Raw genomic sequence first — 121,378 nt, 5'->3', positions numbered from 1 at the left:
GAACTTTAATACCGCAGCTTGCTTCCGTAAAGGGAAAGATACGCAACTGGATGAGAAGTCAGATCTTCCTTGAAGTGAAATGTGTGTCTAGTAAAATATTTACAAATATATGGTAGATGTATGAACCGTTACAAGAGATTAATAATTGGGGTGTTGATTCACTGTGGATTCAGATGGCGAAAAATTAAGTGCAGCTGGATTTTCCCCTGACGTTTTCTTCTAGGGCGCTAACTAAGGTGCGAGACACGACAAGATGCACCACATTTGCAGGCTCCGTGAAATTCAGCAGCATGCCCTGCCTGGCAGATATGCACCGTCAAATGCAGTTAGACATGCCTTACAAACAGGCACGTTATTTGCAGCCAGAACGGAGGGAAAGGCACAGCAGCAGTGTAATACCGTAAGCGGTAACACGCAAAACTCTCCCGCTTGGGTCACCCTGCTTTTATGGCACCGCTCATCAGTGCCACAGCTTGATCTCTGCAGTAACATTGCACTGTCGTGCTCAACTGGCCACACTTCCACAGGATGGAATATATAAGCATATAGATATATATATATGTATGTCTCTTATCCACAGAACCGTACCAGTGAGATTATTAATTTAAACATTGTTATTAACAGCATACTGAAATAATGTCTAAGGGACACATACATATTAAAATGGAGCTATAACATTTTTCAAGTTTAATAAAAGGCTTCATAATTAAGGTGTAACATGAATAGATTTGTGCTAACTGGGTAGGGAAAACGCGGCATTTCCTTTTTTAATGGGGAATGCTGAGTCTAAGCTTGCAATCAGAATGTAGACAGCTGATTGCTAGGCAGTTAGCTAAAATAATTAAGAGTCTGCGGGCTGCCATGTTCTCCTCACCTGCAGCATGTCCTCTCTCCTTTTAATAGCTCCTCTCTACCCAGGCTTGTTTTCTTGGGGGTGAGGAGAAAGTGATCTCGGAACTGTTGTACCCATTACTACTTTAAAGGGACAACCTAATAAATTCACTAAGTGGAGAGGAGACACAGCTAGGGTTTGAGGGTCACAGCACTGGGCTCTAATCCTTTCTCCAAAGCAGGCACGTCCTTCCAGCTAGCTCTGAGGAAATAAATAGGCAATCTATCACCTTAAGGAAATGGATAAAAGGAGGAAAGGTGAGAGCCACACTCCTTAGAGCCAATACGATTTTTCTTAAACATTCAACCATGTCGTGTTACTGAGCAAGAAAATACATGAAAAATAAACAAAATGCAATTAAACAGGCCCTCCAGAAACAACTTCCAAGTGCCTAATTTGGTTGCAGAGGAAGGAACTTTAATGTGGGCATGGGCTTTATACATAACCTGTATCTTTTCCTCTTTTTTTCTTTTTCTTTGTCCATAAAAAACGAAGAAAAGAAATTCTTAAACAGCGATGGGAAATACCTTGGGATTTTTTTTTTGGTAAAGGAAGAAAATACATGGTGTTGAGTGTTACAGAGAGCTCGATGGCTATATAAGGAGTGCAATAAGATGAGGTAGACTGCTTTGAATTTACAGGGCACTTGCACCATAAATGAAACATGAATACAGCCTAATTAACCTGATTAGAGCTATTGCTTCTACACTGCAATTGTCTTTACATAACACATTCTGCTTGAGTAACAGAGTCTTATTATCTGCTGTTGTACTGCCGCCGCTAGCTCTGCACTCTCCTTGTTCCGTATTCATATTGCTGAATTATGGTGCAGTGTTGCCATTTCCATCCTGCTAATATATAGCCTAAAGACAAAGCAGGGATTAGCAAAACAGCTCCCAAGCAACCATAGCAGGTTAAAACAGATATAATCAGTTGGCTAAGCTAAGTGATTTTTAGTCTTCAGTTTTCCTCATTTCTAAAGATGAAGAAACCTTACTTAAAAAATAATAATAAAAACATCACACCTATTTTATATTTAACATTCACTCATTGACTTTTTTTCCCCGGAATATTCAGCATTTGCTATTGTAGCATAGCCTCCAAGATAATGTTTGATATTCTCTCCAGAGACTCTGGACATTGTCTAATGAATAAGAATGTGTTCTGGGTTGGGCTAAATTGCCATATGCTGATTCTAGTACACTCACAAAGGGATTTTGTTACATTAGCTTGCTTTAAAAGGTGCTTTTTGGTTTGTTTTTTTTTACTTCCATTCCTTTTACTAGAAAGAAATCAAGAGGCCCAATTCCCTGCTGTTATCCCAGTTTGATGCTGGCACACCACCAATGGAGGGATAACAGTGGGAACTGGATACAAGGTTTGCAAAACGAAAGCGGTTGAAATGCTATTTGTATTTTGTCTAGCTTTTGGAGTTTGCAGGGTTTGAAAGATGCCATTGGTCTAGATTTATAGTAAAGCTGCAGAGTTTTGTTTTGATAAATTTGGGTTTTGTTAATACACGCTGTTAAGCCAAAGCCACGTCTTTGTGCATTTCAGTGCAGAAGTCAGTGGGACCGTTCCGGATGCCTAGCGTGGATTTGCCTGTCAGTTCTAGAGAAAGAATGAAATAAAAACAAAGAGAGGATGAGTGTGGAATATAGCTCTGCCATTCTCAATCTGAAAACAGATCGTTTTGATACAACTTAGCTTTACTAAGATGTTCAAAGGGTTTTATTTTCATTCAAATATGGAAAAGACATTCTGAAACTTAACAGCCCACCATCATTGCTATCATCATTGGCTCGTCTGACAGCATACTGATTAAGTGGCTTCAGGATTACACTCCCCCCCCCCCAATTCAGTATATACTGTTTCCCAAGTCATTCAGTATGGTTAAATGTTAGACAGCTTGCCATCTGAGATCTGAGTCACGTCATATTTGAGGACTGGTGTTTGCTATGTAATTCTATTGCACTAGAAGATAACTTCTCCAAGTTTATCTTAACCCTAACTTAGACTTCATGGTCACAGAGTGATTAGCTGCTGTGGCATTGGTACTGACAGCAAATCAGGTAGCCCTGAAATTTAGCCTTGTCATGTCTCCACCTCAGTCACTTTGGGGATGAACATATAGGACACCGGGGAGCTCTGTGCGCTGCATTAAACGTCGTTCTGCTGTAGGCTGAGGTACTGCTTGTAATTGCAGCTTGGTTAGAGCTATCATGGCTAGTAACTTACCCAGAGGGAAAAATACTTGTGTAATGTTTATTCCAGTGTACTCTGTCTGTATACATTGTGGGTACTACAGCAGGGAGGTGAGGAGACCCCAGGCCATCCCATATGCCTTAGAAGGGATGGCAGGAAGAGGGGGCATACCTGTTTTAGCAGACTCAGCATCAACAACCCTTTTGCAGAAGGCACTGTGAGAACATAAACAAGTTGCAACTTCAGAAAAAGGCCCGTTGTCCTCTGTAATCCTGCGGGAGGACACTTTTCTGTTCTCAGAAGAAATTGGTGGTAGAATCTTAGAAAGGAGAAAATTGTGAATTCTTTCTTTTTCTTTACTTTAGGCTAAATATGTCAGGGCTGCAAAACTTCAGACTCTCCTAAGAAAGAAACTGGGCTTTTTATTTTTTTTAAAGTGTGGATTTATACAAATATATAATGAATTCTCAAAATGGCTACTTATTGTGTGGTTCCACCCAAAATGTGTGAGAGTCTTTATGAATGAAGAGGAAAGCATTGACTTTTTCCCCAGAAGCCAATATTCTCCAGCATAACGATGCTTATTTTTCTGTTTTATAGACCTTCACCTTAGTGACTTATTCCCTTATACCACAGAACCACCGCAAGAACATGATGGATCTGGATCATCACTTTCTAGTGTCAGAGTATCAGATAATTTTATGGTATCAGGAGGAAGCTCACTATGAACTTACTCTCAGTACAGAATATATGAGGTCTGTGATACCTTAGTTTCACAGCTCTGGGTCACTGTGACATCAGGTCATGGGTCAGATAAGATAAGCAGTGTATTATTCCCAAGGAAGGAGCAGATAATACTCTGCCAGTTCAAACAACAGGCATTGACTTTACCCTCAAAAAAAAAAAAAGCAAAATCACCTACCAGTATTTAATCAATGCCTTTGACTTCCAAAGAGTAAAAGGTCTAATCATATAAAAATAAGAACATAATTTTGCTTTTAAGTTACTGTGAAAGTTAGTTCAGTAATAAATTGAGCACCATATGTTTCATTACTTTGAAAGAAACTTGCTACATGATTATTCCCATATATAGCATGTATTAATCATAATCCCATTTTCTCTGTAAGACAATTACAGTCTAAAATGTTAAATGGAGCACTGATGTTCATATCTGCTTATCAAGGAACGTAGACTCACTACCGTGCTATGTTTCCACATTGCCCGTAAACATCAGAGGGCAAACTTAACTCTTGAACACACCTTTGGCTAAGACTATGAAGAATTAATTTCTTCCCCCTAATGTAAAGAATGAAGGCTGAACAAGTTCCTATATCCAGGAGATGCGGGATCTGGATGCAGATCCAGGCCTGAAATTTTCAACTGACTTACCCTCTTACACAACTGCATTTTCTTCCGTCTTGCAGAACATCTCTTACCCATTTGACTGGGAACAGTTCTAACTCCTTGCGATGAAGACCGTCTTGCTGCAGGATGGTAACATGGCCAGAACACTGCAAATGCTGTTCTCCAGCATGGTGTGTGCGGCCTCAATGTTTAACTGCTCAAATTCTATTTTCAAGGCTTTTTAGTATGAATATAGGCAAAAATTAAAGGCAGACTCTGGCTCACTACACTCTCCCAACCCCGCACTGAAGTTAATGATATCTGTTCACGGAGTTTAACTAGAGCTATATCAAGTATATACTGACACTAATTTGCTCTTTGAGTAATCACAGTAACTTCAGTGCAAACACTCAAGGAATACAATAGTTCTCGATATGAATAGGGCTGGAAAATCTGCTCTGTCATAGGTACCTCTCAGAACATTTAAAAAAGTTCTTTAAGACTTTATTTCAGAAACCATCCAGTTTCTTAACTGTTCATTTATTTATTTTTTACAGTAATATCTAAATGAATATCCTGCTCATCTCTGGAGAAGACACTAGGAAGATTGTTATTTTCTTGGCGTTCAAAGTCAAATGACTGGGAAAGCAACTTTCGAATTTCATTTTAAAGGAATTCCTGCCTGCACTGATCAACAAACAATGTAGGTCTCAAAACTGAAATTGGACATAATTATCCATTTTTTTTTAAGTTCTTCAGGGAAGGCAATAGAATGATGCCAGAGAGATTCCACGGACATTTTCTACAGTTTTGTCTTGTTGGCTTTCCTTTCTGCTCTGACAATTTAGTTGTGATTCATTCATAGGCTGAGCTTCCACTGGGATAAACTGATTGGGTAAGTTTACCCCAGCTGTGTATCTAACACAATATTTTATATTTTTTGACACAGGAAAACGTTGGTTGGTGCTAACTTTTTCCTTTTGCTGGAGGCTTTCTAGCAACTAAATTCCTTTGAACTGATTATTAATGCCTGAACCCCATAATTGAGTGCTTATGCTGCAAAATACAAAGAACTGTAAGTATTATCTAATACATAATTCAAACATTCCTACTAATTTTCCCAGAATTTCTGGACACTGTGACACTTAAAATGAAAACTGGAAGATGTAAAAGCAAATGGAAATTTGGCATCCTCTTCATTTAAAGATTGATTTAAGACCTTTTGCACAGCCAGTAAAACTATTTGGATTCACATATCTGTGAGTTTTCTGAAGGGAACATAAACTTTACCACTCCATTCTGTACTTGTGCACTTATAAATACATGCAGCATATAACCCTTTAAGGTATAACAACACATTTATTTCTTTTAACTCCTACCTTGTTTTACAAACAGCCTATACCATTTGCTTTCTTGGTCTGGCCACCAGTGGCAACTACTCTTCAGCGCAGGTGCCTGTGGCTGCCATCTCACACACCGATTCAGCAGAACTGCCTATTGACACAGCCAAGACTTTTAACATCGGACTTTTTTTTTTTTTGTTGGTGTTTATAAAGCTCAAATCTCTTTCTCAGAGCAACTATTACTCATAAGCATTAAGGATTTTTTGAAATCTGTCCATGTTTAGGCTCTCCAGACAGCTCCTGGGCTTTCTGTAGCAGCAGTGTGCTCGAGCCATTGTTCTAATAGATGATGGCAGTGCCATTGTTGAACTTGGAGTGAAAAGATGCTATCATTTTAGATAGAATTGTTGGTACTAAATAATTCAATGTCTTTCTGGAAGGTAGCAGCCCTATAACCTTTCAGTTCTCCTCACCAACCAATCTACAAAGAAATGTTGCTAGGAGAAGCTATGGAACAGCTCATCTCCCAGGCATAAAAGTAACTGCTGGTAACAACAAAGGGAAATTAAAATATGAGACACGCAGCCGTAAAAGAAAATATGCTCTACATGAAAGCACATCGGCAGCTCCATCTGTAGATTTCCACTCACCCAACATGTTGGGAAAGGTATAGAAAAAGATAAAAGGGAGTGACAGCAGTGCATGTACCAAGACTTAGGCAATGTCTGAAGAGAGGGTAACAAATGCCCTGTCTTAATGAAGCATGGAAAAGAAACCGATCTCACAGTACAGTTTGAAAAGCCAGGCCAGTCACCTGGGAAACAAGAAAAAAGGAAAAACAAGCAAATAGGCTATCAGCTCAAGCCTCACAAAGCATTCGCGAAATAAAACTACCTTAGACTTGTATGTTAGTGGTTAATAGGCTCTAAAATTATAGAACTGTCTACACTACATGTGGAACCACAGGTATGTGAGTCAACCTTAGCACCGAAGAAGATAATTACTGAAGCAGCAGGTTCAAAGTATATTGAAATGAAGACCATTAAAGGTATTTCTAGAGACATTTCTCTGACTCCAAGGAGCAGTTTAGCGATGGGTTTGAAACAGTCTGCCTTTTCATCCTGAAGTTACAGCAAAAGGGAGTTTGTTGTCATTTAATGGGTGAATTGCCTCTTCCTCTCAGGAAGAGTAATTCCTGTGGACAGATCTTCAAAATGGACCTGCACGGCGCCCACGGACCTCAGGTCATGAGAAATAAGGTGCCAAAGACCACAGCCAAAGGCAAAACGAGGCAGTGTCCTTCCTCAGACACAGTGGGAAGAACAGTCGCTGAAGTCGGCCTGAGCCGCCTGCAATGAAAGGGGGGACAAGGGGTGAGGAGAAGACTTTTGGGAACTGTATGAAACAGCAGGTTCAGGGAAGCAGCCAGGTTTTTCATGAGAGTGTTCCCTGACCCTGGGAGAGAAGGGGAGCTTTGCTAAAGAGCACGAGGCACACAGGAAGCCGACAACAGCTTCAGATTGATCTGGAGAGAGGGAAGAGACGCCGGACTTCCCAGGGAGGGAGCCGTTCGATTTCTTGTCATAGCACTTTGCCCTCACTGTCACTCATTTTGCTCTGGAGCCTTATAAGATCTTCGACCCAAAACAGGTGTTTTTGTCCCACTAATGATACTTAATTGGAAACCTATTGTTTTTACAGAGAGACTCCTAGGTCTCCTCAATAGACAGATTGAAATAACACGAGGGAAAAAGGGATTTAAACTGAAACACGCAGGTGATATTTTGTCCATTGTGTTACCTCAGCACTAAGTAGTTTATTTTTGGCTCTCTGTCTTGGGGAAAAATTATTTGGATTTGCTCTTGTAAACAAAAGATGATAGGTTTTAAACAATTTAAATAAATACACACCAAAACCTACTCTGGAAACAAATGAGAATAATTTGAAGCTACACAATAAAAAAGATAGACATATATAGAAAATTCTACTCTTTCATTTTGAAGCCCATTTAAAATTCTTCAGATGAGAAGGCTGGAAAAAAGGTGTCTACTTCAGTCTCTTATCTGAAGCCAGGAGCAAGTGTACAATGCAGAAAAAAAGGAACCAAAAATAAACTTTTTTTTCTCTTTGATCCCTCCCCAGATCCTTCAGAACAATAAAAGAGAGCTTCAGGTATTTTCTTTTTCTTAGTCTTGCACTTCTGGAAGACCCCTGAATTTCATATATTCTATTTTTCCCAGCTGGCTTGTCTTTCTTATCTAGAAAAGTTATTCTAACATCTCTCACCCTTTTCAGCCCGTCTCTTTGCTTTGTGGCACTATAGACGCGGTGACTCTGTCCCAAACTCAAAGCTGAATGAGAAGCACAGTGCAACAATACCCCTCAGATGGCTCCTTGATCTCTTAAACAGCCCATGCTGCAGTCCTCTAAACCTCTCACTAATTTACATTGCTTCACGGGGACTTAAACTGTACTAACTATGAAGACTGAATAAAGCTGGAGAGAGATGGCTACTCCTCTTAGCTGTCAGAGAATGGGAGGGGAGCTCTATTCAAACCATCCTTTGGGTGCTGCTGCCTCCTTCTGTGGTGCCCTGACTATGCCACTGTGACAGTAAGTGCGACATCGGCCTTGCCCCTTCCCTTCCCTCCTTTATCACTCGCACCAAGATGTGGGAGCCACTGTCTTCCCAAACCACTCACAAAACTGGTCTTGTGTTTACCCTAGGCGTTGCTAATAAACAAACGAGCCAAAAAAAGCTCCACAAAAAGCCAACCAAAAAACTTCCCCAATCCCGAAGTTGAGTAATTTGTATAAAATGTTCTCTCTTTTCCTTGTGTGTATGCTGATTACCATGTGTGTTAATGGCTGCCACAGGGATTGGAAAAGGGAAAAAGCCCAGATTCACCTCAGCATTACAGCACAAGGGATAAAGAGAAAGCGAGAAACAGCAAATATGTAAGAAAACAGCCCAGGACCTAATTCGCTTGCAGCAACTCACTTTGCTGGCAGTAATTCACGTGCTGTGGTGGGAGGAAGGCGCTCCAAGCAGGGAGGGACGGGGAGAGGAAACAACGATGGCTTATGAGCTCCACTCATGCAAATAAATGTAACTGTTTGCTTGTGAAGTACAAGAGACAACAACACTTAAGGAATACCTGCTTGAAGGGGGTTAACAGGGATGCCGTCGCTCTCCACATTTCTGTTTCTTACTCTATTTCACTAGGTAAGAACTCTCCAGCAACAATTTATCTTAACCTCATTAACAATCCCTGACAACTGCTTTCTCTCCAGCTTTGCTTCCCCCAAACTCTCATGATCTAGAAAGACACAATTCACACTTTTTCCTTCCCCAAATTTCTTCAGTTTTTGGTGGTGGTTTTTTTTTTGTTTTTCTTTTTTTTTTTTTTTTTTATGAAAGCCTGCAGTATGTAATGAATGATTGCTGCTAGGAGCGCACTGCAAAGTGTCTATGTGACGATTATGTGAGAGGTTCATAGTCTTTCACGTTCCACAGTATAGAAGTGAGCCTTTGGGGCACCTCAAAAAGTTTAAAAACACTTGATTTCATTCAGGGAAGAATCAAAGAGTTTCACTAGAAGAAATTGTCTTTACACACATAAAAAAATGAAGGTTTCTAAAGGGATCTTTTAGTTAGATGACAGAAAACCTGCATTTTGTAATACCGCAGGGGTTCTTTTAATAAGTCACTAGAAAAGTTCCATTTGACAAGTTAAACCTTGAATTTTTTTTCATACTTATTATAGCCAAGGAGGTGCTAACCTAATACAATGGGCAAAGGAGTGTTACCACAATACAATAGACCAGACAGAGTTAGTACAATACCGGGCAATAAGGGATTTCACTATAATGAGTGAGAGAAGCAGTGTCTGCAACATAAGAAGCATGCTTCAGAAAAGAGAAATGTGTTTGGTTTGTTACTGGTCATTTTATAGCTGCAATTGTAACCCAATGCAATGACCCCAAGATGCTTAAGAGTCTTCTTTAAAAAGTGGAATGATCATTTCAAAGGTTCTTGGGCCAAAAGAGGCCATTATGGTATCTCAACTAGGGCCTCAGTAACACAGGCTATAGATTTTTGCACAATGTTGTCTCTATCTGACCTGATAATTTGGAGTTACTTCAGTGGTGCCAGGCTGGGGCTTAGTTTGGTCCTCTATATTGCTCACGTCAATACGCTGTGAGGACCACGGAAGTATTTAGAGGACAAGAAGAGAGAGTTACTTTGGGCTTCCAAACTATATTTGACAAAATGTTGCATAAATTAAGTCTGAAATCACTTCTTTTTCTGTACTTTTTTGGTATCTGTTTCCATGGTCTTTATTATATTCTTGACTGTCGGGTCACTTTTTTCCATTTATACTCACTTCCTAGCTCATTCCAATATTTCAAGGAGCACTAGCTCCGGCATCAGGGTAGTCCTGCAGAAAATACGAAGGGTCTTTTGCTAGAAGAACGTTCCCATCCACCACATAATTCTAATGCACAACGTGGGAAAAGGATGCTTATAAGAAATCCATACAATGCACTATATGTAAATCTCCACAGGTATTCAGCAAACTACACTCTGCAAATTTATGTGACCTACTTTTTCAGATTGTTTAGCACCTAATAGTATCCTTGCTGCCAATCAAATAGCAACTGCAAAATATAATATACGCCCTTGATCTGGGAAGAATAGAACGATCTATGGATAACTTGAATAAAACTTGGGTGAAGTGTAGGAGCAAATGACATGGGTATGAGTTTGAATTTACAGCACAGCTGTATGAATGCTTGACTGGGGAAAAAGTGCTGCTCTTTCACTTGATAATTGACCAGAATGAAATTTGTGGGGTAGAATGGTGATGTTAAGTGTAATTGTAATATACAGAGCTACAATTTGGATCACTTAGCTATGCATATGACAGGCATCTAAAAGTCCAAGTAGCACCTTTCCTGATTACCAAGAAGCTCTAGTACAAAGCTTCATACAAAACAGTGACGTGCTTGAAAATACCTGTCAGCAGTCATAATATACGATGCACTAACTTTTCTGATGTAGGTATGAAAAGGAGGTAAGCAAAGTATGTTGGAGTTACTCAGTGCAGTACAGTTTAAGGAGGAGCTCACTTACTTCTGGACCTGATTTTTTAAACATTTTTAATAATTTAGTATTGATGAAGAAGTACTAAACTTACCCAGCACAGAAAAGCTGTAGTGGCATATAAGCTTCAATTCAAACATGACAAAACACAGCAAAGTTACAAACATCGCTAGCACGAAACAACCCTTTTGGCTTCGGTAAGACCCATTTTAGAGGTACTAAGAAAAAGAGACTGTGAAATATTTCTGAGTTCCAATTGCTAAATAGCCTGCAGGAGTCAGAAAACTTGGTTTTGTAGTTGAGGCAGTGAATACAGCCTGAGAACTGGTTTCAATTTATGGGTCCGTGTTGCTCTTGGAGAAAATCACTCTTAATACAAAATGTGGCTAGTATGTCATGCCTATTGGACTATAAAAGTTTTAAGGCAGGGAAAATCTCTCACTAGGTGAAGACTTGGCATCTACCTCTAAGAAATATCTGTCTTGACTGAGAGGCTGAAGTATCCCTATATTAGAAATACTGATCAATAATAAAACCAAATATTGCTGTCTCTTCCCAGCCTCCCCTGGTTGCTGGTGCTTATCTCAGATGCGAGATTGGGTACAGAAATTTTCTTCTGCACTTAGCTTTGTTGTGATGCTGGGGGCAGACAGCTCTGCTTGCTGAAGATCAGGAAGTCTGGCAAAGAAGTAGTGAACGAGAGAGGTGAGAGAAAACAGAAAGGAGGAGGAACGGATGGAAGAAAATGAGCTGGTGAAGGTATTCTGGTGGGAATATGGTGAAGAGCAGTTGCTCCTGAAGGCCACTGTTGAGACCAGGGAAGATCTTTGGGCGAGCGATGGTTGAACTAACGCTATTGAAATGTAAGATAGGGTGCTGGCAAAATAGAGGCAAAGGCTCATGTGAGTCACACGTGCTGTATGAAAGGCGCTTCCTTGTCCACGCATTTACAAGCCAGTAACAAGGGCTTTCCAGGTCTTTTTAGTTTAGTGTCAGTAAGGATTAGTGTTTATCTCAAGCAATTTCCACTTCGTAGTCTAGCTAGAACAGAAAGTTCTCAAGGAATTAGAAAATGTTGTTTTCACCTCAAAAATAAACCAAATATAGGGGTAACGATTAAGGAGGAAAAAACTGATTATATAGTCAAGTACACATAGTTCAGAAAGTGGGTACTAAGCATAAGAAACAGCAAGGATGAGAGCTCTAAATCTTTTTTTTTTTCTAGCCAGCAGTCAGTGCAAAAACTAACCCTTGCTCTGAATTCTCATCTCCTTCTTCATATGTTTGATGCTTCATGCAGTCCTCACCATCCTACTTCTCTCATCCTTTCCTTTCACAAATCCCTGCTTCTGCAATACTGCTGTGCCTTGCTTTAGGACATGACATAACCTGGCAGACGAGATGAGGGCTAATGGTTTCAATAGACATATATGCTTTTTGTGCAGAATGGGGAGGGCATAGGTTAGAAAATGAACTGCCCCCTCTCTATCAGCCTTACACTCTTCCTTCTCTAAGGGACGTTTGGGGTATAATGTGGTGGGAAGACATGTTACAGATGGATAAAGCATAGTGAGAAGTTGGTTTTATCTGCCTCAAATTAGGCACGGAGATAGAAAGGACAGCAGTTTCTAGACATTAGGAGGAAGGTTTGTTTGGCAGGGGTTTTGAAACTCAGTCACACATTTTCTGTTTAACAGCTTACAAGATAGTGTATTATAAGATTGAGTAAGTGTTTATGATCTGGGTTGGAAAAGGACTATGGGATGAGAGTTGCTGGTGAAAGTGCTTTCCGCTTATGTCTGAAAGGCTGGCAAGGATGAAGGAGGCACTATTTAGCTTGGCCCTTAACCCTGGAGAACTGGACATTGACTACCCGAATTCTGCTCTGTGGCTCCTCCCGGGGCAGAACAATAGTCGCTACCGTTTCACCACGGGAATTCAGCACACGGTAATCACTGCACTCCTGTGCTTTCGGAGGAGGACAGCAACTTCCTTCCGTTTATGCAGGCATATGCATTTATTGCTAAGGGAATCTAGCTTCCCATTAAGTGCTTCTCAACTCAAATAGCTCCGATTGTTCTGTCTTAAAGATGTGAGACGTGCTTTTTTTTGATGAAAGCATGTAGAAAAAGACCTATACTACCAAAGACAACTTTTCTTGCTTCTTATCCTTTAAAGGCTTTGCAAAATGTTCCTATTTAATAACAGTTATCTTTATGTAGTAGCTGAATCTTTTCATAAGCTAATAGTTGTAAAGCACTGTCTACTTTGCTTAATGATACTATTTTCCCAATATAAAACAGGGCTAATGGGTGTCAAATGTGAAAGCAATATTCCTGCAATTTATCACTTAAGCCTTCTTTCACTCTTTTGGGGTGAATTGTTGTATTTTTAAAGGGAAATTGATTGCCTTGAGTGAATTCTTTTATTCTTCCACATTAACAATTCATGAATGAAGCCAATAGCTGCAACACAATCTTCAGCTTCTTGTCCCACCAATAACCTCAGCTGTGTCCTGGAGGGTAAACTCACACTGCATCAATCAACAGTCTTCGTGGTCTGTAGCACAGCCATGTGAACTGTGCCTTACACTACGTTCTCGTTTGCTCCCTTGACTTCTGGCAGTTGGGAACTGCACAAAAACGAATTAGCTGTTACAAAGTTTCCTGGCATGCTGTACTTTACATGATTGGAAAGTTACATTGCTAGAAAGAACAAAGAATACAGACATTCACTCTGAGGTTCGGGACCAAATGCCAACGGTCAAATGATCCTCATGCACCTTTCTTCTCTGCTCTCCTCTTCTCTCTGCCATTGCTAAGCGTTGGGCAAGTCCAGCTAAAAAGATTTTGGGAGATTAAAGAGATTTCAGTTAAGGGACATTTTGGACTACTTATTTAAAAAAGAACCAAAACACAAAAAAACCCCAACCCCCAAACAGCACTATAAAACTGATCTGGGAAAGGCAAAGAGGCCAGCAGTTTAAGAATACATTAAGGTTGCACCTGCAAATGAGTTCATTCACTTCTTTCCATGAGCAAACCTGGTGCCTCTACTCCCAAGTGAGAAATAAACACACAACATTGGGCAGGCAGACATCCAAATGCCCAGACTTAGTGTAACTGTGTGCCTACAAAACTCATACGTAGAAAATGGAAGCTGTGAATGTGGACTGCAGCCTAACTTGCGAAGCCAGAGCTGTTGTGAAGGTAAACTAAGCAAAGTGTGGCGTAATGGCTGGCTTTGAGTCACTGGTAAAACTTATCCCTGGCATGTCCCTCTCCTCAACGCTGCTGACTCCTCTCTTGAAAGCCACCTTTCCTTAAGCACATTTTCCTCCTTTACCAGGTTTTTTTTTTTGGCTCAGAGTCTCCACATAAGGACGTGCGTGCACGTGCCTTCTGCTGTTGTGGTTCCTCTCCAGCCAAATTTGTTGTCTCTGTATGCTCCAACCTGTACCCATACACGGCTCCTGCACTGGGGGGTTGCTGGTGTGGATGCCCCAGGCTGTGCCAGAGCAGGCTTCACCCAGGAGTGACCCCTTCGACTTTACGGACACCTGAGCACATTTGCCTACTCGGCAAAACACCACTAGGGTCACCACATAAGGGGTCGCTTCTAAAATGCGGGGCTGATTTTCAGCTCATTTCTACTAGATCTGTACTAATTTAGACCTGTGAATTAGCGTGTGTCTTAAAAAATAAAGACACACACACGTATATATACGTGCAAGCTGTCTATGATTTTTCACAATAATTTTCATTAGTTTTCCCTATTTCCCTATATACGCCACTCACTCTTTTCATCAGACACTGATTTCTAGCTCAGTTTCACCATGGCATTTGGTATGGCTGGCTATATCACTCTGTACAGCCAAAAAAATACTGCTGGTTTACAAAAAAATAAAGATAAAAGTCCGAATGTCTTTCATTAGAAAAAAACACATTTTTTTTCTGACAAAAACCCAATAAAACTTAATGAACTGTTACTTTATTTTCTCAGGAAAACAACAAATGAAGACGCAAATAAGTAGCCCACCCCTGTCATTGAACCTATATTTAAAAGGAGCTGCTGTGGCTTCAGTTCTGAAGCATTTGACCTCCTAGGATAGAGGAGGTACAAAAGATTTTTATTTGTTTGCAGATTGTAAGATAACAAGCAATACATCTGAAAATATAAACCTGAGATGACTCTTCCTACAAATGATCTTGGGAGAAGAGGAACAGGTACAAGAAAAAAAATAATGAAAGAGGCAGAGAAAGGAATGACAGACGTGCAGATTCTATGAATAAAGAGCTAAGAAAAGACCTGTGGAAATAATTGATTTTTCTGATTCACCACTGACATTTCTTAAAAATCCCCAAGTAATTTGATGTCCACCTGAACCTAATCCTTTTTTTTTTTTTTTTTTTTTAGAATTGTCCGCACTTGAAACAAAAATTGCTTGGGGTTAAATAAAAATCTTTAATTCTATCTGAATTGGTTTTTAAGTTTGATTTGAGGTATTTTCTGAGACTTTACAAAAATAAAATTAGAAGAACTTGAAAACAAAGGATTTCATTCATCACAGGGACTTAAGCAGCACTGCTAACATTGAAGAAAGAGAAGAACAAGACATGATGGTGCCTTTCACAAAATGGAGCAGGAACAAGGTGTGGGATGTGGAAAATCCAAGCTCAGATTTCCCCTCTACAAAAGCTCCAGTACAGACATGAATCTATCTCTCCTCTCCTGTCCTCACGTAATTTATTCAGACAAACACCCAATAAGATTTTGATTACATGTTCATTATTCAACATGTTGCAAAACAATGTCTACAGACCCAGCTGAGATCAGGGTTCCATGTACACCAGCCGGTGTTAAAGAGATGACCTTACTCCACATAATGGAGAGAGAAGATCTGCATCCTGTTCTTAAGCTGTGCAGTACACAGAAAAGCTAAAGGTTTCTTGTTTGTCCAATGCAGTCCCTGGAAACTGAGGTCAGAAATCCCAAGTCCTGCTTCAGTGGCTTTTCTGAAAAATATTCCACAAGACACGCTATAAAGACTCTCTCTGATGTCCCTCCAGCCCTTCGCTCCGTAAACTGGTAGTGCTGAGACTCCAGGAAAGCCTTGACCAGGTAACCTTGATTGACAAAACATTTTACACAGACAAGGGCAAGGTAAACTTCCCCAGACTAGTCTGCAGTGTCATAAATGTTTGCAGGATTGACTGTTCCCTCCAGAGGCAGCCCCATGCTTCACAGTCCTTGCTGCATACAAATGAAGTCGCTCCACAGCACAATTGAGTGCATACGCTGTGGTGTGACCTCCTGTTTGGTGACATCCATCAGTGAAATGTTCTGTGGTAGCGGCTGTCTGAAAATCATCTGGTACATGAATTTTTACTCTGATTTCACTAAAGCCCAATCAATAAGGGCACCTAGCTCTAGTGTTCTCATATACTTGCTCTGTGAATAAAGTAAATGAAATATTTGTGCAGACTTTTGTCATTCGTTTTGAAGGGCCTGACCAGAAATTGGAACGTGTCAGGAGCTAGAAGGAGGGGACTATTGACAGGCAGCATTGCACGCACTGAACTGCAAAGTCCTCCCTTCTGGGTAGAGGAAAAGCAAAATCAACCCAAATACAAATTAACACTTAGAAAAAACCCTGAAAGATTCATTTGGCATAAGTTAGTATTGTATTGTCTGATGCTGGAACCCAGTCAGCATGTCATTCTGATTAAAGGAGGATTATAGACAGGTGTTCAAATATAAGTATATATCCCGGCTATACCTAAATTTGCATAGGAACTCATGAAAAAAGTTCTCTGGGCAAAATACTTGTAAGTATATTGTGGGGGAATTTTGTTTTTCCTCTAAAAAGTAAAACCATAACCCAGCCTGATTACTTTTTAATTACGGAAAGATTAGGTAGCAAGTGGAAACAATTGCTCACTTTGTATTCTAATAAGAAAACTGAAGCAAATGCAATGAAAGTGCAAGTCACAGTTTCAAAACAAAAGGAGATTCCACTTTACTGAGTGTGTCTAATCATAGAATGTGTTGGGTTGGAAGGGACCTTTAAAGGTCATCTGGTCCAACCCCCCTGCAGTAAGCAGGGACATCTTCAACTAGATGAGGTTGTTCGGAGCCTCATCCAGCCCGGCCTTGAACATCTCCAGGGATGGGGCCTCCACCACCTCTGGGCACCCTGTTCCAGTGTCTCACCACCCTCATTGTAAAGAACTTCATCCTAATGTCTAATCTAAACCCGCCCTGCTCTAGTTTAAAACCATTGCCCCTCGTCCTATCGCTGCATGCCCTTGCAAACAGCCCCTCCCCAGCTTTCTTATAGGCTCCAGCTATTGAAAAATTTACATGACAAATTAGAAAGCTTCTGAAACAAACAGCCATTAAGGCTAATACAGAGCTATCACCCTCGGATCAAAAAAGACCAAATGCCCCTGGTGGCAACACCGAGAAAATACCATGTATGCTTGTTATTTTCTGAAGCTGCTTCTTAGGTATTGTCTTTTAGTTACTCTCATGGACAGGACGTGTGGCTTTGGGAGTAAGAATAGCAGTGCCTACGTGAGGCAGAAGGGTTATTATTCCTAAAAGTTAGGTTATTGTTCTTAAAACATTCTTCTGTTAAAAAACCGTGCAACAAGATAAAAACAATAGTTGTATACTCAGAAGAAAAAAACAGTGGCATAAAAAAAAAACCAAAAAAAAACAACTCCAGGAAACGGAGAGGAGATTTTGCAAAAGAGCTCTTGTTCATTTTAAAAATCAGGCAGGGTATTATGTTTTGCTTTGCAAGGGTTTACATGGGAATGAACACACAAAACATGTTTGTCAAATATAGTTAAATGGAAGCTATTCAGATGTTTACTAAATAGATACAGCTTACATCAGAAACAGACGAGAGTAACCTTTTCCCTTCTCAAAGTTTTCGATTCTGATAAAAGTGTGGGTAAAAGATGAACATATCTGCTCATGTTTATTGCTGTTCTAGTGAGAGAAAAACATTTGATTAAAACAGTGATTTACGTTCCAGCTACAGAAGTTAAATGGTACTCTTCAGTGTTCAATAAGAGATTGTTATGTGATCTCAAGCACAGAACTGGTTGGTGTCCTGCCTTAAAATCCTTCATCTTCTCTCCAGTTCTCTTAATTTTTGTTCCTAACTTATTCCCTAACTCCTTTTCCAGCTGTCCACAATTATAAAAGTAAATGATTTCAATATGATGCAAAAGAGTAAACAAACCCTTACCCTGCAATTGTTCTAGGCACTGTGAAAGAACAAATAATCATTTTGACAGGTAGACAGGAGACAGGTCAAAGTGATCTGCTGAAAGTCTGCCTTCAAGAAAGGTCAGCAACGTAAAGCTTCTTTTTCCTTTCTTTTCTTCTACCTCTTTGGTTTTTTTCCTCCCTCCCCCCCCCTGATTTCAGGGTGACCCAACAGCATTCGCAGATATTGAGCTAAAATAACCAGCGACTTTGTTCACAGCAAACCATTTCATTTCTAAGGCAGGTATTGCAGAAATATATGATCTTTTCTGTATTTTTTTAAGTGATAGTATAAGATCCCCTTGCTTTTGCATAATGATAGAAAAAGCCACTTCCATGGTATAAAAAAGTTATAATAATGCAATATAATAAAATACAGGCTGAACAGTAACTTCTTAGAGGGATGGTAAGAAGCAGCTTTCCTCTACGACCAAAAGTTTGGACACTGGAATGGGAGAAGTCCAGTTCACCAGCTTTTTCTTTCTGCTTCTCACTATTGCAAGAGGAGCTCCCGTGCTATTCAAATAAGGTACATGCTTTGAAATAATGATCCAGAGCCCTAAAATATGGAGGGTAGCTTCAAAAAATCAGGCAAAACTGCAAAATATTTATTCTAACATCTAAATATTTTACATGTATATCTTTATCTGTATATATGTAAACCACATTAATTTACATGTGAATGTGTTTTTTAAGTTCACATGTATGCAAATACATATACACACGAATTTTTATAAAATAAGTGTCTATCTATTTATACATAGAAATACAGATATATTATATGGATAATAATTTTGTATTCTTTTTAAGTACCTCCTGTCTCTTTTTTCTGGAAATTCAGTCACATTCTTAAGCTCTGCCCTGCTCCGGGCTCTGAAGGTTAGACATTTCCCCCCTCTAACGGCAGCTGGCACCATGCTGCGATCCTCGCTTTCCAGCAGTCGGCCTTTTTTAGCCGGTATGTGGACAGCCTTATCCTGACCTGGGGACAAGGGGCAGTTGGGACATTGGTTCTGGCACTCGTGGCCCCGTGTTGTTCATGGGGGGTGGCAGCGGGAGCTGGGGCAGGGCAGAGGCAGTTCCTGGCCGCAGCGTCCCGGGAGCAGGGTAGCGCCTGGAGGTCCCGCTGCCCCTCCGAGCAGGGCTGCCACGTTGGGGACGGAGGTGTCAGGGTGCACTAATGGCCCAGTGCTGGGCACAAACATGACGTGGACTTGGTCCATTTCTGCACGTGTGTAGAGATCAGGTCCAGGAGGCATCACCAACCCACATCAGAGGCTTTTCTATTGTGGTGGCTCTCAACTATACATGTGGTTGCGTTATTCCTTCTCCTGCTAGCTGGTTTAAACTACCAAGGGTAATTCTAGGACAAGCTACAATTACAATTTTTTTATGCTGTGTAGACATGACCTTTGACTACTTGATTGCAACTGGCTTTGGATCAGGGCCTGTAGCCAAAGCTGTGTCGCTAGCATAACATGCAACACTCTCTGCAGAGCCTCCAAGTATAAGCCATCACCTCTCTGATCTAACATACACATAACTGCAATGAGCCGGGAGATCCTCCAGCATTTCACAGCATATAGAAGAGATTTATTAACAAAGATTTTCTGTTTGCAGATACAAAAACACACAGAAGGCCAAATTCTTAGCTTGCATGAAGCAGTGAAGCTTAACGTATGAGGAAGGGATGAAACTCTGGAGTGTGTGCGTCCGTGGGGACACACTGTTTCATGTACCACATGTTCCACCAAAGAAGATACCACTATCTTCTTTGAAGGTAGATCTGCAAAGGAGCTGAAAAAAACCTGACAAAATGGTTGTGGTTTTACAGTCGAATTTAGGCTAAACCGTAACTATTAAAAAAGGTGATTTGGGCGTTCCACATTCTGTTGCTAGATAAATTTGTGTCCTGCCTTTTACATGTAATGCGAGAGCAAAGTCTCATTAGTAATTCATACACAGGCTAGAACTGCAGTTCTGAGTTCGTGCAATAATTGTGGCTAAGACGAGCTCAGCAGTCAGAGAAATACGATGGGTACGTCAGCATCTCTAGGCACAGCGTAGGGCTGTCTGAATCAGCGAGACTCTGCCTTCAGCTCTTCTACGCTGTGCAAGCCGAGGACCAGCCTACTCCGACTCTAATGACATAGTGGCTCTGTCAGAGGAGCACTGCAGCTACCAGCACATTGAATACTATCGAAGCTTTCAGCATCAAAAAAACAAACCCAAAAACCTCTCTCAAAAGCAACTGCCCTGTCAACCTTTACATAATCTGATTTATCTGTCACACACGCTTTGTAAAAGCATCAACCCATTAATTTCAACAGGGTCAACTTCACACTCACTAAAAAGGGAATGGGACCCAATGAATATTTTTTGGTCAGGCACAGCACAATATTTATGACCTTTTTTCCCCACTCCAGTTATGCTACAAATGCGTTTTACGTGAGTAGATCTCGTTAGACAAGCAGGCGTTTGCAAAACATTGCAAATGCAACTGAGTATAATGAGTACACTTCCAGAGAGGATATTCTAGTACCCTCCAGGCCTTGATTGGGCAGCTCATTTAAACATCAGGTTAAATCCTGTTTAAGTGAAGTGCCTTATAGAAGTTTTTCAGCAGTGCTCTTAATGGCTGAGAAAAAAATGACAGGAAACAGAATGAAGTCAGTTCTCATTTTCTTTCCCTTTTTCTGCTAACCACCCTAAGAAACCTTACTCTTTTTTTTTTTTTTTCCAGATACATGAATTCTGTGTGGATTTAGAAGGAAATACTTATTTCCTTCTCCCACCAAGCGCCATCCATGCCCCCCCGATGTTGCACCACCACCACCATTTCCTTGTACCATTATTTTGTGCCTCCGGCTGCATCGGGCTCAAACCTCATGCCCCCTCTGCCTCCCCGTTCACCTTGGGCTGGGCTTTTCCGCCGGGACCCGCTCTCTCCAGCTGTGTCCAGCTGTTCCCGGCGGGGCCCCGGGAGCGGGTGTCCCCCGGCAGGTGGCACTCAGGCTCCGCCGCTCCGGCCCGGCGGGCAGCAAGGAATGGGGCCTTCGCAAAGATGGATTTCATCCCGGGAATAGAGGCAAACAGGCGCTTTCCGCCCTTAAATTATTAGCAGCATCTGTTGCGAGCGCCTTCGTGCCGTCCGGGGGGAGTCACGCCGCGCTGGCGGGGACAGCCCGGGGGGCGGGGGGGGAGGGCTGTTGGGTGCACCCCTCCTGGAAGGAGCCGGGGCTTATGTCTGAGCATATGTAATATCACAGCAAACCGTCATGGAAGGAGAATTTAAAACCTAGTTATTATCCTCCGGGGGAAATCTCGGCATCAAGAGGGGAATATATGTGCATACTGTAACTCCTATTAGTGTTAATGGGAATTATGTGTGTAAATCCCCAAATCCCAGTGTACAAAGATGAGAGTGTCCCCGTAAGGGTCTGAAATATGCATTTGAATTAAGCCTGGCTGTTGGGAAACTCATAATGCTGTGGCTGTTATTATAAATTTATACTTACTAGGACTAAGTTTCACCTGAAACAACAGAGCCTGAAGTGTTATTTGTTCCAGCAAATTATTTTGTTAGATGTGATAATCAGTTCACAGCAGGACTGCGAGAGGCTACTCAGCTTGTTGACAATCCTGGGTCCCATCCAGCTTCAAGCAGCTTCTGAAGCGGCTCCAAAGGCCACAGAGGGGACTCCCAAACCCAGCTCCTCAGGGAGACGAGGCCAGGGCAAGGCTGACCGTCCACAGCCACTTCCCAGGACAACCATCTCCCAGGGGCAGAGTTACTTGTTCTGTCAAGCACACCCCCCTTCCAAAGCACAAATGACAGGCACGAGACTCAGCAGAGGTGCTGCTGTTCCCAGCCCCATGTATTTTGCCAGGTGGATGAGATTTTTTTCTTATGAGCTAAGTGCCTAAGACACAGTCTGAGGTGGAGGAGGAGCTGCAAATGAGTTCTCCTTGACTTACTGGGCTACTCTGTAGTTTATTTCAGGAATTATGTGACCTAAGGGTATGCCTTCCTTTAGCATCACCTTTGAACTAGGAAGATGCCTTTCGCAGGAGCTTTTGTCCCATGTTTATCATCTCGACCTCGGATCAGATTTAATCCCAGGGTATCCCTCCTTTCAAAGACACACGTTTTCCCTCTGGACTGGGAGGAAGGAAACCCTGTCCTGACTCTCATGCCTCAGCAACTGCTTTGGATGAGTAGCTGTGGCAGTGCAGGAGGGATGCCATGGGGTTGGGGGCTCCTAATGGGGAAAGCATGTCTAAAGCCACAACCATGGCTTCAGCCTGCTCTGTGTCACCTTCATCACCTTATTACATGGCCCAACACCTAAAAGGACATGAAAGCATAGAGGACAGGTATGGAGAGCCTGAGCCAGCATTGTGTGTGTGACAGGGATGGGTCCCCTTTCCAGGGGTGTCCAACCTACATGCCACAGGGATGGCATGGTGCTTGGTACCAGCATGAACCTCAGGGCTGCTGCGTATGCAAGGACTGCCAAAATCGTGGTGGGAAACAACTGCCAAACAGCCCCTCACCCTCTTCCCCTCTGTGATATTTTCTCCTCCTTCCTGTCTCGTTTCATATCAGTGCCCAGACTCTTTGATCCCCTTGATTAGCCCCCTTGAGAGCAGCCATGTGTGTCCTTTACTCCTGTGCAGTCCCAGGTTAGGCCAAAGCAGACCAGCACATAACACCACCCTTGGTTTAAATACCATTCATAGTGACAGGGAGTTGCTTTATTCTGAATGATTCCTTCATCTATTGAGTTATTTGGAATAGCACAGTTAATTATTTTAAACCCCACTCTCCTACTTGAAGTCTGGGTGTGACTCCAACAAATTCACTTTTGAATCTTGTAATGGAATAAAAGTATTGCCAGTCCTCATTAAAAACACCGCAAAAGCCACAGCAGCAGCGCTGTGTTCCTTGTAATGATTTGTTTCACTGATAGATCAAACGGCCTGTTGACAATGGTTGACTGCAACCGACAGCCTCTTCTAATAAGATAAAGAAGTTGTACATTTTATTGATTATAAAGCAAATTGGGTTTTTGTCCCTTTAAATTTTTTATTGGCTACAAAATGGAGGACTTATGCCTTTGAAACTGCAGCTTGCCATGACATTACAATGAATTATAATCCTAACCTATTCATGCTTCCTCAAAGGCCTAACCCATTTGCCTGCCTCACAAGCATGTTGTAAAATGCCCTGCATTTACATATATATTTTCAGGAGCTTTTTATTCAAGAACTGCAGCAAACTCGAGAATGGGAAAGGGGCTGAATGGGCAAGAATTCTTGAGATCCTGGAATTTTAAGAGTCTTGCACTGTCTCATCACAAGCTACAAGCTTGGGGCAGGCATTTTCGGATAAGGTTCTTAGTTTTTCGTTAGACAAGAGGTGACATTTTTAATCCCTTCCATCTCTGAAGATCTATGTTCCTGAACATCCTGGGAATGGAGCTCCCGTTTCCAAAATAAATCTAACACTTTCTAGATCAATATTTAGGGTCAGATCTTACAGAAGCCTGAGGCGCATCAAGGAGGTTTTTAAAGGCCAACCACCAAAATCAGGACTCCCGAATCTGCTCCCAGCATCTCTCTTACAAGCCCAGATATCTCCTTGCCTGACCCCAAGCTGTGCAGACCCCTCCAGCTCTGCCTCTGTGTAGAGCAGAGCAGGTACGTGGGGATCTGCAGTGACACAGTGCCCGAGCGGGACCTGAACACCTACGGCCACCAGGGCAGAGTGCCTCAAAAACACCATAGTGTCAAATGCACTCTCCTAACATAACGAGAGGGGGAAAGGGAGAAGAGAGCAGTTGCTGGTCCCTTCCCTGACACATCTTAGTGGATAAGGAAGCTGGAGCACTTGACTCTGGCTGTAAAGCCGCGCAGTTGAGACAGTGGTGGGGAGGAGTCCTGACTTCTGGTCTCAGGGCTATTTCTGTTCTCTTGCTCTTCCTGCTCTTTTCCTGCTCATCCCTAGCAGCTGGACAATATAAAGGGGTGGGGGGAGAGGAGAAGGGAAAAAAGTCTTGGCAGGAGCTGTCAGAGCACAGGCTTCCACCTCCTGTCTCAGTGCACTTCCAAAGGGAGAGACATTCAGGCCCCTCATGGCCCCATGATTTTTCGCTTTCAGTAGCTGAGATTTGTCAGGAAAACATGCCCCTTCTCTGCCGAGTCCCAGCTCGTGGGCAGTGTCTGGCAAACACTCCCAACAAGTAAGAGATGTAGATCTGAACCCTTACAGGAGCTGGAGCATGCCCTACCCAGACCCACTGCTCCCGGCTACTGGGCACTTAGGTATAAGTGGATCTGTGTCGCTGTTGGCTATGAATTCAGAAGGGAAAACCCAACCCTTGCTCTGTTATTAAGCAACTGGATGTAGGTTACATCTCCCAGAAACGCTGGATCCAGTACATATGATGGCAGTTGCCTTACTAGCAATCACCTCTGCGTTGAGAGGACAGACTGTCCCCACGCTCCTCCTTTTTCAACCTTGTTCTTATATATGACAAAATAGCACAAAATGTCACAAACCACGCTGCCCTGAAAAACATCACTTTGGACTGAGCATTTTATCCATATAACCCTTTGCATGTTCTCATCTTCAGCCTCTTTCAGTGAGGAGAAAAGCACACACGCACACTCAGACACAGAGTCCACAGCAGGTGACCAGGGAAAATCTGTTTGGAAACTCAGTTTCTGGCTGCTTTAGGGTGGGCAATTTGCGAGCTGCTGCCCGCAAAGTGATGAGGCACCACCAACAGATGCTACTGGCCTGCAACAACCGTGGGGCTTTCACCTCCCAGGGACCTCCGTCCCCATGCAGACACCAGCTCCCAGACCAGCACGACTGGTCTATCGGTCTGGAAACTGGGTCTGGAACACAGCTCTACAAAGTTGCAGTGTTTCCACGAGTGGTGACCAATTGATTAAACCCATAGTTTGGCACTTATATACCTTATTCTATTTTAAAATTAGTGTCTGAAGTGGTTTAGTAACTTCACCATCGATTTCACTGCCGGTGTTTGAGCTTAGGAGACTAGTTTGAAAATTTTGGCCCAACTACATGGGTTATTACCAAGTAACAGCCATTTACTCAAAGAGGATCAGTTAAAAGAAGCTTGCAGTGCAACGGTTCACGCTATCTCTGTTTTACAAGGATTGAAAGTCCTTTGGTTTCCTGTTTGTCAATCGGGTGCTTTCACCAGTGCTCAAGTCAGTCAAAGGGAGAAAAAAAGAAAAAAAAAAATAATTAACAGAGCTTCATAGAAATATTGCATTCTTTCCTAGAGTGGAGGCAAAACAACCAGAAGTTTAAAGTAAACAGTCCCTACCAGCAGATCTTTTCCCCTTTTATTGCATGAATTACAATGCCCTTCAGCCAGCAGAAGGCAGAGAAAGTTCTGCCAGGAAAAAGAGTTATTTGAAAAAGTTTACTTTAAACTTTTGTTTGCTTTGCTGTGGTCACACACACACACAAAAGAGGAGAGAGGCCCTTTCTTCTTCCACTTTAGTGCTAGGTAAAAAGAAAATGGATTTTTCTTTATCGACTGGTACACGTCTGGCAGAAGTAAAGGCAAGTTTCCTCATGGTCATGCCTCTGTGCTCAACCATGATCTGGAAGAACATTGTGAGAGATAAAGCGGGACTGTCCTGTTCACCCAGGACATGCAGACCAGTGGAAAAAACAAATACAAGCGTCTCTGATCATTCCACTGATATAAACAAGCACAAAGCTACCAAAGCCAAACAACATCATTTTATTCCAATAAAACAGCTCAATGATTCTTTTGCTTCTAAATCTCTGTCCCTTTTGTAATGAAGACAAAAGTTGCGGTCTGTTTTCATTCACACTCCTGTAAATCAGGAGTAACTGTAAGTCTACTGGAAGAGAGCTAAAAGAGCCCTGTAGTTGTTTAGGACAGAAATTCTGCATAAAAAGTAAAGCGGTCTCAAAACAACCACCACCACCTTTTGTGAAAAATGTTCCCATTTCTGCTCAGTTCCAATGTTTTCATTTGAAACAGACTCCTTGATCAGAAGTTAATAAAAGCACGTCATGTGAAATACGCAGAGCACTTTATAAAACATATAAGAAAAATAGGGTTGTGTCCTGAAGACTTTATAACAGGCAGAATGAGAAAGAGACAAAAGAAGATAAAAAGAGATTTCTAGCAATGTGTAAGCAAAGCGGGATAAAGCTGAGTAGCGGTTGGATTAGCGCAGCATGAGTTTGTTTTTAAAATACATCCCTTCTCTGCACTTCCACCCTCTCCCGTCTGCCCCACCGCCCTGACCTTCTTCCTCCCCATTTCAAAAGAGCCGTCCCTCCTTATTTCCCTCCTGACCTGCATTCCTCACTGCTGGCTGTAATGTGGCGATAAAGGCACCAGTAAACCCAGCCAGCTTGCCTAAGATCAGAAGATACGGAGGGTGATGTTAGCAAATTAACTGATGGGTATAAAACAAAAGGGAGGAAAAAAAAAAAAAAGTTGTCCGGAAGCTGAGAACTTTTGAACCCATTTAAACAAACAAGCAGCAGAGGAGCAGGCTTGTCTGTCACAGGAATATCGTCTGCAAGAGCCAAGCCAGAGCTTGGAAGCTACGACAACCAGATGCAGCCCCTGAGAGCAGCCCCTGGTAGAGGGACAGAGCTGTTTAAGAGAGGGGAGTTCCTGCCTTTCAAAAGGCAGGACACGATGGGACGCTCCCCATTGCCATTTCCACCCCTCGTGGACCTGTACTCGATTCCCTCGGGTTGCTGCAGCCCGCAACACCTGCAAAGAGACAATGAAGCCTCTCTGTGCGCTGCCCTTACGACTATGCTTTCAAGGGCCCTGGGCTGGTAAAGAAAGCGTGCCATACTGAAAATAATTGCAGTAAGAATTTGAGATACATATAGACTCATTTATTTAGTAATATTAACTGGCTTTCCTGCTTTTCCATCAGCATTAGGAGGGTTAATACCTTCCTCCTGGGCTGCCCTCCAGAGATTTTGCTCTCTATGGCTCCAGATGGCTTTCAGAAATCTCTAGTTTTGCTGCCCTCATTAGTGACAGATGTGGGAGTTATAATTTGAAATTTAGGTTCACTAAAGTAAAGAATTGTGAAATCCCAGGAACCCGCAGAAGCAATCTTAAATGCGCCAGTGCTACAGATCAGAGGAAACATGCTCTCACGTAATGCTGAACAAGAAACTTTATTACCAACAACATCCCTTCACTTTTCCCCCCCTCCACTTTATCTCAGACTTCCAGCGCAGCCTTCCCTGGGAGCCTCCCGCTCGGCTTCTTGCTGCTCCCCTGACGCCACAGCCCCCCAAGCCTTGGGTGGGTGGGTGGCTTGGTGGCTCACCACCGTGGGCACACCGGTGACGGGCCTGGCAGCGCCTTCTCCTGGGCTGAGTCTTGCCATGCCTCCCACCACGCCCGACAGCGGCATGCCAGCCTCCTGCCTCAGATGCTCTAGAGCCATGCACTAGTTCTGCACTGGCATCAGCCCTGCTCCTTCCGTAAATTTAGTTCAACAGGCACCTGCAGTAAGCTGAACCAGAACCCATCTCAACCGCTGCTTTCGTCACAAAAGCAGACCGACTTTTTCATTACCTCCACATAGCACGTTTGAGAACCGCATGCAGAGCATGCTTTTGTCACAAATTCCCTTCCTTTCTTCCTGCTACGGAAAGGGGAGATGTGGAATGTGGCCACAGAGGATGTTTGCTTTGGCAACCAGCTGGCAACCTGACAGGTAAAGCCTCCGCAGCCAGCCTGCATGGGCACGGTACAGGGCCTGGAGAAGACGCTATCCCTTCATTGTCATTACATAAAGCCCTTCACCGCCAAGGTGAAGGGTACAAGCGTATCTCTTGTACGCAGAAGAGATACAGACACTCATACCATTCTCCATTAGTGTTGCTGGAACTTTGATCTGGGGGAGGAGGCCTAAAATAGCCATGTAACATGTAATTGTTTCTGAATGGGCTTGAAGTAGACGGTACATAGCTGAGAGAATCTATTTTAACTACTCGAATGACCTCAAAGTTAACATTGACCACTTGGAAGGACAGCTTACTTTAAAAAGTGGTTTTATGTAACTCTTGTGCACTATGCGTAAGCACAGAGTATATTGCTGTTCATCCTTCACAGCACAGACATATAACACGTGCAGAGAAGAGTATCTCTGAGATGGATGCACCCTGAGGTTGTCAGATCCAGAAGGATGCTACTCATTGCGGCTTACAGCATATGTATTCCATGCACACATTTTCTTTCTGAAGAAAGCAATATTTTTAAATGAGAAAAAAACCCCAACAAACAAGACGATTCAAACCATGTGATGGTATAAGCAGGTCCTGTAGGCTTAGGTGGTTTCATGGGAGCTGAGCAGAACCACAGGATCTTTCCCTTTTCCTCTCTTATTGTAAATGTTTTCCTGCTGTTTCTGCAGGATTGTGCTGTCTGATTCACTAGCCTATAATATTTTTAGCCTAGAAGTGTTGTATACAAATCATTCATTATAAAAAAGAGCATATAGGATATCATTGGGAGTTGCTTTAACAGTGATTTAATTTTTTTTCAGTTTTCTCTAGCTTCAGGGAAGATATCCTTGAAAACTCTTACAACTTGATGCTTCTTTCATTTTACCAATGATCCATAAACATGGTTGTGGGTTTTTTCCCCTCCTTTAAATGCCATCATCTCCTCTTCCTCACCACTATTCCCCTTTTCTTTTGCCAAGTTCAGTTATTCAGACAGGGAATCGCATGGTTCTCTAGATGATGGATCTCGACCATCTGTTTTGTCCCAGCGTTCTTCCCTTTTTTTCCCCCTCCCGTCTTTGAAAACTTCACGTTTGGGTTAAGAGACACTCACACCTTTGTCCTGTTACTCACCAAGTACCACTGTTTTTACCCTTGTATCCCAGCTCTTTCTGCCTCGCTATTGCAGCACCAGGATCCCTTACTCACTGCAAAGCCAGATGTTGCGCTCCAGCCTCCCCAGTCGTGAGGTCAGCCTGGAGCCAGTAGGCAGCCGCAGGTCGGTTGTGGGTGCTGGGTATGCCATGGAGGGGAGGTCTCTGGATAGGTACGCCCTCATTAGTATCTGCCAGAGAAGGGTGGATACATGGCTCTGCCCCATCTGTTTAGAGTGGCTGTAAGAACCACTGCTTCTGAGAACAAGGAGCCAGCCCCCAAAGTCTTTAGGAGTTATATTTTAGGCATTAAGTGCCGATCGTAACAATGACAAACCAGAGCCGAGTATAAGAAGGAAGGTTATCCTTCACTAGGACTTGCCCTATAATTTCAGTGAGCACATACTTTGCTTTTCTCTGCTTCCATGCAACCCACCTGCTGAAGAGGTGCAGAAGCTGCCTCTCCCTTAGCTGGCATCTACACTAAATAGGTTACAGCTGCTACTAATTTCGTTTAGGGCCTAACCCCTTGATGACAGAAGCCATGACATATGCACAGGAGTTTGATGAGTCCTAGATGAGGATCTGCACATGGTATTTCTGCAGCTCTCTTACACAGCAAGCAACGTATTTTCAGCCTAAGAAGTGTGACCTGATCCTTCACCACAAACGTAAATGAGCTGATATACTAACATGGTTAAGGTGGGCATTTGTAAGTGTGCCAACAGGAGGGAAAAACCTCACATACGTCAAGGAAGACAGGAATGAAATCAACAATGGCTCAAGAGCGGCAAGAAAAGCAACTTAAAGTTCACTTTAAAAAAAAAAAAAAAGAAAAGGCTTCTAGCATCATCAAATAGGAAGCAGCTAAATGAATTTCACTATTGATAATGAGCAGGAAACCCAGTGCTTGGGATCATGAGTTTATGCAAATCTGTTATTACTGCAAATTGGCATCCTAAGACCCTGATCATGCAACACTTGCACATATGCTAAACTTTATGCACATGAGCAGTCTCATTAACGCCAAAGACTTAGTCGTGCAGAAAACCGAGCAAATGCATGAGTGTTTGTAAGACTGGGATTTAAACACAAGGGATAGAAAACAAATTTACTGTATCATCAACAATTATTTCTGAAACCCATCAGAAGCCAAGGTGGTGCCAGAAGTCTGTTTAGTGTAGAAACATCCAAGGAGGGAGAGGAGTGGGATTTTGAAGATTGCTGCCTTTAACTCAATCCATTAGGCCCAATAATGGTGGGCCAAACACAGGAGGAAAACATCCCTGCCCAGATTAAAATATAACTGATTATGGGTATTGGAGACATAGTATTTCCCATCACATTTTACAAGATAAACTGGATTGCCTCTTAAAAACACAGATTTCCAACTTAGTTATTGTAAAGAAGAACTGGTTATAATCAACTCAGTTTTGACTAAATTATTCAGCAGTGTCTCACAAAAGTCTTACAAAATTAATTTAACTAGCATTAGGTTTATGTGGCTTCAGAGCTGACTGCAGCATTTATATAAATAGTTACAATAAATGCAAAGGCTTACATTGGAGGGAGGTGCCTATTGCACTGGAGCGAAGACCGATGGCTAGTCTTAGAGGTAGTTTTAATTAGAATATTCAGCAGTGCTTCAGAAAACAGAACAACTCCCTTGTGTTACGAAACCTGATGAAAATACGCTATTTCCTTGGGAATCCAAAAGAGTAAATACAATAAAATTTGAGTACTTACCAGCAAGACAAGAAAAAACAAAGAGCTGTGAAACAACTTCTGCAGAAGCCAAGCTTCTGCCAAATTTAAAGGGATAGGTCTGGAAAAGGAATTCTGGGAAAAGTGCAACCCTATTTTGTGAAGATGTAAAAATAAGGCCCCTACAGAAAAATAAGGTCTTGTTATCATAAATAGAACCAGTCAAAAGTCATGTTTATGTTTTATGATAATTTCTGTATGCTTTTTAAGCTTGTTTGTTTAGTACATTCTCAGCAGTCAGTTTTACTGCTAGTTTTTGTTGTAGCTTTTTTTTTTCCCCCCATACTTTCTGTTATTTCCAGCCAGTAGAATTGCTGCTGTCAATTTTGCAGTGTAACAGTAAAGTTTTTGGAATTATGGTACTTTCCATTTGTCACATCTTGCAGCTTATTTCAAAGCAGCTGTCTCAGGACCTCTGGGTACCATGCGTGGCCGTCTACCTGCCTCCTGACGAAGTCTGAATATTGCAAGGGCTCTTGCTTCTCCGTAGGGTTTGTTCAGGAGGGTTGTCATGGAGATAAGAGTGTCTGAAAAAGGCGGTATGGTCTTTCACGTGGCCACAGTCTGTGTGGCCAGGCTGCCCACAGCAATGGCCATGAGAGCAGGGAGCCAGGCAACTTGTGAAAAAAATGCTTTAGCGCATTTGCACTTGACATTTTGGTTATGGTTGAATGGAGTATCGGTGCATTGATGACCAGCTGTTTTCAAGTCTGCATGCGTCTTAAGAGGCTTAATTTTCTATATAAATAGCTTTGGGGGATGACTTTGGTGAGGTAGCATCTTCACTTCTGTAATCTCACAGCACAGGAATGCTGTGTCCCCTGAACGTGGGAGAAAGAAGTGAAAAGAGTAACACAGGCCGGAGCAGGTTGTTGGCCCAGAGCTCTCCTCCCACTAGCTCCTTCCCAAAGGAAAGAAAGTTTCAACTTTTTTCATGGGTTGAGTTTTCACTTTTTTATCTCATCTATAAAGGTTTCAAAGGAGGAGGTAGGACTTCTCCTGTGACTTAACTGGCATCTGGCAAGAGTGTGATTCTGAACTGGGCTTGAAGGGCCTGTCATGACAAAGATACAAGAAGTGGTATTGGTGAGAAGAGAAACGCTGGACATGCAGCAGCCAGAGGAATCAGCTCTGCAAATATTTGTTCATTCTGCCTAACGTCACCGCGTGCAATGTTGCTTTAGGTGGCTGGTCAATAAGATGCATGAGTTTGTAAACTCCTGGCTTCAGGGCACCACCATGTTCTGAACTGAAGGACTGTGACAACTGGGGAGCGGAGGGAAGTCTGACATGAATTTGAGCAGTATTCGTGGTGTTTTCAATGCCTACCTGCTTCATTCCAGCAAGTAAAGAGCGCAGATGATCTATTCATCAGCACAGCTCCGGCAGACTGAACCTCCCAAAGGCTGTGATGATAATTAACTCCTAAATGTTGCGGTTTCTTTGAAATACACTTTCAATTCTTTGAGGAAATAATTATTTCAGAATAAACGAGTCTTTCTTAATCCAGACCTTATTTATTATATTCTGAAGCACACCTTGAAATGCAACACTGAACACAAATTTCTCTTTGATTGGTTTAATGGAAACAATTTCTCTCTTCAGCAAGCACTTGCTTTCCGAGTGAAACCTTAACATTTTACTTCTATCTGTCTTGTCAATCACTGATTTTTTTTCCCCCTGCTAGCCCCACCTGGAGATGTCATATACCTCTCAAAAGCATGTAATCTGAAAAAATGCCGAACAAAGTTTTTTATTTTTCAAACCAGCCAACTAGTTACCAGTTGATATGACAAACGTGTCACACAAATTTATTCTTGGAAAAACAGTTCGTTCAGCTGATGCACAGCACTGGAGTGCAAGTTTCCTTAACAAAACCACAACTAATGCCCAACTGCTATTTTTCCAATTTGGTATTTCGTTTCATAGACTCATAGAATAATTCAGGCTGGAAGGCACCTCAGAGGGTCATCTCATCCACCTTCCTGCTCAAAGCAGGGTCAGGTATGAGATCAGGTTGCTGGGGGCTTTATCCAGTCTTAAAAACCTCCAAAGATTTCAACACAACCACACACCCTCTCTGGGCAACCGTTTCCAATGCCTGCCTATCCTCACGGTGAAAAGGTTTTTCCTCGTATCTTGCAGAAACCTCTCTTTTTTCAGTTTATTTCCATTGTCTCTCCTCCTCTCTCTCTGCTGGTTTGGGGCTCGTGTTACTAAGGGCTGTGACAAATAAACCCTTTTATTTCTGGTCAGTATTTCTGCATGCATTAGGGAGGACAATTACAATACCCTAAGGCTCTAAGGCAATGAATCTAAACAAAATTCTTCTGCTCCTTATGTGCTGTATTAAAAGATGAAAACTCATCCTTGCATGTAAGGAAAACAGAGTTTCAATGAAGATCTGACCCAGAGACTGGAGAGCATAGTTTTCCTATAAAAGATGTTCTTTCATTAAAAAGACTATTGTATCCTAAACAATTTATGATATATTTTTTTCCAAGGAACTTTTTCAATCTCACCGAGCATGCTGAAGTCATTATACATTTACTAGAGATGCTTCTTTGTCCAGACAGACCCACTATAGGTTACATTTCTGCAGGAGATTAAAAATGATGTATTAGTAGATATCCTTCGAAAAATACTCTTTTAAGCAATATGTATCCGCATCTTCCCAAACCTGGAAGAACATCTACAACAGCAAAGGAAATACAGCAAATCATTCAGGGCAAATAATATATAACCATGAGAACTTTTACCACTGTATATATTTAAATGAAGGGAAACATGTCGAAATGTGAAAGCTAAGCACTTCAGTTTATTCACATATTTTACATTCAAAGGATCAAGAGAAATATATTTTTTTTCCCCAGTAAAAAAGATTCCTCTTGTGGTTTCCAAAATTTTGACAGACACATGGAATATACATAATGAAGCATGTCACTGCAGTGCATACGATGAAAGCCTTGTGTATATGGAAAAAAGATAAAAACCAAACAAATTCGACCATTACCAGAAAAAGGGTTTCCTTTAATATAAATAAAGTTCAGAGTAGTGCTTTATTTTTAACAGATGACACAACAGTGGGATTTATCAACAACTCCATATTTACAGTGCCTCACTGGTAAAAATACTGGGCTTCGTCTGAGATCCTGGACGCTTCCTGAGAAGGCAACGTGGACTGAGGATTGCTCAGCACGTCAGATAAGCTAGGTGCTAAAAGGGTGAAATTAAAGCATACTTTTAAAAGGTGTAAGATGGCAAAGGTGGAACTGCTGATGCATCGTGTTTATGCCCTGGTCCAGCAAAACTTGCACCCCAAGTACTCCCTTTGATTTCAGTAGATCTATGGATGCTCCTTAGGTTAAACACAGGGTAAGTGTTTCAAAACCAGGAGCCTCAGAGCTAGACAACTGCTTGACTCAAAGATGCTATGAGCAGAGAAAACCGCTGCAATTAAAATTTTACGTGGTATGGAGGAACACGACCTTGAATTTAAGTCTGTATTCTTCTGCATGGGTGATTTCTACCACTTTAACTTGATCCTACAAGGTCTGGAGTCCAAATATCTCTGTCAAGTGACAAACTTGTGAAATCATCTTCTCCCCGCAGCCTCCAAAATCATAGCGCCAGTTTAGCAGATCTCAGTCTTTTTGGCAATTAAATAAAACAAGAACCAGATCTTTTTCAAAGTATTCACAAAATAATCTTTCACTTATAAAATGGCTGGCCCACCATTCTTGTATCAGATCTGACCTCAGCTCTTTAGATCTAAACAGTTCTTTAAAAGTTATAAAAATAAAGAATTGATTAATATACAAATATATATTTCAGAGTGATAAGAGAATAATATTAAACAAATTCCTTTTTTAATCTACTTTAAATTAAAAGAAATGTTTTCAAAAGTCTGGGCTGAAGCAGATCTTTATCTATTGACTCTTTAATGGAACCCATTCGCTGCAGATGGCCACGTACAACTTAATGTAGAAGCTCATTACTACAAAAGGACAGTGAACGTGTTTCCACTAGCAAAGTAATTCATAAAATTTTGGTATCTCGCTTTCAAGGACTGCAGATATTTCTAATATTAGAAACAAAACATAAGTCATGAAAAGTCTTGAGCTTCTTTAGAAATTTATATCTTTCCCTCGTGTTCATTATTTGAATGAAATCATTCATTTGTTTTGCAATAATCAGTTTGTTTTGTGTACTGTTTGTATACAGCGTAATATAAATGCTCTGCATGAATGCACACGTATGTACAAAACCAGTCAGTAATTCAGTTAAGAGATATGCCTGCTCACTGGGTCATTTCATACTTCCACAATACCACATTTTTCTGTAATATCCATAACAACATCATCTAGGTTGCTCCCTTCTTCCGCTGAGATGCCCACGCATGTTTTCCTTCCATTTATCTCAAGCAGCCGAAACAGCAAGGAACGTTTTTGAACAACCTATAATACTCTTCCTGAATCTGAAATAAAAATATTGAATTAAAATATGAAATGGATTTATTAATTGGTCTATATGTCTTCTAATTCATTTTGTACTGCTCCTGTCACTAGATGTTTTAAGGTGGGGCTGCTTTTGACTTTAGGACAGGCTACTCGGGATAGTGTGGGCAGCATGAGTCCTGCTGCTAACTGGAACGACTGGAAGTGAGTTTTATTGCATGTGTTGTGTTATTTCACTGGGATAATGGCACTATAACCAGTTTTAGAACTTTAAAAAACACTTTTCCATGTTTCATACATTGGTTTTAAAACTGGGAGGAAATACATGAGAAGGTAAAAATTGGGCAGAGGTTCTATCTCCAGTGAAGGCAACAGGAAAAATTTCCCTCTTCCCTCTTCTCCCCCATCAACAGCACGAGAATTTCCTCCCTTGCTCTGATCAATCGTTCGCACCACAGCTCCCCTGCAGGGCTGGGTACAAGACCGCCAGAGTTGCTTCCCACATGGAATGGGACACTTACCTTCCTAGACAACACGCAAAGAAATATGAAGATGAACATCCCCTGGAACGCGTTGAAGATTGTAAAAAGATATGCAGTAACCACAGATCCCTGTACGACGTGGAGGACCCCGAAGATCCAGGTAGCCCCAAGGAGGAACAGGAGAGCAAGAGCACCGCGGGCACAGGATCTAGACAGGAAAGCAACATTGGGAACAGCGCGCAGGAGCGTGTTATTTTCCCTCCTTCGCTGCTTTGGACGGTGAATGCTGCCTAGGGAGTTTTTTTCTCAGCTGCAGAAGCCTGAGAAGTGCAAATGCATGGGCTGCTCTTTAGGGTGTGCTGTAACACTGTGGCACGAGTAGGCTCACGTAATCGCTGCAGAAGAGCAAAGGAGTAAAAACTGGAGGGTCTTAAAACACCGGCTTCTTTAATCTTCAGATATGTTTTCTCTGGTGTACTGCAGCACCATATGATTTGATTTAAATCTACTGTTAGTGTAATTCCCCAAGGAAAAACATATGTCTGTTATGAAGCATTCCCCCACTTTTCCTCCTCCCCCTGATCCTCCTCAAAAAATAATCCAGAAAAATGTACAGTGTGCTCTTAGGTCAGTGCATGTGCATGACATCAAAGGGTTCTCGGGCTGCCTCTCAGGTTCACTGCAGAAGACGGTGCCAGTTGGAAAACTAGACTTTCTTTCTTTCATTCTTTGATAAATTTTGTTTTTAGAACACAAATGCTCTCAAATAGTTCCTGGGTCAGCATATTGATGCTTTAAAATTATAGGAACTGATTGGCTATGATTTTTTTTTCGAACATGCCGTAGAGCCCTGCTCACAGACTTGAGCAAATTACAGCATGTTGTCTTGGCAATGAAGCCACTGATTACTTTCTTATTCATTCTCAGCCCAGTCATTGCAGGACTTCCTTTGAACAACAGACATTTTTAGCACTGTTCCTCTGAAAATGAATAATTTTCAACTTCATTAAAACCAGCTCACCACATGAAGCTACGAAGAGTGAGGAATAAGAGAAAGTAATCAATCAAACAATTGCTAAATCCTAACTATAAATCTAGTGCAATGCATTGAAACTGCAGGAGTGTTCCTAAGCAACACAAACAGTAAGTTGTTTTCAATGTTCCCTGTAGTACACTTCAGCTTTTCCTGCACAAACGCTTTTCAAGGTCCCTATAAATCAGTTTTAAAGAGAGTGAGTTGATGGAAAAATCATAGCAGCATGCAAAGTAAAAATCCTGGAGAGAATCCCCCCCCAACGCCACAGAAGCACAATGTCCTACTGTAGACTTTTTACAAATAACGCGAATGGCTTGATTCTCTTATCACTGTAGTACTTGTTACTTCAAGGCAAATATTTGGGTCCCAGTTCAGGCATAAGTTTTGAAATCTGGTTTGACTTGCATAGAGGCTGTGGAAATTACTTCAGAAAAAAGGACAGTTACCACCTTAACCTTGCCATCAGGCCTTACCCTCTTGATACGGGCTGATACAGGCCACTCTTATTCCTTGTACCCTCTCACGCCACCCCAGCGTTACTGTACAAGGTATTGCTCAATGGCAAGAAAGACTGCAAAATCTACCTCCAAATCTATATACAGAAAAAAACCCTTTATTTTTCTATGCATCTTCCAGAAGATTACATTGTTATTTTTGAATACTCGCTTTCATCTCTGGCTGTATTTAAACTTACAGAAGGTAGAATTTGTATTAAATGTCGAACTTACCTTATATTTTCATAACAGCTAACTTCTGGCTTTAACATTGCAGTGTGTCGAAATACTTTATAAATAATCACTCCAAAAGCCAACAAATTAACCTGGGGGTAGTGAAGAAAGACCTTTTAGTTGAAACCAGGATGCTTTTGAATTTCAATAACTGTTACACATTTAAATGAAACAAGCCAGATAAAGTTTCTGTGTATATGAAACCTACAGAATCCAGTGCCGGGAGCGGAAAACCCCCACACTTTTCTGATCCACTTGTATTAAAAAAATATGAGCCCTGTAATAAACATTGATCAAACAGGGCTGTAACTCAACCTTATCTCAACAATATCACTACCAGCAGTCTGCAAATGTTTATTGATTTTATTGGTAAATCTCTTCGATTTCCTGCTGAGTATTTTTTTCTTTAAGTAGAGATACTTAAGAAGAAAAGAGAAAAGAAAAGAAAAGAAACGAAACGAAACGAAAAGAAAAGAAAAGAAAAGAAAAGAAAAGAAAAGAAAAGAAAAGAAAAGAAAAGAAAGGAAAAGAAAAGAAAAGAAAAGGAGAAAAGAAAAGAGAAAAGAAAATAAAATGTATTTTCTATTGTACTGTGTCGTGTAGATCTTGACAAAATTTATGTCTTTTGTTGCTGAATAACATTAATAACATCATATATTCTGAGGTCTTTGGGGTGTGAAAACTTTCAAGTGGCACAAAAAAACTTTGAGGTTTACACAAAGAATTTTTAAAAAACTAACTTTGGTTGAAAGGCTCCTTGCTGTGTATTCTCTCTTATAGTTTATGTTTGGTTTACAGGTGAATAATTTCGGTATGTTTTTTTGCCCTGCCTTCTTTATAATGGCATTGCTTTATTTGAGTTTGAAACAGAAAAAAGCAACTAAAAGAAGCAGTTTTGCAAATGATGCTCAATTATGGTTCTGAACCTCTGTTTGCTCTGCTAGGCTTCACTGATCTTTCATTTAAATTTATACTGCATCCTTTAACAATGTGGATGGGTTTGCTTTCTTGCTTTTAAAAAAAAGATCTTATTTTCCTTTGCAGCATTTAACATCAGAATCTAGTTTAAATGTTTGTAAATGAACCAAATTTTAGCTGGATGTCATCCAGATACTATTTGTAGATCCTTGGTTGTAATCCCTTAGCTGGTTCCTGTGGGCTTCCAGCTGTAGAATGAATAGAATTATGTCTTCCCCAACTAGTTTCTCCAGAAAGACTGTGTGGCTTTCCTCCTTCCTTCTCTTTCTTAAAAAAAATCAAATAATCCTCTGAGATGAAAACAAAAGGCTGCTGTAGGAGCACAGCATCACTGTAAAAAGAATCACTTTCATTTGTTAACACTTGTTATGTATGTCCTTAGAACATTTTTGTTGTGTCAAGGGGGGAGTACCTGATATTAAATGCAGGCTCTGCTTTAATTAGCTGCATCCTCATACTTTAATACAGCATAATGTATTTACAATTTGATAAGACAGGAGATAGAGCTGATTAGCAGTTTAGGGAATTAATCCTTCACTGAATACCTTGTACTTGCGCTGATCGTGAGAGCTATTCTGAAGCTCCTTATATTTAAAATTGTAATCTATAATATCTCCTAAACCAGCAATTTTTCAAAGTTAATTATAAGTCAGCCAGCAGTTGTGGGTAATTATATGCAGACTTACTTTTTATCTTATATTTGTTGGTGAATAATATATCAAATAACTTAGCGCACACACTGTAATCTGCATAACCCACCTAATGTACTCGTTAATCTGAAGAAGGTAGGGTGAAATGTGATCAAAGTACCAGGAGCACGGAGAATACGCACCGCTACTTCTTTAGAAACTGCCATCAAGATGGCAAGCGCAAATCACGCGACCAACCTTCCTCTCTGCTGGCCCATCACCAAGATCGCTAATGTCAACGAGAGCCTTCCTATTGCCACTAACAGCCCCTGTAAGAAGCTCTGTGGGCCAAGCCCCGTTATCCTTCGGCCACATGAACCAGCTGCAGAACTGGGAGGTTTTGCGGAGCAAGGATGGGGTGGGCAATGGGCAGATGTGGGGCCTCGCGGCAGCGGGCTCCATTTCTCTTTGTCCCAGCGGGGCTCCTTTACACAAATACTATTTACACTGTCCGTTGCACAGGATAATAGGATTTGGCCCTCTGCATTAAAGTAATACCCATTAACTACGATCTTTTCATTCATCAATTCATTCTAATGGGAATAATCTGTACGTATCAGGGGAGCGGGAGAGGTTAACGCCGGCTTCTCGGAGTCAGCTGCCAGAACACAATTACTGTACAATACGTCTCAGGTAGCCTCGCAGGAGGTAGTGTTACAGGGTAATGAGGGTGAGCTTAACTTCTGAAATACCCGGTCATTTCCAAGATTTATTAAAGTCTTATGTCGGTTTTTGCCCCATTTTGAAGCACTCCATTAATAAAAAATACGTATAGCAAAGTGCATAGGCTGCCTTTACACAATGTTCAGTTTCTCAAAACAGTAGCTTTTAGGCAACATAGGGTTGGTTTTTTTTTCTTTTTTTTTTTTCTTTTTTCTTTTCAACCTAAGTTAGAGCCCCCTTGAACTGCATTTTGTCCGTTGAGGTACAAAATAGGTAACAACAAAGTAATTGTAACTGTCCTGTGATGCGGAAATGCAGCAAAACTTGAGGAAAATAACATGAACTCATGAGTAAATCCAGGAGAAAAAGCTAGCCAATGTTAATAATGTGTCAAGTGTGGCCTTTAGAGAAAACTCCTAATCCAACAAGTATCCCACGCTTAACATTTTCTGCTTCAGCCTGATACTCTCTGCATGTTCTTTGCTACGAACATACCAGTAGCCTCAGCTATTTCTGGGAAATGTAAAGTAAAATGTTCGGTTGGTCTGAGTAGGAACACTGAGGATTTGGACTGGGTAGGACTAAGGGGAAATGGTCTGATATCCCTAAAGACCCATACGCCTTTCAACAAATGGGATGGGAAGTCAAGGCATCCAAAATGCACGGCCAAAGATACAACCACTTAAGACTTTTGAATTTGTATCCGAAACTGAGCTTCAAATGAGCAGAAATGGAGGTAGTTGCCTGTAAAAGTCATCTAAAATATCGATAGGCACAAGGAATCCTGGACTCCTGAAATTTCCAGCTGGGACAAACTGAGGGACTTCTGGATGACAGACACTGAAATGTCTAAAAAGGCTTCAGCTGCTATTTATAGCCAAATGCTGTGATTTATACTCACTTTGGTTGTAATCGCATGTTTTCGTTTTTGTAATTAAAGCACAATCTTCAGATCTTGTTGAATAAACCTTGGATGACGTTACAATTAAGGCTGCCTTAAGGTGACAGGCAAGGTGAATGAGAATGAAATGGCAAAAAACATAAGGCAGGCTGCCTCTGGAGAGGCGCCAAGCTGGAGCAGAGCAAGATGTGCAGGCAACTGTGAAACCGAGCTCAGGACAGACTTTGCCCGGGCCTGGAAAGGTCCAGCCTGGGGACTGTTGCTGCCACACGCCGGCTTTGGGGAGAAGTTACCTGTATAATGAGCAGAGCTACTCCCCAGCTTTGGGCAAACCCAAAGCGTGAAATGCTGTGGCCCGGCCGCAGTTTTATCAAGTGAATAACGACATTACAGTGTGACACGGTAAGTTCTCGTGCCTTTGTTTTCAGTGTTATTACATGGCTGAGCAGTCAGAGAAACTGCCGTGTGTCCTGAGAGGGGCTTCTCGGCAAGTCTAATAGGCTAAAGGGGAATTGCATTGATTCCAAGCCCAGAACTGAATTCTTTCTCTTTTTTTTTATTTTATTTTTTATTTATTTAACAAACCACCCCAAACTGCTCTTGGGCAAACAGTGCATTCAGTCCTTCCTATTTCACAAAGGAAACCTCTGACTTTCCCCCTGAAAGCCCAGTTCTGTGAGGTACTGAGCATCCTCAGCCCTCCCTCCCCCCAAGATTCAGTGGGAATCAGGTTTCGCTCAGCGTGCTCAGGTGCACTACAGGACTAATTTTAATAATTAATCTTTCTTTTTTTTTTTTTTTAAGTGGTTAATCAAAGACAAGGGCTGATATAGGAACAGCCTCCGCTCACAACATCTTCAGGGAATCATTTCTCCTTAAAGATATTTGTAAAAGTATTTTTAGCTCTCTTAAATTCTAAAAACATTGTGGTATATTTATGAACAAATGGTAGGAAACTTAAAATATATTTATGTGAAACAGACATTAAATAAGGGCAATTATTAGGATCCCATGAAATCATGACTCTATAGATATGGGCAACTACATTTATGTGTCGGTATAACCCCGGATAATCTCCAAGGAACCACAAATCTGGAGTAGCTAGGTTTTATTGTATACCCATGACTGAGTTTAAAGGGAGGATGGTAAGTGTTAGGTACATCTCTCTTGGGGAGTTCACTTGTGTGAGAGGTCACGAGGATTTAGGACTTTGGAGTGACTTCTGGCCCCATTAAACCAATGGCAGAACTCCCGTTAAGTGATAAAACTCCCATTGCCTCCACCTTTGTCAAGTCTTTACCTCCACACACCACAGAGAGCGGCAGTCTCAAGGAATTCACGGGCAACGGTGGACGCTGCTGCGTGTTCCACTCTGCAGATTAGCGCTTGCGTGTATCATGGATGCACACTATGACATAGAGCAGGACAGTGAAATTCTCCTGCAGCTGTGTTTTGGATATCTCCGTGGTACAGTTCCCACATTCACAACTGTGATGTTGGTGGGTGAGATAGAGAGGACACGCAAGGAAGAGTTCAGAGCTTTCCGGAGTGGTACAAGATCTGACCCACAGCCACAGCATGGGTCTAGATAATTTCCTCGTAAAGAAATTCACAGGAGAGAAAAAGCAATTGCAAATTCAAAGAAATTTCCTGGTGCTTTCCTAATCATCTTGTCAACAATAAGGAAGTTTTGCCAAAGGAATTAGCCTGGGGAGCTCTGTTCAATCAATCACATGTATTTTAGGATAGGAAGGGAAAAACTCGGTGTGGTGTTAACCTACCTCCACCTAGAGCTAGGGCGGCCCTGTAAATCTGTTTGCAGATTTGCATCCCTCCCTCTGTCTCAATACCACCACGGCTAACTGAAGAGAGTACTTCTGCACATCCTTCTGCAATGAAGGAAAACTGCCCAACAGTGGGCACGGGTAGATCAAGATACTGCTGCTTTGGCTTCTACTCCTAGCAGTTCTGGGACCTCCGCAGCAGAATTTCACCCATCCGCAGTTTGTAGCAGAAAACAATAGAGTTGTATGCATAGACAAGACGTAATAATATTTACTTGGTTCTTTTTCCTAAGATGAGGATCCAGAAGACCACTGAGAAACCACCTCATCTATTGTCTAAGCAAATTACAAGCTTCTCCGTTGATTACTAACCGTATTTTGCAAACTAAGTAATAATATAAAAATGAGCACGTAGGTCCTAAAATCCTAACTGTTCCAAGCTGTTGGAGTTCTGCTAATAGCACATTGCTTAGCAACTGCTATATTTAAAATAGGTCCTTAATGCCACTGCTAAATGTACGTATTTTACATACTGGAAGAGTAACATAATGTTCTATCCTCAAGTAAATATGATGTTAGTGCTTCGCACTGCGTGAAACGCTCTCCGTGTAGGTACAGAATGATAGCTATTTTTAGTTAAGCACTGAATGGTATGAAATACACAAAATTTAATAAAGCATGCAAAACATCTGCCTGCAAATAAAAATATTTGCACTCATGTTGAAGAGTTGTAGCTTCTTTCATAATTAATTACAATTAAATTGTAAGATACCAAGTGAAGTGATCTATCATCATTTTGCCCCATCAAGGTAGCTGACAGCTGTCAAATTTGGCAACTAAGAAATCTTTTTTTCCTTCCTCCCCCCCCCCTTTTTTTAAGCAAGACAAAAGAGCACTTGAAAGCTCAGAGGGAAATGGTCCATCTTTCACGGCCGTAGCTCAGTTAGCACTTGGACATCTGGTAAAATGAAACAGGAGAGAGGCAGGAATTCAAGAAAATTTTTCCCGGCGTTTTTTTGCTGAAAAATGTCAGTTCATTAGCAGTAAAAGACATTTACTGGTTTAGACTATACTTTCACCAGGAAAGGCTTCCTGACTAGGATAGCTTTTCTGATTAAAACCAGAAAGGACACTCCCGAACAATGAAAATCCCTGTGGACAGGGCATTTATCCAGGATGTTGGAGACACGGGCACAATTTTCTGTTGTACTTAATATTCAGACTAGGCTGTGACCCTCAGTTTCTCCAGCCTCTGTACCAGCTATTCACTGCTATCGCCCTGTCTGCCCTGCTGGATCTATTCCGTGCCATATAAATAATGAAATATTCACTGGAGCAGAGAGACCTGGATCTCCCTCACCCCACAGCTCTTCATCCAGGACTATCTAAAGGTGGTTCTTCTTTTAACAGCGCAGTAATTGTTTAATATGAGACTGAGTTTTTGAGGCTATTTCCAATACACATGTATTTATAGAAAGAAAAAGGAATCGGTAATTTCATATATGATATGATATCCGTGTGTAAAGGATACACTCCAGCCTTTCAAAAGTTATTAAAACACTTTAAATACCAGCCTTTTAAGGCTCTCTAGCGTTACAAAGAAGAGAAGGTATAAGAAAGAGGCAGCTAATTCTAAAGATTCAGACATACTAGTTCTCATTCAGTCTGAGCACTTTACATTCAAACTTCAAAAACGAAACCCCCAAATCATTCCTTTTTCCTTTCTTAGTCTCTGTCTCAATAATTGATGAAACCATCTATATGCTGATGTCAGATCTCACAAAAAAGAATGAGAAAATTTCTCCTGCTGCTCTCTTAGGCATATACTTGAATTTTTTACATATATCATATTGAATTTGGCTCTTTCAAAAAATGTCTGAAGTTCAGAGCAGCTGTATCTGTATCAGTCTTTACAATGACCCTCATTACGAGTGTTTGAATTAATGAGCTTGTGATGGTCTGAATTCTGCCACAGAGAGCGATACGTTTCTGTCTTTCTGGCTGTATGGCTAATGGCTGGGTAAAATGACAACATTCAGTGGGTCATCGTTATTTCAGTCAGGGGAGAACGGAATTAAGCTATTAACAATACAACAGTTTAAGCTTCAAAATGAAAATGTATGCCATATTAATTGCATAAAATTGGTCACAAGCTGGCAGTCAAACAGTATGGGTTTGTCTCCTGCCTGATTTATCTCATTATCCTGTCCCCAGTGAATATACCTTCTCCAATGCTTTAGGTATACAACCGCAGTCTTATCTGGGAGTAGAAAATGCAGCAAAAACCTTAACAAACCCCCTCTAGGATATATTTTGGGGAAATATTATCAATAGTGCAGGATTAGAATTTTATGATTCTAAGATTTTAATAATTTCACTTGTTTTAGAAGTCTAACCATAGCTAAATGAGACTTTATTTCAATGCCTGTCTCAGGAAATACATAATTTTCACATAGGGTTGCTCTCCATATATGAATACTTCAAAGTTGTTCTTATACATACCTCAAGCTGTAGATTTAGACTCAATTAAATGCTTCCTTTATATTTTTAGAACACTTACAGCAAGCTGTAAATAAATATATAAATAAATCGGGTTTCTGTATTTTTCATCAGAGTAAACAGCTTCCCAGACTTCTGAATTCAATGTTGTTTCTTATTGGATTGCAAAGCTAAACACATACTGACCTAAATATTCTTATTTAACCTCAGTTCCGCAGCCAAGGGCAGGAGGGATGAACCAGTAGGGCTGTACCTGACTCTGACCTCAGCCATAAATGTTAGCCCAATTAGGTCCAGCAGTAGGACTAGGGTCTATCTTGCTCGCAGTGTAATTAATTAGTAGATTTACTCTTCTCCTTTTCTGAGAAGCTTTTGAGAAGATGTTTTTCCTTGGGAGCTGGCAATGACATAAATCAGGCTGTTTAATGAACTGATTCCAGGTGCATCAAAGACTTCAGACTACACGTTACACCTCTCCGATGGTTTCTTTGCATAAATGCAAACCTGTCTTAGGCTGCATCTGGAGCCGTATGCAGGAGCCCTGCAGAAGTATTTCTACCTGGCAAAGGGGAGTGAAACAGTTGTATATTATCTTTTAGCACAAATAGCTTCAGTGAATGAACGAGCTACCAGGAGGGAGGCAGTGTCAGGAGCGGACTGAGAGTCTGACAACAGGCTAGATTTGCCATTTTGGAGGTGTGAATAGTTGGCAGAAAGCTGTCCACGCCTTCCACAGTTTGCCAAATCCTCTAAAGGATGTGTCCCTTTGTTTTTTAGAAATATTCACAGTTCTGCTGTGGATGTGGTCAGAAAATCCCATGCTGTGGCTTACGATCTTACCAAGGCTACAAAAAGCTCTTTCAATGACCAAGTGAGAGTTCCAAACAGAGTATTCACATGCAACTACTACCGTGAATTTAAATTTGCTTCTCTAAATGCCTGTGAGCAATGACTCAAAGGGGCAGTAGAAGAGTGGAACAAAATGTGATTTGAGTGGGAAAATAGGTAGTGTGGATGTAGTCATTACGTAATTGCTAAGAAAGTCCAAAAGACATCGTCAGTCTATGTTAACTATCTAAAGCAAACCTACGGTGTCCTTTTAATGAACAACTCAGGGTAAGCATATGTATTTATAGTAATTGTGCTTATAGCAAGACAACATAAAGAATTGCCAAGAGAATATTAAGCAATTAAAAAAAAAAAAGAAAAAAAGCCTGATTCAGACAGTTGTGTGGCTTTCCTGAAAAAAAATATCCACTGAAGCTTAATATACCTGGATCCATTAAAATAGTGGTCACAGTTTATCTTGCTAGAAAAGAAGAAGGATGCCTGGGACATTGACCTGCACCGAGCTGTGGGACATCTCAGCAAATCTGCGCGACCAGCTGGCACCTGCGGGTGCTCTTCCCCTTCCCCTTCCCCTTGGCATCCACCTGTACTCCCCCCCTTGCTGTTTCTGCTTGCTTCCCTCCTGATGCCAGAAGACACGCTTGACTTTTCAAGTCCAAAGTCCTTTCAGTGAATCTGAGGGAGAACTTCTTCACGTGCTTTTTCTTATAACCCTACTGGCTATGCTGATTTTTTAATGAGAAAAAAATTTATATGGAACAACATTAAGGATCTTTGAGCCTTACGTGATGAATTTGTTCCTATGTAACAACGTAAGAGCAAGTAATTTTCAAGTTGTAGACTAACGGCCACAGCCTCTTTTTCCAAGTATTTCCAGGGACTTCAGAACAGGGGCTATAATGACAGACAGAAGGAAAGAAAACCCTTCATTTCATGTGAAAGCCCTGGTCTTGCTGAGAAACTGCCTGCGTTGGGTATGGCAGTATGTGGGTATGGGAGCTGTGGCTTGGAGATTAAAGCTGGTCCTGTCCACTGAACAGGGCAAGCACTTTCAACTCAGTGATTATTTAGCACAGTAGGTATTGTTGTTGCTGAAAAACATTGCGGTTTGAACTAATGTGTTTCAACCAAAGTTGCAGACTCAGTCTCTAATGCCACTATACAATTAATTATCTCTACTTTATCCACAATGGCATAAGAAATGCAACGGAGACACCTTTAACTGAAGCCACGGAGGAGCTAATGAAAAGGGGACTATTATTCTTTCATAAAGAATAATAAAGCCATTGCTAGTCCCTGTAGGAAATTTATTTCCACTAAAAAGGCAGACTGAGGAATAGGAGTAGATATAAAAAAATGTTTAAAACAGCTGTTTTCTGAAAAACATACAGTAAATGGTACAGAGTATACTTTTCTCATCTATCTAAGAAACCTAACTAGGCATTTATCACAAATAACCCTTTGGAAAAAAAAAAAAGCCACTGAATTTTCCAAAGCATAAATATTCAGTAAAAATGTGAGATGGTGGTATGGTTTGTTGTGATGGAGGTCAGACATCAAACAACTTTTTTGATAGTAATCCTTAGAATACCAAGAAATATCAAGAGTAATGAACACGAGCTGCTTCACTGAGGAACAGGAGTAATAATGTGAAGAAGCCCAAAGAGGCAGTGTACTTGATTACACCAGTGCGGTGTGTTTGACCTCAGAAAGGCTGCCTTCCCGCCCCCCCCTTTTTTTTTTTTTTAAAGCTGGAGCAACGGACTGTCAGATCATGCTCAATATTGAAGACTGGGAAAATGTATCACTTTAAACTCTTTGAATATTTACTTTTCTGCAAGAAAGATGTTCCGTTTGAATGGCCTAGATTAAATACATGAAATTTGTGAGTATATGAGAAAACAGCAGAGTAATGGATTTGCCAGGAAATTTTTCTGCATTGATTGCAGCAGTATTACTAATCCTGAATCAACCTAAATGTACCGAACTGAATAAGTATTAGAGCTGTCCAATAAGATTTGATGAATGCACCATTCCATTAATTTTACCTTTTTTGTTGAATAAATTATTTGACAAATAATGGTAAAATTCATCAAATAAATTATCTGATGAATATATTTTTTAAGTAATCGACTAGCTCTAATGAATATGCAGGCAGTTCCTTAATGAAAAGCATTACTCTACTCTTAGCCTGCTTTCATCACTCATATGTCACTTTTTTTGTATTTTGCAACCGCAATCTGTATATTTTATTCATTTACCCATTCATTTATACATGGGGAGCTCAAAACACTATGGTTAATCAATCACTGCAATTCTTAGAATATTTTTGCTTTACAGTTGATTATTCATTATATTTATAACATACAGGAATGCTTAATACAAAGAACTTGGCTTTTCTGAGGACATCTCTCCCAAGAGCTATTCTTCGCTTGTATGTTCCAAGTCAAGTTTACAAGAATGCTCTGAAAATTGCAAGGTCCATTTATAAGCCATTTTTGTAGTTGCAAACACTACAATTACCAATTTTTTCAAGAAACTGGAGCTTGAAGCCAAGCCAGACACCTTCAAGGTCCCTGAAAACACACATTAGAGGAGTAAAACAAGGAAGAGCGTACAGGAGCCACCTCCTCACTGCACAGCACTAGGATGTTTGGATAAAAGCCACAGGGAGGATTATTTGGATGATGTTCAATTTTGGAAATGTTCCAACCTCAAGGAGCAAGTCTGTATTTTGTTATTACAGAGGTGATCTCAACAAATGATACTGATAGATCTATACTGAACGGCAAATTGCACCTGTTAATGTTACCACATGTCACACTTCTGAGTCCCGGTTCCTCACAGAGGTACGCCAATTTATGGTGGCAGAGACAGTGGGTACAATAGTCAAGCCTGCATGACTCTGTCAATACCGCAACGGTGCAAATCATGTTATCATGGGTGACTTTGAACTTGCTGCACGAAGCTCAAGTGAACAGATTTAATGGGAGAAGGCTGTGGCAGGGAGGTATATTAGAAGGATTGCCTATAGCTGCACCTGGAGTAGCAGCGATTCTCTTGCAAATTTTCCTTTTAATGGCTTGTAGACTTCCATAACTACAGTGTTAAGAGTCTTCGCCCAATCCTTCCAAACGACGTCATTTCTACTGCCAGCTGGGCAGCTAATACATAGCTGTCCCTCACAGTGGAGCGACTCATAAGTGGAGCGACTTATCCTGTGTCCACAGAGCTTAAAAGGTGAAGTTTCCAAAAATGCCAGTGATGCAGAATAAAGCCCTTACATAGCCCTGCTCCCACTCAAAGCAGAGCGGGCTGTTATGCCAGAGGTGAGGAAAGCCATGTAGAAGTCCTCCACAATGGGAAGGAGTTTGTTCTTGGCTGACATTACACGCTCATCAAAACTGCAGCCACATTACCCTGCAGACAAATGGTTATTACCATTCTACACACTTATTACTGGGAGATTATTATTATAAGACTGTATTACAAAAGAAAAGAAAATGTTCTAGGGATTTTTTTTTTCATTTTACCTTTTATCTCTGGAGCTTGTATTTGTCCATGCCTCAATCAGGCATGGGTTGTGGTGTGTGTGAATGTTTGTCCCTTAAAGCTTGTGATAAACTCACTTTTCTATTAAAAGTTTAAATACTTGTTATAAATAATTTCTGCATACTTGTATGCTTTGATCTAATCATCTACTGCATAGTTTTAGCTAAAATGGTTGTGGTTCTAAAGATTACGAGTATTAGGAGGAAGAAATAAGTTGTAGAAATTATCTTCAGCTTGCAGCCTGCTTTACAAAGGTTTAAAATGCCCTTTCTTTGCTAACTCCATCTAAAGAGCTTCTGACCCACTCCTTTTCATGTACAGTCACCAATCTAATAATAATAAAAATAGGTTTTAGATGGGATCAATAAGGTCATTGCTTTGCACTTAAGAATTCTAATAGAACCTTAATATTAATAAGCAAACACCTTCAGAAATAATGTTTCTGCGTAGGCAATCAGAGGAGAACTTTAGTTTGTACTCCTGGTACACACTTGAGCTCCCTATGCTTCACTATTACTGCAGATTTAAAGTCCAAGGATGTGTTTGAAACCATGTGCCCTGAGACAGAAAATCCACTGGTACGGAACTGATTCTGTTCTTCACCATTTACATGCTGGCTCAAAGGCATATTACAGCATAATCCAAACCACAAATCTCCTGGGTCCTCATTCGCAGAAACTCAAAGCACCATTTGGGCACATGGGCATTTGTCCTGACAATGAGATTAATGTTTTTGTGCAAGAATCAGGTTTGTGGTGAGCAGCTCTCCAGAGATTTGATATCCCAACTCTCCAGGCTATCTTGGAAAACCTGCCAACTCAATGCTATTAGTAGACGAAGCTCAAGATTAAAGGTAAGCTTGAAGCTGACAGATTTTGCAGCTTTCTATATGAGGGTTGCAGTGCCCTATCTGGTTATCCCAGAACAAAAACAACTTTTCCTTTTCAGAGTCCTCAATTAGTAACTTTTTTTTTTCTTTTTTAATTAGCTGTGGGCAGAATGGAAATCTTGGAAAGAGATCGGCTTCTGTAATTAAAAAGACTTCCTGAGGGGCACTACTTTGGAAAGAGTTTAATCTTTGTTATGGTAGTGCCCATGCAGTGTGATCAACAGGAAGATGGGACAATGGAAACAATTACCGCCACCAATGTGCCTTACACAGAGCAGACATCTAACACCAACATCATATTCTAGAGTCAGTGCCTATTTTCATAAGGTTTCCCATATTTTCCATAAACAATAACCTGGATAGAGCACGAGCAAATTACCTAGCTCCCTGCACACTTTGAAAACACCCCTCTTGCAGTTCAAGATTCAATTTGCTATCACCCCCTCAAACCAAGCTGTCCAAATGCTCAAAAAAATCACACAGCCGATGAAGCAGCTTGTTGAAAGTGGGTTGCCTTTCCTCCCAGGCCCAGTAGCGCAAGGTGATGAAGAGACAATAAATAAAGGTATGTGAATACTGTGAAAACAAGTTATCACAAAATACTTCCGTAACACACAAAAAACAGCAAAACAACCACAGGGCTATTTGCTGTCCAGCTACAGCTCCTTTGTGTGGCTTCACCTAGGCAAGGAGCGGGAGAAAAAAAAAGACACTGTCTGGCTGGTATCCTCATCCACGTGAGGACTGCATCGGTGCATGGGGCCCATATCAGCTTCTGTTGCCTCCCCTTTTTCTTTTAATTTGCAGGGATTGCTGGAAGATCCGGAGTGCTCAAAGATCGGCTACAGGCCTCAGAGCCCAGCTTGGCAAGTTTGCCTCCGTGGCCAGCTAGACTTACATCAAAGCCACTGCAGACCTGCTCGGCCTCTGTACTGTGCACCTAAGATCCCGCATCAGGCACAGCTCAGCTGGAGCTGAAAACAAGGTCACAGATGCATAAATTTGGGGCATTTTGTATATTTTGATAATGCGGTTTTCCTGCGCTAACAGTGCAGTGATACGTCACCGCCCATAAATCTTCACCTGGAGGCACATGAGGAACAGGAATGAGAGCAACAACAAAAAAATCCCAACCCTGCTGCCTTCACGGAAGAAAGAGGCAAGGTCCAAAGAGGAAATAGAAAATTGATGGCTTAAACCTAAGAATTGTAAGAATTTCCAAGTAAAAGATGGTCTCTCCCCATGATCTTGTTTTACTCTAGTCACCATCAGGGCCTTCTGACCCCAGAAGCACTGAGCCAAGGCAGGTTACTTGCCTCTCTCCGAGTCTGCTGTGCTCGCCAGGAGGGTGAGATGGGGAAGCATCACCCTGCACTTGCATCTGGTAGGTTGCTCCCAGCCTGTCCCCAATCTACAGCAGGAATTTGGGGTGGAATTTGACCAGAATTATACCTGATGCTTTATTCAGCTTCGAAATGGCTAACACGTTGAAACAAAACTGTTTTACTATCATCTTGCGTGTGTTAGGCACTGCCACTTCTTTTTTACAAATCCTCACATTTATCGCCAAATAGCTTAAAAAGCAACAAAGGCTTACAGCTGACTTGACCATAGATGTCACGAGGCCTCACCATTGCACCTTCTCCTCCCGTTAGCTCCAGCTATTGCCAGATCACTGTCAGCCCAGTCACACACAATAATGCCCCATTACAGTTGGAATGGTTTGTTAAACTTCATAGCACTTAGAAATGCTCCCGAGGCACCAAAAACGTCTCGATTCAGAACGGAACGAGTAATACCTGCCAAATTTGCAGGTTTGAAACCACTTCCAATAAGAATTAAAAAGTCCCTCTTCACAGCTGAAATAGGGCTATCAATACTTGACTCGTCTGCCCATGTGAAATAGCGGGTTCTTTTCTCTGACGTCGCAATTTAGTTTAAAATAGCTTTGATGATGACAGGGTACACGCGAGTGATAAAACCATAAAGATGACAGTCTAATCTTACAAAGATGACCGATCACTGATAAGAGATTAAGTCACACAACATCTGAAAAACCAGATTATCTGTCTGCTAGGATAGTGTCTGTGTACACCTCCTGCTGAGCCATGCTGAGATGCCAACGACATACAAAGATGCTTCTTCTTAAAAACCAAAAATGCTTCACAGAATTTCTCAAACCATTGGCATAAAAGAAAGCAAGCAAGAAAAAAAGCTCCGATCTTATATTGAGCTTTTTTTGTCAAACATTCATTTTTCAGGCTAGTAAAGTATTTAGATGTACAGCATATAAATAATTTAGAGACACTATAAAAAGGTCTAAATTAGCCAATTCTGCCCTATAATTAGCACTCACAGCTACGCTGGCAATGGGTGGGTGATTATTAAACACCTTTTATTATCGGTTTTATGTACTACAATAAAAAATGAAAATTATACTTACAAGAATTATTAGACATGCCGGTCCTATAAAACTCCATATAAAGTTATTCTTTGTGCTGAGCCAACATCTGAAAAGTAAACAGCAGAAAATGCCGTGAAACATGCTGTTGTGACTATTGCGTCCTTATGTATGTTGATTCGGACACAGAAACAGTCACTTACACTTCTGTGGTCCCATAGTACTTGTATCCCAGTGCGGCAGAGATTCCAACGACCACGGCTGGACTGACATAGCCAAAGACGTAGAAATTCTTGTGCAAGAAACCCTTGTTGTAGATGACTCCCACAACTATAAGGTAGAGGTGAATACCTTCAATGCACATCCATGCAAAAGCAGCTAGAAGGAAATAATGGAGTAATCCAGCAGTAATTGAACAGAAGAGCTAGAAATTCAATCAGAGAAAGCAAGAGTCATAATTCTATTAACATGTCTCTGTTAATATAACAGCATATGCACAGCAACCCAGTGACTCTGAAGTGGTGGTCCAGCAGCCCAGATGTAATGCTGATTGACAAGAACTTGGCCTGCACCCACGAGCACCCTTGTTCATTGGCCTTTTCTGTAGCAACCGGTGAAAGAAATAAACTGCATTCAACTTCTAAAATTGGTGCACGTCTTCCCAGAAAAACTGTATAAACACATTGGCAAGGCTGATCCCATCGTTAGAGCTGAGCAGTCTGTTTGCTTCCCTGATCATTTTTATGGTTTTGATAGCAATGTAATTGCTATCACAAGGAATTATTTCTGAAATACCTTTTGTTACTACAAAGTGTTTGTAAAATGATATTTCTTAATCAATCAATACTGGAGTGCTACCTCAGTGATAGCAGCTCCTATTTTTCAAGTAATTTTAAATCCTATTCAGCTCCTTATAGCAGGGGTTTTTGGATAATTTATGCATAATTTAATTTCCTGAAACTAATCTGAGATGTAAAAATCAACAGCCCAACTTGTATGAAAAGCAACAGGGCACGACCTCACACGTAGAAAGGAGAGGGGCTCTCCAGCCAGCAGCACAGTATCTTAAATGCCAGCTTGGGGCTGCAGCTCTGGCCTGGCTTTTAGGGAAAACCACTACCCAGAGAGCCACCAACGTGCCTTTGTACAGCATCCACGCGGATGTGAAAAGTGAACGTGCCAAACACATTGAGTGCACAGTCTCGGTTAAGGTGACAAAGTTTAAATGAAGCCCATTTCGTTTAAATGGGTCACCCAGCTCAGATGAAGGCCCTACGTCTTCCAATGACCATTTTACGTTTCCTGTGACTAGCCTGGGAAGTCAGTGTCACCAGAATATTCATCCTGACACTAGGAAATACTGGAAGTAGATGGAAGATTGCATCTCATACTGTATATTTACTTTACAACACAAAATCAAGATACAAGTGAAAACTACCCACCTTATTGTTGTTCATATTAATTCCAATCAGAAAAATAAGTTCCGCCAGGAAAAGGCTGAAGCAGAGGTTTTTGTGAATTGTCGTTCTCGTGCTCTGAATTTCACTGAAGAACCAGAATGTAAAAATGCACATGGAGAGGCAAATCAACGAAATAATTATTCCTAGCTGAGTGATTCTTGTAAGAATGTTATAATTTGTAACACCCTGGGGGAAAATTATAATATAATATTTAAAAGAACAGCTTTGTACCTTCTCAAGAAAGACCTCATTCTATAATACAGTTCTTTTTTTTCTTTTCTACAAAATATTAATCAAAACTGTTTGTAGAGTTTCACTGCAAATGTACACTTTGGATAATCTAAAAAGTATTGTTTTTTGTGGGACAGATATAATTCCAGAGGAAATTAGAAATGAACTGTATATATTCCCGCTCTTGCATTTTCTGATATTTCTTAACAAAACTTTTTATTAACATCAGCATCACCTAATATGATTTTAAAAATCAGATCATTTTAGTGAATGACAAATACACTGGCAGTAGGACATATATTAATATGACATGAACATTTTCTAATATAAAAGGACTTATCACAGCAGTGACTTAGATAAGCAAAATTGAATAACCGTCTTACTGAATTTGCAACATGATCAAAACAAGACTCTGAAATAACAATCACTTCAAACAAATCCTATTCCAGATATGTAACATGAACATTCTCCAAAGAAACACAGGCCATTTAAATATTGGATGCGAATATTTTCTGTATAGGAATACAGTTACATTTCCTGCTTGGTATTTGCACAAAGAATCTCTGAAATGCGTGACGGTGCATCAGCATCAGGATAGTATTCAGCTGACCATAAAATGTATCTAAGGTTTTTGGTTTTTTTTTTCCAAAATAAAGGACCAGAGATTATTCTCTTCCAGCCTTCCTTTTCAAAATAACTATGTAAGTACCTGCAAAGGTTTTAAATTTGAACTGACGACTTAGGATGCTATTTAGCAACCAGGAAATAGCCTCTATCAGCATGAAATTCACAGTGTGAGAGAACTGTCTCAATACGGTATATTCATGCTAATATTGTGCTTGCTGTCAGCTCTGATACCTTATAAAGCTGCCTCCTGAGGCAGGACCCGAGCTCCTGCAGATCCCCACGCAGACCCTGGAAACCTATGGGGCCTCTTAATATCAGAAGGACATAAATCGAGTGGTCATTCGCACAATTTTATCCTGGTCATGAGCGTCCATGTTTAACAGTCATAAACTTTAAATTGATTATGCTGTTGCAAAGTCTCAGGAGAGAATTTAAAGCAGATTTTTAGTTGCCAAGGTTAGACAAATGGGTGGCAAAGTTTTGTGAGAGAGAAATTCAGGGCCATATGGCTGCTGACCACCGACGAATGCCAGTTAAATCCCACAGCAGTCTTAAAGTGGGATTTAAAATTAAAAGCAATGCACCAAAAATAAGCACAACAGACTGTGTATTTGGAACAAGATACTTTGCTGCATCACTGCTCTGTAATACTGCAGAAGGACATAAGGAAATTCAAACACATATGGGAGGAATTTTGTTTGCTCTGTGCACAATAAACTGTGTGTTTGCTGAACAAAAACAAGAGACAACCTCAAGGGGGAAAAGTACGTAAGTTGCACTGAAATAAAAACATAAGGAATGAAGACAGGGGAAAGTATCAGGTAAAACACTAAATTAAAATGGCACTTACAACAGAGCCACCTGAGGACATCAGAACAGCGAAATGAGTCAGATGATTGCATTTGCATGAGATATGCGTGGAGTTGGAATGTGTCAGCTCGCAGCCTTCTGTAGCCCAGTTGCCATTCATTGTGTCTGCTGAGTAGTTCCAAAACGCACATTTAATATCTTTATCTGCAGTCTGGAACAGAAACAAGATGTTTTACTGATGGCAAAAGGCAGGATATTTCCCATCAAAAGACCTTTCTTACGTTAGCCAGTGCAATTCATTAAAAATTGCTTGTTACCATTGGAAGGTCGGGAAACAAAAAGCACATTCTGCAAGGCCTATTCCAAGCAATTAAAACATGGCTGGGGATGGAAGCCTTTTATCCGCACAGCTAACACCCCACCAGACATGTAGGCTAATCAGATTACTGAACCCTTCTGGCTCTTGCAAAGGTATTGAAATTTTTACCTACTGAAAACATTGTTATATATATACCCCTGCACCTGGTGAACATGGACTAAACCCCAAGGTTACAGCCACATTGCTTGTCCTGCTCACAGTCCCTTCCAAACGACCAGCTCGAAAACTGAGACTGATTCTGTGCATTTTACAAAGTGATCTGGGAGAGAGCCAGGGTCATATCACACCTGCTGGATCAGGTGCGACGACAGCGATGAACAAGACTATTAGTATTATTGATTACAGTTAGTGCTCACTAACACTAGTGAAGGATAAGGTCCCCACTCTACTGGAGGTTGTATAAATATATGCAAATTTATAGAAAGGCAATCTCTAGCTCAAAAATTAGAAGGCAAGTAACACATTTAAAAGCTGCATAACCAAGGTTAACACCTTGTCCCACTGCCCACCTCCCTACAGAGTCTCACTGGCTTGTTCTGATAAATCTTTGTGCCTCGTGAGATGATTCTACACATAGAAGTGCAGCCAGCAAAATATATATATATATACACTGGAAATAAAACTCTCAGTTTTAAATAAATGCGTTCAGATTTCAGAAATAGCAAAGCTGCAACACTATAGGTTCTGCTATTACTTCCTAGTTCCAGGTAAACTTTTTGTGTTAACTTTGAAACATTTTTTCACTTTTTTTAGTATGCATGCTTAACCGCCCGAGAAACTTCCAGGAAAAACCCCACCTAAGCACAGAACAGTCAAGATCCTGTCATATTCTCTGGCTCAGGCATCTACACTTTATTCACGCTACAAGCCAGCAAAGATGTCATTGTTGCCCTTACTTTAGTCCCACAGCACTTTTCAGCTGTATCATATTTAGTGCATTGCACTTAGGATGTCACATTTGAGATCGTCATGTATTTCTCTAATAAGATTAAACTCACATCAGCAAACAACAGAATCATGTCTCCGTATATCATACACTGCAGGTATGGTTACATCACAAAAAATAATTAGCTATTGTTTTGTTTTATTGGAAGTTGATAAAAAAACACCCTTACCTTGGCATACTTTAAGGTAAATGTTATTTTCTCGAGCTCATAGAGTGTAGGTGGATCTGAGCTAATTGCAACAGCTATAACTGATGAGCTTACTGTCTGTCTCTGCTCTGAAGTATCTTTCGAGGAGTGGTTTTTAGGTGATGAAAGCAAAGAACCGATATTGTTATACCGCAGAAAGACAACTGCAACGGTGCCTATCAATCAAAGAGACCGTGTTTAGTAGTTTGTGGGATTTTTATAGAAGAACAAAACTGAAGACATTAAAGAAACAATAAACAATCAACATTATTACTGCTATTGCATAAAATATGCAAAACAGATGGAATCTTCGTGGAATACTTATAAAAGTGTTTTAGAGACAATGAAATATAGCTTTATTTAAAACAATGTAACTGCCATTAGAAATAAAAATGTGTGTTCGCATTGGAAATTCTGATTAGATATATGCATATATATTTTTTTTTAGAGTAATATATGCTTGCTGCTGTTCTGCAATTGGCTACAATTGGCTGTCAGGTCTCATAAACTAAAGTGGCTCAGACCTGAGGTAAATACTGGGCCCCTCTGAAGGACCTGGCTTGCTTTGACTTCCATTACAGTGGAGCCAGGATGGAAGACAATTAGGGGAAAAGATAGCTAAAGGCATTTTAGCATGCAATCCTCATCGAAAAAAATGTCATCTTTTTTCTCCCTGGTACCAAGATAAACCATATTTTTAGGCGGTGAGATTCAGATTAGCTGGAAGATTAAGACTTAAAAAAAAAAAAATCTTGTCTGTGTTTATTAGGTTAGGTGGTTTAATTCCAGAGGTGTTTAAAGACATTTCTGTATTTGTAGTGATGACAGCAGTTGTAAGCCTTTTCCCTAGCACTCTGAGGTCCAAGCCAAGATCTGGACCCTGCTGGTTTCGGTACTGAAGAATACATGGTCTTGCCCCAGTGAGCTACTCTCTAAATAGAAAAGATGCACTGATTTTTGGAGGAGAAGTGGCAGAGCGAGTTGAAGGGGCCAGTCCAAGGTCACACAGCAGATCTACAGCTGAGAAAAGGCTAAAACTCAAGTCTCTGGTACCAAGACCAGTGTTAAAACTCACTGGATACCCACTGTGCCATTGCTAATGTTAGAAATATCAGGCTTGAGACAATAAATGGGTAAAATGATAAAAAAAGGTGATCTGACTCCTCTGTAATTAGCTCAGTCTTGGTAAACTGCACATTTGGTTATTTACTAGGGGGTACAAATCTATCCAAAGTGTTTATTAACCCACCTACTCTCTAACCGTTGTTTCTTACCATTAGGATGAGATTCCTCTCTCTTCTTTGGAGAGATCTTCATGTAATCTGCCCCCATGTACACATGAGGGTGAATGTGTTTCATGCGGTGTGAATCAAAAGCAAAAACCCTGAGGGCTGCAAAAGAAGAAAAATACTGTTCAAATCACAGGTTCATTATGGTCTGCCATAATTTACAGTGAGGTTAATAAATGGGCCATTGGATTGCATAATTACCACGAATTTTAAGAATATATCATTGTGCCATATATTTCAAGAAAAATGCTATTAATATAGAATGCTTGCTTAAACCTTTATGTTTTGTTATTTTCATGCATACGTTTTGCTCTCATACTTTGCTCTCATACTTCTCATACATGCTCTCATGCTCTCTTTCCATGAAAAATATGGTCTTTTATTTACCTTGCATTAAATTAGGCACTGGAAAGAATAATGCAGGTTACTTTAGGAAGAGCTATTGCTTTATTAAAAATGCATTTCTGAAAGGGACCACAAATCACAATTATAAAAACCAAAGCATAAAATTCTCTACTGAATAGTAACATTTGATAAAAGCCAATTTTTGAAAAGTATATATTTTATAGTTATCTATCCATGCTACCAAATGCACATTGCACCATGAAATAATGATGTGTCTTGTCAAAAAGCAAACAAACAAGCATCACCCCTCAGGACAAAAACTACATTAGAGGACATTGAGCTCTTTACTTGGTTCATTATACTGCTGAGTTTCAATCACCCAGGATGGGAAGAAAAAAAAGTCAATCAGGCTGTTTTTAAAAAAAACAAACCCAAAACAACAACAAAAAAATCTAAAACTTGACTGATGGAGGAATATCACTAAGCTAGACCATCTGCATTGCTTATAGCACAGCACACAAAAATAATATGAGCTATTCAATAGACCAGCTGTCAGAAAATGTTTGTCAGGACGTAAGAAATAGTTTTCTGTGGCTGGAGTTTTGAAAAGCTTGTAGCTCAAGAGCTTGCACCATAAAAAGCAGTGGAGAGAGAAGGGTAATGTTGTGGGTCTTGTCCCAAAATAGATGTGTGGGGCATGTATAAGCCCTGGGGAAAATATATTCATGCTGAGGGTCAATAACAGAAAATTTTAGTGTTTGGCGCCAATTTGGAAAAGTAATCGTAGAATTTCCCATTTTAGAACAAAACCAAACCAAAAATTGATTGATCTTTCAACATGGAAATTCCTTCCCATTCTCTTGATCAGCTTTCTTTTGTCGCCTTGGTCTAACTGATGCCCACGCTGGCACCAGAGGCTGCACCCGAATCCTCTCTCTTCTTGACCTTCATGGCCTCAGCTCTACGGCCAGGAGCGCCTCTGCTCCCAGCCGAGAAGAGGGGCTTTGCAGCCAGCTCCAGGCACCGCTCTGGGTCTGCTGCAGACCCGGAGCCGCTCTGCACTAACATAAATCTGCTTCTACAGAGTTTATGTCATGGAACAAGTCCCTCCCTATTTTTTTCATCACTCCAGCTAATTTAGTTTCAGAAAGGTGAGGGAAGAACAGGTGGTTTGACCTGGGTCGGAACCAAAGGAGTGATATTTCTCATCAAGTGATCTTCTAAAACGGCAAGCCAGTATGAGGCACTGAAGGACTGTACTGACTCTAAAATAAGAAATCAGGTTTGGGTACATTCAGAAAAATAAAAATGAAGGAGTGGCCATTGACAAGGGAATCACCAATGCTTTACTGGAGTAGGATTTTCAGAAGTGGCTGGTATTAGCCTTATTCGACTCTCATTGAAGGAGGAGTAAAACTATTATTACCACAGGAAAATCAGCAGGAGTTGGTGTGAAGACACCAGCACACAAGGGGAAGGTAGGAGAGCAAAATGGCGCAATGGAGACTAATTCTCCTCCGCTGAAATTCCTCTGAAAATGAGAAATTTCTGTGAAAATAAAGCCACTCAAGACTTGACTCACTAGGTACAATCCATATTCCAAGTTCATTGACAATACCTTCACTGAACCAAAAAGAGTCAAAAAGCTGTGTAGAGCAAATCTGATTTTCATTCCACTGGTGTTTTTATGCATATAAGATGCACAGGATAATTTTGTGCATATCCACATTCGCTGTGACAGAGACTGAAAGAGAATCTGAAAGGACAACTTCCCACAGCCTCTCAAACTTTTTCTAGGCTCCGGTCTTAAACGTTCCGTCTTTGAAAATTATGATACCTACACTGAAAGTCAGGTGTTAGTTATGAAACTCATACAAATTAACACCTGTGTGTTTCACATAACACCATTTCTAATCTTCATAATTGTGCTGAAAAACTCCTCAGTGTAATCCACATCTGAAGTATACCTTAGATTAATTTTCTTTATCTTACCTATGTCACTTGCATTAGCATCTAGCTGTGTTGTCTTTTTGAAGTTCTGCGACATGAGAAGCGTCGCTTGTTCTGCAGTATGCAGCAGCTTAGTCAGGCTCTGTCTTTGCTTATCTCCAGGAAGAGCTTCCCAGACTGTAATTTTGTCTTTTTGTAGAAAATTGTTCACAGTGTTAACCAAAACCTGTAAATAAAAGAATATTTTTAAGCAGAAGAGTCATACGCTATTTGTAAAACGAGAAAAACCCCCACAACTTCAAGGCTTGATTCACTCACGTTAATGGTCGTATTACGAAGTGCTTCATTGTCAGAAACAGGGTAGTGCATGGCATTCAGCGATGCATAAGATAGCGCTTCAACATACGAAATCACATCTACAGGTAAAAGTGGTCCCAAAGTATTCTTATTAATTTTTTGCAGCATCTCCAGGGGTGTTTTTAAATGACTAATCTGAAAAAATACAAGAATTCGCATCTTAATGAAACAGGTAAAGTCACATTTCTGCAAGTAAACGTAAACCAAATGCAAATGGCTCATTTCTGTGAATTAACATACTGGCTTTTAAGATGCTTGTGCATAAAAAGAGGCACTGTTAAGCCAAGAGGTTGACCTATAAAGTAACGGTGTTACACATGTCTGGTATAACCCTAACAAGCAACTATGATGAAAAAAAAAAGTCATGTGCTATCATTACATTTTTTTCCCTCTTTTTTTACTACTGCAGCTCAGTTTTATTTATCCTAATGCTCCAAAATGAACTAATGAATGTTCTGCAAAAATAATTAAATATCAGTGATACAGTTACTCTGTTGACTCTTTTCTGTCAAATTTTAGCTGAAGAGGTGGGAGCAGATGGGCAGTGTTTCTATACTTTGTGGTTGGGTTTTTTTCAAATGCAGATGGTAAAGCATGTAGTTTAGAGAAACTGCACTGCCTGTTTCACCTTCACTGCTTCAGCTTATGAACTGCTAAACGCATTTACATAAAACTATTAGTTTAAAGAGTAATAGGCTAGAGAGGGTGAGATTAAGATTGAGATTGCAAATTTCAGTCTCATGGCTGAATAAGAAAAGAATTCTTGCTTCACGATCCTGAAATCTAATGAGATTTCATCGATCAAAAAACCCCTCGATACCTGACTTTGCAAGATCTGCAGTCTCTGCTGCTGAACAGCTTTTATGGGGCTTGCTTCATCTTGGACTGCAGCTGGATAGAACTAGAACACAGGCTAAAAAATAGGCTAAAATCTGACACACTGTCATTTACATAAAATTAAGGTACTTTGGTTTATTGCTCTGATTTAATTAAATTTATTTTGACTTCATACTTTAAAAAAATCTCACTCCAAGATCCTGCTGTGGCATTTACCACATCTTCGCACGTAAATGTGGTAAGCATGTATTATATTTAACATAATGTTTTACACTGCAGGTTAACATATAAAACACGTTAATACAACGTATATCTTACAATAAATAAATAAATAAATAAATGCCTTTAAATGACTATCTTTCTGAATCTTGTAACTTCGGCAAGGTGCTTAACATAAAATGCAAACATATATATGATTGGTTTTAATTTATTTATGCTTATATTTCATTTATCCTTTTAAGTTAGACAATACCACAGCTGTAGACTAATTATCAGTGAATTCATTAATATTTTTTAAATTTGCTTCAGGAATCTCTGCTTCTGGTGAAAAAAAATACTTGAGTCCAGAGTCTTTGAGTCTATAAATTCTGCACCACTTTACTCACTATGTTTCAAGGAGTAAAAACTAGCATGCCAGGATGTTATTGCTCCATTTTCTGTTTTGTCACTTGTTGACATGACTTTTCTAAGCTATCTTGCTGCCTTTCACTCTGAACAAGCAAATAATTGCACGTCAGTAAATGCAGCAATGTGTAACTTCAGAAATTACAGAAACAGCTGAGTGATTACCACACTTTGAATTTTTCATGCATCATGACTCACTTTTCTGGAAACAGAACACACAGATTCCCAGTGAGTTATTATCATGATTTGAACATACAACTCAGTTCAAATAATTTGAAATTATTAAAAAGACTTCTGTAAACATGCTTAAGTTCAATTGTACGCTTCAAGCATTTGTTAAAAGCTCCTTAAGAACTATTATAATTGAAATAAGAGTTTCAAACAGAAACAATTAAAGGATTTGGAAATTAATCTACAAACTGGTGCTACTTACGCCAGCTAAAGTTCTATTAATATGTTCAGTTATACAGTCTTTGTATAACTCACACTTGGCCTTCGGATTTTCTGTAAATTAAAAAGAAACTAATTATATATTGCAGCTTAACCAATACTCAATACATACTCATTGTAAGAGCTCTTGTCCAAGCAATTCCCCAAACCACCAACATGCTGAATTTATGCACTTAAGACGCGGCACTCCATTCTCAAACTTCAACACCTAAGACTTTATCTTGGCCAAAGTTACAGCACGGGATTGGACTCTGAGCTTTTGTTTTACTCAGGTAGAGAGTTTGGCCCCTTTCCTTGGGTCTTCCACAGGTGGAAGTCAAGAGACAGCTCAGATTTACAGAGAGGAGTACAGATCTGACAACTATAAGGGGGTATCCATTATTTCAAATGGATTTCATCACACTGTTTAGCAAAAATACATTTACGAAATGATTCTTTTCTCAGGAAATGCAGATGCCACTGCCTTGCCTCTTTTTGATGTCTCGCTGATTAATCTAACTGAAGATAAAGAGGCACTGGTGAGTTTCTCAGGAGATGTAGCTCTGTAATAACACATAAACCTTTATAATATCATGTACCTTGGCAGGAAGTGCCATCATTTGGCTTAAACTGCAATTTTCCTGTGGATGGTTGATAACCTTCCTTACAGGAGCAGTTAAACCCTCCATCCACGTTTTCACATTTTGCATGATCTCCACAGGCAACAGTTCCTTCATTGCTGCACTCATCTACATCTGCAAATATTGTGAGAAATTGAATTTTTTATTAAGTATTTACAGACTAACACCTTGCTGCTTTGTTGATAATAGCCCTCCACACTGCAAGCAGTTTCATAATAAAATTTCATGGAATAAAAAAAAGGAAAAACTAAAAAGGCAAACTTAATAGCAAAACATCTGCCAATTATAATACTTAGGGATTAAAAGGATAAATCATAATTGATCATATTTTTATACCACCACTTTTATTACTATATAATACTGCATTGTTCTTGTTTTAAAACCACGAGTGTAAATATTAATTCGATCATAACAAAATGCTCGGCATGGTGCAAATCATCTGAAATCCATTTTCCAGAGATTAGACTGAATAGATTTTCTCAGCCTTATGATTCAGTTAAAAAAGAGAAAGAAAACTGCAGCCTTTTCTTTTAAGTCACGGCTTTAGAAAGATGCTACAAAAGATCACCCTATCCATCTCGTTAATCTAAGATTTAAGCTCTGTGCCTTTTAAAGTGCTTGGCATGTCTTTTTTTTTTTAATCCACATTTAAATTACATTTGCCTAAAATGGCTTTTGTGCTTCTAAATAATTTGCCATTAGGTAGACAGGTTCAGTAACTGGGTGGGGCACAGCCCAAGAGTAAAACCGATGAATTCCAGTAAGAGAATCCATGAATTGATCAATTTAGAAGAGCTGGGTACTAACTCCCTGGATGGAGTAGGGATTGTTTTGCATTATTTGGTTGGCTGAGGATAAAGATCAAATAACTCAACGGGGAAAGTAAACTGGGAACAATACCAAATAATTCTGAAGAATGAGGTAATGGACTATGAAGTGCTGTGCTGGAAAGGAAAAAAAAAAAGTGAAGAGCTTTAGGACAGGAACATCTAACCAAAAGAGGTGAAAAATGAAGAAGTGATACATGAGCAGATTTAAAGGAACAGCCTGAGAACCGACCTGAAAGAAAGTAAAGGTAGAGGGGTGAACGGATGAAACGGAGGGGAAGACAACCTAAGTTAAGAACTGGCATGACGCTGAATTTGGGAAAGAAATTGGTGAAAAAGGAGAACTGATTAACCAGTTAGTGGTGGTGAACAGCTATCTGAAGTAATAGGAGGCCTTTGTGCAGCCAGACGGGTACTAAGGACAGGCAGACAGAAAGCACCTATAGAGGGCTATAAATGCACTGTTAGCATATAGGAACTATCTTTTGCCCTCTTATTTTGATACATGATTGTTGGTGGTTTTCAAAAAGGAATGTAACAAAAATAAGCGATAACATACATGAAATGAGGTTGCTAGAGAAACGGAAATTGTGGAAGAATAGAAAAATGCACTGCATGTCTGTGGATATATATCTAGGGAATACAGAAAGATGTCTGAAGGATACCTGGGGGCTGTCTACCTATTTGGACAGCATTTTTGGTAACTACGTAGAGCATTTCTTTACTAATAGCAAGAGAGCCTCCATAAATAATCGTATGAATGTTTGGGGTGTTTGTTGTTTGTTTGGTTTTTTTAAGTTTTGGGGGTTTTTTTTGTATACGGGGCAACTATAAAATGCATTTAAAATTTTAATAGAGTATCACTACAGTTTCTGAATCCACACACGTTTTGATGTTTTGTGCTTAATTCCCCAGTTCCTTTTCTTTTGTCCAGAATCCTAGAGGTCTTCCTGGGATTCAAGGAGATGGTTGAGGTCCCACCTCACTTTCACATCCCTGTTTCCCTCACTGAGCAGTGGCTCTGATTGGCACCTGAAATGCTGCGTTTTAAACCCGAGGTTCAGAAGCTCCCATTGGAAAGCTGTTCAGATTCCTGCACAGCACAGGTGGGAAGGAGAGGTGGGGCTGGAAGCGCATTCGCCATCCCCAGCACGACCACCTCTGTTCTTCAGAGAGAGCTGCCAAGGAGGCTGTGTCTTTCAGTGGGTTGGTGCAAGCACTGAAGGTCAAAGTACGAGGTTAAATTATAATTATCTGCATTAGGGCAATAGTTTGTTTCCACATTTAATGCCCCAAACTGCGAACATATCTCTTTAATGAGACAAGCTTTGCATTAGCTGTATTTGTACGGTTTCTGTGACCTCGGTATTCATAGTCATGGAGGTAACCATGCTATACGTCAATGAATCTGGCAAAAGTGAAGAAAAGTGGGGGGAAAAGGCATGATATAATGCTACACTCAAGCTACTTCATCATTAAATACTGTCATTTAAAGACATAAGGCTAAAGTTCTTACTCTTGGCATTTAAATAACCTCTCACACCAGTAAATTATAAAGCTCTTTTTGAAACAAGTGGGTGCCTGTCAGTGCCCTGCTGTACGACTCCGTGTAAGACAGACAAACTTTGAATGAACTGAGGTGGCAAGGGTGAAGACCATGACAATACCCGTTTGTATAACAAGAACACACATCAGCCTTATACCAAAGATTTATTTGGCCTTGTCAGCTACACGGAGAAAGGCATGTACATCTTAACAAGTTATTCAGCATGTAATGCAGTGCTAAAGTACCAGCAATTGACAACAAGCTTTGCTAAAACTTACAATGACTTATAAATAAATAAATATTTGAATACTTTCCAGACTACCATTGCTAAGTATCAGGTTTCCGTGTGATTTACTGATGCAACTATTTCAAAATTACTATGATAATTTGCTTTTCATGAACCTAGCTTGATAAATCATTTATTTGTCATTATTGGGCATTCATACAAATTACCCTTCTTTTTGTAATTATGTCAGATATTAAGTGTAATGGAGATTTTAATGAGAATTCAGGATTATCCAAAAGAGCAGCAGAAACTCAAGCACAAAGGCACATCTCTGGCAACAGGATGGCTATTTAAAGTCTGATAGAGACACCCTGTCGAGTATATGCAAATAGACTTTCTGCAGTTGAGTTGTCCATATGGAACGAGTCCATATCATGCCTATCTAATTTACTGTTTCCTGGAGAAAAAAAAAAAAATCTCCTGGATGACAAAATTAAAAGGCAATATGCCTGATCTTGCAAGGTACTAATCAGCTTCGTATCCCTTTTAAATCAATGAGATTGTCAGGGGCAGCCAACAATTTGTGACAGTTGCAAGAACGCTGCTTTTAAGTTCCCGCTTTGAAATACTGTGTGCAGTAGCTGTAGGTTTTTGTTTCTTTATATTTTGTAGTTATGCCTTTTTAACCGAATATGGAATTGTTGGACCACACACGGACAACAGCTTGTCAGTGCTTTCAGCAATCCAATTTTACTGGAGCTTTGGGGCGAGGATCTCAAACCGTCCTCCTTGATCTACCATGGGAGCGGGACCGGGCTGCCAAGGCTTGCATGAGCAGTCTTCACAGATGACATTCCTGAGCAAAGGTTGAAGAACAACGGCTTTTTAAACAGAAGAGCATTTGCCACAGCTCTGCAAAAAGCCCTGGCCTTTTAGTAAATATTCAAAACAAATCCTGGACTTGAACTTTGAAGCTTTTATAATAGCTCCGATCAGAAAAATAATATCACCAACACCACTTAGGCTAGTGTGAAAATAGATTTATAACCTTTTATTTTATTTCTGTGCTTTGTCACTCCTCATTTACTGCAGCAGGCAAGGAAATTCCAATTAAATTAAAAGTACTGAGAACAGTTATTATGTTCAGTCTTGCCAATTACTGGATTGTACCTACATCGCTTTGATTCTTCACCAGTCAGTCAAGACAGCTTGATGTCTACATTATACTTTCTGCTTATTAGTAGCTTGCAAGTGATTGAAAAGTCCAATTGCAAAGGACTAGATGTTCCCTCCCTGCGTCTCCATACTGTGGAAGGCAGCAGCACACACAAAGTAGAAATGAAAAAGCCTACGAATGGCACAGGTAAAAGAAAAGTTAGCAATGCGGCACAATGCCATATCCCATCCACCGTACAACTCCCCTGTAGCAGAGAAGTATGTGGTGGAGAATGGGTGCCTTCCCAGCGCTCTCAGAAATACCTGAAGAAAACTAATAGCATGTTCCCGGAAAAGGCAGAGTGGCACGGATGTCACTTTCATTTTACAGATGGCCATTTTCACATTTTTACCGTGTTGACTGGAGTGAAAAAAATAGGACTATATTTCACCTTTTTATCTGCAGCTGAACATTTAGTAAAATGTGAAGTCCAAGGAAAAAGCATTGCTTTTACACAGTAAATAGATTTTAATAGCTCACATTCAGGACAGCAGAAAAATATCATCTTCAGAAATATCACATCTCTGCATTCCTCTTTTTTTTCTTCTCCATTTCCTTCCTTCTTTGCTTTTTCTCCCTCCCTCCACTCCACTTCCTCCTCTATCTGCATGTTTTATTGTCATTTCTTCACCAGTTCTGCCTGGATGAAGTATAGCTGACCCTCAACTCAAAACTCAGCTTTCTGTTTGGATTAAGGGTGAACTGACGTTTCCCAAAGCCCGTGTCCCAAGTTTTCTTTTGATCCACCACCTTGAGAGTTATCACCACCTTGTATTCAGAAGTTTAGTATAGCGTCCAAAGAGGGAAGGAACACACATACGTATGCTCGTGGGCTTTGAAATGCATGGACTCACACATGCAGGGATGTACCGCACTGGCACCACTGGGAACTCCAGACAGGTTTGATGACATAAACAAATAGGTTGCAATAATGGCATATTCTTCAAAATTCAGCCACTGTATTTTTAAAGTTACTGCCACATACATTATGCACATATATTATAAAGAAAACTTAAGACTTTGCGAAATCTGAAAATATTTTGGGGCCCTATAAACTTGGGTAGGATACATAGTTGGTAGCTCTGTCCTCTGATTTGTACAGGATAACTTGCGCTGTATTTACAGTGACAACTTTGGTGTTTCCTTCAGCTGTGTATAGTACACCCTGAACACACTACCGCCTGCTGCTTGTGTGTAAGTCATATCTACTACCTGTAGCAGCAGATCCATTGGGTACAAAATATCCTATTATGGCTTCCCGAACAGATGAAGTATAAAATTAATCGTGGATCAAAAGGTTGTCTTTAGGACTCACTGCTTGGTAAAGTAATTGGTATACTTGTTTAATGAGAAAAGGTGCCCACAGGTAATTCTTTATTTCAGTGTGAGTTTTGGAAGCTCTCAACTCCTCCCATATGGATTTGCAGAAAGCAGAAGAGAAGTGTAAACTAATCCTCAGTAGAGGATAAAAAAAGATCAGTCTGCCCAGTGAAGAAAAGAGGGCAAAAAAAAAAAAAAAAAAGAAATTAACAAGCTAATGGTAAAGCGACACAAGAACAATCTGAGAAACAACTTTGAAGACAAGACAAAACTTCTGAAGCTGAGGAAATGTCAAAACGTAAAAATCAAAGCCTGGACCAGAAACTGTGAGAATATTTACAGCTCAATGTGCTAACAGTCTCAGTCCCAGCTAATTTAAGAACGATTCATAGTGTCTGGATAAAGCAGAGCTCTTTTAGATGGATGTGAGCAATGAGCAAGAAATGTTGATTAGATCACTTTCTGGCTTAATATGCAGCCACTCTGCTGATATTAAGAGCAGTAAGAAGAGAGGTTGTCAGCACTCACAAGCTCACAGGAGACATATCTAGAATGAGACACAGTCAGCATAAAGGTGTAAAGGGCAATAGATTTATTTCTCATTTTCCCATTCCCTGAGGACTGTTGCAACATACAGAGAAAATTACCAAGAGTTTGAAAAAAGATAAATAGTTACAGTTCTTACATTCAAAGGAAATCCTAAAGGATCACATAGTTGTTCAGAAATAACATTTTTCCAGAGAACTTTTCCTCCCCTGTAATCCTGAACACGTTCCATCCAACTGCTGCAGAAACAGAGGCTGATGGATGGCACAGGAGATAGGATAACTACTGGTCTCGCTCACTGCCTTTGATCAGACTTGAAAAATTACCAAAAACATCCCAACCAAAGCCCCCAGACAAAAGATATTTGGAGCACAGTAGGTCAAATGTATAGGGAATTTTGTTGGGCCCGAGCGACCTGAATGCAGAATACTTTGTCACTCTGCTTTGTTTTAAGAATATGACCACCTTGCTCACAGATCAGTGAAACAGGGGCATAACTGGGTGGATTGGGGATTTCTGTGTTACCTTAACTACATACTCGTCATCTAAAACTGTGACACGTGGATTAAAAATATTGTGAGCAGAGTCAAGACTGAAGTGCTACTGAAAGCCATGGCACCAAAAGCACTGATAACTGCTGAGTTATCAGTGAGAAGCGTGGTCTTGAACTGGAATATTAAGTCGGTACTAGTCCAAATTGTGGGAATTTTATACCCAGGCACCAAACTTCACAAATCTGAAAGCATTTTGCTAGATTTCTGTAATTAACAGAAGCAATAAGAGAAGAGTGACAACGTAAAGCTAGCTGGCAGACATTAATAACTTACCCACGCAGGAGGTTCCATCATTAGGTACAAAAGTTTGTTGACCATTGCTGGATTTGAAACCGGGCGCACACATGCAGAAATAACTTCCCACCGTGTTTGTGCAATTGGCATGCTCTCCGCAAGGCTGAGTAGCATTTTCACATTCATTATCATCTGTCAAGACATAAATTATGGAGAAATATATTTGCATTTGCCAACTGAAGAAAACAGTAAAGTAAAAGCTTAATTTGGCCTCCAGTATTTTATTTATGTGAGTTCTGAATGCTGAGCTGGCACTCTTGGTGTTTGTCTATACAGTTTTCCCATTGCCAAGGATGTAATCAGGTGTTCAGCAGCACTCTTCTGCCCTCATCCTGCGTGAGTCAACAAATGAGAAAAACAGTAGGATGCTGAAGTGAAAAGTTTAATTGGATATTCACTTGGAATAAAGGACTGAGACAAGTACATGTTCTGCCACGGTTGTATTTGATAACGTTTTTTGCTATCCAAAAATCTACAGGTAGAGAGTCACCCTGAGGATGCATCTGGGAATTTAGAATCATAGGAAACAAAGCTCCAAAGGATATAAAGAAATCACCCATTTCATTCCCTAACACCAAAGCAGGATCGATATAGCTAAACTGACAGATTTTTTTTTCTGGCTGGTTTTTGAAGACCTTGTGCGGTATTTCTCAGCAGTCCCAGACAACAGACTTACAAAGCTTGTCCTACCAACTGACCTGAGTCTTCAACTGTATTGTTTTTTTCTTCATTATCCCAAAGATCTCAACAAAGAGATGAGCAAGATTCATGGCTTGATCTTTACCTCTTAGCAACACCTGTGCAAGTCATCAGTTCTGTACTTGCAAAATTACATGATCTATTTTACAGGGCAAATCCCATGCCCCCAGTGATACCTGAAAAAAGAACTATATACACTGGTTTTAAAAATACTTCCTCTCTGCAGAGCCTCTGCATGTACTATCATTGTGAGCACGGTGATCCAGCTAGCTCCATCAAAGGTCAAATAAAATCATAAAATCATGCTTTGAACTGTATAGCTGATCTTCTTCAATGACTCAATAAAACTGTTTCCTCTCCAGAATCTTCCAAGGTCCCTGTTGTCTACTAAATAATTTTCAGACCAAACTTGAGAAAAAGTTCAAAAGCTTCCTTATCCAAACACTCCACTTATGAAACTATTTAACTCACAATACTGGCAATTCCATCATTCCAAATAGCCCGTTTCTCCCAAAGCACCCCAAAACTCTGAAACAAACAAATCAACCAAACTCTCCAAAGAAGACGACACTGTGACTGGAGTTCTCTATTTTCTACATGGTGAGAAAGGAAAAGAGTTAAAGGCTTCCTGAAGTCTACTGGGATTTTTGTCCCTGTTCTCAAGCAAAAGGTACTCATAACATGATGAATGACAGGAAAGAATTCTAACAGGGAGAGAAATAACAATTTATTGCAGAAGAGGAACGATTAAGGAGCGTGACAGGGAGAAGAAATATGATTTCAGAAAAGACGCCCAGGGATGAGTTTCAGAAAGGTGCTTCTGCTTCCTGATGGTCAGTGTTCTCATAAGGTGTTTACAGAGATAGGGTACAGATAAGTACAGTGTCACGTAAGCTAGGGAATTGGCAAGATTAAAGTACACCAAGAGCTGTAAAGCATTGCAGGAATACATTTCTGCAATATAACTTAGTGACAACCCCTAGAATAACGTTGGAAAAGGACATTTTTCAGATTCAAAGTCTGACACGATTTTGAGTGTTACTCAGTTGACACAGAGATGCAAATATCAATTCAGAACTGCAGCTTTCCTCAGGGGAATTTTGGTCAACAGCATCAAATGGATTATGCTCATTATAACTAAAATGGAAGGTAATTTAATGAGGAATCCAAGTATAAAAGCACTTTGCCAACATACGTCAACAATATTTATTCTACAGCTTTGGTATTCATGAGAATACAGCAGAGGTGTGTGATTTGGATCTCACTTAAAGAATGCCAAAGTAAAACCAAATTAGCTTAGGTGAAATTATGATGGGCAGGAATAAATGAGGTATTAATCCAAGTTAAAAAGCTAATCGTGAGAATATGAAAAATCCAGTTTGGCACATGGCGTTGCAGAGACCAGGCCTGAGAACGCTTTACAAATCTCAGTAGCAAGGTCCACTTTTTCGAATATCATTTCTGTGTGTCTCTGTGTTTGACTCTTTCACAATTCCTGTTTGCTCACAGATCTTGGCATTTCATGACCAAAGTAAGTGGACTACCCTATTTCATCTGCCAAGTTAACCTGGTCTTGGGAAAGTATTATAGATCCTAGAAAACAGTGTGTGTTGACTAAGGACACTGATCACTGCAGGACTCCGTTCAGAGTAGAGGAATAGCAGTGCTGGTAAGAGAAAAGCTACAGGCTACACACAAGAACTTTTCTTTTGCATTTGTTTTCTAGGAACTCAACTATAGTCTGAAAAATCCAGTACTATTACATTTTTCAGGTGGTCCAAAGAGTTTATAAGCAATATTAAAATGACTCATGCAGTGGTCATCAATAAGTTCTTTACAATTATGCCTAATTAACTCTAATGGATTATCGGTGGTTTTCCTCAATAGTTAGGATGCCTATAAGGGGTTTAATGGTGACTATATTGCCTTAGAGGGCTTGCCTATTGGAGAGAACCTTTTTGATAATTTGAGAAACGTTTAGAACATTGAAGCACAGCAGTAACTTACATTGCACACACGAGAATGGATATTTTAAAGAGTTAAATTCATAAGGAGCTTTCTTTTCACGATTCCCATAGTCTAATGTAATACTGAGCAGACCATGCTGGGGGATAATTTACTGGACCGCATCCTGCTTCCATTGAAATTAATGGCATAGAAGCCACTGACGTAATAGGCCCAGGGTGGTGCTCGCTATGGAAAACTACTGGGTTAATGAGAAAGGCAAGCAAGGAAGACGTTTTCAAGAAACAGGGAGTTTCATATACAGTTTGACTAGATGTGTTTAAATAATCTGCCTAATTTCACACAAAATATTTTACAAGATCAAAACTGATGGCAAAAATATCTTCTAGTTCTCTGTATAAACAATTTGAATTTTTTCTTCAGACAGCGGTTCAATGTGAAGCCCAGGGGCTTAAAGTAATTTTCCAAATTTTACATGATTTATATTATCGGATTTGTGATGTAAAGGATGTCAGGAAAAAAAACAACAGGATTTATAGATGAAAAAAATGTATTGGGTTTTCTTTTTTTTTTTTTTTGTTTTTGTTTTAAGGAAATGTTCTGTCTATACAGAGAGGATACTTTAAATGACTGCAGGCATATAATCCACCTGCTTTGTTGCAACCTAATTTAATTATGTCATGTGCGTTCATTGCTGGCACAGATACCTATTGAACACTCCAGGCAGTATTTCAGGGATGCACATTCCTTTAAAGATTTTTTTTTTTTTTCCCTTTTTTTCCAGTAACTGATGAAAAAATGGGAGACTTTCAGAAACGAGATTGGCCAAGCGACAAGCTTAATTATTGTGGGTAAGTGGTAATAATGCATTCAGGTCGGTTTGATACACAAGACATTTGCTGAATAGCTGAACTCTCTTGAGAAGTGTTCTTTTTTTCTTTTTAGGGAGGTGAGGAAGCAGGTTGGGGCTTGCTTTCTTTTTGTTTTCAGATTTTTTTTTAATTTTTCTTTTTTTTAAATCACAACGTGAGGAAGGTTATAAATAGTTTCCTAGGAAATCTGTGTTAAATAATGTAAAGTTGGGTGGATACAGGAGTATGTATGTAGGTTCACCCGAATATTGGCAGGATGCTTACATGATACAGGTGTAAAATAAAACCAATTCTCCATTTTCACTTTAAAAGTGCAGCTACTATGTATTTTACTGTACATAAATGTAATTATGGTCAGAGGGAATGAACTACGAGCTGCATATAATGATTTCTCTACTAGTCTCTTGAAAATGCATAAGGATCTTCAAAAGAAAAAAAAATAAATCTGAAAAGCTGATATACCCCTTTCAAACTCAATTTGAACTGAGGATGGTAATTCTGTATTAAAACTTCACGTGTTCATTAATATGAGAAGACCATTGGTTTAGGATTGAGTAGCCTCACTCAGAAGTTTTGGCATTGATGGAAGTCCTGCCCTGTCACAGACGGCTACAAATTGGATCCAGGGTTTGAACGATCACTCTTTTACATCAGGTAACATCGTTCATTGTTAAGTAAAAGGTGCATGAATTCTGTTTAGCGTTGATATAATACATTTTTTGTATAAAGAGCATTCGTTTCTTTTATAAATTTTAAAATATATGAAATACAAAAAGGAAGAATGATTTGTGGATTTCAGGGCCATGATGCAGTTGGAAGCTAAAGACATGTGATAAGATTTTAGGAAAAACTGTCATATTCTATCATATTCTATATACTTTCTAAAGTGCAGGCTGTACCCTGTCATATATATTTTAATATTGGGTGGTTATAAAATTACAATCTACAACAGGAAAATGCCAGGGCAACTACAGCTACAAAATGAAATAATTTGTTATTATTGTGACAAGCATGAGAAAATGCTTTGAATTATCAATTTTAGATATAAGATTTTTGTAATACTGTTTACATATTTTACATGAAAAAGATCATGAGGGAAAGTCTTACGGCAGCAGATTTATCAAAACAGCTTTGAAGGGTTTCCATCGCACTGAGCAAATCTCCGTGATAGACTTTGATGATAAGATGACATATAATATGAAAAGTTAGCTTTGGGGTGAAACTTGTCATATTGATCCACAATCACACAGAAGTTTGGTGTTGGTTTTTTGTTGTTGGTTTTTTTTTTCTTTTTGTAAATTTTGAAGTAAACTGTTTCTTCATTCACTTCAAGTAACAAACAAACAAGGTTGAAATCACCCAAAATAAACACAGTGATTTGTGCCTATTCAGTCCCCACCAATCCGTGCAAAATGAGATTTCTGTGGAAGTGAAACTTTGTATTACAGAATATATTCTAGGCTCCCAGGCCGATATCAGTCAGGCTGATGGCCTTTATTAGTTGGTAAGTGACCTGATTTGAAAACTAGCAACACTGAACTTCGAGTTTGGTCACCGGGGATAGCCAGGTGGAGGACTCCTGTGGTGGGATGGCCCATGGCTGAAGGAGCTTGCTACCTGGGAGCCCACCACATGGAAAGCCTGCCCTGGAGCTGCACAGCCTGTGACCTCAGCCCTTGACTTCCATGCTCCTGGCTCTTCTCCAGAAGAGCTGGAATTCACAAAGTCTTGGATCAAGATCCTCCAGTTGGACCTACATTTCCCAAAGCTTTCTACTGGGGCCTTGCCACAGGCAAAGCACTTGAGGCTCTTGTTCCTCACCTTCTTCGGCAAGGACCACAGTCCTGGCTCCCCACACCACGTAATCTCTGCCGTGGCCAGGGTGCTTTGTGGGGTCTGACCTGGATAAGGAGCTAAGCTAGCCAGAGGCGCAACAGGCTTCCCAGGGCAGCTGAAACGTGGCTGTTGCAAGTGAACTCTTTTGATACTTTGACATTCCAAAGAAGGATTTTAATGAATTAAGAACTCCTGAACAGAGCTTGAGTTTGATAACCTGAGTTTTCACAAAGCCACACCTGAACAAGCATAGGCACAATGGTGTAATTTTCTGAAGTTTAATGAACGCTTGATGTTACTAAGGTCCACAAGCAGCTCATACTGAGGCCGTTACTGTATACTACAATACATTCACGTTCTATTTGGTGCATTCCCCAGCTGACATAAAAAGAAGCAGTTAAATCATCAACAAATTAATTTTGCCCCAATCCAGGCCTTTTGAAACCAAGGTTGGAGCCCTCTGCGGCACACCCGTCTATCAAGAACAGCAGTGGCAGCACAGGGCTGGGGGCCGGTATCGGACCCAGTAGTCTGAGAAGTGGACAGCAGTGGGTAGGAAGGAAACGCAGCCGGGGCGGCTGGGGAATACATTGATTCATTGCATCCGGCTGTTCTCTTTCGACAGCAGCCTCTGCTGCCAGAGCTGCTATGGAGCCCCTGGGGGAAACTAAAACTACCCTTCCCTAGTGTAACCCTCATGGGAGAACAGTACTTGAAGAGCCTCACTTAACCCCTCAAAAGCAAGGAAATGAAAGGCTTCCTGTAAAACAAATTCCAGTGCTACTCACCCCGCTGTGCTTAGCTTGTCTGGAGGTCTCAGAACAGTGGGTGATCTTACATACATTACTTCTGTGCTGCAGGACTGTGCATCGACAGCCATCGCAGCCCGAGTTAAGAACAGCGATACCATTAACAACCTTGCCTTTCCTTCCTTGTGATGTGTTTCCATTAATGGTAATTTAACACAATTTGTTTATGATTCTCCAAAGATTCAGCATTCAAGTTTGGTCTAAATCAGCATGAAAGAGCAGATGCTTAGAAAAACCACTTGAGACTGCAGAACTGGGCTGGAAATCTCATTTAAATATGAATTGCTTTCATAATGGGCCGGATTCATCTTTGTCCTACACTGGGGCAGGGGACCACGCAGTTGCTGCATAAGAAATCTAGCCACTGCAAGCTCTGTCTTGCTAAAATTTCATAACTCTCTGCCTCCTTGCAAGAGCTCTTCACAATGCCTTCTCGGGATGTTTTTATAACTTGCCGGGTGTTTTTAACTGGTTTGAACTTGATGGCTCTGCAGTTAGCTGGACTCCTAAAAGTTCTTAGTTCAGCAAACAAATATTTTCTCTCACATTCTTCACAGGCTATGTGTGTACGCAGAGACGATTTCAGATCAGCAGTTCTTTCATGTCTGGCTTAACTAAAGGGCCTCACAACAAAAAGTTCCCTTAGTCCTATTTTACGGAACAGGGCAGAACAGTCTGAAAGAAGGAAAGGCATGTTCCTACATGTTAAAAACACACTCAGCTTGAGTTTCAGAGAACGGACAAGGTTTGGAGAAGTTAATATATTATCTAAACCACTTCCCTCATCTCTTGCTGGTATTTTCAGATATTACAAATTAAACATGAAAAGCATTTATTACTGGGTAAGTGCTGGTGATGAAATTGTCATTTGTTTAGCCACACAGAACAACCTGCCTTTTCAACACTTGTGAAGTATCAAAAAAAGAAAGTCTATAATTTGTGATCACTCATATGTGAAGAATCAGGCGGGGGTGGGGGGGTGGAATCTTTAAAAGTGCCAGTCCTTGACTGGAAACAAACCATTTACCCAGACAAGCATCTGCAGGAATTTGAGAATAAAGAGAAACAGCATGCTCAAATCAGTGCAACGGAGGGAAAGAGGGAAGAAACAGCTGTTGAGCAGCCCTGTACAACCTCTTCCCCAGCACTGCCTCCCCTGCTCCTCTGAGAGCAGGGGTCTATGTGCGCTGCAGACAGCGGCAACGGGCCCCACCGCTCGCCCCAGAGCAGGTCTTAGAGCTGCACTGAGCAGAGACTCAGCAAGAAACCTTCAGAGCTGTGCAGCTGCAAGTGGGGAGCTTCGGTTTGGGTGTCCAAACCCCGAATTAGTTATTCATTGTCTGGCTGACACCCCTTTCCTGACCGGATCACGAGGGGAAAGACCTGTGGGTGCTATGAAGCTTCACCCTTTCTATTACAGGCAAAACTCAAGAGCTGGTCAGGCATCCCCTGCGGATGTGGTGAGCGGGGTCTCGGGGCGGCTGTCAGGGGTGCAGGTGAAGAGCACAACCCACATTGCAGCTCAGGCACGAGGGACCGGGAGCTGCCACTCATTCTTCAGCGAAGCAGACCGTGACCTCCCTGCACCTGGAGCACTTCAGGCTCCCCTTCTGCCTTCCTCCCAGGAACGTGGCATTAATTCACCAGCTGAGCACCCGGCCTGATGAGCTGTTAAAATGCAAAGCTAAAGAAGGAGAGAGACTGTAGCAGAGTAATGTCAGAGACAGTAAAATGGAAAAAAGAATCCAGGATGAAGGTGGTCTGATGGAGTTCTCAGGCTAGCTTTGGAGGTGGACTGGATGAATTTGCTGGAAAACTGGATTATAGACACTGAATAGGAGGCGATAAAACAATAATCCCATTTTTAGTTCCAGTCACACGCTGCTCCTGGTTAGCCATACTGTGAACTCAAACAACCCAAGGCTCCCATCTGACAGGATGTGAATGAGCAGAGACATCACCACTCAAATCTAAACTTTTTGGTCCCAAGCAAGAGATAAGACAGAAGTAAATCAACTTCGCAAACAGTTTGATTAAAAGGGGAAGAAAAACTCCCAGGCAGCACTTTCCCAAATTTCAAAACAAGAAAAGAAAGATATTTATTCAGAAAACATAGCCGGGAAATGCATCACCACTTTACAGCTTATATATGAAAACCACTGTGGCACCATCATGGTCTGGGCAAGAGAGATGTGAAAAAGGGGTAAGTGAGAGACAACACAGCTTGAATGAGACAGAGGAACACTGAGCATGAGCTGATGAGCTTTATCGAACTCGCTACAAGCATGCGGCAAAGGCTGCAATAAGAAATAAGGCTATTCTCTGTCAGGAGATGGACATACCCTTCAGTCACACAGGACTAAGTCCTGGGGTCTTGAACACCACATAACAACACTGCGTTCCCACCACGCCTGGGAGCGCCCAGATGCTCACGCAGGACCATCACGGTGCTGCTCTGGGAGCCCTCTGCAGAGCTCGGTGGGCAGTGTCAAGTAGTTAATGCTGGTGACACTGGGGCATGTGAGCTCCATGGCGCTGGATCCAGGCACAGAGCTAGTTGTATGTTAAAGGTACTTTTAACTGGAGTCAATAGTTGGACCATCAACTATCATTTGTTTGGGGTGCTTCATATTATACATTCAGGAGACAGAAATTTAGATCCAGTTGCTGAATTCTTCCGTGGAGCGGGCACATGGGTACGTATGAACTAGAAGGCAAGCTCAGGTTCATCCCGAACTAATTCTGAAGAAGGCTTTCCCTCAATGATGATCTGCTCCATCACTCCTTCTTGTGGCAGGCCCTGAAACAGCAGGATTGTTTCTGCATTTACTTCTGAGTGAACAGAACAACAACATGCACGTGTTTGGTTTAAGTGTGTGAAAAGTCTGTTTCCATAACAGAGCTTGACCTCAAACACACTGAAGTCCAAGGAGTGGCTCCCATTAACATCCATCTTTGCTTTTATAGAAGCAAAGGGGCAAAGGCTGCCAAGAGCAGAAATCAAGAATGAAGTCCTTTCCTCACCCCACACAGATCTAATTACCAAGATAGCAACCTCAACATCCTGGCGGACACCCTGTGTCAAGCTTGCTACTCAAGGATTAGGCAGAATGCAACTGAGACACAGCATCAGTTTCTTGGTTTGCCTCCTTCAAAAACACAGAATCAAGAGAAGGTGAAGTGCGGCTGAATGGGCGTATGCTGGATTCAAACTGCCTGCAGTGTGCTGGTGTCAATGTTTTTCTCGGTGCTACCAGCAGAAGGGTTTTAGAAACGTCCCTGTTATTAAATGACATCATTCCCAATCCAGCTTTTGTTGTTAAATTGCCTGTTTTCACTGAAACTCATCCTTTAACTGAAAATTAAAGCATCACAAGCAAAATCAGAACATTTTTCCTTAAAAGAAAGCGAGTAGCACGGTAGTCCTTTACTGAGAGGGATTTGCCAGTGGATGACTATGTCCCCTGTAGAACTGAATGTGCAGCCCAAGTAGAAGTTCTGTTTCAGCACTGCAAATAGAATTGTATTTAAAAAAACAAAAGAAAAAAGCCACAAGACCAAATAAAATCCAACCAACCTCTAGCCAGACAATATCTGCATTGTAATTTCTTGCAGACTTCCCATTGCATTTTCCACTTAACATAATGTTGGCATAGAACTGGCACCATGAAAGACGATGTATCAGAATGTAAGGCTGAAATCTTGCTTACATTGTTTAACCCTTTCTTCTGTTTATACAAATAAATGTCATGATTTATGCTGCGTACACATATCCCCCCAGTACTCCAGTAGCTGCTGTATAATAGCGTTCAAGAAAATAAGACTCAAAGTTATTGTTCAATACCCAATACACCTAAGTTTTCTGTTATTTCCAACATTGATTTCAGAAAACTCTGTTTGCAGAACTTTCTGAACCAAAATACATAAACTCAGTATGGCACATTGTGGTATTTGTCTAAATCCAAACTTTCTTTTGCATATTACAGCTGAGTCTGTAAATTGTCTTCTTGTAGAGGTAATAGTTCCCCAGCAGCTGCAAAGGATTGCACACTACCATGCACCAAATCTTGGGATCCATCTGAACTGCATCCAACAGATGTTAAATGCACCTACAGGAAGGCAGTATAACCATATCAGGGCTATTCTGTCCACATCTAATCCCCAACGGCTCCTAGATGGATGTCTCCAGCCAGAGACACAAGGGGGTGACACAAGTGACACTCAGAGGTCATGATCTCTCTGGATTCTTCAACAATACCCCATCTAATGGCAAGTGGAACAAGACTGGAAGTCAGGATGAACATTAGTTCCTACATCTCACATTCCCAGACTACCTTCCCGGCACCGGGGAGGTAAACTCTGTCAGTTTACATTTGCCACTTTAGCAGCATTTTTGGAAAGGAAAAGAAAAATTGAATTCTACCGAAAGGTTTTTGCTAAATCATGATATAACCTGATTTAAGAGCTTTAGTAGGAAGTCTTTATTTGGGCAACAAGGATAGATCCATATCTAAAAAGGACAACCAGGCTCATCAGTGTTTAACTAGAAGCCTCTCTTCATGCTTTGGAATCTGCTACTGAAAAATAGGTGTTAGGTTATGAAGTGCAGGTATCATTGTACTAGATTATCTTCAATAAATTTTGCCCCTTGAAAAATAATTGGCTGTAACATGTCTGAAACAGTATTAAAAACATTTCTTGCTTTCAGCTTTGAGATCTGTATTATGTTCCATTTTGGATTTAGAAAGCAGAATACAATAAAAGATGTGGTAAAATTGCTTTGAGAGAAGTAATAGCTCAAATAACATGGGAGGCCATAAAACAGTGACTACAGGAGAAGCTATTTTTTTTCCATTGTGGAACAGTATTCATTGATTTCCGAAACCACAGGCTAATTACGCTCTGAGTGGACAAAGTACTTCAAACAATGTAGTCTGGGCATCAGAGACATCGAGTTCATGATGTACTTTTGTCAAATTCAAGTTACAGTACTCAAGACGAGTAGCTTGATGAAATTTGATTGCCAGTACTATTCAGGCGGTGAGATGAGGTGACCTAATGCTAGTCTATGAGATGCATGGACATATATTGCTCTAAGTTAATATTAAGGTTAGGACATTACAAGAAGATAGCACCAATAGCAAAAAATAGACTTTTTAATTTTATAATTTTTTTTTTTTTTTAAAAGTCAATACTGTTTCATCATTCTTTTCAAAAGTTACATGTGAACTAAGCATCTCCTATAGTGGTCCACATACTTTCATGTGGCTTGGTGACCGTGTGTTTTTTATATTAGCTCTATTTGTAAGTTATCCCATTTAAATGCTCTGGAATGCAATAGCTTCACTACTGGATAATAGACTAATTCACAAAAGGAAATAATTTCAATCTATAACTGAGAAAAGCCATTAATTACTGGAAAACATCCAGTCTCCAAACCTGAAGATATCAAATATGGTCTGGCAGGGAGGAGACAATTAGACTGAGGAATTCTACCCAGAGGGAAAACACGCCAGCATTACTTCAGCTAGACTAATGACTTCAGCAATAACCACTGAAGTATTTCCAGCTACTGTCAATGCTGTAAGTATTTAACTCCGTGGTGAAAATCTCTTAACTACTGACACTCATATTCTTACAGGTTGACCCCAGTGGTTCATTTCTGATAAGAAAAGTCACCATAAAAACATACAGGGTTTGTGTGTGTCCCATCCCTTCCTTCTGATGTGAATTAAAAATAAAATGGAATTAGAGATTATAAAACTCATAAGTTAGGTCTATGGTACTGCTCAGGCTCAGTCAAAGGGTTGCAGATTTTTAGGTGATCACAGTAATTTTCCCATAAAATAGCCAAATATCATCTTAGTGAAATCTGCTCATTTGAAAAGTATACAGCTCTCTCCCTCTCTGGAGCAACCTCTTCCAAAAACCAGACTGCTCTAAAGGCCAGATTTCCTCTTTCCTCTCTCCCTCCTGAACACTACAGCTTTGAAGTGATAGGGCCTGAGGTCTCCTCATGCCAAGTGGTCTTGATGGCTCTTTCTGGACCTTTGTTTCTAAGGCTTACAATCTGAAAGCTTCAGGTCCATGTCAAATGGCAGAATGAGTTAACCCACTCAGGTCCCTTAATGAGTTTTGAGTGTGCGGGGAGTATATAGCACCCCAATTCAATCTAAAGTGACTTTTCTGTTGCCAACTACACCAGCAACTCCGCTCTTCAACAGTTATGCTAGGTTGAAATATTCTGTTTATTCATAATCACTGTCTACGTAACTTTTGTCATTTTTTAGTGAGAGTGTTCATTCTTAGTTACAAGGGCTAAGGACTTTATTATCCCAAAGATACGGAACACACTTAGTAGGCAAAAATATAGAAGTTCCATTAAAAACATACCTGCAGTTTGGACAGAAGTAATACTTATAACAGGGAATAATGCTGAAGTATGGCACAAGTCAGAACTGAAAACACTTTCAAGTTTGCCCACCATAATCCAACCTGCCATTTTATGCCTGGGAGTCCTGACAGGCAGGAGGGTGTAGATGTGTTGTATAGATGTTGTGTATCATTCGGCAGCTGTAGGTATGCCTGTACACCACCCTGGAGGGCTGTGCAGAGCACAGAGGCAGGTGGTACCACAAGCAGCGATGCTCCGTTAGTGCCGCTCTCCAGCCAGGCTAATTAGCCCTCTAAACAGAGCCTCCATTAGCCTGGACATAGCACCGTGCCGCACAGCCACGCTGCTTGACTTGGTTTATCCAGTACAGCACTGTGTCAGCTCGGCAGACAGTTGGAGACAAAGTCCCAATTACAAAACACAGAGAAAACACTGCTGCCGCTGATTAAAGTGAAGGTTATAATTTACATACTAAGAAGGCAGAAGCCACAGAAAAGGAGGATTGTCATAAGGTACTGGATGTAGGCATGGAAAACGTAACAGATCTCCATAGACTTCCATGCTGGGGATCTGTTGGAGACAGAGGCACCACAGAAACCTTCACTAGTGTCTTTCTAAGCGTTACCCAGCTGTGAAGTTCTCAGTTCAAAATGCTAAAAACTTGTTTCCCAAGCAAATCACTAAAAAAAAAAAAATAAAAAGGAATGTACCTTCCCTCTTCGCTTCATTTATTGAAATAAAACTCTCAAATTAAGTGCCTAAATCTAAGTTCAAGCAAACATAATCAAGATAAACATCTTGATTATCAAATAAACTGAACTTGCAGAAGCATTGGGTAGATTTCTACTGCATGTTAAGCATCCCTGAAAATTGGACCATTTATCAGATACGTGGAGAAGCACTCCAAGCTTCTTTTTTGAAAGTGTCAGACGATAAACTGGTTTAGCAAAAAGCAGCTGAGACTGTTACTTTATTTTTAATCCAGGAAACTTATTACATCATGTATCGAATGTTTTGTTCATTAAAAAAGCCATTGCCTTTTGTCCTCTGCACCCATCTCTGGATGTACCAGCACAGGCAGTTCTATAGGATATCCTTAGTTTTGCTCCAAAAGTCCCAGCTCAATCAAGATACTGAAGATCCCAGAACAGTTTGTTGGGAAAGGTTCTCTGTGCTTGGATTTGCTGCAAACTTTATGTTATAGTAAGCATCAAACATTCCTTTTGTTTATTCAGTCAAGTGGAGTAGGTTTACATCTTGAATCTAAATACAGACTATGCAGAGGGAAAAGCAGTATTTAAAAGACATTTATTTTCAAATGGTCAAGCTGTTAAATATGAAACTACTGGATTACACCTTAAATTCTTACTCCAGCTGCCTTGGATCCAGACTGTGAAGTCAACCTCCAGGATCTCCTCCAGGGACCCACTGAAAGACCTGGGACAGGTGACAGCTGGAGCCAGGGAAAAGGGCACATTGGGGATGGGACAGCAGCACACATGGTTGCAAAAAGGGTAATGCCATGCTTTGGAAAGTCTGGTAGTTTACAGAGGGATGACTATTGCTCAGAGGAGGGCTTTACCAGTCCTCAAATCCACCCAGGAATCCGAGTAAGGAAAGGGCATCCCTTTCCTCTTGACTGGTGACATCCATGTCACATCTGTTAGAAGCAAGTGGTAGGGTCACTCTGTGAGTTGACGCCCAGGAAAGAAGGACAGACGGAAAGATTGTTTTTGAAGCAGGTCCACTTTTAGGACATTAAACTGCAAGATAACGATGGGTTTCTTGAAGAGCAAAAAAATTCTTTAGAACTTCATTTGGTGCCTGTTTTAGCCAAAGGCTGCACTGTTGTGTTATTTTGTGTTTAAACATACCCTACTCTGACAAGCCATTGAAGTCTTTAAAGTCTTCTCATCTTTATTGCAGACAGTACTTTGATCTCAATGCCAGAAAAGGTCAACACAAGAACTTCAGAATTAGACTTGTTTACATCCAACATACAATACAAATAAGTGAATGTGGCAAGGACATCCCAGGCAGATTAAATGAGGCTGTGTTTTCCTAGTTCTACTTAAGATGTTTTTGTTTTTGCCAACCATTGTGCAAGTGATGTCATCATCAAATTCAATGAAATTCGCTTATTGAAGCGCTTTCTCCCTCAAAATGTTTCATCAATCATAGCCCAGAAGGGCTCTGTCATAGGATAATTGCAACTTGGCGTATCAACAAAGAGCATCCAAACGTCCTCAGCTTCCTTATCTATACAATGGGCAGGGATGACAGCCATTTTATTAGCTGAGATATTGTTACCCCCATCAGATAAAATAGTGTGTTTTGTTGCTTTGATGTTTTCTGTCACCATGGCAGAGCTGTCTTTTTCAACTGCATGTTTAAAACACGACTGCGGTGGCAGCTTATGTTTCTTCACAATAACACTGCCTACAAACATCTCACAGAAAAAGGCAAGCAGTGCACTAATTGCACTTTATCAGAAAGAGGTGGGAAAAACAAACGGAGCTTCTGCCGCAGTTATTTCTAGTCAAGACATAATTGTGGAGTCATCTCTCTTGTCTGCTTCTGGTTCCTTGAGGAAGGAAAGATCACCGGAGTGTGAATTCCCTCTGAATGGACAGCCAATTGAGATTCCACCCAAATATGATTTCAACCATCCCTGTTCTCCTGCCTCCACATATAGTATTATTAATCTACAGAATATTTAGTGGATTAAAATAACATTTAGAGTAACTGCTTATATTTAATGCTTCTCCACAATAACTACAACTATTACAGCACTCAGAAATACGTATCTTACTTCCACATGCTTGGTTAGATCATGCAGACTTTGAAGGCTAACAAAAAAAATCTATCATGCAGAGCAATATGCAAACCCATTTAATTTTCTATTTAAATCCTTCCTGACAGAGTGGACTTTTTTTGAATTTCAAAACAGCAAGCCTGTTAACCAAACTCCAAAGGTGGAAAAGTCTGCTTGTCGATACCAGGCTTATCTCACTGTACTATCACTTGGGCAATAATTATATGAAGTGCTGTAGACACAATTTAATAATTCAACATTTGCCAGCTGCTACTGAAGAACTCCCATCTATACTAAGCACAGGGAAGGGCTGTGGAGTCTCCAAAGCACTGCATGACAAGCACGGTCCACATCTCTTATGTCAGTAGGGCTGTAGCATACCGATTTCTGCTGAGGGATGTTGTTGGGATGATAATGGGAACAGCACAATTAGAAGTCATCAGCCCAGCAGGAAATCTCATCTTTGGTGGCTACTCAGCAAGAGATTGCCCCTGATAAGAAAGGGCAAAGTAGGCAAGTGTAAACTGTTCTGGCAAGTACAGGCACTTCTGTTGACCTTTGTAGTTCCGCACATACAATATGCCTCTAGAGAATCAAGAGACATTTTCATCAGTGCCGAATCCAACATAATGACACTCCCCCTCTCCCCCAGTAATTCCCAGACAAAAGAAAAAGTGCATTCTGACACATTTTTCCAGCTCTATGTTTCTCTTTCTTCTTCTGGAAGGCGGATTCTGCTCCTTCCTTTACACAGTAGTATTTTCCCTGATTTTCCACCTCCATCCATGCTCCTCAAGTGACCTACACAACTGGAGGTTGTGAGTTGGATGCACCCTTGGAGAGGTGACCTTGAGAGACTTACAGGTTTCATTTTCGTTTATTGACTTTCCTATGGACTGTGGGTGAAAGTCAGGGGAATCACTTAACCTGCCTTTGTCTCAGTTCCCCATCTACAAAGTCCTTCCTTCTACCTTGTCTGTTTTGATTTAAACAGACCAAAACTCCTAAAGACCACATGTGCTTCAATAGCAATATGAACTCATTTGGCACTTTAATCCTGTTTGGTTAAGTGTACAGCAAATCATGAATCCTAAGAATGAAACAAACTGAACCCTCCTTTCAAGCACTGCTCTCCAGAATGTTTTTACTTTGGGTGAAGGATGGTGCAAGAATAAGATGCATAGTTAAAAAGGTACCTTATTTCCCCACTAAAAAGGAAATTCCATCATGGATTCAAGTGGTTGGGAGATTTAACTTTGAATACCCTTTCGATATCGCAGAGAAGTTGGACATTGCATGCACTTGTTCCTAAGCCCTGCGGTGTTCTCCTTGCTTGGCCGTGGGGATGGTCTGGAGGCACAGAGGGGAGCGCTCCAGCCCAGTCAGCAGATGCCCTCCTTGCAGCCAAACACTTCCCTACAGCAAAGCTTCTTCTGTGGAAAAAGTTACCTAGCATGGAACTTAAAATAAAAGTTGTGGCCCAAAAAGAGGCTTGTGATAGCCTGTTTTGAGCAAAATTACTTGTTACTTTTAAGCATCAATGGGTAGCCCAAGGCTACAGTGCTCAGTGCTTTAGAAATGCCTCCAGTATACGAAGACAATACTTTTACAATATTTAGTATTTTTTAACTTAAAGCTTTAACTCCTGAAGTCACATTAACAACTCCAATACTCAAAGCTTATACAAGACTCCTTGCAACAGAAGGCACCTATTTTAAATAAAAGAAAGTCACATATTTTTATGTTTCCAGTTTCCTGGTTTGCAGGGTACACGGGTACATAGGATCTGATTCACAGACATGTAGTTTGGCAACAAAGTTTCTGCAAATCCAGCAGTCCTACTGCTTCTCTCACAAAATTCTTTGGTTGTCCAACTTTGCATACACACCCTGGGCATACCACATATCAGACCACTTGAAAATGAATAACGGATTAAGAATTACATAATTGTGTTACCTCATGTTGTTGACACGTTTTTAAAATCCGTCTCGCAAGAGTTTGACAGACGATAAGGTAACAGTAAAGAGAATAGGGACTAGCAAATTGTTACTGGGAAAGTCAAGGGCAGAGAATTACTAGTTTAATTATCTGTATACATTCCTTCAAACAACAGCTACTGCCACACTTCAGACTCACAGCTCTGACTAACGCCTACTGACAGGCTTAGCTCATGCCTGCCTACCCGCTTCACAGAGACAGGAACTATGTAGAAGTCCCACCTTGCTGTCTGCATTTAACAACATGGAAGCACTTACCCTTGCCTGCCTTCTTCCCCCCCTTCCGCTGCACAGTGCCACGATGCCTGCCTACATCCTGAAACAGACTGTCAGTGGAAATCTCAGTGCTGCTCCCACTTCCTTCCCTTTTAATAGCTAGTTCAAGAAAGAGGTAGTAAATTGGCATCTGGAGTATTGGGGCCCAGGAAACTACTCAGCTGCAGTTGAAATCTGGTGCGTGTCAGGTGTGACGAGTTTCGGGAAAAAAACCCAGAAACTGCCACAAACGAATTGCAACTGCCAGAATCACAGCGCGGTGATGAAAGGGGCTCTTCAATGAACAGAGTGCTCCTTGGCCACTTATAAAAGATTATTCAATTATCTAATAATTAAACCTTTAGATAATGAAATATTTTTTAAAAGGAGGAGGGGAAAAACCAGTAACAAGGACTTTGCTTGAGCAGATGTAAAACTGACACATCTGCCTCCCTCGATACTAGCAAATTGGCTCTTTCAATATGTTTCATTTGTTCTCCTGCCAATTGCTGATCTCATGTCAATTTACTCTCAAACTTGGAAGAAAATTAAATGGTTTGATGACATATTGGTTTCTGTATTTTATCTTTGAAATGCAAAATATATATTTCAATGATCTTAGAAATGTTTCACATCTTTGAAATTTTTGCAATTGTAAGATGTTGGGCTTGATCCCCATCCGGAACATAAGGGCATAACTCCATCTAACTAAATCAAGCTAGGCAGTTTATCACAGCTGGTGATCTTGTCCGTAGTTTTTCCACAGATTAACACAGAACATGTCATATACTTATTGAGAAATATGCAGTGTGAAAGGGGGCGACCCCTTATATGCTTTAGGTATGCTTGAAAATGCCTATACTAGTTGATTGCCTAAAAATGCTTCCTAATAGCCTTAAATACTCAAAATGAAATGACGTTAACTGTCATCACAGCAAATCACACTGGGAAAGAAAAACGACAGCAGCATTAACTGCATCGGCCACCTGCTCTATAAAGGTTATTAAAATGATGGAAACAGTATGTTGGCTATGCCATACATGCAGGCTAAAACCCCCAGCAGGTCCATATCCCATGCTACAAGTCATAATTTATATGCCTATAACTTACACCATACTACAATTTATACAACATTTATCAAAATGCCGGCTGGAGAAGACTGGCTACTGATGGGGTACTCTAATTCCTTGCTCTGTGGCTACTTACTTCTTTAGTCATGTCTTGACAAAAGGATTTTGGCACCAAAAGCGGGAGTTTGACAAATGCGCATGTTGTGCTCCCTGTTACGCTTGGGACTGCCTTGTCCCTCCCAGCAATAAGCAGCCCAGTCTATTTTTTAGCAATGCCCCTATTTCACTGGGATCTCTTTGCCAAGGGGATGGGGTCCTATAAACCTAATATGGTTAGCACATGTATGGGGACCCCTGCTGTGCTCAACACAGCTGCAGCCACTGTTATTCAAACACGGGAAGAAGGAAAGGAGAAAGAGAAGAGGTAGTGGCAACGTCCTCTTCATCGGCAGCGTTTTAGCATGCAGGAGTTTGAAGGCAGCCCTGAAGAAGCACCGTAATCACCCAGCTGCAGGCAGTACCTGAGCAGAAACGCACCCCATCCCTCCTACTGAAGCTATTCCAGTTGGCAAAAGCAATTCAATCACGCTGAGCACATGAGCACATCTCTCCAGCTGGGCAGGTAGCGTCTCCATGCGGGAGTCTTGATTTCAGGTTCCTGCCCTAGGGATGCCTAATGTGTTTTATCCAAGAATTGTTTAAAGTAAAATAATCAGTCATATAAATGAATGGAAAGAGGCTCATTTTCAGAACTGCTGCCACTATGTATGGCCAATATAGATGAAAGTGCTTACATTTAGGCATTCTTGACTGAAAACAATGGCTTCCCTCTCCTTATGCTAAGTTTACCCATCTGTAAAGCAGACACATTACACTTTACCTAACTCAGAGAAATGGGATAATACAACTTTGGCAAAAGAAAGGCTCCATCACATTGCTTTACTAGACATAAAAAGGTAATATGAATATATGATTTTAAATCAACATTAAGAGAGTGTAGACTCCAGGACATTTCTGATATTGCTTTGGCTGGATAATGTAATTCATTTTCTAACAGGTCTCTTGCCGTGCTTGATATTCCACAAAGCCAGCCTGTGTTACAAGATGTACATAGCTAATCTGCTGAGAAAAGAAATCATAAACAACGCTTTATCCTGCATTATTTTATTCATGAGAGCATTATTCCATTCCGTGCAATCCTGAAGTATGGGTTGGATCTGGGGATCATATAAGCCATGCTGACATACCCCAAGTTAGTCCGCTTTAAACATTCTTTAATTCCAGAGGAGGAAGGTGGTGCAAAATATTTAAGGCTGTTGTATCTGCTTTAAAACTTCCTCCTGTCTTTTTTGCTGCACCCTGTTTTTTTTCTTCCTTTGTTTTTGCATAGTTGCATAAGGAAAAATCTCACTACGCTGTTCCCCGTACTTTGCTAAGTGAGTAGTCTGAGCAGGGTATTAACTGCAGTGGCAGTTAGTTTCCAGGATGGAAGTGGCAACAGCTGCCTCTGATTGTCCCCAGCACGGGAAGTTTGGCTTTCGGAAGCTCCCAGAGCAGGCACTCAGCACTGCAAGAAACAGGAATCTCTCGAGCAAGTTGATGTTGTTTTTTTTCCAGGAGCTGGACTGAAATTTTCATCGCATGTACAAAGCGTCCACACATTCCTTACAAATTAGCCATCACATATTTTCAGTAGCGTTGTTTTCACAGCATAATCCTTAGTGATATACAAAAGGAAACCTGTTATCTCTTTGATGAATGCGTTTTAAAGTCCAAGGATAAGTGTGGGTAAGAGACACAGAGAAGACAGTGAAGATTTGCAGAGCAGTGACAAGAGCTGGCAGAAAGGAAAACTAGTTTCTTTAGAAGTGACTTCTCAGGGGCCATCTCCCAATATAATTTAACTGTACAAATCCACACTTGTGCAGTATATATAAATTATATACTAAAACTTCATTAGACACCATCCCTAGAAATTATTTTAGAGAGGTGGATCCCAAGGTCATGCAGACATTGACCAGAAGATCTCGCTAGATCAGATGCTGAGAGCTGTCACCCATGACAGTCCTGGTTACTAAGCCACTGTTAAATGCCTGTCTTGTCACAGATTTATTCTCTATGTGCTTGAAACTGAACCATGTCACATATTTGGCAGGAAATGTAATCCCTCCACAAAGAGGATTTGATCCTCAGTGTGATCCTGCAGTTCTCAGGTTAAGCCAGTGCGAGGTCTGTCCGTGTATTTCCATTTTGAGCAGGGGACAAGCCACAAACATGGTGTTACGAGAGCAAAAGCTCCTGTCCCCAATAATCCACATGGCCCAGATGGCACGAGAAGAAATGGGCTACAGATACAAACTGCACAGTGCACAAACAAGATGCCTACATCTGAATTCACCCAGAGAAACTGCATATTTTTTTAATTGTTTTCCAAAGCCCCAAGTGGCATGCAATGCAAACAGTGGCAAAAGAATTACTACGAAAGACAGCAAGGCATGGCTCCTGGTTTGAACAGCATCAGACAAAATCACTGAATGAAAGACAGTTTACGGATCCTCCCTCAGACCCAGCAGCTCCAGGAGTCCCCCATCAAATTGTTTTCCACTGTTGAGACTGTCTTTGACTTCCCCTGCTCCTTTCTTCTGTTCGGATCACCGTGGCAGTCCTCCTGCCCCTCCTAACAGCCATACCTTTCTGTCCTTCCTCTCTGACCCTATCGCCTAGATTATAGCTCGTTACAGCTAGTCCCATCGCCGCCATTCCTCGTGGTACTCCCCACATGTGACGCCCCACTGCTGAAGGGAATGCATCTGGGATACGCTGCCCTCTTTGCCTTAAAACCCTAGGTGTGAATCTCAGCAATTCCTGAAAGTCTTCCAAGGAAAAGGAGAAGAGAGAGCGCGAACCTGCAGTTATCTTCTGGTATGATTGCTCTCAATCTCTTCTAAAATAATGGAATAAATATTATGAGCGTAAAAATCATCTGGAACAACAGGGGAACCATGACAAATAAGTAGTTTGTATTTTCAAAGAACAGATCATGCCAGACAAATGTAATTGCTTCTTCACCATTTTCTGGGTTAGCGTATGGAAGGAAAAGAGCGCCTGCGATATATCTGGGCTGTAGTATAGCATTTGATACAGTGGCTCACAAAATCTTATTAGAAAAATAATTTGTATCGTCTTGGAAAAGAGTGCTGTCATGTGGATTGAAAACTGGCTGAAGGAATGTAAACAAAGGATAATGAGTCATGACAAACAGTACTGCGCTGAGCTGTGAAGAGGCATCCAGTTGGGTTGCCACAGGAGTTGGTGTTAAGCCCAGTTTTATTTTACATATTTATTAATGCTCTGGAAAAAGAGATGAACAGCCTGAGAATTAAATTCACAGATGATACTAAATTACTAGATGTTATTAACACCAATCAGGACAGAGATATTATACAGAGGGAAAGCAGGGAGGATAGGAATGGGAAGAGTCAGTGACCAGATTTACCTATGCAAATACGTGAGGGAGGGTTTTATGTCCCAGCTGACAATAACAGGAGCCCACTGACAGACCAGCCAAAAGCAGTTTACATCTGGTCTGTCAAAGGCTGGAGCAGAGAAAAAAAACAACAAAACCAGCTAGGAGACAATAATTAATTACAATGTTTCCCCCAAAAATCCCAGAAAAGGCTTCACACTCATTTTCTAGTTTCGATAAATACCAACGTTTGGAAATTTCTAAGATTTTTTCTGGTCACATGCTATAGAGTAGCATACAGCAATGTCATACAAAGTCATCTGTCTTCACATCACTATATTATGTTGCTTTTCTGAGGAGAAATCAATGGCAAAAATCTCACCATTTTCTTTGTATGCCTTGTTTACTTGTGCTATTAACATGAGGAGAACAGAAGTAGTACAAACTGACACAGAGATCTACCACAAATTTCACTCTCCACAAGCAACTCAGCTCCCCCAAACTGAATCTGTTTAGAGGTGCTAAAGCAAAAACAAATTCTCTAGCTATTTGCAGCAGCTGCCTAATAGATCCCACATTATAGAATGAAAAAAAAAAAGATTTATTTTCAAGCACTATCTTCCGTGTGCTGTAGAAGAAAACCTGTGGAAGTATTCCATTGTCCTAATCTATTTTAGTGAAACTATGTGCATAGTGCTTAAGTACAGTACATTTTTATTTATTTATTATCCACTTATAGACCACATTTGTATGATGAACTGGATATAGAGCTGAATTTTATGAATTAAGTTTTTGGACATTTTCTATAGATTAAAGGAATTGAGATGGTTTCAATGACTTTTAAAGGTACATAGGCAGTATGGTCTACATATGTGTGTGCATTTATACTCTTTCCCTACTACTTTACAGCCCAAGGAACAGAAAAATCTAAATAGACTGTAGGTCTGATGAGATTCTTCAGTTCAATTAAAATTTTGCCTCTTAAGATAACGTATTACTCAAAATGAAGCCAAGCAAAATAGATAGGAACATCTCACATGAAAAGGCTTCTGAATACTTGCCGCAAACAAAATATTCCACAAGACCTGCAACTGTTGAGCTGCCTTCCTACCATTTATGTCTTTAGTTTCCTTGACTTTGGTGGCTAGGGAAATGCAAGCTCAAGGTCAAATTTTTTTCATGGCTCAATCCAAAGGAAAATTACCCTTGCATGTGGTATATGTGCATTTACAGTGTAACTTTTCACATCAGGTTATTTATACAAAAACTTTTCAACTTTTTAAAAAACTTTTTTTTTTTTTCATTTAGTGGAAGACAACTGAGTTCAAAAGCTACTGCTGATAATCACACTTCAATGTCACTCCCACAGAAAACCTTAACACATCAGCTAAAATAAAGCCACCCATTAAAGTTTTTATTATTCCGTACTTTCCTTCCTGGCTGGTAAAGGTTGATACGGAAAGGTTGATATGGAAAACCGGAGAAAAATCAACCTGAGAGGGCGTAAGTAATTCACACAGAGGTGCCTTCAGGTTGTTTCAAGATATGACAGAGAACGACTTCAGCATCGGAGTGAAGACCACGTCTGGCTCCAAGTACAAATCCGGAATGCTTGAGGATCTGGTTTCAGACACTTAGCATGGCGCAGAGCAGAGCCCATAAATGACTGCTGTGAGAGATGAAATGCATCAGCCTTCTGAAATATCTGTCACTGCCAGTGGCCACTATTTTTTCATATACGTATCCCCAAAAAGACTGCTAAGGGAGCAAGGTTAAAAATTTCCAGGAGGAGTTTAGTTGTAGTAGTATCCAAGTAAATCTAAACTTTGGGTTTGCACAGTGCTATTACTTGCATGACATGAAACAGTAGTGCGTGGATGCTTTATTTTTGAAGGGAATGTTACATCTCGTAAAATTCTTAAGACTGGCAAGGGAAAAATCCATGCGCCTGAATTGCATTTGATGAAAACCGGTGTAGTTACTTTGAATTTAGGGAATGACTTTCAAAGACGATAAAAAGTCGTTTCAATGGGTTTTACTATATCATAATTTTCTCTTTTGTCTCAAGAACTGAACACATCTTTTCTGTGGAATATTTTTAGAGAATTCCTCTTCCACCAAAATTTGTGCAAAAGTTAAACCCAAATTCGGCCAGAAATGTTATGCTGAGCTTGTTTCTGGCAGCAGTCTGGCAGCATCTTTGTATCTGCACAGCATTGTGATTATCTCACAAACTCACAATACTTTAATTCTGAACCATACTATTTTCCATAGAGGCAATATCCTCAGTGCTAGTCTGAATGCTCTGAATGTTAAGTGTCTGGCTCTGGCTGGATTCTCTACATTTTCGGTCCGTGAACACGTAGCACATGGCCCTTGATTACTACTTTTAAATTGATCTGTGTCTGCTATGAAAATATATTGCTTCATAAAAGTCTTTCAGAGTATCAGCTTCCAAATTAATGATTTTTCTCTCAAGCTCTGACTTTGAGAGCTTACAGTACAGAATCGCGCAGTCCAGCTACTTGAATCAAATTGAAATCCATCCATCTGCAATTCAGATCCAAATTCTTTCAGTGCTGTTGGCTCATCTCTAGGTAAAGAGCAGCTGTTGTCCTGTTAAAGTGACTGTAAATAATTCTAACTTCAAGCTTCAAGAGTGAAATTCACCCTGTTTCACTGGGGACCACTTAATCCCCAGGATGTTCCCGGGTTTGGTCTTCAGCTGGTGGGAGCTGTAGAATTCTGCTGTAACCGACCGAGCTGTGCCGCTTTGCCCCGGGTGAAGATCTGGCCCTGGCAGAGTCAGTGCGGGAAGGTGGGATGCTGCGCGCCCTCGCTGGGTGCAGAGTGATGTGAGGGGTCATTACGCTGAGCCAGAAACCCTGACTCGTTATGCTAATTGCACAGGGTGCTCGCACCCATATACTCCAGGTGAGGAGATGAAAAAGGCCAGGGTTTCTTTCTCCTGCTGTGACCATTTCTCATTTTTCACCCCCAATGAGCCTGTTACTGTGCTTTTTTGGGGGTTACATACGTTCTGTAGCGCGAACAGTACCACACCAGAGAAGGACGTGTTTACAGCAGAGATTCAATAAAGTGTCTGAAGGAAGAATTTTCCGCTGAAAAGAGATGGGCCTTAACCAAGAAGGAAGGTACTTGTTGTTAAAGCAACTATATCAGAATAGCAGATGAATCACGATGTGATAGCACTATTTGAAAGGATGTTTTGAATGGAGCTGTCAGCAAGTATTTTAATAGCAAGTCTTCAATTTCTCCTTTATGGGGTTTTTAACCACCAGGAAGAAAACCTAAGTAACAAGGAGGGATTTAGGAATTGTTTAGTGTTTGGCTGTTCAAAGAAAGAAAAAGAGCCCTCCACATGCATTGCAGCTAATGAAAATTGCCATTATGTTTTTTTTCCTCCATTTGCGGATGTTAAACACTGTAATAATGCCAAGTCCTTATGATTTTCTAAATCTTCTCAATAAGGAGGATATTATCTACTTATTTAATTACCGAATCTCCGACGGCAAGGAGTTGCTACCACCAGCAGCTCCAGCTCGTTCACATAGTTCCCCTCCCTAATTAAAGGGTCTTTGCAGTTAAAAATAAAGTAATAAATCAATCAAAAGCCCAAACTGCCAACAGATGATAGGAAAAAAAAAAAAAGCACTTCAGGGACAGATTTTCAATTGCTCAGCACCCACAACTGGGATTATTCTTTTGAAACAACTCCTTTGGGCACCTAGGATAGAGCCAGACAGTTCAAAAGTGCTCAACAAATATTCCTTTGGAAAATCCACCCCTAACTGTGGCTTTGTGTCCTACAGCCGTTGTGGCTTGCAAGAGTCAATCACAAGTCACCTCCCTGTTGGAGGAAAGTCATCAGCATCACCCCTTCTGCAGGAAACTATAATAAAATACATTACTGTAGTCATTTGTGCTCCTACCATTGCTTACTGTGGCAAGAACAGAGGCAGCAGGTATATCAAGAGACTATTTTTACCACACTGCCAGTGCAAGCAGCAATAGCCCTGCACTTGGATTTCTGTCGCAGCACTCAAAACCAGACGTCCATATTGCAGCACAGACCCCTTACTAGTTTGAATATCAAGTTCAAACTTGAATGCTGCTGTCTGCGTGGTATTCCTTGAGGGTAATGTGCCATTGTCAGGGTAAAAGTTTTTCAAATGTTCATCAGTCTAAGGCCAAAACTCGAGTAATAATTCAAGAGCACTTTACAGATAATAAAAACTGCAATAGCTTTCTCTGAGATTAGACAATACATCCCAGAGCACATACCTCCCCTCCAACAAGAAGCATTTGGTGGTATTAGGATACTACCTGTTTATCCAAGAGGATGTACAAAAAGTTCAGTTAACAGTTCTTTTCCTTGCAGTCCACAGCTGCGTAAATATTATCCCAGCCTCTCCTTTGACATCTGTCTAAGCCTCAGAATGCGTGTGCAAAATGAGAAAGCGGAGCTCAACAATTCTCAGCCCACCACCGTGTCCCGACACACCTATATCATAGAATACAGAATAGTTTACCCTGTATCACAGAATCACAGAATCCTTTAGGTTGAAAAAGACCTTTAAGATCATTGAGTCCAACCATTAACCTAGCACTGCCAACGCCACCGCTAGACCACGTCCCTCAGCACCACATCTACACGTCTTTTAAATGCCTCCAGGGATGGGGACTCCACCACTTCCCTGGGCAGCCTGTCCCAACGCTTGAAAACCCTTTCAGTGAAGAAATTTTTCCTAATATCCAATCTAAACCTCCCCTGGCACAAATTGAGGCTGCTTCCTCTCATCCTATCACCTGTCACTTGGGAGAAGAGACTGACCCCCACCTCGCTACAACCTCCTTTCAGGTAGTTGTAGAGAGCAATTAATATCTAGCTTCTCCTGCAAGAGCAGTGATGCTGTGATGCACTCCTGAAGTGACCTCATTTTCTAAAGACAGCTTTACTAAGAATTTCCTTGATTTTAACCATGGACTTGAGTATGATGAAAGCTTTGCAGAATCAATGTACCAAGATTTGCATGACAACTGTAAAAAAGCAGCAAAATCACAGCTCTGCATCGTTTACAACTGCTACCCCACATAATTTCTATTTTGATTGGCCCAGAAGGAAGAAAAGCTGTATTAAGTTTCAGAAACTTCTCCTCATCTCTGCTTTCAAGTCAATACACTTTCGAAGGCTATTTGCCTTTCCCATTTTCTCTGCAGTAGTTAAGGAGATGAAATTCTTTCTGTATGCACCAGATATCCCTTGCACAATGGGACAGAAATATTGATATTTTTATATTGCACAGTGGGTCATATTTATGAATTGATGCATGTTTCATCATCGCTCTAAATAATGAAATGTTTTGGATAGGTACAAAGGGCCCAAATGTATTCACCTGCATACCTCCAACTTCCACTGATGTCCCCTCTGAACTTCTTACAGGCTGAGTTTGAAAAGGTAGAGCTTCCTCAGGATCAATGCTACCCACGAAAATGATTTATTGAAGAGAAAAAGTAAGGCAAAGCCTCCACTGTAATACAACTTTCCACCTACTCCTTTCCCATCACCACAAAGAACTAATGCAAGGCTCAAAGCTCCTATTTAAGCCCGCAGAGGTTGGCTGAACTTCTCTTTCAGTTCATGCCAACATCCTGAAGAGTTTCTCTGGCATTTTTTAAGGGCCTCTGATGTTACAGAGATCAGTGACAAAGACCTTCACGTGATGCAGAGATCACTGCTGCAATAACTCCCTGTCTCCCCATGGCACCCCTGGCACAAGCTGTGAGCCAGGGCTGTGCTCCCTCAGCCCATTTGAACTTCGGGGATACCCAAAAACCATCACAACATTAGGAGAGCAGTGAGGATCACTGGACTCTTTCCCAACCTGGGGCTGAACATGAGAAGAAAGGGCAACGGTCGTGGGAACGGACCTGCAGCATCTCTGTGCAGATGGGGCAGGGGAGAAGCAGTGGTCTCCTGGTGCGGGCTGAATGCACCTTTTCCCTCAGTCTTCCTTTGGTAAACTTCTGGGAATGAAAACTGCAATACCTCAGCCTAATTTCACATTCTTTAAAATTGAGATTCAGACACTTTGCCACAAATAAATATTAAATATATAAACATGCAAGTCACCATCTATGCGTATGTTCTCCCTCGCTGTAACTTATGTAGATTGCTGCCTATGTGCATAGCTTTCATTACAAATAAAACATAAAAGCCAATGCATATCCTGAAGAGCTATTTTTCTTTATTGCAACACCATTACATGAAGCCTACTAACATAAACAAAGATTGGACTCGGCTGTTTTTGAACAAATAACCATTTATTGTCAAGGCTTTTCAGGAGCTTTCATTTTCCTTTTTGAACAACATGATCCTGTGCCAAACTAACAAATGTGTAACATTAAGTAATAAGCAAAATAATGGGACACCCTGCCACACTAGTTTATAGACAACTTTAGACTGTCACAGTTGTACAAGTCTAAGCTAAGACAGAAACCCAGTTAAACAAAGCAGACATATTAAATCAAAGACCCACCAGCGGCGTCCCTTGGGGTACAGCTGCCGCTCCTGAACGCTACAACTGGCCTTTCAAGAGGGAGGATGCACAGGAATAACAGTCCAAGGGCAAAGCAGCCCACGTGTTGCTCTCTCCTCCCTGCCGCTGGAAACGCAGGCAGTGGAGCACAACCAGAGGGCCCTTTCCCTGTATCATCCCCTGGCACAGCGGCAGAGAGCAGCGGACGGAGCTGGCTCAGCCCTAAATGAGCCGCCACGCTTGCGCTGGGCAGACCAAAGGCGCATCCCTCGCGCCTCTGCCGTGCCGACCTGCCCGCTCGCTCCGTCCCCGCGCGGCAGCGGGTGAAGCTCTGGCCCCTGCTGCTCGCTGAATGTTAATTCCACCAGAAGTCTCCATTTTGAAGTTATCATGAATCTCTTAAACTTAGCCCGAAGTAATCACACAACAACCTATCCATTAGACAATGAGCAGAGATTATTCAGCTTCCTTGTACCACAGCGAAACAGCAGCTTCCTTCCTGCCAGTGACTGTGGTTGTGATTAACGGCGCAGTTCAAGGTGAAAGAAGAATGCGGTTCCAGGCATATATGGCTTCCTTTAACCTCAGCAAAACACGGTGCCAGATATTTCAATTAGTGTGTACCAAGGTCACAAAATCAATTTCTTATCGCCGAAAAACACACATACTGTAAATTTCATTTTCGAGCCATAATCTCTAAATTAAATCTGTGTACCTAAAAAATATACAGTGCAAAATTGCAGTCCTTCAGCCCCCTCCTCCTCCTGCAGCCCAGCAGCATTTTCACAAACATCACCTGGCTTTGTGCTCTATATTTAGAGCACAATGTTTGGTTAGATTCTAATCTTCTTGGAGAACGCCATTATCTCTTTCTTTGGCAAATAGAGGCCCAAAGTGTCAATTACCTTCTTAAACTCTTTCATACACACAGGGCTGAGCGGGGTTTGATATTCTGTCTGCCAACAGCTCAGTCGGCAATTTTTCACAGTCATACACGGAAAGATTGTGCAGCAGCATATCATCCTAGATAAATTACACATTTCAAATGAGGTTACAGACAACTTCACCACTCCCAGCCAGTTTATTCTGGAAGAGGAAAACAAACAAACAAATTAAAAAAAAAGCAAAAACAATCCTAAAGAGAAGACTTTTCTACTACTGAACTCTATGAATTATTGAACAGAGACAAAAGTGAAACAAGTTTGCCAGATTGGTGGGATATTATATGTAAACCAATGTAGCTGCGCTGCAATTACATCATCATCTCTTATGTACGTAATTCCTTACGATGCTTTCCTTGTTACTTGGAACTTGTTACTAACTTTATAGCCCAAAGGCAGCTGCAGAATCTGATAGCTGTCGCAGGCTCTGCCCTGTGCAAACCCAGGTACAGAAGATGTCTCAACGAAGTGGAATTTACGGAAGCAATTTCTTTCCAAAAAATGCTGGTCTTGCCTTAACAAAAGCAAATTCCAACTATGCAACCACAGAATGAGTAAAACTGACAATTTTGAGATTGCTTTACATTTTTTCATAGAAAAGGTTGCTTGTTATTCACATACCCACTTATACATAGGTCTCTGCGTACACAATTGCGTGCGTTTAATATACATGTATGAGTATACATGTTCTGGAAATATCTTCCATCCTTTCACTTCAAACCAGCAAGTGAGAAGAATGTATTGTTGCTGTTGGACCTTTTGGGACGGCTTCAGATGCTGGAGATACAGGAAGTGAATCATATCTCTGGTAAACACAAAGTAAGCAGACTCTGAGATAATAAGTTTAAAGCTCCTTAAATGAATTTTCCCACATCCTCTAAACATGTAACATATTGATTGATTCTCACTACCAGAAAGCAAGATGAAAAGAATATTTTCTCAAGAAAGGAAATTAGCATAATTTGGCAAGGGTTAAAACACATTTTGAATTAAACAAATAAGAAACCATCCATATGCAGCTGATCAGCTTGAAAGTTTGGGTACATTTTTGAGAGAGACAAATAACTCTTTTCTACCACATCATCTACACATATTTTTAAAACTCTTTTTAGATGCAAACAGGACTAATTTAAAAGAGAGACTGGATACGATTAAAGATGTAACAAGAGGAAGTTTTGTTTCTTCCTGGCCCATTCAAAAATGCATTACTGTATTTTAGTCATGCTCAAAGTACCGTTTCAAGAAAATGTAAACAAAAACCATGGAAAAAAAGGCAGAGCTGCCTTCCCCCCCCCCCTTTTTTTTTTCCTCCTTTCTTTTTGGCTCAAATCTGTGAACGTAATAAATCTATGATGGGCTTGGTGCAAGGCTTATTAAAGTCAGGGTCAGTCTCACAAACGGTTACAGTGGGCTGTACCTCTGGCCCAGGCGAACTGTGTTTTCTGGCAGCAGCAAGGCGAGCTAGCCCTCCGAAGATTTCTCTCCATCTTATCCAAACGAGAAACTGGAAGGGATTTTTTTTTCATACGAGTGAGAAAACTGTATTTGGCACTTTGAATGCAGAAAATGCTTTGAGTCAAAACTTTACGGACTCAGCCATTTACAGAGGTAAGACAATTGGAGTAAGACACCCTCCGCTGCGCCTTATTCAGCAGGATCGTATTGTGACTTCACATATCCTGCATTGCCTTCCCTCTGATTAATGTTCTCGTGCATCACCAGGCACACTCTCCCCTTTCAAATTCCCGATCTACTCTTAAAAGCTTCAACTAAAATAAACTTTCAATAGTAGCTAGTTACAATAAGCAATTTCAGTTACAAAAAGTAAAGTCAACTCTACAAAAACCGTTTTGACTAGCAACATGAGCCAAGGGTATAGCTATTTTCAGGGACATGAACAACATAAACGTAGCTCCGGCCTTTGCGACTGGAAGGCAACCATGCAACAGCTGGTTAGTCCCCAGCAGTCTACATACATCATAGCCATCAAACCCTTCCCAAATTCACAGAAAAGTGTAACATCTTGCACATGAAAAGGCAAAAGCCACACATAAAGCCGTAGGTCCCCAAATGGCCAGGAACCTGCTATGTTAACCTGCACATTAACACCCACGCTTTCCCAGGCAGGTGGACCATGGTGCACCAGAATACCAAATCCTCCCAGCTAATTTGTCCAGGCTTTTCAGTTCCATGATCTGCCTACAGGTTTAATCCAGAACGTGGGATGGATCAAGACACCTCAGCTGGGTAACATCGCACAGCTCAGCGGTCAATCTCTACACTTTGAGAAAAGGTGAAAAACATTCAGCTACATTATGAGTGATGCAGCTGTGGAAGGGAAGAAAACCTTCTGTCCCCTGGAGAGGAACCCTGAAGGCATGGGCTTAATTAAATATAATACCTACATACGCAACAAACAGCATTGGGCCTCCTAACGCTCCTCGGTTTCACCAAAAAGCCAGGCACCTTAACCTGGAGTAGGAATTCTGAATTCGCAGATGACTTCTGCCCTTTCACACACCCCACGCTCTGCTTTACCACGCTCCACCCTGAAACCATGTAAAAGATCCATCAGAATTTTGAGGTAAAGCAGCAGAGACTGTGAGACACAGGAGGAGGGCGGGAAACAAAGAAGGGTGAGGGATGAGCCCAGAGGCCATGAGCAGCGTGTCAAAAGGGCTGGGAATCAGTGGTCTGCTTTGTCCTCCTGCCTAGCACATCCCAAGTTTTCGAAGCTGTCACCCACTGTGTTGAGCCCTGTTATTTGTGTTTGGCTAAAGCATATCTTTCTCCTGCTGTGCTATGCTAGAGCAGCTGCAATTTGCCTTTTTATAGCTTGTGGTAACTGATAGCAGTGAAATGAATTTAGGAAGTGTGTGGACTGGATCTTCCGTATCAGTGATTTCAGACTATTTGGTAAACACAGAAGTGACATCCAGTGATGTATGCCTGCTGGTAACAAAAAAAAAATAAATTCTCCTCTGGTGAACCAGCATTTGGATTAGATCATTTTCTATTGAAGGACACTTCTGGATAGAACGAAATGATTATACACAGTGGTTTCACAGGGCCACGTTAATTTGAAAGGTAAAAATTCCCTCAAAACTATACACCGATTGGGTGCTGCAGAATGGCAACGGTGACACCAGTGAATCAAAACAAATTCAGTGACTGAAATAAAAAAGTTGATGGTGGGACACAGCGAGATCACCTTAGAGCAAGGAGATGATGTCTCCCAGGAAAGCTCCTTTTTACAGCTGGCAAAAGGCAGAGAGTCGGTTGCATGACCCTCAGTAAAATGAGAAAATATGTTTGCGTTCAGATATTGAGCAGGCTTTCAATTTGATTCAGCTGCGTTTACACAAATTGCCCCATGTTCTAACAGGGATTCTGTATTTTGATATAACACACTGCTTTGCACTGATGTATTTTTTGCCTCTGAAAAATGATAAATCCTCCACTTCAGAAAAAGAGTCAGTGCCTTGCTTCAGGACAAAGTTTCACTGACAGCCTAAGTCCCTGCTCACTATTTCTGGAAGAGCTGTAACTATTTTACAAGTAAGACTGATTATTTTTGCAGTATAATTTGCAAGTGACATTTACAAGGGAATATTGTGCAGGGGTATCTGGGAGGGATATTTTGTTCAGACTTTTCCTGCTTGCCTGCCTACCCTCCTGGAACAAACAGCACCGCTTCATTTTCCTTCCGTATTTTGCAAAGTTAAAGTAAACACTGTGATCACACTGTTTACTTTAATTTCCTGCAGTGTGCCAGCAAAGCAGCAAATTGGCAGTCAGCAATCAAGAAGCAGCCAGTATTGAAACAGCAGAGCTGCTTAGGAAAGCATCAATGATGCCAACTCATTTTTCCCTCTGTTTTAAAAATAAAATATTGGCTTCTATGAAGTTTTACTTCCACCCCAATCTTCTCTAAAGGATCTGAAATTTTGTTTGTTTCCTTTAATTTTCTTCTGGAAGAAAGCTGGGACTATGAGCAACACCTAATTTATATGGCTGACTCTTTTTATATAAAGAAATGGATTTACAAAAGTGGCAAATATACGCTATTTATCTGTAAAAAATCCATGGCATTTTTGCACAAGAGGAAGTTAACTTGTCTATAAATAAGTCTTATCTGGATATATTTTTATTTTTATGCCAAGAGCTCTAGCTATGCTACTTCAATTAGGTGTATGATAATGTGAAGCTAAAGCCTCATGCATTATATTCAGAATACATATGTGCCCAAGAATGGAGTCCGAAAAGGCAAACAGTTACATTTTCAGAGACTGTTCTCTCTCATCTTCTACTACATAAAGCAAGGAAATAAATACAAAAGAAGAAGTAAGAAGAATGGGACAGTATTTTGTACCTCAGAGGTGTAAAGCTTGACAAGGTGACTCATTTATGGCTTTCTGGAAGATACTGTACAGAAGGAATTTATTGCTGTGTAACTTATAATTCTGATGTATAAAAGAGGCCAGATCCTACAATCAGTTATTCTCCTGACTGTGTGCATTCCTGCACATATTCTTACTGAAGACAGTGAGATTATGAAGAGGATTAGCTTTTTGTTAGACTGGCCAAAGTATGCCTTCAGAAAGTCCAAAACATGACCCAATTTAAAGTGGTTGAAGTCTTGTGGGAAAGATTGTAAGAGGATAATTATTTTAAAAGCCATGACTTTGACACCAGGAAATTAAATTCATATCTATATGTCTTTATCTATACACAGCAAATCCAATAATCTTGAGCTCTCTGCAGTCACTTAGCCAGCTGGCAAAGGCAGCAAAGTAAAAACTAACAAACCCTATTCCTAAGGTATGCTGACATCAGTGATTCATGATTCATCAATAACGGTGCTAGGAAATAAATGTAACAGGGCATTATTGCCTTTTGCAGCACAGTAAACTCAAGGGAAAATGGCTAAGTGTATCACATTGAAAAGACAGAGCTAGCAAAGAAATAACTTTTACAAGTATTTAAGAGGTGTTACAAGCAAGTGAAAGTAGAGAAAAAATGTAAACCTTTTAAATACGATGGGAATGTACCTATAAATAAAAAGGGACACTTTTCCAGCTATACAATCTTAAGAGGAGTAACCTGAAAACTAGTATTTTTTTTGTTGTTTTTGCAAGGAGAAAGAATTTGAATCGCTTGTTCCAGAATAAAACCTCAAAACCACCACTGTTCTGGTTTAATTGTCTGCCAGGATAAGCACAATGAAAAAGTTGGTTCTATGCTATTCAAAATTATTAATGTTGTTGACAGTAATTACCACTCTCACAACCCATCTAAATAACTAAAAGGGCAAATATGTAAACACAACGTACCATATATACTGTTTAGAAAATGCCTGTATTGGTACATAATTGATGATCTCCTTTGAAGGTGACTGGACTATCATTGTAAAAGGCTAAGATTATTAACTGAAGAAAAATGGGTAGCTATCTCTAGAACAGCAGATACACCTGCCGCTTCCGCCACACAGAACAGCACGATCTAATACATCATTAAACAACTGAGGCTTTGCTTTACATTTTCGTAGTTTTAAACTATTTATAATAGGGTTTAGCCTATATTTCTAATCCTTTTTAGAGCCTACCCAATTAAAATTCTGGTCACTTGTTTATGCTATTAGAGGACTACTGCACAATATTAATAATGCACCGTGTAAGATGCTGCTCTAGAGAAACGTCATCTCTCTTTCGGGGCCAACAGCCACACAGTTCCAACACCAGCTTTGCTGCTTAGCTGGAGGGTAAGTGACTTTGGTGGCCGTTGAGGTATTTTACCAGAGAAAACGTTGGTCCCCTGACGTGAGGCTTCCTTCAAACCATTGCCACTTAACTGCAAAGCACCACAAATACATCCAGTAGCTGGTTTGCCTGGACTGACATTGGACATTTTATTTTAAAGACTGAGTTTCCAAACACCGATATAACTCTTATTAAACAACTAATTGATTCACAAGACTTGCGAATGTATATTTCACTGTACTGAATTTTCTTTAAATTTGCAATAAATGTTTTTAAGACTTTTGAATGTAGGTTTTCCTAAGAAAATGCAGGAGAAAAAGAAAGTAAGAAAAATATACTTTAAGAGAAAAAAAACACACGGAAGGTAAGATAAATCCATCCTCACACAAATGGATTTAATAATGCCATAATGGGTACATATATAATGGATGGATTTAAGAACATCAATAAGGTCAGTGAAGAACAGGTAGCTTTACTGTAAATTTAATTGATGATTCATAATCACAACTTTCTAGAAAAATACAATGACAATGCAGTGGATACCAGGTCCTGGTAGATAAGTAAATGCTGGTTTGATTTGTTCCAGGTAGTATTGGTAGTAATTGACTTGTTTTTCTTCTTTCTCTGCATTATTCACAAATGTAGGCCCTTGACTCTGCAAACATAATGTGCACTTAACTTTCAAATCAACCAGCTTACTCATGGTAGTAAAACCGAATTAGTGCAAATACAATACTAGTGTGGTGAAGGCCATTTCTTCTTGTTTTCGTTTGAGCAGCTCAATAAACAAATAATGACTGACCTATATTTATGGCAAGGTTAGCATTAAATTCAAGAAATATGACGCCTGATGGAAAGAAGAGGCTGAGAGAACAGCGTTTGCTTAGGCTTAAGAAGCGAAGGCAAAGGGGAAATCATATTGCTGTCTGCAACTACCTAATGGGGGTCACAGGGGTGTATAGAGGAGATGAAGCTAAACTATTATTAGAAACGTACAGCGGTAAGTGCACATGAGAGGCAAAAGGTACAAACTGCATCAAGAGAAATCCCAACTAGATATCAGAAAAAAGTTTTCAAAATTATGGTAGTCAGACACTGGAACAGTGGCCCAGAGAGGTGTGAGGTCTTTGTCCCTGGAGATACTCAAAACTCGGCTGGACAAGGGCCTGCACAAACCTCTCTAAGTTGAACCTGCTCCAAGTGGGGAGGTGGACCAGATGGCCTCCAGAGGCCTCTTCCAACTAAATTATTCTATGATTTTTGTGATTCCCTATTGTTTATCATTTTATCCAGCTATATTTCTCTCTAAGCTTCCCAGCTGCCCAATAGGCAGCTATCTAAGGAAAAAAGTCTTTGCGTTCCAAATTTTCCTGAATCAAGCACACTTCCAAGTACACCACGGCAAATGAGTTATAAAAATCCAAACTAAAGGTGGACCAGTTACCTGTGCTCATACCAAACTGAAGTGCCTCTGTTACTGCTAAATTTCCCAAGATGCGTGAAACACAAACCTGACCAAACAGATGGTTCATATTCACAACTACTGCTCAGGACACTGAAAACCGACAAGATTCATATGGATTTCAGCCTGTCTGCAGCTGGGCATAGCTATGTCTAACAGTGGAAATCAGTACTAGAGCTATTCATAGTGGAGGACAACTCAAAAATGAATGCAGGGAAAATATCCTTTGCTTTGGATGGAAGATAAAGCCATCCAGAGGCAGACCCCTCCGTTGGGTTTCTGGCATATTTCCCTTGCAAGCAGCTGTAGTGGAACAGTTAACATTGGCCTCACATGCAGGCATGTTTTTGTGGCACACACACCTCCTCAGTCTTCTGGAGGAACCCAGGAGCTGTATTATTTGATCATGATCAGCTGCTGGGACGAGTGGCTCTTAGTGCAATGTGTGTGTGGATGAGGTGTGAGGGCTGCAAAGTAGCAGTCATGCCAACTCCAAGCTTCAGAAGTCCTGAGTCGCAAGGGAAATTGCCGAAGCTAAATTAGAGAAGATACATCAGCATCTCTCATGGAAAAGGAAAGTTGGAAAACAGTTCATACTCAACTGAGTTGCACGGTATGCGATATTAAAATACTAGGCTGAGAGGAAATTGTAGAATTTCTCAGAAACTGCTAAAGTTTTTGGCTTTGAGAACACGTTAGTGTAAGGTGTTGTGACATAAAGTTCAACCCTTGAGCGAATGGTCTCTTGAGTAAGTTTTTCAAGCAAGCATATAACAGAAATGCATATAGGTAAAATCTGTTTACCGTAACAGAACGTTAAGCCATTTCCCGTATATCCTTGGGAGCAATAGCAGCCTGTTATCCCACCCTGAACTTCACACCTGGCGTCTTTGTGGCATGTCATGTTGCAGCTGGCAGAAGTGCAGCCATAGTCCAGCAGACTGGAAATCAGAACTGGAACAAAGGAAAATCAGACTTGTTTCTTTATCTAAAAACATCATTCCGAGCTCTAAAACCAGATCTGGGCAATAGTTATCTATAGAACTGGTGTATTCCAGCAAACTTCACATCATCACAGACTCAGCTATATTGCAGGATGGGGCAAGGGCCATCAACTACAGGGACTTTGGTAAAACTGCCCAGGGGGTAGGAAATAGCAGACACAGTAGATTAAGAACTTGTGTATGTGCTCAACCAGTATAAAATTGGTAAACAACACAGAAGCTACTCAGTGATCTGGGGAAAACATTTGAAAGGCTTTCAAAGCTCTCTAGTACTTTCCAGTAAAGCACGGACTTTTATTTGCGCTCCGAATTATGTATTGAGTATAATCCAAACTGCCCTATACACAGCAAGTGAAAAACACCAAAGAGGGTCCCCCTGATCAGAGTTTTCTGTTTTTATAAGAACGTCCATATCTGTGCAGCTAACACATATGCATGGTCTGAGAGATTAAAATGACGTCACAGCATTTACAGCATTATGACATCAGGGTTTAAAAACTTATCCAAATTATTTAAAGTTGATCTCTTAAAATACTATTTCCATGTTATGAAAGGCTTGTTTTCTTTTTTCCATCCACTGGATGGTTCCTAAATGGTATAACTGCTTTCCCATGGCATGAAAGCACATGGTTTTCAACACGAAGAAGAAAGGGATATGTCCGTTTGAGAAAACTAACAGCTCATTGAATAATTATACATATGCTGTAATAGGTTAGAAATGAGGCAGTTAACTCAGAAGGGAAAGTAAGGCTTTTACTTTGTACTTTATAAATTGGTAGCAGGACATAATGAAAGTTGCAGAACACAAAGACCCTTTTGGATGTTGCCTTCCCCTGCAGTTCTGCTTTTCCTTACCCAAATATTATTCTGGATATTTGCTCGCCTAGTGTTACAATTACAGGTTTCATTGCTGCAGGAAATCTCACTGAGGCATTGTTTTCTTGGACAAAGAAAAATTTCATAAAAAAACCCAGAAGTCTAGAAATTACACACAATTTTTTAACAATTATATATAATCCAAATAAATTTAGATATCACCACGTTTCATCTTTTCCCTCTGTTTTTGAGAGAGGAGACCAGAGACTGTCTTCCAGAGATTAAAACAGAAACCTGTGGGATTCTGTAGTCATTTTACCCCTCATAACACGTGAAATCTAAATATCTCCCAAACAGATGGAGAGAGGAAAAAAAAAAAAAAACAAAACCCCAAACCCACAGAAACCCACAATGTTTCTGTTTTTTACAGAACAAAACCCACAGCGCGATAAAGACTGGCGTTTGTGGGATTTGGTTTTTTGCGATGATCCTAAACGTGCAATTACCAAATCCGGTAGCAGCACTGGTTAAAGCTACGGGGACGTTCAGTCCCGTGTACCCAGCAGCTTTCCACCATCTCCAACACACACGTTTCTCCTTGCCAGCCCCTACTCCCTTCCCACCTGCCCCCCGCTCCCCGGGGAAGGAGGTTTCACCTACCTAGGAATGGAAGCAGTCTCATTGGTGATGCCGTTGCTGTGCGGTGCCTGGTGCAGACCCCCTGTGTCACAGAAAAAAACTCCCTGCCTTAAAATGTATGACCATGTGCGAAATATGCACACATGCCTATCAGGAAAGCGACGTTCTGGTGCAGGTGCAGCTCTGACACTGCCCTCTGTCCCGAGCTTCACGGTTTCCAAAAGCTCCTGAGAGTCACAGGCAGGACAGGAAGGGTCAGAAGGGGCTGAGGACTTGGTCTTCTGGCAAGTAGGGAATAAATGAGATGAAAATAAACTGGAAAGTAAAAGAGAAGCAGGAGCCTGGGTCTTGCAGGGGATACCGGAGAAGATTCAGGGGTGAGTGGGTTAGAGGAAAGCGGGTTAAAGGAGCTGCCTGGGAGAGCGTCTGGAGCAGGGGAAGGATGAAGATCCAAGGGGTGAGCCGCAGCCTGCTGGCAGAGGGAGCAAAGGAGCAGCAGAAGGACGGTGGAGCAGATCAGAGAGAGTGAGGAAGAGGTGGATTAGTAACTAGCTCAGGGTTTACGAGCTCGGAGGTAACGGTCTACATGCTTCCTTCCGCCTTTTCCTGGTGAGCTGAGTATACGTGAGCCCCAAGACCCATATTTTCTGGAGACAATCTTAGCTGACTGCAATTTTTCTTCCTGTTGCTTTCTTTGGTTTTGAGATAGATCCTTACTGCAGACAAGCAATGTTGCTTTAAGGGTAATGGCCTGTGAGGAGGTACAGGAAATCCACTGAACTCTGCTTTGTGAGGAAAACAAAGATGTATAGGCAGGGAGGAAAGAGGCAGGAAGGCAATTGTATGGCTGGGAATCTCGGGAGCCGAAGCAGACCAAGTTTCTGTGGGTTCGTGGGACTGAAACGGTGTTGTGTAATAGGACTTATTCAATACATCCAATTTAGTACAGTGTTTGGCATGCCTTTGTGTTAAACGTGAGGGCAGTTCTATCCTCATTATAGCATCCTCATTGACAAGACTTCAGCATGTACTTATATTATGCATGCACATGGCAATACTTTCCCTCATCTTGTTACGGATGACATGCATACTGTCACTTCCCAGCTTCCTGGAGATGACGACTCACATATTGAAGGATTGTAAAGCTAAAGCATTGGTGTATGCCTGTCCTTACAGCTGAAAACAGAGACATGCACAAACAGGCATGCTGCTGGAAGAACTGAGAATAAACTAAATAAAATGGACATGAGGCTGCGGAACGTCACCGTGACAAAATAGCTCATGTCTGACTAGAAAGTTTTGAAGTTGGGACTCTGGTAGGGAACTGATGGGAAGGCATCAGCCTGCTCTTGGAAATTATCTGTGGATGTGGGAACATTTTTTCTGAACTTGTTAGGAACTATTTGCTCACCGTCATTTTCCAGCTTCATGATCGCTGCTGGCTGCAGTTCAACAGGTTAAGCTCTACTCAGGCCAGGGAGGAGTGAGGCATGTAGAAATAGCACGTAGGTAGGTGTCTGGCTGGCACAAAGTACTTCTGTAGCACCTTGGCAAAGAGAGAGGAAGCTCCAGTAACCGGATGTTAATTTTCGATGAATCACAGAATAATGAACAAAGGGTCCAGGTGTAGAAAGACTGTTTTTCTCCTGTTTGGTTTTGTGAGGGGGCGGAAGTCTTACAGGGGAAGAGAGGAAGGGACTAGGAGTTGGTTTGTTTTGTTAAGTTTTCCCGTAATCTAATGCATGGAGACACGGAGGAACAGAAAGTCAGATGAACTCAGGGGAGCTTTGATCTACACGTCCTGTCCTTCGCGCTGACATGTGCCGTTATTGTAAGCTTGGCTTGTCTGTACTAACTTACAGATCCTGCTCCTGAATTTCAACTGACTACTAAGGGCTTGGTTTGGAAAGCCTATAAAGCAGAAATTATATCTTATGGCCCTGTGTCTTTTTACTCCCCAAAATCAAGCTAAAAGATGTTTAATAGCAAGCGAGTGGAGAGAGCAAAAAGTCACAACATAAAATTCAGGTTTTCCATGCTGGAAACACATTTTTTCAAAAGTCAGAGATGCACGTTTGAATTTCATCTAGATATCAGCTTTCTGCTAGTGGTGTTTAGATAGACTGGTTGGAGAGCAATTTCATGAATCATAGTGATAGTAAATTTATAGTAAAAACTTTAATTTATTTTCTGATTCAAGGCCTGAAGACACAGGAGAAATTGCGGATGACTCAGAAAAAAACCCAAAATCTCACCGTAAGAAGACAAATGCAACCTTTTAGGTTTTGCTAGAAAAGCACGTGATAGCTTGCTTTTTAGTAGTCGATGGTTCAAACCTATAAGGGGCCTATGCCGATCAGATAAGAATACTTCCCATCTAGAGCAGTATAGCTGAACTACTCCACTCACAGGTATAGTGGACAACATCAAAGGCGGCGCATAGGTCTAACTGGCAAATGGTTTACATTTTGACTGGTGATAGGTGAGGAGGGAGTACATAAAGAAAGATGTGGAAGAACAGAGCAAGGACAGAAGAAGGAAGGTTAGGTCAAGAGGAACTCTGGGTGATAAAAGGAGCTTCAATCAGATTTAGAAAGCAACAGGGAGACAGTGAAAAAGAGGGATTTAGGAATATCTTAATGAGATCTCAATACTGGGAGCAGTGGATTACTTTTGCATTAGACTACTTTAAAAACTGGCTAATGTGAGTGTCAGTTAGAGGCTGAAGACAGCAAGGTCGCAGTAGGCATGGATGTGGAGAAGGATGGACCTGACAAAGATTTTATGGGGGGAATGAAGAGGAAAGGGGAGATTTCTGAGACATTTTGGAGATTAAACCAGGAGGATTTACCGATAATATCTATTGGCATATAAGGATAAGGAGTTAAACAAGTGGAGATGAGCAGGTGAACACAGGAGAAAGCAGGCACTTTCAAATTTGTGCTGTCAAAGTTTTCAAAATATGCTGAGAAAAAAAATATTGAGGTGTCATACAACTGAAGTATTGATGGGTGCCTGTCTTTATAGGCAGGGAGAAGGGACATGCACAAACACGCATATTCCTGTAAGACTGGAAAATATGTCTAAAACAAATAAAAAGGGTACAATGTGGAATGTCAGTACTGCAGAATCCATCCCTGCTTGCCTTGAAATAAAGAAGCATTACAAATAAATGGTTTGTGGGAACACTCCAAAAGACAACCTTTCCATTCTTACACATGGGAAGCGAAGCCTCCATTCTATACTTAACTGTGTTGTTCATTTTATAAATGGGCTCATTTATCTTTGCAAGACTGAGTTAGGAGGACATAAGTAAATGAATATACACAGGTTAACATGCTTGGCTTCACACATTTTTGATTACTTATCACTGTGATTACAATATCTTATGTGTGACTAGAATTCTCAGGTTGTTTTTTTTACTGGTGAACTGATAGGAAGACATCAACCTGCTCTTAGACATTACTGGATATTTTCCAAGTTTTGCATCGTGAAGAAATGTATTTATTCACAGTGGTTTTAAAGGTAATTGGGATGCTGATTATGCAGACAATGCTATGAAACTAACACCCTCAGCTGATGAGGGAGGGAAGTTAACACTTCCTAGAGCCCAGCTTCAGGTAGATTTCAAAAGATATAAATATAGAGCAACTGCTTTCATTCCAGAAACTGCCTACAGTACCAACAAAAGAGCAAAATCTGAACAGAGCTAGTATTAGGTGTTCTTCTTTTAAATTAACGTAAGCATAATCTACTGTATTAAAGATATTTTTTCCTTCAGACTGCTAGCTGGATATATACCAAAGAGTCTCACCACATTCGCAGTTTTATATTACAGTGGGGAAAAACAAATGTGTTCTATCAGGATATATATTTCTTTCTCAAATTACAATTTAAGTATGACAGTAGGTACTTAGCAAGAGCCAAAAGATTTCGTCTGACAGGCATCTTACAAATGTATCTGCCATAGGTTAGGGACCCCACTTTCAGATCACTATGGATCATCCTGAGAGGGGATGGTGAGAGTGTGTATCATACTGAGAGATCCTGAATGCTCCAGGTAGGGTTCATGCATTTTAGTGGGACTAGGGAAGTAATCATCGCCCTGTACTCGGCACTGGTGAGGCCCCACCTCGAGTACTGTGTCCAGTTTTGGGCCCCTCACCACAAAAAAAGACATTGAGGTGCTGGAGCGGGCCCAGGGAAGGGCAGCGAAGCTGGTGAGGGGTCTGGAGAATAAGTCTTATGAGGAACGGCCGAGGGAGCTGGGGTTGTTTAGCCTGGAGAAAAGGAGGCTGAGGGGGGACCTTCTCGCTCTCTACAACTCCCTGAAAGGAGGGTGTAGCCAGGGGGGGTCAGTCTCTTCTCCCAAGTAACAGGCAATAAGACAAGAGGAAATGGCCTCAAGTTGCGCCAGTGGAGGTTTAGATTGGATATTAGGAAAAATAATTTACACTGAAAGGGTTATTAAGCATTGGAACAGGCTGCCCAGGGAAGTGGTGGAGCCACCACCCCTGGAGATATTTAAAAGATGGGTAGACATAGTACTTAGAGATACGGTTTAGTGATGGTTTTTGTCAGAGTTAGGCTGATGGTTGGACCAGATGATCTGAAAGGTCCCTTCCAACCTAGGCAATTCTATGATTCTATGATCTTTAGCCTCCTTGCTGTCGAGTTCCACGTATATTCAGCCCCCTCAGACTGCAGTATCTAACCTAGCAATAGTGTGCTCTGATATAATCCACTCTATGTGCAGAACAGCCACATACACGTCCATGCACATACTCACATGTTTATCACATAAGCACATATATGTATCTGTTACTGAATTGAGCTGATAAATATTTAATGCCAATAATAAAAAGATGATCATGATCTTTCCTTTCACCCTTTGCTTTTTTTGACAAATGACTGTTCACTTGAATCATCAAGTTTTCTGCCAAAAGGAAAATGGGATGTAAAACAGACTGAGGATGCACAAATGACTTGGATAAAGATTTTTCTGTGATGCTTGCTGGTTCATTGGTTTGTTTTTTGGTTTGGTTTTTTTTTCAAATTAATTTATTGGTTTCAAACCAAATTATATCACTTCAAGAATTTAGATGGTCTTTACACTACTTCAGAAATGTTGTTTATCCTAGTCACTAGAGCAATTATAGGTTTTTTTTCTAGTCAATAAAATCTGGATACAACTGAAAATGTACTTAAATGTCAGATCAAAATACTGAATTTCCATGGTTGGTTAAAAACATTTTGTGAACACAGACTAGTCTATCATAGAGCAGCCCACCTCAGAGGACTCTAGCCCGAAAGTACCGCTAGCATCTGTTTTATAACTGCCTCACCTCACCTTCCTGTCTGAGTGCCTCACGAATCCTTATCGTTTTATGTGCAAACATCGTATTCCATCTGAGCATACAGGGCTGAATATATCTCTTGGGATGATGTAACTCTAGGCAATTCTGAAGCAATAAACACACAAACACACATAAACATATGCATGCACACATCCTACTAAATCTGTGTAGCTATGTCCATCTGAAAGAAATTGCACATTTCAGTGTTCAGAGCCAGTTTCTTTCTGCTCTTTGCTTTACCTTGGATGAAGTCATGAAATGAGGGAATTTAAAGTGAATGCAATGTTTCTGAAAGCCAGATTAACCACCCTAAAACTGGGCTCTGTTTCCACATCTGCTATAATACAGAAGGGATGTACAGACTGAGTATAAAGATCCTCACAGCTAAAAGGGATAAAGTAATTCAGTTTCCCTGTCTGTTTATGTTCTCCTGGGACTGGTCACGATATGGTAGTGCTAATGATAGTCGCATCTCAGCAGGAGGAACAGAGTGAACCCCATGAATAATTACACCAATGAAATGCCAGAGTACCAGTTGCTTTTAATCCACACTCATTTTATACCAGAGCATTAGACGTGAAGGGCTCTTACAGTGCAGTGCTAATATGTTAACTGCCAGATCACCAGACTAGCTCCTAGAAGACCACAATTACCTCTTCTTCATTTTACTTATGTGGAAGAGGAGTTCTGACACTTCTTATTTGTCTATCATACAGTCTTAGACTTGAAGTAGTGGCAATCACTGTCCTAACCTGTCCAGGTATTTACCCTCACAACATTCCAGTCAATATTCCAGGAGGCCAATATCTCACAAAGCCATCCTGTATTCTTTCTCCTCAGGTAACAGCCTGAAGAAATGGTTAAATGATGACAAAGATTTGGGTCCTTACTGAATCAACGTCCGTGTCTGTGAGGAATGACTAGATCCTAAGTGATGATCTTGGGATTTGGTCCTACACTTCCCAGGAACCTCCAGCTGCCATGGGGTTGTATCTTGCAGAGATGCAAGCCCAAGGGGAGCAGAGGAGGATCTGCGACCATCTAGATGTGGCCACAGAGATGGAGAGGACTGTGGTCAGATAAGGTATACATAGCACTGGAATAGAAGATGTCCTTTTCCATCCTCTCAGTCCCTCATGGTTAAAAATGTCCTGGTTAACAGCTCCTAGAAGCACTGCCTCTCTGCTGTTTTTGTGCTCTCCGAGCCCTCTTCCCCCTGCCCCCATTCCTTCCTCACCACCTCCCCTCAGCTGCATCCCTTCCTCCTTTCTCCCAGTGACTCCTCAGGAATTTGTGTATTTCCTATCTGAGAACTCTTGCAGAAGGAAAAATGCTCGAGGACTGTGGCAGGGAACAAAATAATACTCAGAAGAGAAAAATAGTGGATGATCATTTAGGACTGTGAGTGGAAAGTTCATCCTATGAACTGCCAAGAGTGCCGTAAGTCAAAACAAAACACCTGCAAAACTACAATTGTCTCATCATTGACTTGCATTACCCCTTCCTAGGCAGAAGGTTATCTACGATGCATGGGCCAAGAAACCAGTTATTCTGTAATATTCTTTCTCTGTGATATGGTCTCCATCATTTAAGGTTTCAGGAACATGGTAGTTCACCAGGAAGTTGTAAAGTTTGGAGAAAAGTTGGCAGTAGCCCACAGAGGTCAAGCAAAGTCCCTCTACTCCATGACAGCATGGACAAGGGTTCGACAGAGAGAAGAGCAGAAGGAATGGGAGGGACAGGTCCTCAGGCGTCCCTGCTATTATCTGATTGCTCTTCTAGCATCCCAGTCAGTTGGCAAACCACAGTATTCATGTGGAGTGACTCCAGAAAGAGCTTCCTCTGGACACCAGTACTACACAGAAGAGAGTTTGTAGCAGCTACAGAGAAGTTCATGTTCTGTTGCTGCCTGGGACGGTGACTTAAGAGCTGTATTCTCACTCACTTCTTCATGCTAAGGGCTCATTTTCCTGCAGCGTTACAGCACTGATAGTTGGGCTCTGGCAAGTCCTGTTGAAGCAGTTTAAAATTAAAGCCTGTAATATGCTGGTTTGACCCTCTGCTAGAGACCACCACTACAACAATTTGTCTCAGTTGCTTCAATGAAAAGCTTAGCATCTTAATTTAAACCTAATTACTCACTGGTAACCCTTTCTGTTTGTTCTCTAATGCTAGCTGCCTGGTTGTGGCATGTCTTGAAGAAACTCAAAATATGCCCATTCCAGAGTTCCATATTATTTTGTATGATTCTGACGGTCTTTTAGCTCTGACAGTAAACTGTTTAACTTGCATCATTCACGCCCCTTTTCACATGTGTCTGCCCTTTTCTCTGGACTAGTTTATTTTGACTGTGTACTTTCGGAGCTGCCTTTTAGCTTAAGTTGGTGTAATTCCATCCCCGATATGAGAAATTAATTATAAATAAATAAATCTAGTGATTTTTTTTCCCAAGCTTAAACTCCTGCACAGAGGTCTAGAGGTCATTATTCCTATTTTGCATTAGCCCTGCTTATGGCTGAAGTAGGACTGAAGAGATCCTTCTGATCTGGACTCGCTCTTCATGAGGAGTGGACTGCAGCCTTTTTTTCTTCCTCACTTCCACTAATGCATCCTAACCCAGAGAGGTTAGAGCTAATTCACGCCCCATCAATACGTACGAGTAATTCAAATGATTCCTTCCAGTGTTCATTATCTTGTACTTGTCTGCGTTGAACTTCATCTGGTATCTTGTTATTCAGTCACTCAGTATTTATTAGCTCCTCCTGAAATTCCTTGCTTTGCTCCTTGGTTTATATTAACTTAAATAATTGTGTATTGTCAGCAAATTTCAGCACCTTGTTATTCATCCCATTTCTCATCTCATTAAATATGAGTGGTGAGCAAATAGTGGAGGAAATTATTCATGAATATTCATTTGAAGTTAAAAGCAAATGCCATTTTGACAGCATTCGTGACTACTCCGTGTTCACTTTCTGCAAACAGTTGAGTGCTAAAGATTTACTAGTGCCAATGCATGCAGGAAATTCACATTTTAGTCCCACATAAAGATAATCCCTCCAGACAAAATTCAACCTGCGTGTTTCTAGGCAAATCTCACATTTCAGGGATAGAAGAGATATTTCTAGAGAGGGCACGGAGTCCCAGAAGCTAAGGGTATGTTTTGGGAGACCTCTCCCTTTCTCATGCAGAGAACAATCTGACACATCAAAAGTAAGGAGAGAACCGCATTTCTGACACATTCCATCCGCCATCTGTATCTGTGCCCAGCCAATGCCAAGCAAAGTTTGCAGTCCTGACCAGCCCTCTGTTGCCATCTGCACTGGCTCCTGATCAATCCCATATTTTTAACTGTTTTGGTTTATGGATTGGCTGTTCCATGCATCCTGGCATTCCAGTTCAGTCCCATCTGGTAGGGGATTATGGACTCCCAGCAGGTTTGGATCTACAGGTGCTACCTGGTATTGGTCAACGGAGACATTCACAGCTCCTGCTAACAGGCTGCTGGCCACGACACCTCAGCTCTCCTCTGACCAGACGAAGCCCCAGAGAGGCACCTGGACTTTGAGGGACGCTGCCGATCGTCCATTTCGAGAAGTAACAGTCTCCCTCACGCATACAGCAGAGATGATTGCACTGCTTACATGAGGCACGGCTTCTTTTTAAACGTGACCCCATGTATTTCTCAAACGACGTCATAAGATATATCATAAATCAAGATCATAAAAGAATGAAGTATTTTATTATAGCAGTTAAGAACCAGTCCAGTCTGTTACCATTTCTTTTATGTGTTGCACAGCAGTGCTAACCTAGATCAAGGTTATTTTTGAAATCCATGCAGATGCTAGAAAGGAAAAACAGAGAAGCAAAGTCTTTGAATAAGGCAGGGAATTTGCAATGCTATGACACAATGCATGAGAAACATTGCTATAGGAGAAAAATTAAATTGATTTGACTTCTGTATGCCAAGAAGAGGTTGAATGGAGGTAGCTGGTAAGCAGTTTAATTTGATTCTTCCCATCCTTTATTCCTTATTATTTTTAAGCAGCATTGATACTGTGTTAAGTGTGCATATAAGGACAAGAAGCCTCTTCAGTTGCTTCAGTAAATTCAAGTCTACGCTCCACATTAAGCTCTGTGTGAGCACAGTGTCAAAGTTCTCACACACACACGCACTCACAGAGGACCATTTGGCCTTTTGGATGATTAGCCTAAATGGTTTTAAGGTCTGTTCTGCACATTAGTATAATGACAAAACCAGAACGGAATATAGTCTGCAGTGCTCAAAAAGCAGCAAGAAATATGTATTTGCCTCTGTCACATATAGCTCACTATGTGAACACCCAGGTACGGCAGGCAGTTCCTGAATAAACTCTTGCCTGCAAACTTAAGTTAGTGGAAATTTTGCTTATGCACGGCTGTAGAACTTGTTCTTTAAAAGAATGGAAATGCAATGAGCCTATTCATGTACTGCTTGAACTGGTACACTGAAGTCTTCAATTACTAATTCAGATCTCTCAGATTAACTATTTTAAATTCAAAATACACTGCTGCTATATGTATGTAGCATAGTCAGTGCTGATCATACCACATGATACAGCTTTTTTTCATAAGGTTGCAGGAAAGGAGACGTGCAGATATTCATATGCAACTTCCTTCACAGAAATGCCTGTATTTAAAGTAAAAGGAAATTAAAATGAGATTCCATTGTTTAGATGAGAAAGTGCAAAGGTTCATGACTAAATTAATGTAATTCTAATTTTGACCTTTAGACAAAGCATTTAAGAGCTTTCCAATAATGACATCATATTTACTTGGTGCCTAGGCCTCAGTTTTCATTGTTTTAATTGCTTAAATAATAAAGCAATTATAGATTTACAGTATATACTTGATATACCATACCCGTTATAACCCTAACACTCATCACAGCTGCTTTAATTCAAATGATGATATCCTGGACTTCAGCTCACAAATCTATTCCCTACGGCCTTACAGCCATGATCCTAGAAACATCTGGGCACACAAATGGATGTGTGTGAGCAGTTCCAGTGTGTTTCGGGGAACTACAGAGATGTGGAAGATGCAGAGGTACCTTTGCTATTCTATATTTCACCTTGTTTGCCAATCTCCATTCTTTAAAACTCTCCCCTAGGTATCTCGAATTATCTTTTATTTCAGTATTTTCAAAGCCTCCTTATCAAGAAGAGTGTTTCCTTGGAGATTTTGAAAAGATTTTGAGCTCACTGAAGTCAAGGGAACTATGCTGCTTTATGCAAGCTGAGGATCTAGCTTGATAGTCTCATCTTTGTGAATACAGAGCAGAATGAATTTATTCAAACTTACGAAAGCCACATGAATAACTTTGTTTGAACAATTCTGTTGTATCCCCTCTGCATTTACAGTGTAATCTAGCACACTGAAATTAATTTTTCTTCCCTGATTATGTTTTCTACAGACACTGGAAAGGTTGATGAGTACAATATAGTTTTAAATGATGTGCCTTGTTTATGCTTTTTTCTTTATGGTCCATTACTGTAGGATTTGAGTGGAACCATATGATTATAGTCTTAGGTTGTCATGCAAATGGACTCATTTTGTTCCATTTCCCATTCCCCTTACCGTCCTTGTCAATGCGATGGATAAATCTTGCTCTGTGTTCTGTTCCTCATAGACTTGCAAGGCTGTCATCAGAGTGGATTAATCTTCTGCCTGTGTTATCACAAAATTCTCTGTCCTAACAATGACTTATCACTGAATTTAAAGCCTGATATACTTTATACTCAATCTGTAGACTTAGTCTTGCAACAAAAATTGTAATGAGAGCTAAAAATTCTACAAAACTAATCCATTCTTATCACAGTCTTTGAATTGTAATTTCATGGATTTCCTTGAACGCAGCATTTTACTGAGCAATCCCAAGAAAGAACATGGTAGAATAACGTACTTGAAATTTCAATTTTAAATGCCACCTAAAGTAAATTTCCAAATTGTTTAATTAAGTGACCATAAGTGTATTAGAGGTTATTGCCAGCACAACTGCTGCACAAGCAGTTCCTTCGATAAAAGCCAGGATGTGGACAAACTATAACTCAACAGCAAATAAAAACACCATTAAAAATAATGATAATGGTGGGACTTAAACCTAGAATAATACAAATTTTAGAGTTACTGCTTCCACATATAATCCCTTAACTCTCCCTTTCATGCTTAGCTATTGCATGGTTTTTAAACTGACGTGC

The 121,378-nt window shown here is 40.7% G+C and overlaps 1 protein-coding gene across 2 annotated transcripts; it reads right to left on the bottom strand.

The window, feature by feature from the left end:
* Positions 1 to 32,374: 32,374 nt before the first annotated feature.
* ADGRL4 (adhesion G protein-coupled receptor L4) lies at positions 32,375 to 110,534 on the bottom strand. 2 transcript variants are annotated; one of them, XM_054211661.1, is made up of 16 exons: positions 109,807 to 110,534; positions 108,131 to 108,280; positions 70,406 to 70,558; positions 63,856 to 64,011; positions 63,261 to 63,331; positions 61,328 to 61,501; positions 61,052 to 61,235; positions 58,700 to 58,816; positions 57,408 to 57,601; positions 55,954 to 56,124; positions 54,228 to 54,431; positions 52,989 to 53,209; positions 52,828 to 52,894; positions 37,581 to 37,672; positions 35,856 to 36,024; positions 32,375 to 35,354 (listed from the first exon to the last, which is right to left on the bottom strand). In XM_054211661.1, exons 1-16 carry the CDS (start codon positions 109,826 to 109,828, stop codon positions 35,292 to 35,294), a joined length of 2,208 nt encoding a protein of 735 aa, XP_054067636.1. In that variant the 5' UTR covers positions 109,829 to 110,534; the 3' UTR covers positions 32,375 to 35,291. The 2 variants fall into 2 exon arrangements, with proteins under 2 accessions (XP_054067636.1, XP_054067637.1); XM_054211662.1 differs by lacking the exon at positions 63,856 to 64,011 and having other exon boundaries at positions 109,807 to 110,533.
* Between the last annotated feature and the right edge of the window lie 10,844 nt (positions 110,535 to 121,378).

This window comes from Rissa tridactyla, chromosome 8, assembly GCF_028500815.1.
Source record: "Rissa tridactyla isolate bRisTri1 chromosome 8, bRisTri1.patW.cur.20221130, whole genome shotgun sequence".
In the NCBI taxonomy this organism is placed as follows: Eukaryota; Metazoa; Chordata; class Aves; order Charadriiformes; family Laridae; genus Rissa; species Rissa tridactyla.
Note: the sequence above shows the minus strand (reverse complement) of the source record. Positions and strands in the feature narration are given on the sequence as shown.

Excerpts from the sequence above, each read along its gene's own strand:
- ADGRL4 (XM_054211661.1), bottom strand. The coding sequence starts at position 109,828 with ATGAGACTGCTTCCATTCCTAG. Across the intron at positions 63,332-63,855 it reads TGATGGCACTTCCTGCCAAG|AAAATCCGAAGGCCAAGTGT; the intron begins GTACATGATATT and ends TTTAATTTACAG. Across the intron at positions 53,210-54,227 it reads TTAATATGAACAACAATAAG|CTCTTCTGTTCAATTACTGC; the intron begins GTGGGTAGTTTT and ends TTGAATTTCTAG.